Source organism: Aegilops tauschii, chromosome 7 (genome assembly GCF_002575655.3).
Source record: "Aegilops tauschii subsp. strangulata cultivar AL8/78 chromosome 7, Aet v6.0, whole genome shotgun sequence".
In the NCBI taxonomy this organism is placed as follows: Eukaryota; Viridiplantae; Streptophyta; class Magnoliopsida; order Poales; family Poaceae; genus Aegilops; species Aegilops tauschii.
In genome coordinates, this window is record NC_053041.3 from 521541817 (window position 1) to 521685995 (window position 144179).

Below are 144179 nucleotides of genomic sequence, written 5' to 3' on the forward strand. Positions count from 1 at the left end.
AAGTTAGCAAATAGAAACTTGAGCGCTACGGCTAAGAATTACTAAATGAAGGAACTTAAGTAGAAGGCCTTAAGAATTACCTTCATGTACTGCTCCTTACTCAGGAACTTATCGCGGCACGCCGGCACGTCAGGAAAATGTTCTTTCTTTGCATAATCTGTCCGGGGGGGAGATTGAGTGGAAAGACAAATACGGGACAACAACTGTATTGGGCTGCCGTCATACCAAACACACTGAACCCATCCGTGCTGATGCCAACTCGAGGATGCCTCGGATCTGCCGCTTTGTCACCATGTAATTCATCAAACTTTTTCCACGCAACACCATCAGATGTGTGTACAATCATCAGATTCCCATCTGCATCTAGTTCGGTTCTTTTGCCCGTTTTGTGCCATGTCATCTGTCTGGCCGTCTCTTCGACCATGAAAAGACGTTGAAGTCTTGGTACGATTGGCATATACCGAAGAACACTAACGGGGATTTTGGTCTGTGTCTTCTCACCCATACCGTTGTCTACCACAACATACCTGGAATACTTGCAAATGGGACAACAGTTCAAGTCCGCATAGTCAAGCCTAAACAAGACACATCCTTTCTCACAGGCATGTATCTTATCATAGGGCATCTTCAGTGCACGGAGGATTTTGTCCGACTGGTACAGGTTTGCAGGCATTACATGGCCTTTGGGTAGAAAGCGTCCAAATACTGTCATCATTGCATCGTAGCATTCTCTGCCCAAGTTGAACTGAGCCTTCAGAGCCATTACTTGTGAGATGGCATCCAACTGACAAAGCTCAGTGTGCTCATGGAGCGGACGTTTTGAAGACTCCAACATTTCATTGAAGGCCTTTGCAGATTCCTCCATCTCCTCGTCCGAATCCTGAGCATCATCAAAGTCTTGCACCATGTTTTCCATACCGGTACCATGCTCGTCGGTGCGACGACGATCCACCTCAGCTCGGTCACGTTGGGCAGACTCACCATGAAATGTCCACACCGTATAATCGGGCGTAAAACCACTCTTCTGCAGGTGTTTGCCCATTTCAGCCTCTGTCCTCTTTTCCCAATTGCCGCACCGTAAACAGGGGCACCAGGTTTTCCTCTGGCCATTTGCAAATGCGGCTCGCACAAACCCCTTGGTTTTTGTGAACCATTCAGTGCTCCATTTGTTCTGACCAGTGTGACCGGTGTACATCCACGCACGATCACTCATCTTGACTTTCAGAGCTACTAGACACACAACAAATATATATATATATATATAATTCACCATGTATGTATTCATCAGTTGATCTACTTTGTCAATTTTATTACGTCCATGCAACCTACACTCTAATAGGTAATGATAGGTCCTAATCCCACCCGAGTATGTTTAGATTGGGTTCATTTTCCCATGCTATGCCCCGGATCCTACGCAAAATTTCGGCAGCACCTCCCCGCTGTTCTCCTGATACACGTCTCTGCAATAAACAGAGAGGATGTGTACCCGGAGAACAACAGGGGAGGCACTGACGAAATTTATGCGTCGGATCCGGAGCAAAGCATATGGGAAAACGAACCCAATCTAAACATACTCGGGCTGTCCATGGATAGCGTTGGACAATTCGAAAGAATCAAGGTTATAAATATGCAAATGCATGCATATTTATAACTATGACGCTTTCGAACGGGAGACACATATTGGTTACGCATACTGATGATTCAAGACACATATATATCTAGCTATCAAGTTTCATCGGAATAGATCAAATAATTAATGGGGGAGGAGGACATGTCATTTGTGCTCACCCACGAACGAAGGGGCAGAGCTCGTCAAACGCACGGCGAGGTCGTCGAACACCAAACCTCGCAGCGATGAAACAACTGCACATTTAAAACTACCCGATCAACACAATTATATATGATGTTTTTCATAACAAAATCGAAAGATATATGACCTAACTAATAATTCACAAATATATGACCCCGTCGGCTTCTGGAAGGCCAAAGAACACCTTTTCAGGGTCGGGGTCTCAGGGTCGGGGTGTCGGGTCGGGGTGCCGGGTCGGGGTCGGGGTGCCGTGTCGGTGTCGGGGTCGGGGTGTCGGGTCAGGCTCGGGGTCGGGGTGTCGGGGTCGAGGTCGGGGTCGGGGTGTTGGGTCAGGCTCGGGGTCGGGGTGTCGGGGTCGGGGTCGGGGTTGGGGTCTCGGGGTCGGGGTGTCGGGGGTGTCGTGTCGGGGGTCGGGGTGTCGTGTCGGTGTCGGGGGTCGGGGTGCCGGGTCGGGGTCGGGGTGCCGTGTCGGTGTCGGGGTCGGGGTGTCGGGTCAGGCTCGGGGTTGGGGTGTCGGGGTCGGGGTCGGGGTCGGGGTCGGGTTCTCGGGGTCGGGGTGTCGGGGGTGTCGTGTCGGGGGTCGGGGTGTCGTGTAGGTGTCGGGGTGCCGTGTCGGTGTCGGGGTGCCGTGTCGGGGTCGGGGTGCTGTTTCGGGGTCGGGGCTTCGGGGTGTCTCCTCCTCCTCCTCCTCTTCTTCTTCTTCTTCTTCTTCTTCTTCTTCTTCTTCTTCTTCTTCTTCTTCTTCTTCTTCTTCTTCTTCTTCTTCTTCTTCTTCTTCTTCTTCTTCTTCTTCTTCTTCTTCTTCTTCTTCTTCTTCTTCTTCTTCTTCTTCTTTCTCCTCCTCCTCCTCCTCCTCCTCCTCCTCCTCCTCCTCTTCTTCTTCTTCTTCTTCTTCTTCTTCTTCTTCTTCTTCTTCTTCTTCTTCTTCTTCTTCTTCTTCTTCTTCTTCTTCTTCTTCTTCTTCTTCTTCTTCTTCTTCTTCTTCTTCTTCTCCTCCTCCTCCTCCTCCTCCTCCTCCTCCTCCTCTTCTTCTTCTTCTTCTTCTTCTTCTTCCCCCTTCTACTTAACCTAAACCTAAACTAACCTAAACTAAAAACCTAAACTAATTAAAACTAAACTATTTAAACTAATGAAACCTAAACTTAAATAGAAAAAAAACAAAAAAACAGAAAAAAAAAACAAAAAAACAGAAAAAAAGGGAGGAGGGGCTCACTGTGGGGGAGGGCCGGGGCGGGGCCGGCGACGGAGGGCCGGGGCGGGGCGGCGGGGGCCCGGCCGGCGGGGGGCCGGGGCGGGGCGGTGGAGGAGGCGGGGCGGCGGGCGCCCGGCCGGCGAGGGGCCGGGGCGGCGGGGGGATGGGGGGGCGGGGGGCCGGGGCGGGGCAGTGGAGGAGGCGGCGGGGGGCCGTGGCGGCGCTGGGGCGCGGGGCGGGCGGGTGGGGCGCGGGGCGGCGGGGGGCAAGGGCGGGGGGGGGGGGGGCGACGGGGCGGTGGGGCGGCGGGGAGCCGGGGCGGCGGGGCGACGGGGCGGCGGGGGCGACGGGGCGGCGGCGCGCGGCGGGCGGCGGCGGCGGCGGCGGGGTGGGAGGAGAAGGGCGAGGCGAGGACGAAGTGAGTAACGGGCGGGGGGTACCTGCCGTTAGGCAAGTGCCCTCTTTGCCGTCCGCCAGCCTTTGCCGTCCGCCTTTCTGCCTCTTTGCCGTCCGCTAGCGGACGGCAAAGAGGTGGGCCGTTAGGATTTTTTCAAACGAGCGGGGGGTGGGGCCACCACACTCTTTGCCGTCCGCCAGCGGACGGCAAAGATTATTTGCCGTCCGCTGGCAGACGGCAAAGACCAGGCAGATGGCAAAGAGTGTGTTTGCCGTCAGCCTTTTTCTTTGCCGTCTGTTTATGTGTAGCTGATGGCAAAGAGCTTCTTTGCCGTCAGCTAGCAGACGGCAAAGATCTGGCAGATGGCAAATTAGCTGATTCCAGTAGTGACTGGCTAACAAACTTGGCATGGTGGAGGATGACCTATCTTATTCACCCATCAAGGTGCATGCTCTAACTTGGCAAGGTTGTATTGGTCGCACATATTTTGCATCTGACCTCTTGCATTACTTCTACTTTGTTACACCATCTGCTTAGTTTAAGCATCATATATGAGTATATGACATACCTATCCATTTTCTGTACCTATTCCATGTGTCGTCATACTTTGTTTTTCCAGTCAAATGTTGTTCTTTCATAATAGATGTCCAAAAGGAAGAGGGTGATTGCAGATCCTCAAGCAGTACAAACTAGGTATTTGGAAAAGGTAGTGATACTTGTTAAATCAGATAGATCAGCAGCCATAGAAAACACAGGCCCAACTGTAACAGACTTTACCCCTACTCCAGTGGCCAAACCCCTATTAGAACTGCTGACAGCCCAGCGTCAGGTACTATCTATGATATCAATTCAAAATTTGAACTCCTAAATTTCTGCATGTGCCTTACCTTCTCTCTTGTATGAGAACTAATTTCAGATGAATCTCCTTGCTCAAAGGATCATAGGGTCTCACGGCAATACTAGGCTCTGCATTGCTCTTGTCAGTGCCTCTTGCCCTTTGTCAGCATACTTACACTGATTGTTGTTTGATTATGTAGCATCACTGTAAATGTTCGCTTCTTTATCCTCCCTTTGCTTGAAATTATAAGATCTATATTTACTCTTAGATAAATGTAGAATTAACACAATGGTTATGAAGTTTTGGATTGCTCATGTAAGTACCTGTTGTCATGTACTCCATCTTTATCGAATTAATTGTTGATCAATTAGATGTATTTAGAACTTAATAGTGCTAGATACATCCATTTGAGCGACAACTAATAATGGACGGTGGTGGTATTACTGTACATGCATCGCGAGATAGTTGATTGTCTAGCATTACTCTGCATCTTATCTACCCTGCCCTCCACTTTCTCCAAATTATCATATCTACATTTACTCTTACCAAAATGTTGAATAAAGCCAATCCCACTTCACACGTTGATGTCTACATTCCTCTTGTCAGTACATTTTGCCTTGTAACGCTGTACTTAATTAATTGCTATTTGATTATGTATCATCAGTCTACACCTGAGCTTCATTATCCTCTATTTCTTCCAATATTACTTGATCTATATTTACTCTTTGCAAAATGTAGAATAATGGCAACGCTTATAAAGAATTTTCTTCGGGGAATTTATTGAATTATCTTTCCATCAACATGGAGAAGGGCTTTGTCCAGCCCGTGTTAACATGTAATGTAAGTTCATCTTTCTCAAGCCTTCAAACTTTGTTCTAGTATAGATTTGGATAGGCATCATTTCCTCCACTGCTGTCTACATCTGATTGGATGTTTGCAACAACTACCAGTTTTAAATTGTAGTTGTAAAAACATGTTCCTTATGCAGAACAGATCCATTTACTTGCTTATATAATGGTGAAACCTGTTACGTGTCTCCTTGTTTCTCTTTCAGAGTCATATCTCTTATGCCAGGCAGAACTTTAGGAAAGATAGTGAGCCAAACCATCTTGAGGACAGCAAGATGACCCCAAGGTCCTGTCTTGATGAAGACAGTGAGTTCGAGCTACTCACCAGCAGGTGTGAGACAACCTCTGTGCAGTCGCTGCCTCAATCAGTTCGACTTCTTCAGTCTCAACTTAAAGCGGAAAACGCTTGCTTCAGCTCAGCTCCGACTTGAAGTCAAAGATGTAATGAAGATGTCAGTGGACTGCATTGCGCGCTATGGTGCCATACAGCTAGGGATGAAGCATCTATCGTTGACACAACTGAGGTCTCATCAGCTTGTTCGAGTGCTTGCGGGGGCCTGAGCTTGCCAGGTCTAGTGCCTTCTGAAGTGCTCTCAGTTTTGTATATTCTTTTGTCGGCGCGTTTATATGCACTGGTGGCGACCTTTGATGCCCAGTGTATGTAATCTGCGGTCATGTTGCACTTTATTATCACCGGGTAGCGAACTTTGATCCCTAATATGCCGTAATTTCTTTGTTGTATAGTCTAGGTTTATTCTTTGGTCGGTATGCTGTAATTTAGGCCAGAAGGTTCAGTGGATCTCAGTGTTGTCAGTCTTCAGGCTGGCTCGTTACTCATATGGGCCAAAACGTGGGCCAATAGTCATCTTGGGCCATTAGCAGGTCTAAACCTATAGTAGTTTCCCGCCTTTAACAGGCCATGGTCTACATATTTACTGTAGCGACGTTGGGCTTCCTACGGGCCGTAGAAACAATGGGAGTTCTACGGTCCGTACAAACAATGGGCCTTCTACGGGCCGAATCATCTATGGGCCTTAGACGGGCCGTATGATCGATTGGCTACACTTGGGCCAAAAACAGACCGCATTATGGCCGTAAACGGGCTAGAGTTGGAGTCGTCCGTTCATGGGCCGACCATAACGGGCCATCATTAATAGGCCGTATTTGATGACGCTATGAAAACGGCCCAACGTATTAACGGGCCACAAACGGGCCGACTGTAGCCACGAGCTGAATTAGGCCCACAAGCAGAAAATGGCAGTAACGGGCCGTAAGTAACCAAATTCTGGAAATGAGCCCAAGAATAAATGGGCCCTGAGAAGGCCGAAAGATAACATGGGCTGCAAATGGCCCAATGGATTAATGGGCCGTTAATGGGTATAAAGTGATACACTGTTCATTACGGGCCAGTTTCGCCACGGGCCGTTAATGGGCCAAGAGTTACAAAGGGCCTCATCTGGGCCGAAAGATGTCATGGGCCATACATGGGCCGGAACTTAAAATGGGCTGGAATCATATTGGACGGCCCAGATGATGCTACTGGGCCTAATTCGGATAGGTCGTAACGGGCCCTGGGTTAGCGGGATGTAAATGGGCTATATGCGAACAGGCCGTTAACAGGCTTTTCGTGGGCCAGCCCGCCACCTTTTGACCAAGTCAAACGGGCCGCCCTTTTCACAGGAATGGCCTCTGTTGGGCCGTGCCACGTGTCGATGTATCATAGGCGCCTTCTGTCCAATGAGTGGATGACATCTGTCCCAACGGTGAGCCGACACGTGTTTCCTCCAGCCAATGATGATTTTACACGTACAAAATCCCCATCGGTCGGGGCTGTTAGCGGGTTATCGGATCCAAAACCGGACCCGATAGCTTAACGGTGTTCCGTTACGGTGGATGCCACGTGTCGGTCACCCTTGACAAAAGCATTTCTGTGACGCGCGATTTATCGTCATGGAAGTGGACACTTCCGTGATGATAATTTTGGTAATGTCATGGAACACTTCTACGACAGCACAGGTATGACTATCTTGATTCTGTCATAAAATTGTCATGGATGTACATGGATGACAAAAAATGCGACGTACTATGACAAACACGTATCATCACGGAAGTGTATTTTTTTAGTGCATGACGTCATCTCCTAGGATTTTGGTAACCCGCTGTGACATCCCAAAATTTTGACCTTATTTTATAAAATTAAAATTTTGCCAGGAAATTAAACTTTTCCATTTGTCTAGATTTACCCTTTTGATATTGTGGATTTTTACCTCAAGTGGAAACTTTCCAAAAGTATTATTGGACTTGTATACTCTCTTTATAAAACAATACTTATCAGTGGATTTAATTGTATAATTTCTTTTTCTTGAGCTTTACTCTTTTAAAATGATCCTTCATAAATTTGGAGCCTGTTTTGCACTGCAGCCATTTGGCAAATGCTTTTAAAATTTCCACCAAAATTTGGGGATGTCATGTGATGTTTCCACATCACTTTTATGCAAAAATATCTTTTGATTATTGGAGATTTTGAGCTCTACATCAACTTTTCAAATCTGGTCCAGTAGGCATTTTTGTACTACAACCTATTTAAATATTCTTTTAAAAATTCTTCCAAGTGTTTGGAGATGTCAGTAGATGCATATAATTCAACTTTATACCAAAACCCAGTGATGTTCTTTGAAACTTTTGAGTGAATCAACCTATTTTTCATTCTAGTCCAGTTTGGTGATTTGTACTGCAACCCTATTTTATTTTACTCTAGTGACCCTGAGATTTTTCATGCTTGTAGCCCTCCCTACAAAACCCTTATGTCCAGGAGAATGGACCCATTGGAGGATTTTAAGTGCATGCAATGAGACCTCTTTCTTTCTGTCCAAAACTGTAGTTTTGCAAAACTTACACTATCAAGTTTCTGGTTTTGCCCTAATGATCTTGCCATCATCACCTACATCCAGGGAGACCCTGATCTGGAGATTTTGGCCACTCCAAGAGTTGCCTAAATGCACTTGGCATTCTGTCGAACACTTGGTGTGCACAGTCAGTTTTGACATGAGTTTTTGTTTGCACTGTGTACTGGATCCTCTGGCCCATCAACCATGTCCACTAAGCTCCTAGCTATCCCTATCCCTGCCCTGTTAGTTGCCAGCCTCCCCCTCGCACTCTAGGCTGCCCTGGCATTTCGTTGAGCATGTCCCGTGCGTGCTCTGGGCGCGCCCAGAGCGCACGTTTTGCACGCGCGCGCACTGAGCCGCCGCGTCCCGCACATGGCCCTGGCTCGCCTACAGAGCTGTGCACTACACTCGCCCACTCTCCACGCCACCCCTGGCGCCCTACAGCGCCGCTGGCAGAGCTTTTGGCGGCACGCCGGCGTCGGCAGCGAGATCCTGCCATGGTCGGCGCCGCCCAAGCCACCCGCGCGCGCCAGCTGCCCCTGTGAACAGCTCGAGCTTATCCTGAAGCTCGAGTTTATTTTAAGATTTATTTCAAAAATATTTGGGACTGCTTTTTATACTGGTTTTGAAATATTTGTTATTTGAATATATTTTTCAAAATAGGAAATGGAGAGAGAAGAAAGCTTTCAAAAAGTGCACCTTTGCATACTATTGAAGGCAAGCATTCTGAACTCTGGCATAATATTTTCGTGAGGTGTTTTGATACGGTTACAACACCCCTTTGTCTTAGAGCATACGTTATTTTTTTTGTAACGGTAAAGTCACGCGCATGAGTGCATTTTGGAGGTGCTTTACTGTTAGCAATGGATATGCTGGTGATAGTGACCACCCTCGCGAGCTTTTCATGCATACCGGCAGGAAGCCAGGAGAGTCGTGGTCTTGGGTAGACACGAGCTTGTCCCTAGTTCCTCGTCGAGACGAGTGTGTCCGGTATGGCATGATGAGGTTTGTTGAGCAGTGATTCTGTCTGTTGTTGGAAATACTTTGGTTATGCTGATCTTTCTGAGAATACTTGGACCACCTGAGTCGGTCGTAAGTCGAGTCTTGTTCAGTAACTTCCCCTACTTGTTTTGTACTACCACTTGTCCCTGCTGCAGGTAGGGTACGGTTCAGTAAGTTGTCAACCCCTTACCAAAGCACACACCGTACAGAGAGGCCATGGTGGCAGATACCGGATGCATCCGGTAGGCATGCCACCTAGTCCGGGGGCATGGGTGTTTCCGGTTGGGACCGAGAGGGGGGCACCCCTTAGAGCGCGCGATATAAATTTGATCCCATGCTACGTCGAGGTTGTAGCCTCCCCACTTAGAGTTTTGCTTGACATGTGTCGTGGGTGATTCCAGACACCGGTAAGTTAAGCTGGTGTGTGCAGGTCAGGCGTGTTTTTCAGTTAAAAGGCCGTAGGCGGAATTAGTCCCGATGGACAAAATAAATCCGTTACTCGTGGGTAAAGAGTACACCCTCTGCAGAGGATATATCTATTCGGATAGCCATGTCCATGGGAAAGGACTATAGTCTGAGATGGGTCTAGTGACGGTTTTCGGATGGAGAACGGCTAAACTTGATCATAGTAACGGTATTCGGATGGAGAATGGCTAAACTAGAACATAGTGACGGTCTTCGGATGGAGAAACGGATATACTAGAACATTGATTTTTGACCCGTGTCATATGAGGATTATGTTTATTATTATTATGGACTAACCATTTACATTATTTGAATTATTGAGTATCCCTGGGACGGTTCTACCTCCTGGATATTCACTATGATTATTCTTATATAAGCCCTTTATGTGGCGTCGCTCAGACGCCCGACTGCGGCATGCTTGTTATTTTACTTATTGTTTATAAGCCCTTTATGTGGTGTCGCTCAGACGCCCGACTGCGGCATGCTTGTTATTTTACTTATTGTTTATAAGCCCTTTATGTGGTGTCGCTCAGACGCCCGACTGCGGCATGTTTGTTATTTATTTATCATTTATAAGCCCTTTATGTGGCGTCGCTCAGACGCCCGACTGCGGCATGTTTGTTATTTATTTATCCTTTATAAGCCCTTTATGTGGCGTCGCTCAGACGCCCGACTGCGGCATGTTTGTTAATTATTTATTCTTTATAAGCCCTTTATGTGGTGTCGCTCAGACGCCCGACTGCGGCATTGTTAAATTTATTTGCACCCTTTCGAGGAGTCATTTCAGACACTCGATCAGTGCATTCTATTCCTACTCCCGTATTGCATGTTCATATTTTTCCCGCATGCGTGCATCACGGATTTCTTTTATTTTGTGACAGACGTTATCATCATAAAATATTTTGGAGCACGTTTTGATATATTATACCCGTGTTCTTAATGTTTGCGAGTACATTCAAACGTACTCACTGGCTTGTCCCTGGCTATTGTCTTGGCCAGATTTCGCGCATGGAGAGAGCTTTGCGACGACAGCCCCGGAACCTATGTAAAGGTGATAGCAGCCTCGCGAAGATAGGAGTTATCCCGGTCAGCTGTTCTTGTGGGAAATGGAGTCCCATAGACGCAGATGAACCACAAACCGCTTCCGCCATCAACCATTAGAAACCAAGTGTTGTACTCCTAGGCCACCATGGTCTTGTACTACATATTTTGTACTTTGCTTGGAATTATTGTATCAAGTTGGTGTCTCATCAGCTAACAGTAATCCTGGGGCTGGTGAGCACAAAGGCCGTTTTCTGGGAAATTAATATCCCAAAAAACCCGGTCCTGACACCCGCCGTGACGTAACCTGTCATTAATATTACGCGAGGCACAGATCATTAATATACCTTCTTTTTTAATGAGCTCCCGAAAATTGAGGCGTCTGTGCTGTCACATATCCATTTTTTGGCCTCGTCGATTTCCGCGCATGCCACTTATCTTTCCAGCCTTATAAATAGGGCCAGGGGTCCCTTTTCACTTTCCCCCCTTGTTGTCAGAGTAATGGGCCACGGGTAGGCTAAGCCGAGACCCAGAACCTTTCAGGACATCGGGGCAGGCTGCGCCCCTCAAGGCACCAAGACGAAGTGCCGCCTTCTGGTGGCCGGCTGAAGGAATAGTCGGCTGCCCGTAAACGGCGAGTTCCAGAGGCCGGCATCAAGACAAGCCGACTCCTAGCGGGCGGCTTCGAAAGAAGCCGGCCCCTAGCAGTCGGCCCGAGGCGTCAACGACGCCTGCGCCCCCATCAAGGAAGACAAGACAGGGAGTGGCTACAGTACAGCCCATCCCGCCCAAATCCCGGGATGGGCGTGGCCACAGTGCACCGTACCGGCGGAGATCTCCGCCCGGCGCGGCACTGTTGCCACCCCACCCCTGACGTCACCACAAGCAGGCGGAGCCCTGCTCCCATGAAGGCCTGTCGGTACGGCCCAACGTCGACGGGCCCCGTAGACCAGCGAGAGCCCGAAAGACGGCTAGAGCCCCACCAGTCGGACCTGTGGGAGGTCTGCCACCAGCAGTCAGCCCTCCCCTTCCTCAGGCCCCACGCGCCATTAACCAGACGAGACGCAGAGTGGCTACAGTAATCGCCCGCCAGGCGGCGGAGCTGTAGCCACGCTCCCCTGACCGTGCCTGCGTCATCAGCATCACGACAACAGTGATCAGCAGCCGACAAGACCCATGAGCTGCGGGGGCGGCCTGTCGGCCCCGTACCAGACCAGTCGGCGGGGGCCACCAGGCGGCGGGCCCCAGCAGACGGCGGAGAAGCCGGCAGCCAGAGAGACTGACAGCCGGGTCCTACACCCGGCTGGATTACCATTGTACCCCTGGGGGTAGGCCAATATAAACCCCCTAGGGCACCCATGCAAAGGATTCCAAACCTGTTAGAACTAGACCGACCCAGAGAGGGAGGAGAGAGCTTGCCTTGCCTTCTCCTACCTCTAGCATACAGCTCGAGGAGAACCATTGTATTCACTTGTGCCCTAGTGATCATGCGGAGACCCCACAGAGCAAGACTAGGGGTGTTATCTCCTAGGAGAGCCCCGAACCTGGGTAAAGTGCGCCGGCGTTCATGTCTACGCCTTATCCCGCTTCCAGGCACCGGCGACGTTCTACTCGCTCCCACCATGATAAGCCATCCATTGGCATATGTCGCACCCAACCCCGGACATTTAGCGCCCACCGTGGGGCGAGGTGCACCGTCGTCCGGAGACCTATTATGGACGGGAACCATTTTTCTCCCTGGCGAGCGCAGCCAGCCTGGCACACCAGATGGTGTCTGCGCCGACGCGCTGCAAGGCGCATCTGGAGGTGCTAGTCAACGGCCACAGAGAGCACTCCGGCGAGGTGCTCATGACCCGCTCGATGCGGCACTTCAAGACCTGACGGCGCCCATCCCAGAAGACGCCGACGCCGAGATGCTGGAAGCATGCCGCATCCAGCTCGTCGAGGGCGCCAAGAAGCTGGCCAGCATGAGACGCCTATCGGAGGCCTACCAGCGCGAGATGGACCGCGCTGTGGGCGGCACGCCGGATCCCGGTGGGCCCAGCCGCCTTGGCGCGGCCTGGCAGCGCGGCGTGGCCATCGCCAACATGTTCGGGGCAGATCGCCCCGTCTATGCCACGCCTGCGAAAAATATCCGAGCTGCCCATGCGGCAGCAGAAGAGCTGGACAAGTTCGAGGGCGAAGAGCGTCGCCAGATGGCGGAGCGCGTCCAGCGACTCCTCGACGCGGCTACTGAGCAGCACGAGGCCGCTTGCCGCACTGAGGCGCCTCGCCGGCAAAATGACGATCTGCCTCCCCGCCGAGATCAAGGCGCGACATCTCGGACGCCGACTGGTGGCGTCCGCGGAAGAAGAGACAAGGAGCCGGCTGCCAGCCGCAACCGGACTCGCATCACCATTGAGCGCGACCAAGACGGCCGCCCGAGAGCAGTGGAACGACGGGATGACTGTCCGCCTCCTCCCCCTCGCGGGGAAAGGCGTGTCTCCCCGCCGCCTGTTGATCACCCGACACTTGGCGACCGCCTTGGCCGCCGAGAGGGAGTCGGAGAGAACGATGCCGGCCATTGGATCGACCGTCTCCACCAATCCTTGGCGCTAGAAGAAGAAGATGAGCTAGGTCCGCCTTGTTTTGGCCCCCGCATTCGAGACGAGCCCTTCCCCAAAGGGTTCACGCTCCCAAGAGATACGCCCAAGTACACCGGCTCCGTGAAGCCGGAGGACTGGCTGGTCGACTACCCCACAGCCGTCAGCATCGCGAACGGCAACAAGCGCGTTGCTGTGAAGTACGTTCCGCTCATGCTCCAGGGCACGGCCCGGACAGGGCAGAACAGCCTGAAGCCCCGCAGCATCAACAGCTGGGTCGACTTCACCGAAGCCTTCATCCGCAACTTCACCAGCACGTACAAGCGGCCGCCCAAACCTCGCTAGCTCTCCTTGTGCGTACAAGGCCCCAGCGAGTCGACTCGCGATTACCTCACGCGCTGGGCTGAGCTCTGCAACTGTTGCGAAGGCGTGCACGAGGTGCAGGCCATCGAGTACTTCACCGCTGGGTGCCGAGAGTGCACCCTCCTCAAGCACCGACTTCTTTGCGACGAGCCGGCGACCCTCGACGAGCTGCTGATCATAGCAGATAAATATGCCACGGCCGACTCCTCCATGAAGGAAGAAATCCAAGTTGATGCATCTGGCAAATTGGCCCCTCAGGCTCCTCGGACCCCGGCTGGCAACACCAGTCGGCGCCAGCAACCAAGCGACCACAAGCGCAAGGCCATGCAGCCAGCTTCCACAAGCCGGCAGGTGGCGACAGTCGAAGACCAGCAGCTAGAAGGGCAGCCTCCATCCAAGCGCCAGAAGGGCGGCAAGCCCAATTGGGTGCCTGCTTTCTCGTATGAGCAGACTCTTGACGCGCCCTGCAAGTTCCACAGTGGTGCGAAGCCGTCCAACCACACCACTCGGAAATGCCATTGGCTCACCAGGATCGCCAAGGGAGACTGCCTTCTACCTCCTCCGCCTGCTGGGCAGCCGCCTCCTCCTCCCCCCAGCAGCCGGCGGTTCGACCAGTCGGAGCCATACAAGACGAGTATCCTGAGGAGCACGGAGCTTATGTCGTGTTCACCAGCATGGCCGATGACAAGCACAGCAGACGGCAACGACAACAAGAAGTGAATGCGGTGGCATCAAAGACCCCCGAGTTCATGCACTGGTCCGAGAAGCCCATCAGCTGGAGCAGAGCCGACCACCCGGAAGTAATGCCCAATCCCGGCTCTTACGCCCTGGTTCTGGATGCTACTTTTGCCACAGATAGGCGAGCTGCTCGTTTTTCCCGAGTTCTGATAGATGGCGGCAGCAGCATCAACATCCTGTACAAGGGTACCATGGAGAAGTTAGGAACCAAACAAAGGCAGCTTCAGTCCAGCCGGACCGTATTTCATGGCATAGTTCCTGGACTTTCCTGCTCACCAATCGGCAAGATCCAGATAGACGTCCTCTTCGGAGACAACGATCATTTCCGCCGAGAGCCAGTCTGGTTTGAGGTGGTGGTCCTTGAAAGCCCATACCATGAACTACTTGGCCGGCCTGCTCTGGCCAAGTTCATGTCGGTCCCCCACTATGCTTACCTCAAGATGAAGATGCCGAGTTCCAAGTGAATTCTGACCATAGCAGAGGATTACAAGAAGTCGTCCGCTTGCGCAGCAGATAGCAGCCGGCCGGCCGAGTCCCTTGTGATCGCGGCTGAAAAGCGACTCCTTGACCGAGTTGTGGCGATGGCAGGCAAGCAGCCGGAGATGTCACCCAACCCCAAGGAGTCGGAAGCCGAGGGCTCGTTCAAGCCGGCCAAAAAGACAAAGAAGATACCCTTGGACCCGGAGCACCCGGAGAGGTACGCCGTCATAGGTGCAAACCTTGACAGCAAATAGGAAGGCGAGCTCGTCGATTTCCTCCGTGAGAATCGGGACATCTTTGCATGGTCACCGAAGGACATGCCGGCTGTTCCGACGGATTTCGCCGAGCACAAGTTACATGTCCGGACTGATGCCAAGCCAGTCAGACAGCCCTTGCGCCGCCTATCAGAAGAGAAGAGAAGAGTCGTTGGAGAAGAAATAGCCCGGCTACTGGCAGCCGGCTTCATCATGGAAGTGTTCTTTCCAGAGTGGCTGGCCAACCCAGTCCTTGTGCTGAAGAAAAACAAGCGGTGGCGCATGTGTATTGATTACACCAGCCTCAACAAAGCCTGCCCCAAAGACCCGTTTGCTTTGCCGAGAATTGACCAAGTGATAGACTCCACAGCCGAATGCGAGCTCTTGAGTTTCTTGGATGGATACTCAGGGTACCACCAGATCAAGCTGAACCCGGCCGACAGACTGAAGACTGCCTTCATCACACCATTAGGAGCTTTCTGCTACTTGACCATGACGTTCGGCTTGAGGAATGCCGGTGCCATTTTTCAACATTGCATGCAGAAGTGCCTCCTCAAACAACTCGGCAGAAACGCCCACGTTTATGTGGACGATGTTGTGGTGAAGACGGAGAAGCGCAGAACACTGCTAGAAGACCTCAAGGAGACCTTTCAGAACTTGCGCCGATTTCAAATCAAGCTCAACCCGGAGAAATGCGTCTTCGGAGTACCAGCCGTCCAGCTTCTTGGATTCCTGGTCTCAGAGCGCGGCATAGAGTGCAACCCTGTGAAGATCAAGGCCATCGAGAGGATGGAAGTGCCCACCCGACTGCTGGATGTGCAGAAGTTCACCGGCTGTTTGGCGTCCATCAGCCGTTTCATCAGTCGGCTGGGAGAGAAGGCTCTTCCCTGTACCAGCTCATGAAGAAGACCATTTTTCGAGTGGAACGACAAGGCGGATGAAGCTTTTCTCCTGCTCAAAAAGATGTTGACTACTCCACCTGTCCTAGCGGCTCCGACTCCTAAGGAGCCCATGCTCCTCTACATCGCCGCCACCAGCCGAGTGGTCAGCACAATCATAGTGGTAGAGCGCAAGGTGGAAGGCAAGGCACAACCAGTCCAGAGACCGGTGTATTACCTGAGTGAAGTGTTGTCAGCTTCCAAGCAAAACTACCCCCACTACCAGAAGATGTGCTACGGCGTGCACTTTGCTGCCAAGAAATTGAAGCCGTATTTTCAAGAGCACCCAGTCACTGTGGTTTGCACAGCTCCACTGGCCGAGATCATTGGAAGCCGGGATGCTTCAGGCCGAGTGGCCAAATGGGCCATCGATTTGGCCCCCTACACAATCTACTACCAGCCTCGCACCGCTATCAAGTCACAAGCGCTGGCCGAATTCCTCGTCGACTGGGCCGAGACCCAGTACCTGCCACCAGCGCCCGACTCCACCCATTGGCGGATGCATTTTGATGGTTCCAAGATGCGCGCCGGTTTGGGAGCCGGGATCGTCCTCACCTCTCCCAAAGGCGACAAGCTCAGATATGTGCTGCAAATACATTTTGCTGCCTCCAACAACGTCGCTGAATACGTGGCACTCATTCACGGGCTCCGTCTTGCCAAAGAGCTCGGCATTCGCCGGATCCTATGCTATGGTGACTCTGACTTGGTGGTCCAGCAGTCGTCAGGCGACTGGGACGCCAAAGATGCAAACATGGCGAGCTACCGCTACATCGTACAGCAGCTCAGTGGATATTTTGAAGGGTGCGAGTTTCTCCAGGTGCCAAGAAATGACAATGAGCAAGCAGATGCCTTGGCACGAATCGGCTCCACCCGTCAAGCAATACTAACTGGCGTCGCCCTACAACGCCTCCTCAAGCCGTCTGTCAAGCCATCGGCAGTGTCGGATTCTATCTTCGTGCCGGCTCCTCCTGAAGCAGTCGGATCCGACTTGAGAGCTCCAGCAGCCGGCACGGTAATTCCGGCAGGCGGCCCGGGGGCCGCAGCAGTCGCACCCCGCCCCGGGACTTCAGAACCCAGCCCGGGGACTGCAGCGGTCAGCCCGGGGACTTCAGAGCCCAGCCCGGGGACTGCACCAATCGGCCCGGGGACTTCATCAACTCAGCAAACGGCAGCAGTAGCTGACTCCAACCTGCCACCTCCCAGCCCAACCACCCTTGTGCAAGTAGCAGTCCTAGCAGTCGAAAAAATCGCAACACCTTCATGGGCCCAGTCCATCCTCAACTTCCTGGTGCACAAAGAGCTGCCGACTGACGAGATCTCGGCACGGCAAGTGCAACACCGGAAAGCAGCATACACCATAGTCAACAGAGAGCTTGTGAGGCGTAGTGTCACTGGTGTCTACCACCGCCGGCACGCTGAAGACGGCTCAGCATCCGATGAGCCGGCCGAACACGGGCCTCGATGCTCAGGATCTTCTCGCTAAGGGTTCGGGGGGCATCGGCGGCGATGTGTGCGCCGTCCGCCCTCCGTCCTTCACGATCGGCTTCAATGGCCTGATTGGCGGCGTCCGAGTGACCAGGGAAGAAGTCTGCCAAGACAGAAAGCAAAGAGCCAAAGTTAGAGACGAGAAGCCGGCTCGACCAATAGCCGGCAGCTCGAAGAAGGAAATAGAGGGAAGCTCACCATCGACTATGTCCTCGATCTCGTGAAAGCCAGAGGCCAGCATCGCCTCCTTGTCGGTCCAGGCGGAGCGTTCGGTCGCGAACTCAGCAAGGAGGCCGGTCTCCTTGTCCTCCGCCTCCTTCTGGGCCTTCTTGAGAAGCTCCGCCTGTTCCGCCAGTTGCGCGACAAGCCGGTCGCGCTCTCCAGCCAGCTTGCTGTGCTCGTCCTCCTTAGCGCGCAGCGCAGTGTTGGCTTCGCCCGGCTGCTGCTGCAAGGTGGCGTTGGCCTCTGCGGAAGCAAAGAAGAAGGGAAGGAATCAGCTGCCGACAGAGAAGAGGCACAATCACCGGGGAGATCCGGCCCGACTGCTCAGCAGTCGGCCCGAATCTCGGGGACTACAGCCCGCGGGTGCGCCAGCGCGCCCCCGCGGAGAAAGGAGTCAACAAAATCAACAGAAAGAAGAACAGTCGCCGGGGAGATCCGGCCCGACTGCTCAGCAGTCGGCCCGAATCTCGGGGACTACAGCCCGCGGGTGCGCCAGCGCGCCCCCGCAGGAAAAGGAAGAAGACTCACTTCAGCTCTCCGACAAGTCGGCAGCGCGTTGATCCAGCTCCTGGACCTTGGAGTTGAAGGCGGCAGCACGAAGGTTATGATAATCCTGCAGCAAGGATATCAGCACTTAGAGCCTGCTAATTAAAGTTCCGAGCCGCCTGCTCAGCAGCCAGCCCGTAACTCGGGGACTACACCCAGTGGGTGCGCTGACGCGCCCCCACGAAGCAGTACAAGAGTCGACAACGAAAAAGCAAGAAGCATACCCGGATCGCCTCTCGCGATGCCAGATACGCCTTGTTGCAGTTCTTGATGGCGTCGGCTTCAGCGTGGAGTTTGGTTTGAACATCCAGCATCGCCTTGTTCAGAGGGCCCGTCCCGCCAACCCGCACCCACCCAGTGGGCGCGGTGCTGGTCGCCTCGGTGTCCGGGATCGATGAGCTCGCGGCGCCAGTCTCCAGCGGGCGTGGCGCCGAAGCCGCCTTTGCAAGTCGGCGACGCGTCGGTGTGCCGACCTCAAGAATCAGGCCCGTCGCCACCTCGTTTTTAGTTGGCGGCACCGGCGGGTCCGCCGGCTGCTCGCCTGGCGCGCTCCCAGACGGCGGCGGTGGAGGCACAATCACGTCTGGCATAGCGACGTCACCGCCGTCCCTCTCCATGACCGGGTGCCCGTCGCCGGCCTCCCCAGTCTGCGCCGCGAACTTCGGAGGTGGCGGTGCGGAGTTCAGGGGAGTGATGAAAATCACCGACTGGCGGTACGCGGATTCTTCAGCCTGCTTCTTCGCCGCGTCGGCGGCCTCGGCCAGTTTCTTCAAGGCGGCGGCCTCTGCCTTCTGAGCCTCCGCCTTCTCCAGGCAGGCGGCTTCATGTTCCTCGCACGCTTCCTGGGCGTTCCGCTCCCTCGCCTCCCGGAGGTCGGCGGCCGGATCGATCCGCCGAGTGGTGGTGGAGGTTTCCGCCGACCCCACGATGGAGGCGGCGGCCGATTTCTTGAGAGAGAGCGGAGCCCTAGATCAAAGGAAACAAAACAAAGAAACTCAGACAAGATCAACAAGGAAAAAATCAAGGTACGAGATAAAGGCAGTACTTACGCGGAAACCAATTGCGGCTTCTTCACCTCCTTGCGAAAGCGGATGGCCTTTGCGGCCGCCTCGTCCCGCTTGGTCGCTGCGGCCGAGCCCTTGGGCTTCTTCGGCCGGCTGCCAAACAAGCTCGGTGCGGCCCTCCGCTTCTTCACGCCGCCTTGAGCATCCGGCGTGGCAGACGAGCTCGCGCCCGGCTGACTGGCTCCTGGCTGGTGGCGCGGGGCGACTTCCCCCGCGTCGTCATCAGGCCAGTCCTCGAGGCTGGCCCCGAGCCTCGAGCCGCCTGCTTCGCCGCCTCCTCCCTTGGCGTCGTCCTGCAAGGCCGCCGCCCCCAAGTCTGGGTCGTCGACGTCGCTCTTCGCTCGGTCGGGGAGGAATTGGCGCTCCGGCCCAGCGGCGTCGGCTACTGGCTGGAGGAGGGGGCTCTGTTCAAAGGCCGATTGGTCAGGCTAGACAGGGCGAACTCGGCAACAAAGAGACAGAGAAAAAAAGACAGATGACTTACCATAGGCGGGGGGTTGGCACGTGAATACGGCTCCTTGCCAAACCGCCACTCCTCCGCGAGCTCGCCATTCGCAAGATAGTTCACCATGAGAGCTACCTCTGCGTGAGGCATCTCCTTGGTGCACAACTGACTCATGTCCCAATGTCCGCTCATCTGGCAGATCATGTGAGGGCGGCTCTAGAGCAGGAGCACTCGGCGCGCAATGAAGGCGGATAGCAAGTCGGGCCCGGTCAGGCCCTCCGACTGTGTCAGCACTCGGACCCGCGCGATGGCGGCGGATCCAGAGGGCGACAGCGTCCTAGCCCGGTACGACCAGTTGGGCCGCCTCCCAGCCGGCGTGCCGGCTTCGTAAGCCGGCAAGTTGACCCAGTCGCCCTCCGCGAAGACGCTCTTCACGTAGAAGTACGACCGCTGCCACATCTTCACCGACTTAATCAGCGGGATGGGGGGAACGGATTTTCGGCCGCCGGCCTCCGCACCGCAATGAACGCGCCGCATTGAGCCGGCACGCCCGCGACGAGGGTGCCGAGCTTGATGTAGAAGAACTCCCCCCCAGAGCTCGATGGTGGGGAGGACGCCGAGGAAGCCTTCGCACAAGGTGACGAAGGCGGACAGCAGCACCACCGTGTTCGGAGTGAGGTGGTTCGGCTAGAGACCGTAGAACTCGAGGAAGGACTTGAAGAAGCTGCTCGCCGGCAGGCCGAGGCCGCACAGGCAGTGCGAGCGGAAGACGACCCGCTTGCCCTCCTCCGGCGCCGGCGAAATCTCCCTCTTCGGCGCGAGGAGGACCTTCACGTAATCTTTGCCGGGCAACCGCCGCGTCTGGCGGAGGAAATCGATTTGGTCGTCGTGAACTTCGGAGCTGTCCCATGCTCCGGAACGCGCCATGGGGGGCGTGGGATTGGAGGATGAGCTCATCGGAGACAACCATCGCAGCGCTCAGCGTGGCTTGGGGGCGCTACGGCAAGAGGAGGAAGAAGGAGGAAAGAAAAGAAAGAATGGAAAGAATGGGAAGGACGGATGCGCGTGCTCCGCCGCTCCCCCTCCTCCCCTACTTATAGGCCTACGGGCTGCGAAGCCGAGGGGGCTATCGCGGGATTTACTACGCCCACGACCCCACGCCCCCATGTTTATCGCGCGAGTTACTGCACGCAGTAACTCCGCGGGAAACTAAACCGCCCACCTCGGCCGCAGCGGATCCGCTCGCGTGCCGAGGTGTGGTAGTGGCGGGCCCCGCCAGCAGGCGCGTCCCATCGCGGCGTGGGTTGGCAGACTGGCCCGGCTGCACGACGCCACGTGACATACCCACAACGGGCGGCGGCCTGGAGGCTTAGCTAGCACGCTACTTGGTTCCGCCGACGCATTCGAAGTTTGGATAAGTCAGACTGGACAAGGCCGACTCCCACCAGTCGGCCCGGCAGAAGACGGACGAAGCTCCACCTTAAGCCCTTGGAGAAAGAAACTGCTGAGGCTCCTCGGCTGCCCAGCCGCGGCACCTCCCTAGCTTAGGGGACTACTGTCAGAGTAATGGGCCACGGGTAGGCTAACCCTAGACCCAGAACCTTTCGGGACATCGGGGCAGGCTGCGCCCCTCAAGGCACTAAGACGAAGTGCCGCCTTCTGGTGGCCGGCTGAAGGAATAGCCGGCTGCCCATAAACGGCGAGTTCCAGAGGCCGGCATCAAGACAAGCCGACTCCTAGCGGGCGGCTTCCAGAGAAGCCGGCCCCTAGCAGTCGGCCCGAGGCGTTAACGACGCCTGCGCCCCCATCAAGGAAGACAAGACAGGGAGTGCCTACAATACAGCCCATCCCTCCCAAATTCCGGGATGGGCGTGGCCAAAGTGCATACCGGCGGTGATCTCCGCCCGGCGCGGCACTATTGCCACCCCACCCCTGACGTCGCCACAAGCAGGCGGAGCCCTACTCCCACGACGGCCTGTCGGTACGGCCCAACATCGACGGGCCCCGCAGACCAGCGAGAGCCCGGAAGATGGCTAGAGCCCCACCAGTCGGACCCGAGGGAGGTCGGCCGCCAGCAGTCAGCCCGCCCCTTCCTCGGGCCCCACGCGCCATTAAACAGACGAGACGAAGAGTGGCTACAGTAATCGCCCGCTAGGTGGCGGAGCTGTAGCCACGCTCCCCTGACCGTGCCTGCGTCATCAGCATCACGACAACAGTGATCAGCAGCCGACAAGACCCGTGAGCGGCGGGGGTGGCATGTCGGCCCCGTACCAAACCAGTCGGCGGGGGCCACCAGGCGGCGGGCCCTAGCAGACGTCGGAGAAGCCGGCAGCCAGAGAAACTGACAGCCGGGTCCTACACCCGGCTGGATTACCATTGTACCCCTGGGGGGTAGGCCAATATAAACCCCCCAGGGCACCCATGCAAAGGGTTCCAAACCTGTTAGAACTAGACTGACCCAGAGAGGGAGGAGAGAGCTAGCCTTGCATTCTCCTACCTCTAGCATACAGCTCGAGGAGCACCATTGTATTCACTTGTGCCCTAGTGATCATGCGGAGACCCCGCAGAGCAGGACTAGGGGTGTTATCTCCTAGGAGAGCCCCGAACCTGGGTAAAGTGCGCCGGCGTTCGTGTCTACGCCTTATCCCGCTTCCAGGCACCAGCGACGTTCTACTCGCTCCCACCATGATAAGCCATCCATTGGCACATGTCGCACCCAACCCCCGACACTTGCCCTCTCGTCTTCATCTTCTACTTCATGACGCCTCTACGCCCGAGCTCCGCTGCCACCGTCAACCTTCACCACTGCTTCGTCTACGGCCGCTGCATCAACCTGAACTGACCAGAGTCCGTCTGCGCGCCTCTGCCGTTCCGCAGCTCCAGTGAGCTTTTCCCTTTTCCTCTCACCATAGATCCCATTAGGGTTTCCACCAGTTCGTCATAGTTCATCTCTGCCTTTCATTGTTCTTCACTGTATTTTGAGATTTCAATCCAAACTTTATACTCCTCCTGCGTGGCGGTAGTTGTAGTACTATTTTGATATTAAAATACCTCCTCTGCATGAAAAAAACCGATCTGGACACATGAAATGCTCAACTGCTGCCACTTAGGCTTAAATATTTTCCATTATTTGAAGTGTCGTAGATCCAAAATCATAGCTTCAATCTGTGATATCTGTTCTTCCAACACTTAGCAATTTTTCCATTTGACAAAATCTGAAACAACAACACTGCTATGTCGGCTTTACGACATAGACCATGACCCGTTATATATCATTAGGCCCCGTTAAGCCGCCATCCTTTACTTCATAGTTACTAATTCTGTAACATCCTTCCGGCTTAATGTGATACTGCTTTACATTTGAATTACTGATCTTGTCATAATCGTAAGCTGGCCAAATCTTTGTTTTGTAGGCCTTTTTTCTTCAAGATGGTCAAAACTGTCGCCGCCTGCAACTGGGTTGTTTCCCGGGTCATCGAGGAAGACCTGCAAGAATATGTTCAGACTGGCATCTTAGCCAAGAAAGAAGTCATTCACTAGGCAGTGAAACTCGCCCTGAGCCCAAAAATGGTGAAGTTGTGGTTTTCATGGATCATATGGACCGGAGCTTCAGCCCTCCCGGCTCAAGATTCTTCCGGGACGTGCTGCACTTCTTCAAGATTCACCCTCAATATATCGGTCCAAATTCTGTCTACAATATCTGCAACTTCCAAGTTTTTTGTCAGGTGAACCTTCAATAGGAGCCCACTTTGGAATTATTCAGAGAATTCTATTATTTAAACCGGCAGAACGAATTCACAAATGGACCTAGCCTGGAACTAGGTGGTATATCCATACAGCGCCGGAAAGAAGCCACCTTCCTAGCTGCTAATCCGGCCAGTCACCCCAAAGATTAGAATCAGACTTGGTTTTACTGCCAAGACACCTCACTAGAAGGAGAGAACCCCTTGCCGGGTTACCGCGCTAGCCGGCTTAGCAGTAGACATCATCTTCCGGATCGTATCAGCACAGTAGAACGGAAGAAGTATGTGTCAGTTTTCGCCAAGATCCTGGCCTTTTTGGCCAATGGCTTAACCGGAATTGATCTAGTTCGCTGCTGGGTCGCCTGGAGAGTCTTGCCGCTAAGCATCGGCCCGGTTTAATGTATGAATACACCGGCGAGTTAACAGATCCTCAGCGCCATTGTGACACTGAAATGACTGAGGAAGACATTAACAACATGACCAAGACTCTTTTGAACGAGAGCTTGGAAGATTGCAGTTGATGTCTACTAGGCAACTTTATTCTTGTAGACTCGTGTTGGGCCTCCAAGCGCAGAGTTTTGTAGGACAGTAGCAATTTTCCCTCAAGTGGATGACCTAAGGTTTATCAATCCGTGAGAGGTGTAGGATGAAGGTGGTCTCCCTCGAACGACCCTGCAACCAAATACAAGAAATCTCTTGTGTCCCCAACACACCCAATACAATGGAAAATTGTATAGGTGCACTAGTTCGGCAAAGAGATGGTGATAAAAGTGTAATATGGATGGTAGAAATATATTTTTATAATCTGAATAAATAAAAATAGCGAGGTAGCAAATAGTAAACGGGCACAAAAACGGTATTGCAATGCTTAAAAACAAGGCCTAGGGTCCGTACTTTCGCTAGTGCAATCTCTCAATAGTGCTAACATAGTTGGATCATATGATTATCCCTCAAAGTGCAATAAAGAATCACTCCCGAGTACCTATTAGCGGAGAACGAAATATAGATATTGTTTGTAGGGTACGAGGCCACCTCAAAGCTATTCTTTCCGTTCGATCTATTCAAGAGTTTGTACTAAAATAACACAAATCTATTTTTCCGTTTGATCTATCCTAGAGTTCATACTAGAATAACACCAACGCAAGTTCATATTCATAATACTCAATCCACACAAAGAACTATAAGGAGACCCCGAAGTTTCCGACGGAAAAAAAACGTGCATTCAACCCCTATGCATAGATTACCCCAATATCACGGCGGGAATCCGCGAGTTGAATGCCATAACATATATCAAGTGAATCAATAAGATACCCCAATTGTCACCTCAAGTATTCATATTGCAAGATATATATCATGTGTTCTCATCTCTGAATATTCAATCCGACAAGACAAAACTTCAAAGGGTAAAGATTCAATCCATCATAACAAGAGTAGAGAGGGTAGAAACATCATATGATCCGACTATATTAACAAATCCTATGATAGAAATCACGAGAGAGTGAGATTAAACACATAGCTACTGGTACAAACCCTCATCCCCAAGGGTGGACCACTCCCTCCTCAACGTCGTGGCCGCCAGGATGATGAAGATGGCCACCGGAGATGATTGCCCCTCTGGCAAGGTGCCAGAACGGGTCTAGATTGGTTTTCCGTGGCTACGGAGCCCTGCGGCGGCGAAACTTCTGATCTAGGTTAACCCCGATGGGTTTCGGAATATTTGGGAAATTATAGTGCAAAGAAGGGGTGCAAGAGGCCATCGAGGTGGACACAACCTACCTGGGCGCGCTAGGGGGGTCTGGCGTGCCCTGGTGGGTTGTGCCCCCCTCAGGGCACCCCCCATGTGCAGCTCTGGCTTAATGGATGTCTTCTTGCCCATAAAAAATCCCCATTTAGTTTTGTTGCGTTTGGACTCCGATTGGTATTGATTTCCTGCAATGTAAAAAACAAGCAATAAACAACAACTGGCACTGGGCACTGGGTCAATAGGTTAGTCCCAAAACATGATATAAAGTTGCTATAAAATGATTGTAAAACATCCAAGAATGATAAAATAACAACATGAATACTTCATAAATTATAGATACGTTGGAGACGTATCAGCATCCCCAAGCTTAATTCCTGGTCGTCCTCGAGTAGGTAAATGACAAAAGAAATAATTTATGAAGTGTGAATGCTAGCAAAGTGCATCAGGTTGATCAATGACAATTTCAATCACTTTTCTTAGCATCATAAAAGCAATTCTTTCTTATGAAACTTCTCATGTTATAGTACCAACCAATTCACATGTTATGGTTCAAACAATTAACTCTCTTGAAACTCAACAACATATGTTCTTAGTCATCAAGCAATTGCAATTCAACTTATTCAACAGTGTTTAAGTAAGAGCTCCACATACTCAACCATCATATAGTCTTCTATGATTGCTAACACTCACCGCATACTCATGAGCAAAACGTTTCAACCGGACACATAGAAAGATAGGGGCTTATTGTTTTGCCTCCCAACGATTCACCTAAAGGGTGATGTCAACAATAATAACTCATGCAACCCATATTCAACTGGACATATGTGCCTAGATCTTTCCTCACGACATGATGCTTGACAAAAGAGAAAAATAAAAAGGAATAGAGAGAATAACTTTGACTCTTTGCATAAAAATAAATACTGAAAAGTAAAAGATAGGCCCTTCGCAGAGGGAAGCAGAGGTTGCCATGCGCTTATTTGTTTGTATGCTCAATCCCTTAGTGCAAAAGAACGTCACATTACATTGCCCCTTAAGATGAAAAACTTTATTATGTAGTCTGTCGCTTTTATTCTTTGTCATCCAAGTTCGTGCAACGCTCAATTTTCTCTTACACTAAACGATCTCACACTTTGAGAAGCAATTTTTATTGCCTTTTTGCACTGACGACAACTTACTTGAGGGATCTTGCTCAATCCCTAGGTAGGTATGGTGGAAACTTGAAAAAGATTTGGGTTTAAGGGTTTTTGGATGCACAAGTAGTATCTCTACTTAGTGCGGAATTTTTGGCTAGCAAAGATAGGGGGCAAGCACCACATGTTGAAGGATCTATGACAATATGACTTCTATGTGAATATGAACAAGCATAAATCATACGTTGTCTTCCTTGTCCAACGTCAACAATTTTGCCATACAATATTTTGATGGGGGCTCACAATCACAAAAGATTTCTAGGATAGTGTATTTGCATGTGAAAGTTCTCTTCCGTATACTAATTATTCGTGAATTGCTTGTATGAACAATATTGTGATTGTCAAGCCTCAAAAGGTTTCACTTTCTAAACCCAAATGTGAAGCTACCACTAGGCATGATATGATTTCAGCTTCATGATATTCAATTCATTCAACAATTTACTCGTAGGATATAAGTGAAGCACAAGAGTAAATGACAAGCTACTCCAAAAAGGTATAAGTGAAGATCAAATGAGTAGTTAAGTAAATAGATAGCTATGGGTGGACTCTCTCTTATTTAAAACTTTCAGATCTAAGTACTTTATTAAAACAGCAAGCAAACAAAATAAAATGACAATCCAAGGATAGCACACATCATGTGAAGAAGCAAAAACTTAGGCTCAACCCATACTAACCGATAATTGTTGAAGAAAAAAGTTGGAATGCCTACCGGGGCATCCCCAAGCTTAGATCCTTGAGACTTCTTGAAATATTATCTTGGGATGCCTTGGGCATCGCAAGCTTGAGCTTTTGTGTCTCCTTAATTCCTTTTATTTCATGGTTTCCCTAAATCTTAAAAACTTCATCCACACAAAAATCAACAAGAACTCGTGAGATAAGTTAGTATAAACCAATGCGAAAACCTTATCATTCTCTACTGTAACAAATCACTAAAATTATTATTCAACATTTCATACTAAATGCCCCTGCATATTTAATATTCCTATCCTCAAATAGAATCATTAAACAAGCAAACATATGCAAACAATGGAAACACAACAGCAATCTGCCAAAAACAGTACATTGTTTGAAGAATGCAAGAGAATCAAAACTTATTCAACTCCAAATATTATGAAATTCTACCACACTGTAGAAAATTTATCAGAGCTTATTATGCAAAAAAAATTCAACATTTTATGACCTTCTGACTTTCCTCGGGAATTTTTGCAACATTGATAAACTTTATGTTTTCAAACAGCAACATGTATACTTTTAAGATAATCATGCCAAAGGCTATCAATGCCACTTTTATTGAAACCAAAGATACAAAACATTATTCTGAATAACAACAAGCAAATTCTTAACAAAATAAATTGACGCTCCAAGAAAAACACATATCATGTGACAAACGAAAACATAGCTTCAAGTGAGGTTACCGATAATGTTGGAGACGAAAGAGGGGATGCCTTCCGGGGCATCCCCAAGCTTAGTTGCTTGGATCTTCCTTGGATATTAACTTGGGGTGCCTTTTTCATCCCCAATATTATGGTCTTGTCAATCCTTATTCTCCTCATATCGATATCTCACCCAAAACTTGAAAACTTCAATCACACAAAACTTAACAAAACTTTGTGAGATAGGTTAGTATGATAAAGAGCAAACCATTTCACTTTGGTACTGTCAAAGACAAGATTCATAATTGTTTCCACACAATGCCTACTTTAGAATATCATTTCCACAATTTATATTGAGCAATATAAGCCATAGAAACTAGAAAACAAGCAAACTATGCATTGAAAACAGAATCTGTCAAAAACAGAACAGTCTGTAATGATCTGGATAAATACCATACTTCTGCTACTCCAAAAATTATGAAACAAATTGGAGCACGTGAGAAATTTTTATATTAAACTTCTGAAAAAATAATCAAATCAAAAGCACTCTTCTGTTAAAAATGGGACTTATTTTCGTGAGCGCAAAATCAACTATCACCCAACATGATCCCAAAGGCTTTACTTGGCACTTTATTGAAACAAAAGCAATAAAGCATGATCAATAAAGTAGCATAATCATGCGAACACACAAAAACAGTAAGTAAAAGTGTTGGGTTTCCTCCCAACAAGCGCTTTTCTTTAATGCCTTTGAGCTAGGCATGATGATTTCAATGATGCTCGCATAAAAGATAAGAATTGAAACAAAGAGAGAACATCATGCATCATAAGTTCCTCTCTCATAATAATTTTCAGTAGCATCATGAATGGATTCATCAATATAACCATTACATAAAGCATTCTTTTCATGATCCACAAGCATAGAAAATTTATTACTCTCTATGGCATACATGTCATCATAATAATCATCATAGAAAACAACTTTATTGTCATAGTCAATTGAAACCTCTTCCGAAATAGTGGATGTATCCCTAAATAAAGTCATGACCTCTCCAATTCCACTTTCATCAATATTTTAATAAGATTCAACACCCTCCAAAATAGTGGGATCACTACTACCTAGAGTTGACACTCTTCCAAACCCACTTTTATCAATGTAATCATCCAAAATAGGAGGCGTGCTATCATGAAAATAAGTTTGATCAATCAATGTAGGGTGACTAAAAAGATCATGTTCATTAAACATAGCCTCCCCAATCTTGGGACAAACAATAATTGCAGAAAATAAATTCTCAAACATGTCATTCTCATCAAACATAGCATCCCCAATCTTGTGGCTTGGCATATCATAAACTTAATCACTCTCATCATTAATAGTATGAATAGCACCAACAGTATAACAATTTCTATCATCATAATTTCCCAAGTTAATGTCAAAAAGATTTCCAATATTATAAGAAGTATCATTATCTTCCCAATCATAATCATCACAACAAGCAATAGGCATAACAAAATCATCATCCATAGTGCTCTCGGACATTGTGCCATAAGACATAGAAGCAATATCATCATCAAGTGCATCATCTTCCACAATTATTTTTGATTCATTTTCATGAGGCACAACAATAATAGGAGCAACATTATTTGGGAGAGATACCTTTTTACCTCTCTTTTTCTTCTTTTCTTCTTCTTCACCACATCATGTGTGGGTTTAATTAATCTTTTCAAGCTTCTTATTGACGAGATTGGTTGGATAGGAAGCTCCTCCTCGTTACCTGATTCATCATAATAAACACTTGGAGGGTTTTGGGAAATATTTTCCCTTTCATTAGTACTCTCTTCATATTCTATTTGTTCTCTTAACTTTAGATAGTTGGCAATATAAGGATTCTCATTGCAATTTACCGCACAAAACATATGAATTTCTTAGTTAAAAATCAAGAAACCTCCTGGGGTTTGGAAATCCTTAGTTATATGTTTCATTTCTTCATACCCCAAAAGAAGACTAAGCTCTTTATGATTCTCAAGGGTAATCCAGTTATCACAATGTTTCGACATGATTTGATAATGAAATAATTTGCATTGGAGATTTAAATGACCACTTTCATTGCAAAGTTCACAAGGATGGCGAAAAAAATTACATCTTTCAGCACAATCATCTAGCCACTCTTGCAACTTTTTCATATCTAAATATTTATGCTTCTTACAAAATCTATGTTCCCTTTTTGGTGTGCAAAGGCACTCCCAATTCACTCCGCAAAAAGTGACATGCTTATAAGAAACATTTTTTTCATGACTTGTGCAATCATCATTAGCATTTTGGATTTGCAAAGAATTCATCCTAACAACATTGCAATCATGCTCGTCATTTAAATATTTTGTGCCAAACATTTTATTGACTTCTTCTTCTCACAATTGAGCACAATTTTCTGATCCATCATTTTCAAGAAAGATATTATAAAGATGATCAATAACAGGATGCAAACTAAAATCCATTTTTTTGTAGTTTTCTTTTTATAAACCAAACTAGTGATAAAACAAGAAACTAAAAGATTCAATTGCAAGATCTATAGATATACCTTCAAGCACTCACCTCCCCGGCAACAGCGCCAGAAAAGAGCTTGATGTCTACTACGCAACTTTATTCTTGTAGACTCGTGTTGGGCCTCCAAGCGCAAAGTTTTGTAGGACAGTAGAAATTTTCCCTCAAGTGGATGACCTATGGTTTATCAATCCGTGAGAGGTGTAGGATGAAGGTGGTCTCCCTCAAACGACCCTGCAACCAAATATAAGAAATATCTTGTGTCCCCAACACACACAATACAATGGCAAATTTTATAGGTGCACTAGTTCAGCGAAGAGATGGTGATAAAAGTGTAATATGGATGGTAGAAATATATTTTTATAATTGGAATAAATAAAAACAACAAGGTAGCAAATAGTAAACAGGCACAAAAACGGTATTGCAATGCTTAAAACAAGGCCTAGGGTCCGTACTTCCGCTAGTGCAATCTCTCAACAGTGCTAACATAGTTCGATCATATGATTATACCTCAGAGTGCAATAAAGAATCACTCCCGAGTTCCTATTAGCGGAGAATAAAAGATAGATATTGTCTATAGGGTATGAGGCCACCTCAAAGAAATTCTTTCCATTCGATCTTTTCAAGAGTTCATACTAAAATAACACAAAGCTATTTTTTCGTTCGATCTATCCTAGAGTTCATACTAGAATAACACGAAAGCAAGTTCATATTCATAATACTCAATCCACACAAAGAACTATAAAGAGACCCCAAAGTTTTCATCGGAGAAAAACGTGCATCAAACCCTATGCATAGATTACCCCAATATCGCCGCGGGAATCCGCGAGTTGAATGCCATAACATATATCAAGTGAATCAATAAGATACCCCAATTGTCACCTCAAGTATTCATATTGCAAGATATATATCATGTGTTCTCATCTATGAATATTCAATCCGACTAGACAAAACTTCAAAGGGTAAAGATTCAATCCATCATAACAAGAGTAGAGAGGGTGGAAACATCATATGATCCGACTATATTAACAAAGCCCATGATAGAAATCACGAGAGAGAGAGAGAGATTAAACACATAGCTATTGGTACAAACCCTCAGCCCCGAGGGTGGACTACTCCCTCCTCATCGTGGTGGCCGCCAGGATGATGAAGATGGGCACCAGAGATGACCCCCCCTCCGGCAGGGTGCTGGAACGGGTCTAGATTGGTTTTCGGTGGCTACGGAGCCTTGCGGCGGCGAAACTTCTGATCTAGGTTAACCCCGATGGGTTTCAGAATATTTGGGAATTTATAGTGCAAAGAGGGGGTGCAGGAGGCCTGGAGCCCTGGTGGGTTGTGCCCCCCTCGGGGCACCCCCCATGTGCAGCTCTGGCCCAATGGATGTCTTCTGGCCCATAAAAAAACTAGTGGAGTTTCGTTGCATTTGGACTCCGTTTGGTATTGATTTCCTGTGATGTAAAATCCAAAAAAAAACAACAAATGGCACTGGGCACTGAGTCAAGAGGTTAGTCCCAAAAGATGAGATAAAGTTGCTATAAAATGATTGTAAAACATCCAAGAATGATAAATTAACAGCGTGAATACTTTGTTAATTATAGATACATTCGAGACGTATCAGTAGTCAAGTTGGACTGAGCCCTTTCTTTACGCTGAATGAGCCGCCAGCTGTGAGTTTTGAAACTGGCTTATACTTGATTCATATTTCCATTTTTGTTGCTTTACTCATACTTATTCATTGTTTGCAGGCCGACTCATCCTTCTGGTCCAAGAAATTGCCAGAAAAAACAAAGAAACCCCGGACAAAGACCAAGGCCCCCAAGAAGCCTGCTAAGAAGAAGTCCAAAACTGCCGAGTTATTCAGTTTGTATGATAAAGATGATGATGATGATGAGTCGGAGGTAGAACTTGATACCCTTGGCTCGTTTTTTGTACATATTATTGACAACAATTATTATCAGGATGAAGCAGATGCCAGCCGTGCAGATGATGCAGAGATAATTATTCTTTCCTCCGGCTCAGAACCTCTACCAACACAGAAAACACGACAAGCAAGCCGGAAAGTAAGCTTTTCTCACCCTTTAGCTCGCTTGGATCCCAACTTTCTTTTGAAGAAGCAGCAACATGAAGCTCGTCGTACGACCCGGAATAGTGGCGGTGGAGTTTTATCCTCCGGCTTACCAAACACCCCAGCACCTCGCAAGCGTCGACAGGAGGTCTCGAAAATTTATGACTTAGATTATCCCAAGGCAGGTCTTGTCCGTCAACCTCTTACCCCGTCTGATTCAAATTATCAGGGAACATCTCATTCTTCCTCCGGTGACTCAATAGGGACTCATATCCCGGCCTTCAAACCGGTGCCAGGGTAAGATTATCAAGCTTTTGCTTTTAACAGTATACTCAATTGCTGTACTAATCTTGCCTTGTGTTTCATTCACAGGGCCATGGCAAAACCTAGCAAGAAGGCGAAGGTAACCAAAACTCCTGAGAACCCTTCTAAGTCGGAGCAGCAGGCAGAAAAAACCTCTCAAGCTCCTGAAGCCACAGTTGATGAACCCCCACCAGTTGATCACAATGTTGATGTTGACCAGATGAATGTTGACCCGACCATCACTGTAGCGATCCTACCACAAACGGTCGAATCTCTGTGCGTAAGTGTCATCCCTAGATCGGTAATGCTGACACACACAGTACTTTAAGGATTTATAATAGAGTGCAATCACACCCTTATTACATCGAATGTCTTAAAAGAGAACTTATTACAATAATATGGCTTAAGGCCAACTAAATAAGATAACTGCGGAAGCATCGAGGGTAAATGAGTCCATCAACTCCAACGACATAGCTGAGTGCACGACAACGACCTAGTGCACCTTACTCTTCGTCTGAAAAGTCTACAACATAATACGTTGCAGCCCGAAACGGGTCAGCACATGGAATATGCTGGCAAAATAACATTGTAGAGCAATGAACAAACTAAATGCTAACACTACATGCATATATAGCTGGTGGAGGCTCTACGGTTATCATGTTTTTGCGAAAAGCCAATTTTTCCCTACAACAAAGGAATATGTTTTGTTTAACTATCATGGTAGTTGATAAATATTGAGAATGGAAACCCCATCTCAATCCCAAAATTAAATAGTTAACAACCCAACAAATTAATTTAGAATGATGAGATCAAATCAATAATTCAAGTACCAGATACTCAAGATGTCCATAACCGGGGACACGGCTAACCATGATTAGTTTGTACACTCTGCAGAGGTTTGCGCACTTTTCCCCACAAGACTCGATCTCCTCCGTTGAATTTCTCGCACTACATGGTGTTTGAGAAATGGATGACCGAGACACAGTCTTTCAGAAGCATTAACTCTTTCGATGGGTAGACCGTACCACCTACATCCCCTACATCTGCTAGTCTACCATTAAAGAGGTCACAACATACTCAACTATGCCAGAGCCCATAATGGCTTGTGGCTGCACACAGAAGTTTCCAGCATGGATAATCTTATGATCCCTTTGTACCTGGGTGGCGAACCATAGGATGATCACATGGATTACCCGGGATCTCCTTGGACAACACTGGATTCCCCAGGTGCCCACAAACAATCCACCCAGATGTGTGTTAAAGCAGCCACCTTAAATAAACCCTTAGTTAACATTAATCTCTCACATCTGTCGTGAATCACTCAAACCAATCCACGTCTACGAGCATAGCATAGCAATATAGCATAACGTAGAAGTAACTCCCAGGGCTTGAATAAAAAGGGCAATAGGTACTACCTCAACTACCACCTCCCAATATCCCTACTCATGCAATGTTTGAGGGTTGAAACTAATGCATAAAACTGGGTAATAAAGGGGGTATGATCAAAGTGTTACTTGCCTTGCTGACGATCCGCAAACCCTAGAGACTCGTAGTAGCACGCTTCGCACTCCGGAAATTCTATTGCAAACAAAAAATAGCATACATAAGCACTCAAGCATAGGTGCAAGGCAAAAACTCAGATGAGAATGTCCAAACTGAAAGTTCAACTGAAGTGCTTCGATTTGCAAAAATAATCAATCAAATCAGAGCTACAAAACTGAAACTACGTTCAAAAGAAGTTCGAATTCAAATCTGCTTGCAACCAAATTTTAATTTTTCAGAGCCATGTTCAAGTTGATTAGCTGGAAAGAGGGGTTTGAGACGAAGATTTTGGCACTGGTTTCACTGGATTTGGACGAACGGTTAAAAAGTTACGAGGGTTTGAAGATCATGGGCTAATTTGTGATAAAAATAATAATCGTGGATAGGTCCCTGACCGAAAATAAAATAAAAAGAAAAAGACTAACGAACGAACGTTCGCTAACAGAACTAAATGAATGAAGGCATTCGTGAACAGAAGCGTTCGGGCGAACGTCCGATAAATAGAACCGCTCGGAGAAAACTGGGAAAACCGAGAAAACCCTAACCCTAAAAAACCGATCTAGATCTAAACCGAAAAAAAACAAGTGGCGGTTTCTACCGATTCGCGGGCGGAGGGTCAACGGCGGCGGGCGGCGGCTCCGGCGTGGCTGTGGCGGGGCAGGGCGACGTGCGGTGGCGTGGGCGCGGGGTGCGGGCGACGGCGACTGCAGCAGCGACGGCGGAGCAGCGGCGGCAGCGGCTCGGCTTGCGGCGGCAGCGTGGGCTGCGGTGCGGGCGGCGGCTTGAGACGGGGTGGAGAGGGGGAGGCGGCGGCGGTACTTATAGGAGGGGGGGTGGTCCGACTTGGCCAAGGGGCCAAGTGGCGGCGGCGGGGCGCTCCCGAACTCCGCCGGAGTCCGGCTTGGGCGCCACTTGGGCGCGGGGAAGGCGGTGGCGGCGGCTGGGCCTTGGCCTGGCTCGGCTGGGCCGGCCCAGTTCGGCGCGCGACTTTTTTTAAATAATAATCTGCCAAAGAAAAATCTTAAATAAATATAAAAAATTCTAAAATGCCAAGAACAATTTTCACCTTCTAAATAAAATATTTAGAACAAAGTGAACATTTTTCCGGCCTAGAAATGCAATTTTGAAAAATGCATATTTTTCTAATTCGAATAAAAATCTCGAATAAAATCCAAATAAAATATTTATTTGATTTTAACATTTTTCCTCTAATATTTATTTTATTTTGGAGAAGTCATTTTATCTCCTCTCATTTATTTTGGATATTTGAAATATTCGGAGAGAAAATAATTAAAACCAAAATGATCCTCTTTTCAAATTTGAGAAAAAAATCAAATATGAAAATAAATGAAATCCCCAACTCTCTCCGTGGGTCCTTGAGTGGCTTAAGATTTCTAGAATCACAACAAAAATGCAAATAAAATATGATATGCATATGAGGACCTATGTATAACATCCAAATTGAAAATTGGGATGTTACAAACCTACCCCCCCCTTAAGATGAATCTCGCCCTCGAGATTCGGGTTGCCTAGAAAATAGGTGTGGGTGGTCTTTCCGTAGGTCTTCCTCTCGTTCCCAGGTGGCTTCATCCTTGGTATGGTGGCTCCACTGAACTTTGCAAAACTTGATATAACCTTGTTGCGCGTAACTCGGCTGGCAAACTCGAGAATCTTGGCTGGTTTCTCCTCGTAGGTCAAATCACTATCCAACTGAATTGCTTCCAGGGGCACTGTATCTCTTAGAGGAATATCGGCCATCTCTGCATGACATTTCTTTCAACTGGGAAATGTGAAACACATCGTGAACTCCTAACAATCCTTCGGGTAACTCCAACTTGTAGGCCACTTCTCCCATACGGTCCAAAACTTGGTATGGTCCTACAAATCTCGGGGCTAACTTCCCCTTAACTGCAAAACGTTTAACTCCTCGCAGAGGTGACACATGAAGATATGCTCTGTCTCCGATTTCATAGACTACCTCCTTGCGTTTAGTATCGGCATAACTCTTCTGCCTGGACTGAGCTACCTTTAGTCTGTCGCGAATCAACTTAACCTTCTCTTCAGAATCTTTCATGAAATCTAGTCCAAACAACTGACGGTCTCCAACTTCATCCCACATTAACGGTGTCCTGCACCTCCTTCCATACATGGCTTCGAAAGGTGCCATCTTCAAACTGGGTTGATAACTGTTGTTGTATGAGAACTCTGCGTAAGGCAGATTATCATCCCAACTAGATCCATAATCTAGCGCACAAGCTCTCAACATATCCTCTAGAATCTGATTGACTCTCTCGGTCTGTCCATCTGTCTGCGGATGAAAGGCTGTACTGAACTCTAGCCTAGTACCCAAAGTCTGGTGCAGCTGATTCCAAAACTTCGAGGTAAACTGTGTTCCTTTGTCTGATACGATGTTCCTCGGAACTCCATGGAAACATACGATCCTGTTCGTATATATCTTGGCCAACTTCGCACTCGTATAGGTGGTTTTCACTGCGATAAAGTGAGCCACTTTGGTCAAATGATCCACTACTACCCAGATAGAATCATATCCCGATCGGGTCCTGGGTAATCCGGTGATAAAATCCATGCCAAGCTTATCCCACTTCCATTCGGGTATCGGCATAGGCTGCAGTAATCCTGCTGGCTTCTGATGTTCTGCCTTCACTCTCTGACATACATCACATACGGCTACATACTCGGCAATATCCTTCTTCATACCAGTCCACCAGAAATGCTCCTTCAAATCCAAATACATCTTGGTGTTTCCATGGTGAATCGAGTATGGCGAGTCATGAGCTTCTTGAAGTATTAACTTCCTAATCTCTGCATTATTGGGTACATATACACGGTCCTCAAACCATAAGGTTTCGTGATCATCCTCTCGAAAACCTTTGGCTTTTCCCTTACTCATCTTCTCCTTTATCTCAGCAATTTCTTTGTCATCCTTCTGAGCTTCTCCAGAACTAAACGCAAATGCTCCTTGTGCTCCTCTTCATTCTTCAAGTATACCAAAATATCATCAATGAACACCACAACAAACTTATCCAAGAACTCCATGAACACCTTATTCATTATACTCATGAAATAGGCAGGGGCAATAGTCAATCCAAATGACATAACCGTGTACTCGTATAGCCCATACCTGGTGGTAAAAGTTGTCTTAGGTATATCCTGTTCTCGGATCTTCAGCTGGTGGTAACCTAATCGCAAATCGATCTTGGAGAATACTTTAGCTCCTTGCAACTGGTCAAAAAAATCATTGATCATCAGTAATGGGTACTTGTTCTTGATCGTCACTTCATTCAATGCATGATAATCAACAACCATTCTCAAAGATCCATTCTTCTTCTCAACCAAGAGCACTGGGGCTCCCCATGGTGACGAACTTCGTCGAATGTAACCTTTCTCCAATAACTCCTTAATCTGCTTCTTAATTTCCTCCAGATCATTTGCGGGCATCCAGTATGGTCTCTTTGATATTGGTCCGGTGCCTGGCAACAGCTCTATCAAAAACTCTATATCACGATCTGGTGGCATGCCTGCTAACTCCTCTGGAAATACATCCGGGTAATCCTTCACAACAGGCACTTCCTCTTGGACAACTCCCGAGAGAGAGTTTACTTGAGTCCTCCTGGGCGCATGTCTGGATACATACTTGATCCTCTTTCCCTCCGGGGTGGTGAGCAGAATTGATTTACTAGCACAGTCAATGTTTCCTCCATACTTCGATAGCCAATCCATGCCTAGTATTATATCCAATCCTTGTGACTCCAAAATTATTAGATCCGAGGGAAACATGTGGCTACCAATGGTAAAGGGTAACCGATCACACCATCGGTTGGCCATATACTCTGCACCTGGCGAGCTTACTAACATGGGTGACCGAAGGGCTAAGGTGGGTAACTTAAACTTCTCCACGATCCCCTTGATATGTATGAATGCGATGCGCCAGTATCAAAAAGAACGAGAGTAGTAAATGACTTAACCAAAAACTTACCACTCACTGCGTCAGGCTGATCTTCAGCCTCCTCCACATTGATGTGGTTCACCTGACCTCTGGTGAAGGGATTGGGCTTCTTCCCAGAGCTTCCATTGCCATTACCATTCTTCAACTCAGAACAATCGTTGGCGTAGTGCCCAGTCTTCCCGCACTTGTAGCAGGTGACATGACTCAGATCCTTCCTAGCGGGGGTTGCTGGGTTGGAATGGTTCTGGTTACTGCTTGCTCGATTCCCATTTCCATTCTTGGGGCCACTGTGGTTATGCGAAATTCCTCCATTGTGCATGTGGCCTCCATGGTTATGGGTATATCCTTCCAAGTTCGGGGTAAATCGGGGCTTCTGTGATGCTCCAGAATTGTACTTCCCCTGTCCATACTTCCTTTTGCGGCTCTCTATCTGCAGTTGCTTCCCTTGAATCATAAGAGCCATGTCTACCAAGTCCTGGTAGTTAGCAAATGTAGCTACCAGCAACTGCATACTCATCTCATCATTCAATCCCTTCCATAAACTTCTCCTGCTTCGCGGTATCTGTGGCCACATAATCTGGGGCATAGCGAGCGAGCTTACCGAACTCATCCACATACTGCCCCACAGTACGATTTCCCTGGCGTAAGTTGTGGAACTCACGCTTCTTCATGCTCATAGCTCCAGTTGAGACATGTGCAGTGCGGAACGCTTGCTGAAACTGATCCCAAGTGACATTGGCTATAGGGAAAGTGGTTGTATAATTCTCCCACCATGAGGCTACGGGTCCATCCAGCTGGTGTGCGGCAAAACGCACCTTCTCAGCATCTGTGCAACCTGCGGTGGTCAACTCCCTTCCAATCCTGCGTAGCCAGTCATCAGCAACAATCGGCTCGGTGCTACAGGAAAACACCGACGGATTTAACCTCAGAAAACGGGCTAAGTTGTCAACTGGAGGTGGTGGCGGTGGGTTGTTGTTGTTGTTGTGGTTGTTGTTGTTGTTGTTGTTGTTGTTGTTGTTGTTGTTTTTGTTGTTGTTGGTGGTGTTGTTGTTGTTGTTGTTGCCTTGGTTCTGGACTAGCAGCTGCATCAAGGCATTCTGCTGTTGGATCAACTGAGTGAGCTCCGGTGGGAAGACAAATCCTGGGTCACGTCTCGGAGGCATCTGATGGGTTTAGAGGGGAGAGATTAGAATAGAATGAGGTATAAAGAGAATAGCACTACCCATATGCACATGAGACAAACACATTCATAACACACCACTCAATTCAAATAAGGGCATACAATCGATCTAGCTACCGTTACAAAATACTCGGACTACTACTATATACATGGGGAAAATTCTACTGATAATATGGTGGTCATCTAGAAATTTTGATCGGTGGAAGACTCCATGATATCCGCTCCAGCTTCGTCTTCATAATCATCATCACTACTGTGGGGGTCGGAGTCGGTGTCGTCGATGATGATGTAGTCCTCGGGATGGTTGTCATCTCCTCCTGGCGCGGGGTCTCCCATGAATACTCCTAGCTTCCTCGTCAGCTCGTCATTCTTTTCTACTAGCACTGCGATTTCCTGCTCGTATCCGTCACGTGTAGACTTGAGTTCCTCTTCAAGCTCCATGTTCATGGTCATCACCTTCTTCAGATCTATCATGCTTGCGCACATTTCGTTCTCCTGGCGGCGAATGTGCTAGTTTAACTGCTGGATGAAAGCTGCAATGGACATGTCCCTACTGGTGCTGATCATCTCCCATTGCTCATCTCGGCGCCCACATATCTGGTAGATGGTGTCCTTAAGATCTTTGTGATAAAAATCGCCGATGCGTCCCATGGTGATGTGAGCTGCCATGCTCTTTCCTAGACTCCAGGTTGGTGCATCAAAGGAAAACTCTATGGGCTCAGTAACTGGCGTGAATGTCCTTCCTGGAACTTGAACTCGAATCATCCAACGCTCCTCTTTTGGTAAAGTGGCGGTGTAGGTCCCGGTGAAGCTTGGTATTCAGATGTTCAGGTACCTAGTGACTTCCTTCAAGTGTCGTCCAAAACGAGTGCCTTCATCCGGTTGTGCAAACTTCTTCCTTGGGTCCGCCATCTATAGAGTGGAAAATGGAGGGGAGTCAAAAATGAGTAGAGAAGAGTGACCTATGGCTTATCTTAGTGGTCGCGTCCTACGGTCAGCGTTTGCTCTGATACCATCTTGTAGCGATCCGACCTCAAACGGTCGAATCTCTGTGCATAAGTGTCATCCCTGGATCGGTAATGCTGACACACACAGTACTTGAAGGATTTATAACAGAGTGCAATCACACACTTACTACATTGAATGTCTCAAAAGAGAACTTACTAAAATAATATGGCTTAAGCCAACTAAATAAGATAACTGCGGAAGCATCGAGGGTAAATGTGTCCATCAACTCCAACGGCATAACTGAGTGCACGACAACGACCTAGCGCACCTTACCCTTCGTCTGAAAAGTCTGCAACATAATACGTTGCAGCCCGAAACGGGTCAGCACATGGAATATGCTGGCAACATAACATTGTAGAGCAATGAACAAACTAAATGCTAACACTACATGCATATATGGCTGGTGGAGGCTCTACGGTTATCATGTTTTTGCGAAAAGCCAATTTTTCCCTACAACAAAGGAATATGTTTTGTTTAACTATCATGGTAGTTGATAAATATTGAGAATGGAAACCCCATCTCAATCCCAAAATTAAATAGTTAACAACCCAACAAATTAATTTAGAATGATGAGATCAAATCAATAATTCAAGTACCAGATACTCAAGATGTCCATAACCGGGGACACGGCTAACCATGATTAGTTTGTACACTCTGCAGAGGTTTGCGCACTTTTCCCCACAAGACTCGATCTCCTCCGTTGAATTTCTCGCACTACATGGTGTTTCAGAAACGGATGACCGAGACACAGTCTTTCAGAAGCATTAACTCTTTCGACAGGTAGACCGTACCACCTACATCCCCTACATCTGCTAGTCTACCACTGAAAGAGGTCACACAACATACTCAACTATGCCAGAGCCCATAATGGCTTGTGGCTGCACACGAAAGTTTCTAGCATGAATAATCTTATGATCCCTTTGAGCCTGGGTGGCAAACCATAGGATGATCACACGGATTCCCCGGGATCTCCTTGGATAACACTGGATTCCCCAGGTGCCCACGAACAATCCACCCAGATGTGTGTTAAAGTAGCCACCTTAAATAAACCCTTAGTTAGCATTGATCTCTCACATCTGTCGTCAATCACTTAAACCAATCCACGTCTACGAGCATAGCATAGCAATATAGCATAACGTAGAATTAACTCCTAGGGCTTGAATAAAAAGGGCAATAGGTACTACCTCAACTACTACCTCCCAATACCCACATGTTATCAATCCTACACATGCAATGTTTGAGGGTTGAAACTAATGCATAAAACTGGGTAATAAAGGGGGTATGATCAAAGTGTTACTTGCCTTGCTGACGATCCGCAAACCCTAGAGACTCGTAGTAGCACGCTTCGCACTCCGGAAATTCTAGCGCAAACAAACAATAGCATACATAAGCACTCAAGCATAGGTGCAAGGCAAAAACTCAGATGAGAAAGTCCAAACTGAAAGTTCAACTAAAGTGCCTTGATTTGCAAAAAGAATCAATCAAATCGGAGCTACGAAACTCAAACTACGTTCAAAAGAAGTTCGAATTCAAATATGCTTGCAACCAAATATTAATTTGTCAAAACCATGTTCAAGCTGATTAACAGGAAAGAGAGGTTCGAGACGAACATTTTGGCGCTGGTTTCACTGGATTTCGACGAACGGTCAAAAAGTTACGAGGATTTGAAGATCAGGGGCTAATCTGCGATAAAAATAATAATCATGGATAGGTCCCTGGCCGAAAATAAAATAAAAATAAAAAGACTAACGAACGAACGTTCGCTAACAGAATTAAAGGAACGAACGCGTTCGCGAACAGAAGCGTTCGGGCGAACGTCCGCTAAATAGAACCGCTCGGAGAAAACCAGGAAAACCGAGAAAATCCTAACCCTAAAAAAAGGATCTAGATCTAAACCAAAAAACTGGCGGCGGTTCTTACCGATTCGCGGGCGGCGGGTCAACGGCGGCGGGCGGCGGGTCAACGGTGGTGGGTGGCGGCTCCGGCGGGGCTGTGGCGGGGCGAGGCGGCGTGCAGCGGCGTGGGTGCGGGCGCGGGGTGCGGTGCGGGCGGCGGCTTGGGACAGGGTGGAGAGGGGGCGGCGGCGGCGGTACTTATAGGAGGGGGGGTGGTCCGACTTGGCCAAGGGGCCAAGTGGCGGTGGCGGGGCGCTCCCGGACTCCCGCCGGAGTCCGGCTCGGGCGCGACTCGGGAGCGGGGAAGGCGGTGGCGGCGACTGGGCCGGCCCAGTTCGGCGCGCGTTTTTTTAAAATAATAATCCGCCAAAGAAAAATACTAAATAAATATAAAAATATTCTAAAAATGCGAAAATCAATTTTTGCCGTCTAAATAAAATATTTAGAACAAAGTGAACATTTTTCCGGCCTAAAAATGCAATTTTGAAAAATGCATATTTTTCTAATTCAAATAAAAATCTCGAACAAAATCCAAATAAAATATTTATTTGATTTTAACATTTTTCCTCCTATATTTATTTTATTTTGGAGAAGTCATTTTATCTCCTCTTATTTATTTTGGATATTTGAAATATTCGGAGAGAAAAATACTAAAACCAAAATGTTCCTCTTTTCAAATTTGAGAAAAAAAATTCAAATATGAAAATAAATGAAATCCCCAACTCTCTCCGTGGGTCCTTGAGTGGCTTAGGATTTCTAGGATCACAACAAAAATTCAAATAAAATATGATATGCATATGATGACCTATGTATAACATCCAAATTGAAAATTGGGATGTTACAATCATCGATCCGCCAAGCCCCATCAAAACGACAAGTCCTGTTAAACCGGCGAAAGAAAAAGACGATGATGTTACCATCACTGGGCATGGCTATTCATGTCTACTACACAACCTTCTTCTTGTAGACATTGTTGGGCCTCCAAGTGCAGAGGTTTGTAGGACATTAGCAAATTTCCCTCAAGTGGCTGACCTAAGGTTTATCAATCCGTGGGAGGCATAGGATGAAGATGGTCTCTCTCAAACAACCCTGCAATCAGATAACAAAGAGTCTCTTGTGTCCCCAACACACCCAATACAATGGTAAATTGTATAGGTGCACTAGTTTGGCGAAGAGGTGATACAAGTGCAATATGGATGGTAGATATAGGTTTTTGTAATCTGAAAATATAAAAACAGCAAGGTAACTAATGATAAAAGTGAGCACAAACGGTATTGCAATGCTTCGAAACAAGGCCTAGGATTCATACTTTCACTAGTGCAAGTTCTCTCAACAATAATAACATAATTGGACCATATAACAATCCCTCAACGTGCAACAAAGAGTCACTCCAAAGTCACTAATAGCGGAGAACAAACGAAGAGATTATTGTAGGGTACGAAACCACCTCAAAGTTATTCTTTCCGATCAATCCATTGGGCTATTACTATAAGTGTCACAAACAGCCCTAGAGTTCATAGTAAAATAACACCTTAAGACACACATCAACCAAAACCCTAATGTCACCTAGATACTCCAGTGTCACCTCAAGTATCCATGGGTATGATTATACGATATGCATCACACAATCTCAGATTCATCTATTCAACCAACACAAAGAACTTCAGAGAGTGCCCCAAAGTTTCTACCGGAGAGTTAAGACGAACACGTGTGCCAACCCCTATGCATAAGTTCACAAGGTCACTGAACCCACAAGTTGATCACCAAAACATACATCAAGTAGATCACGAGAATATCCTACTGTCACCATAGATAAGCACATGCAAGACATACATCAATTATTCTCAAATCCTTAAAGACTCAATCCAATAAGATAACTTCAAAGGGAAAACTCAATCCATTACAAGAGAGTAGAGGGGGAGAAACATCATAAGATCCAACTATAATAGCAAAGCTCGCAATACATCAAGATCGTGCCATATCAAGAACCCGAGAGAGAGAGAGAGAGAGAGAGAGAGAGAGAGAGAGAGAGAGATCAAACACATAGTTACTGGTACATACCCTTAGCCCCGAGGGTGAACTACTCCCTCCTCGTCATGGAGAGTCCCATGATGATCAAGATGGGCACCGGTGATGGATCCCCCCTCCGGCAGGGTGCCGTAGTAGGGTCCTGATTGGTTTTTTGTGGCTACAATGGCTTGCGGAGAGTCCACGAGGCACAGGGGCGCGCCCTCCACCCTTGTGGGGCCCACGGGACTCCCCTCCGGTAACTCTTCGTTCCAGTATTTTTTATATTTTCCAGAAAAAATCTCCGTTGATTTTCTGCGCATTCCGAGAACTTTTATTTCTACACAAAAACAACACCACGCTAGTTCTGCTGAATAAAACTTCAGTCTGGGTTAGTTCTAACCAAATCATACCAAAATCATGTAAAATATTATAAACATGGCATGAATACATCAAAATTTATAGATATGTTGGAGACGTATCAGCATCCCCAAGGTTAATTCCTGCTCGTCCTCGAGTAGGTAAATAAGAAAAACATAATTTTTGATGTGGAATGCTACCTAACATAATTATCAATGTAATTTTCTGTATTGTGGCAAGAATGTTCAGATCCGAAAGATTCAAGACAAAATTTTAATAATGACATAAAAATAATAATACTTTAAGCATACTAACAAAGCAATCATGTCTTCTCAAAATAATCATAGCCAAAGAAAGTTCATCCCTACAAAATCATATAGTTTGACTATACTCCATCTTCGTCACACAAAATATTCAGATCATGCACAACCCCGATGACAAGCCAAGCAATTGTTTCATACTTTAGTATTCTCAAACTTTTTCAACTTTCGCGCAATACATGAGCGTGAGCCATGGACATAGCACTATAGGTGGAATAGAATGGTGGGTGTGGAGAAGACCAAAAGGAGGAAGATGGTCTCACATCAACTAGGCGTATTAATGGGCTATGGAGATGCCCATCAATAGATATCAATGTGAATGAGTAGGGATTGCCATGCAACGGTTGCACTAGAGCTATAAATGTATGAAAGCTCAACAAAAAAACTAAGTGGGTGTGCATCCAACTTGCTTGCTCACGAAGACCTAGGGCATTTTGAGGAAGCCCATTATTAGAATATACAAGCCAAGTTCTATAACAAAAATTTCCACTAGTATATGAAAGTGACAAAATAAGAGACTCTCTCTCATGAAGATCATGGTGCTACTTTGAAGCACAAGTGTTGAAAAAGGATAGTAGCATTGTCCCTTCTCTCTTTTTCTCTCATCCTTTTTTTATTTCCTCACACGGGACAATGCTCTAATAATGATGATCATCACACTTCTATTTATTTACAACTCAAGGATTACAACTCAATACTTAGAACAAAATATGACTCTATGTGAATGCCTCCGGCGGTGTACCGGGATGTGCAATGAATCAAGAGTGACATGTATGAAATAATTATGAAGGTGGATTTGCCACAAATACGATGTCAACTACATGATCATGCAAAGCAATATGACAATGATGAAGCGTGTCATAATAAATGGAACGGTGGAAAGTTGCATGGCAATATATCTCGGAATGGCGATGGAAATGCCATAATAGGTAGGTATGGTGGCTGTTTTGAGGAAGGTATATGGTGGGTGTATGGTACCGGCGAAAGTTGCGCGGCACAAGAGAGGCTAGCAATGGTGGAAGGGTGAGAGTGCGTATAATCCATGGACTCAACATTAGTCATAAAGAACTCACATACTTATTGCAAAAATCTATTATTTATCGAAACGAAGTACTACACGCATGCTCCTAGGGGGATAGATTGGTAGGAAAAGACCATCGCTCATCCCCGACCGCCACTCATAAGGAAGACAATCAATAAATAAATCATGCTCCAACTTCGTTACATAACGGTTCACCATACATGCTGCTACGGGACTCACAAACTTTAACACAAGTATATCTCAAATTCACAACTACTCAACTATCATGACTCTAATATTACCATCCTCATATCTCAAAATAATCAAAAGGAATCAAACTTCTCATAGTATTCAATGCACTTTATATGAAAGTTTTTATTATATCCCTCTTGGATGCCCTTCATATTAGGACTAAATTCATGACCAACAAATTACCATGCTGTTCTAAAGACTCTCGAAATAATATAAGTGAAGCACGAGAGTTCATCTATTTCTTCAAAATAAAACTACCGTCGTGCTCTAAAAAGATATAAGTGAAGCACTAGAGCAAATGACAAACTACTCCAAAAGATAGAAGTGAAGATCAATGAGTAGTTGAATAATTTTGTAACTATGTGAAACTCCTCCTGATGAATAGGATCCCATTTCGACCGTGGCCGGTTGAACACAAGGCCGTTTCCTCCGTTCTGCGGTACGCCAGGCCTCATTTCCATCGGGTCGGTTGCCTCCTGATGAACAGGACGCTGTTTCTCCATTCCGACCCAGCCGGTTCGCTGCCCGATGAACATGACGCTGTTGCCGCCATCCGTTGCCTCTCTATGTACACAAGCCCTGGCCGTACGTATATAGATGCGCGAGTAGGTGTTCGAGACCCCGCCCGTATGTACGTACGTGGCCGTATTTTCTTCCTTGCACCCCGGCTGTACGTACGTGTCCATGCTACGTGCGCGCCTCTACTACGACATGTGCACGCCTCTACATCGACCAGTATGTACGTACACGTTGGCGACCAGAATGACAACGCTACGTACGCTTCGACCAGGTGGGTCCTAACTGTCAGGCACTTCCTTCCGTGTTAAGATTTAGCTGGTGGGTCCCAGCAGTCAGGGGGTAATGTTTTTTTTGCAAAATACGGTGGCCCGTCCGGTGGGTCCCTGCTGTGAGGTGGAGGAATAATTATTTTGCGCGTAATAAGGAGGCACTTCCTTGCTGCTGCCGTGGACCCAGCTGTTAGCCTCTCCACGTACAGTACTCTTCCGATGGAAGTCGTTCCTTGACCATGTTGACCACGCCGCGCCGAGAGCACCGGGGCGGTGGACGAGGGAGAGGCCTAGGAAGGGGACGACGCGGAGCCAGGGAAGACGCGGCAGTGGAGGCCCACGCGGAGGGGGTATGTGGGTTGACTGCTTCGGCTGCGGTGTGAGGCTGCCGTCGCAGGAGAATAACTGGAGGTGTGGGTGAGCATAGAGGGATGGCATGGCCAGCGGCGGCAGCACAGCTGGACACGGGAGGCAGGAGCAGGCGGCACGGCCGACGCTTGTTTGGGCGGCTAGAGCAAGAAGACCAGAGGTTGAGAAGCACTACGGCCGTTGGATGGACATCGTACAGTCACTGGAGCTAGAATCGTTCATATTGACTAAGTTGACAAAGCCCTCCGTCCCCGTCATCTTAGTAGGCCCACAAGTCAGCCTCCCACTATGGCGGGTCCCAGCTAGCAGGGGGAGTATTCATTTTTTGTGCATAATAACGAGGCACTTCCTTGCGTGCAAAGATATAGCTGGTGGGTCCGACCTGTCAGCGAGGGGAATGTTTTTTCGCGAAATACAGAGGCCCTTCCGGTGGGTCCCGGCTGTTAGGTGGAGGAATGATTATTTTGCGCGTAATAAGGAGGCATTTCCTTGTGTGGGCCCCTATTGTCAGCATCTTCCAATGCCCACGCTGAGGGGAGTATGAGCGCTGACTGGTCGGCTGCGGGGTGAGGCTGACGTCGTCGGAAAATAACAGGATGTGTGGGTGGGTAGAGGGATGGCCTGGCAGCAACACAGCCAGCCACGAGACGAGGAAGCAGGCAGTCCCGCCGGTGCTGGTTTGGGCGGTTGGAGTAGGAAGATTGGAGAATGAAGAAGCATGGTGACCGTTGGATGGATATCCAACAGTCACTGCTCTGTGTTGACTAAGTTGACAAAGCCTTGCGTATGCATCAAAAAAAATTTAGGACTGCGTCATCGTCAACCTAGTAGGCCCACAAGTCAGCCTCCAAATATGTGGAAAACAGCATACAACCCATTTGCCATTATTTTCAATAATTTACAGACCATTTGCTAATTCATAAGGATATTTGAAGCCCATATTCTTTTTATTAGCATTACAGACCATATATTCTGGGCAGTGCTAAAAAATTCAACGAAATTTTGCATATTTCGGTGGGGTCCGAACTCTTTTAATCATGAAATTTCGAGTCACGTTAAAAATAATTTTTTAAAAATTATATCAAAATAAAAATCAAAAAACAATTCTTCGCAAAAAATGAATGATTAAAATCTTAACTAGCAAGATGCCCGTGCGTTGCACGGAACATGAAGATGCATTTGTATGAGTAGTTTATCTTGTGGGAGAAAAGACGATATTTTAATATAATTGCCAGTTGGCTTTGGTTTTTATAAGAGTAGAGAGTAGAGAAATCCAGAAAAAATGTTTTTTTAATGTAATTGCCGGTTGGCTTTGGTTTAAAAATTTACAGCCCATTTCTTAGAACCTACAACCTATTTTCTGGGGAAACCCATTTCTTACTACTTACATCCCTCCTCGTCTTGAAAGATTTGCAGCCCAGTAGGGCTGAGAAAAGCAAGTAGGCCTCGGTTTTGGTATTCTCCAAAAATAAATAACTGGGCTAGCCATTTTCAGAAAGAAAAAAGATATCAACTGGGCTCGTCATGTGCTTAAATAAAAGCGTAAGCGTGGGCTAGACAGGCCACAGCCCCCGCATAGCATGCAGTTGAGCTCCATCTCTGAAACTAAAAAACAACTGGGCGAGCTGCTGGGTCCCTGGTGTTATCCGCTCGTTGTGTAATTTTCTCATTTATTGACTACATTGACAATGGCATGGGACCTAGTTGTCAAACAATTAGGAGGAAGTATTTTTTTTTGGCTTGTAATAATGAGGCACCTGCTTGCGTAATGCAATGACCCTGGTGGGTCCCTACTGTCAGCCTCTCCACGTACAGTCATCTCCTGATTCCTCTTGGTTGTTGACCATGTTGAGAACGCCAGACGGCGGTGGGCACAGCGAGCGAACCAAGGTGCACAACGACTGCGAGGCCTCAGACGGGAACGAACAGCAGCCGTGGAAGATGTGGAAGTGTAGTGACAGGTGGAGGGGAGTACGAGGGCAACAACATGCAACTCAAGCTTACAAACGGTACAAAAAGCCCAAGGATTAATTGTTCATCCAATTTTTTAGACAAAACCCAGATTGAACATGGCAGTAACATCTAACCCAACCACTCTTTTTCGCAGTCACAAACAAATGGATCAGTCTGATCCATAAAATCAACATCCTGTGCAAAAAAAATTATTTCAGGATGACTACAACTTGCTGTAAATAGAAGCCGAGCATGTTTAGAAGCCCATTTGCCCACCTGAAACTTCTTTTTTGCTGTTCAACGTTTCCTTCCGTGAGAAATCTCTTGCGGTAAAACTTAAGCCTCATGGACAATAGTAACATCGCCTTCAACAGGAAGAATGTGACAAAGCTTCTGTTTGCCTGGTTGGATGCATATCCTTCCATTGTTATTGTCCTCAAACGAATGTCATGAGAACTAAGAAAATCCTGGTTCTTATTACGCCACCGATTGGTTATACGTTTTTCTCCATGTGGTCGCAGTACCTAAGTAGACGTGAAGACTGAAAACAGTTAAGGTCTGAAAAAGAGTATGTCGAAAGAGCGACAACTAAACGGTTAATTCTTGTACAATATATACGGTCTTTCAATGTGCATGAAATCATCACCTTTATATATAAATTCTCCAGAGACCGAAAGCATCGCAGCAAGCCAATAATTTTGTTCAGATCATAACTATACATTCCAATATATAAGATATGACAGAATCCTGCAGAATTGATAGGCTATCCATGGACGAACTCTTCATTGAGCATATAATATAATATTAGTACCCAAAGTGCACTCCAAGATGATATAAAACTTATGCACACAAATGAAAAATGCAGCTTATGATTACAAATATGTAGATGATAATATACGGTACCTGAAAAAGTGAGGAGCCAAACACCAACTTGTTGTGATCATCAAACAAAGCACTAATTAGACCCAAGGTCTCCAGTTTGGGCGCAGAGATGACAGTTATTTGCGAAGGTCTATAACAATTATCAAGGAGCAACCTTTGAAGTGAAGGGGCATCTTCGATGATGAGCTGCTATCCTTTAAAACAAATTCCAATGCTTTTAAGGTGAGGCGACTTTATTTGGAGACAACTGATAGGGATTTCTATTCCGAAAACAATCAGCAAGCGCTCTAGGGCAGGGCAACTGGAGTGGATGATGTTGTGCAGTGAAGCCTCCGATAGATAAACCACCGCAAGCGAAAGTTTTTTTAGCAGTGGGAGTCGAAGCATTTGTACCAGATCGTCTGGTAGATGGCACCGGGCGAAGGTGGTAGTGTGGAGAGTGGAGGAAAACGGTGGTGTGGGCATGAATTCTTGGCGTGTTCGTGTTATGAAACTTTCGTGGTAATGGTAGAACTCAAACTGCTGGAGTTTTCTGAATTCAGGGGATGTCAGCCAAGCGTCCACCGTGCAGGGTATGGACAGCAGGTAGCGTGTTGGGATGCAGAGGCGTTGAACGGGGCCCTGCTAGTGAGAGGAGACGATGGCTCTGAGGAGATCAAATTCAGGAAGGACAAATATCTAACGACAGTCGAGACTGAGGGGCGCGGTGCGCCATAGAGGGCGCCACCAAGTTGAGAGGACTTGTGTGTGGCAGCAATCCTTGGTGGGGAGAAGCGAGATGATCTCCTCAAGGATGACGTCCGGGAGATCGCTGATACGGTCCACCGGAGATTCTACCGGTTCCTCAGATCCGGGTGGGGGGGGGGCTCGTCGCTTCTCCCCGTGCTGCTAGGTGCGGGATCTACAACCAGCATCGCTGCTGGCGGGAGCCTCATCTTCTTGGCGCTGGGGCCAGCCGACTCCATTTTCCTTGTGGGCATCGCGCCGAGCTCACGGGTTTGAGCAGAGTAGCCAGAGACGAGCCTAGTGGCAGTGTGAGTGAGCAAGAAGGAGGGTTGGGGTTTTCTGTAGGAGTGGAAGAAGAGGAGCAGGCGTTTTCTTTATGAGTGGGGAAGAAGGTGCGTGGGGGTTTTCTGGACGAGTGAGGAAGATGGAGAGCGGGGGGAATTGGGGGGCGACGGAAGCGGGAGAGTCCAGCGAGCTGTAGTATAAGTTGAAGTGAGGAGGAAGGAGTGTTTTTCTGGGATCGCCTCCACTTCAAGAAATATGGGCTTCTCCTCGCAAAAAACAAAAACAAATGGGGTTTAAGATGGATAGGCTTTTGTATCGGCCCAGTCGGCTGCCCGTGTTTCGTACTGGAGGGCCTTAACACTAGAGGCAGCCTGAGATGCTCTCTAGCTTATTGCCCATTCGAAAGGAAAAAAGAGACGCCTCCAGCTTATGGCTACTCATCGGTAACCTTTTTCAACTTGGCATCCACCAAATTAGAGGATGTGGTACTGGATGCAGACAATCACACTGGTCGCGTAGTGCGGCAAAGTGAGGTGTCAAATAACAGGCCTACAATATACTTACTAGATTGTAAAGGTTCACAGGCTAGTCAACATTCACATTAAACTAAGCTTCAGAAGATACGGTATGCATACTAACATTGAGAAGAACAAAAGTTAAGCATGTTTATGCATCTCAATGATTCACCATACTATAACCAATACAAAGCTGTGAGAAGGTGTGGAAATAAAGAAAATCGGTCGATGCTTCTCTGAGCAAAGGGCCTCTCTGCACACGCATTAATTTCCTGGGCATGCTTGTTTCTTCTCAATGTTGCGAGCACTTTGAGCACGTTGGCAAGTCCATAGCTAGCTAGCTGCCTCATCTTGCAATTGATGCTGACACATTTGCAGCAAACACATGAGGCAATAGAGATGACTCAATATGAGTCCATGTTGCGCAGTTCCCCTAAAATCATCTTCATTGTCCTGAATTTGAAAAGATAGGAAATCAATAGCTATACTTAAACGGTGTTGCAAAACAGTAGCACATATCAATAGCTCGGCATGACAAAACACGATCATCTGGACGAAGGGGATACTGACCTGCCTGAGGAAGATTTTATATAATTTCATAAGTCCTTGGTTGATTTCCACCTTCGGCTGCACTACTTGTTTGCTACTCCACACATGACAGAATCGTTCTGCACTGCAATCAGCAAGTCAACGTACAAATAAGCTTATTTCATCTTGCGGTGGTCATTGTACCTAGTTACGAATGTAGGAATACCTGGAGCACCATGAGGTTAGGTGACAGCAGGTAGATGCAGCCATATAAATTTTGCTCTCGCCTTTTCTTCAAATTCAAGAGTGCTAATGAGATCCGAAACGGAAAACTCATGTCTCTTGTTTTTCAGAGAAGTAGCAAAATCGTTCCACGAAGGTGGAATCTTGGCAATGATGGTCCCAGCAACAAATTTGTCCGGCAACACACACTTAAAGTACTCAACTTCCTTAGCGAGTGACTGTATCTCATGAGTCTGCTGAACAATAGAGCGCTCATCAGTCATCTTGTAGAGAATTGCTCCATGACGTACAACTCGTTGCCAGCGCCCGAGGCCGCAAATGTGGCCTCGAGCGCAGCCCACATGTCTTTGCCGCTGTCAAACGACACATATGAATTCACAACGGAATCGTCAAGAACACTCAGCAGGGCGGCTTTGAAGAGGGTATCCATGTTCTCAAAAGCTTCCTGCTGTGTAGGATTAAGATTGCCCTCAGGCTTACCCTTAGTGGCGTCATAGCAGTACATGATCTGAAACCAATATACTACTCTTGTGTTCCACCTTTTACATTGCACCCCCTTAAAAGTAGGCGGCTTCAAAAGCGCAGCAAAACCACTCAGAGTAAATTGCCTATAATTAGGTTTTCGGATTGGATTGTTGAATATATGAGCAATTTACTATGAGATTTAATCTGAATCAACAGTGAATAGATCATGACGACAATTGCAAAGATCGAAGTAATGATGCGGACTAAACCAGGAGGACAGAATCACATACTGTACAGCGGGAGCAGAACCGCTGTGGTTCATGTTGTCACTCATGTCGTTGATGAAGAGGTTACCGAGGTCGGGGAAGAAGGCTGTCGTTGAGGAAGTCGTCACTGGCAGCAGTCACAGGAGTGTGCTCCCTAAAAACCTGATCGCCCCTCTCCCGTACAGGATCATGAAAGGCGGGGTTGGGAGGAATGCTGTCCCTTCTCGCGGTACACGCTGGAAGGAGGGATGGAGAAGAATTGTGTGGCGGCGCTAAGATCTGGAACAGTGCAAAACCATATGATACAACGGCGGCTAGGGTAGAGCCTGTCAGGTTGGTCGTGCAAGTAAGACCAAGTATAATAGTAGGCCTTTGTCCCAAACCCCACGTCCAAGTCAATAAACGCCCCACTATCCAAAATAATCAGAAACGGCTGAGTAATTAAGGAGTCCGTTAATTATTAATTAATGACTTAATAAATTTTCCGACCAACAAAAATATAGACCACGTGGATAGCTTTTGTCCTTGGACAGGCTCATTCCCAAAGAGCGCGCGTGTAGGTTTCCTATTATCATGCTCATGCAAATGCTAGAATAGATCACATTATAAAGTGGTCCAACTCACACTCACCTAGCAGTATGAGACTAAACTTTAGTCCCACTCACACAACACTTAGAGCATGGTTAATAGTATAGCCAACATCCGGCTATATGAAGTTGACACATCATCTAGAACCAACCTAAGAGCCCGCTACAACTGGCTACAAGTTTACAACCCGCTTTTCTTCTCTCTCCTCTTCTCTCTCCTTCAACTAAGCACAAATACTATATTTAAATCCTTATGTCATCTAATTGTAGTACTTGCTCTAAAGTTACTCTCCACTGTGTAGTCTCAAATGCCGGGCATGCAGCGGGCGGTGCCCTCGGTCGGCGCGCCGCTTCAACGGGTGGAAGCAGTGAGAGGTCGCGTCGCCCTGAGTTGCCATCAATGTGGAGCGGCGTGCTCAGCTGGCGCCGGGAGGGAAGCGCGCGCGGGAGGGGGAGGGTTTTTTATTGGGCCAAGAATGTGAGAAGCCAACCTGGGATCGGTACGAACGGGTAAATATCATGTGCTCCCATACTCACTAGTAGTTTCATGCATATGACACTAGTCTATGTTACTACTCCCTCCTTTCCGTTTTATAGGGCTTATCTCAAAATCTTAGTTTTTCCATTTTATAAGGATCAATTTGGTTGTTCCCCATCACAAGTTTAGATTTCAAGGTGCATTAAATAATTGCATGCAAGTATTAAGAGAAAATTGACCAATGCATGTACTTTATGCATGCATGCATTGCAATTAATACAATGGTAAACATAATTTTTGGAGGAAAACAAGAGCATTAATTGGGTGCTTTTGTAAATTACAAAAAGTATTCCACCACTCATCATCTATACATTGGTTGGTGAGATTTTCGAATTGATCCCTATAAACCGGAAAGGAGGGAGCCCTATAAACCGGAAAGGAGGGAGTAGTACAGTAATGTTACGATGGCTTCATTTATTACCTTGTAGACTCATATTGTCTTGGGAAACGCTATGTTATAGTAACATATTATGTTACCACTTCTCATTAACTACTTGCCACATAAGCAAAATTTTCTTGGAGTGCGCTAAGTGACTCCCACTATAACTTGTCGTACAAAGTTTGGGCTATGTAGAGGGCATAGTAAGCAAGCTTCTCATCGTTCTACTAGTTGACATGACACATCAAAGTAGTAGTTTTTTTTCAAAATGTACATCAAAGTACCAGTGTAGTAGTCTCCAAAAAGGGCCGACCATGTCCATGGCTACCATCCCATCCCGTGCTCCGTCATTGAGTATGTGCACAATTCACGTGCCATTCAAGAAAAAAACTGCGTATGTTCCATTGAAGAAAAAAATTAAAAACAAACACGCCACAGCATTATGGTCAAACTTTGATTCGTCCACGCGTGGTTCCCGACCCTCCAATAAGTGAACAACTACCAAACGCGTCAAATTATCACGTGAGCTGCCTCTTCATCTAGAAATGAGCTCCACCGTGTACCCGCGTGTGTGTGTTAGGGAATGGGGCAAGCTTAGCAACAACAAACTAAGCACCTATGCATTGCAGACTTGAGTTTAAGCCATTTAATGTACTTAGCACCTCATCTAAGCACATTTGCATTGGAAGAGGTCTTAATTCCATACGGTATCATAATATGATACTCAACTCTCTCTTTCTTCATTTAATTCTACGCCACCTCATCAAATTTGCCTACTACTAGTTGGCATGCATGATACTACTTATAATACTCCCATTACAACCAGCCTGGTAGAATTAAAATACCTAATCTAAATGGTCGCCGCCCGATCTCTTTGTCCTCCTCCAGCATCTGGCAGAAGAAGAATCGTGCAAGACACTGGTTGTATTCGCCGGCGTCGCCTCAGCGGTGGCCTTCATGGGATACAATCGGCAGCGGCCTCCCGTGTTCTACTTCTCCTCGATGATGGCAGCGGGCGGGGACGTGCTGCCCGTCACCTCGTCGACATCCGCTTAGCCGCATCACCTCGTCGACATCCGCGGCGGCTTCTTTCTCTGCCTGCATGTCGCGGCTACGAGCGCGTCGATGGCGGATGGCGCAGTCGCAGACACTGGAGGCGATGTATGACGCGGCGGCGTCGAGGGCAGCGACGATGCCCCTTCCGCCATGCTCCCCGACAAGTCGGCATGGAGAAAGTCGGCACTCTTCCTCGAGCTGTTTGGAGAGGCCAGCTGTGGAACCACGCGCTGGCTTAGTGCGGCAACTGCCTCCGACGGGCTAGGCGAGGTAGGTGGAGAAGCGAGCTACCTCGCTCATAACTGCAGGGCTCGGCGGGCCACCCAGACGACTTTTATGCCGGAGAACTGCTCTTCCTGCTCGTCGGATGCCGCCGAAAGAGTGGACAAAATGGTGGAAGGAGGAGCTTGGCCGGCGTCTTGCTCCTGAACGGACGTGTGTGGCCGGAGTTGGCTTCTCGCATTCCACGCGGTTTTTAGGTTTTTGAATGCGGCGAGGAGGCGGGTACTGCTGGGAGTGCAGCAGGTGGCGCCCGGGGCCGGCGCGCTGCTTCAAATGGCAGACGTAGTGAGGGCTCCCGTCCGCCCTGACCCCCTTGACCGTGGACCTTGACGGTGTACGCCACCTTGTATCCATATCTGAGATGCCACGTGTACCGGATGAATGACTCCAAGCTCGACCACCGTGATGCAAGAGGTGCGAGCCGATGAACACTGTTGGAGACACCCACCTCAGACTAGCCACAATGGGTAGTAACATAGACTAGTAACATGCTTATGTTACTCATGTTACTAGTCTATGTTAGTACTACCTCTATAGTAACAGTCTGAGGGGGGTAACATATGTGTGGTAACATGCAACACTTCATTTATTAGGCTATAGACACATCTTGCCTTGATATGTGTGATGTTACTACTTTCCTCTCTTTCTTCATTTATTTCTTGCCACATCATCTACTTTGTCTAGATATGTGTGATGTTACTACCTACTAGCAAGATGCCCATGCGTTGCATGTAACATCAAGATGCATTTGTATGACTAGTTTATCTTGTGAGAGAAAAGGATGAACGAGGGAAGGCCTTATTTGCAAATGTGGAGAGGTGTGTGGGTACCTTTTTGCAAAATTGCCATAGTTTCCTTCCTATCCGTCAGATATAAATCGGACGGCCTATATTGTAGGATGGCAGGCACACGATCATCACCAACTATGTTTTTTATAAGAGTGTAGATGTTACTCCCACTGTGGGTAATCTCAGTGTGTGCTTCTCGTCGTTCTGCGAGTTGACGGGACACATCAAAGTTAATACGTAGTAGTATTTAGTACTCTCTCCAAAAAGGGCCGACCATGTCCATGGCTACAATCCCGTGCTCTGTCATTGAGTATGTGCACTATTCACGTGCCATCGAGGAGGAAAAATATTGCGTAGCACTAGGTGCCATCGTAGTGCACGACTCACTTACGCACTGCTTATCTCCATTTTCTTGCATGACACGTGCACCTTGATGCTAGATGTCCCGCGTGTTGGCAAAAGGATGAACAAAGTGCGGCGGGTTGGCGTTTTCGCGGTCTATTGAGATTGGTTAACTCATCACATGTTACCGACTTTTGGGTGGGATAGTTTTTTAGTGGGTTTGGGGCAACTTGCTCCAATTTAACCCTCATGTTTGGATACCTTAGGGCTATTTGAGCCCCAACTAGCTCAAACTAACTCTAACCCAGGGATCCAAACAGGGCCAAAGTTAGTCTCGGAAAACGCATTAAGCCATATATACATGGACAAACAAAGTACATCATACTAGCAAACGCTCACCATTAGTAGTAGTTCATTGGTTGGTTTCGATTTTTTGATTCAGTTGCTGTGCTGCTACCATCCAATATTCGCGTGTGGTTGTTTCTAGAATAAAAAAAGAAGGTACCCCTACTTATGTTACTCCCACTATACCTAGCCTAAGGTTAGTAGGTGACCTTGCGCTTGGCTCTTCGCCTCTTCCGGAAGTCAAACAATAATGATGGTACTATAGTAGTACTTCTGGCAATCTGACACCAAATGAACTGCTACACGTCCACCGCTTGTAAGCAAAAGTTTCTCCTCGTGCTGCGAGCCACCGCGCACGCGTTGGCGAGGGAGAAGGTGTAGTAAGCAAGCTTCTCGTCGTTCTGCGAATTGTCGGGACACATCAAAGTTATTTAGTACATACTCTTTCCAAAAAAGGGTTGACCATGTCATGGCTACCCCCCATCCTGTGCTCCGACGTTGGGTACATGCACTATTCACATGCCATCGAGGAGAAAAAATATTCCATAGTAGGTGCCATCGAAGTGCACAACTCACTTACGCACTGCTTATCTGATTATCTCCACTTTCTTGCATGACAGGTGCACCTTGATGCTAGATGTCTCGCGTGTTGGCAAAAGGATGAACAAAGCTCACGTAAAAAAAGAGTTGAAGAACATAGATTTCCGATGACCGAGAAGGAGCAAGGAACCTTGCACGTTTTCCCATGTTTTTTGCCGCCTGCCCACCTATAAACAAATAAAAGAACATGAACTCTTCGCTAACCACTAGAGACGATACATCAGGATGCTAAGTTGAAGATGTTTTATAGTTTATATTGATAACCACGCAAGAAACCACGCATGTACAGGACGCATGCAGCCACGCATGTACACGCGCCAACGCACTAACTCATGCCGATCCAACTCATGCACATACGCGCACAGCATGGAGCACACAACGCACGTACACAACACATGCATGCACACACACTCGGCCGTAGAATGCACGTGAATAACACATGCATGCGCACACACTCGGCTGCATGGAGGCGTGCGCCATCTGCGGCGGCGTCCGTTTCGTCGTGCTACGGCGAAGCTCGCACACAACGGCGCCTACACTTCTCTTGCAGCACCTCTTTGCCGTCGTTGTTCAATAACTAGTCGGAGACGAAGACGACCGCAGCCTCGGCCTTAGAGCTAGCACCGATGGAAAAGCACGCACGCTGCACAAACACGAGCACGTACGGAGTTCCCACGACGTGGTGCGTCCCCAGTCCCCTCTACTCCTTCTGCGCACGTTGTCTATCAAGGAGGCTGCATGCCTAATGATGACGTGGGTGAGATCTTCTAGGACTCAAATGACGATGAGGAAAATTATGGGGAGTGGCCTCTCATGGAAGAGCCTAGATATATGCGGATTCCTAGACAAATAGAATAAATGTGAAAAAAGAGAAAGAGAGAAGGTTGAAAAAAGTACTAAGTGATGTTATAGCCAACCTTGTAGCCCACACAACTATATGAGTGACTACTAGCAATGTGCACGTGCGTTGCAACGGATCCAAAATAAAATAATACATGTTCACAAACTTGGAAGGAAAACACTCTAGTTTGGTGTATATATCACTAAAAATATACTCGTATTAGGTTTCATCCAAAATATATTACTTGTGGTTGTTTTGATGAGGTGGGGGAGGGATGTGGTGGGTTTCAAGATACTAAGGGGTTTCTGCAAATTGGAGTAGAGAAGTGGGGTCTTGTTGCAAAAATGCCACGACTTACATCATAGTCAATAGATGCAGATCTGATGGTCAGAAATGACGGATGGCAGACACACCATCATCTCCAACCGAGTCTTTTATAGGATTATAGGAGTAGAGATAAATTATGGCTATACATGACATGGCAGTTTCTTATAGCCATCAGCTGGCTATACTATTAACCATGCTCTTAGGCTGGTCATAGTGGAGAGTAACTTAGACTAGTGTCATGCATATGACACTAGTCTAAGTTACTACCTCCATAATGCAAAGTAACATAGTAGTAGTGTCATACTAGTTGTCTTCATTTATTACCTTGTAGACTCATCCTCTCTTGGAAAGTGCTATGTTACAGTAACATATTTTTTTATCGAATACGCACGAGTGTGCGTATAATTCATTAAAGAAGAGAGGGGAAAGAGCCCCAAATCCACTGTTACAAGCTTATTTACATGCGGAATTAATCCGGCACCACCCTAGTTTCTACAATGGACTACTCGCTTGTGCCCCACACTACATATTATGTTACTCTAAACACATCTCTCCTCATTAAATACGTGCCACATAAGCAAACTTGTCTTGGACTACGCTATGTTACTACCTAGGAGTATGTTACTCCCACTATGAACTGCTGCATGTCCACCGCAGCAAAAGTTTCTCCTCGTGCTGCGAGCCACCGAACACGCGTTGGCGAGGGATAAGGTGTAGTAAACAAGCTTCTCGCCGTTTTGCGAGTTGCCGCGTGTTGGCAAAAGGATGAATAAAGCTCATGTCAATAAAAAAGAGTGGAAGAGCATAGATTCCCGATGACAGAGAAGGAGCAAGGAACCTCGTGGTGGAGCATCTGCACTCATAATATTTTATATTATTCAGCGATATAAAATCAACCAATCATCTCCAAAGTGGACTGGAAGAGTACGAAACACGGCAGCCTAGTGTAGTTACATCATACTACATGGCTAACCCACGCTATCACCATTTATCTTGGCCTCCGTGTGACACCTAGCTCTAGTAATCCAACAGCCCGTATCGCTTCTCTCTCCTCGTCTCTCTCAAAGTGCGTCGGGCTGGCGTTTTTGCCGTCTATTGAGGTCGGTTAACTCATCACATGTTACCTACATGCCATGAGCATTCTAAAAAAAATAATGTACTCTATTGTTATGCCAAGAAGAGGAAGCGCTTTGACCGATGGACCAAACGAGACAGGCATGCCGTGCCATGAGTGGGTCCAGTTTCTCGTTTTTGAACTCATTTAGAACACTTGGTTTTGACTATTGATAAGATTTTATATAGGGCCTAATGTATTCTTCGAGGATGCCTTTGACTATTAATAAGATTTATATAATTTAAAAATTATATCATTCGCAGATCCTTTCATGTTCCGTTTTAAAAAATAAAGATCCTTTCACGTACGAATTTGACTGTATGCTTTGAGCAACTTGCATGTCCTATACTGCTCTTGTTTGGATAATCTAACTTAGCTAGAGGTTAGACTAACTCATGACTAACCCTGAACTAACTGTAGCCAAAGTGGTGTTTGGGTGATAGGGTTAGATTGACAATAAATGCACTTGATGGAGAGAGAAAAGTGATTTTCCAGTGGGGCCAATGGGAACTATCTCCAATTAGCACCTCTTGGGTGGGATAGTTTTTTTGGTGGGTTCGGTGCAACTTGCTCCAATTTAACCCTCATGCTTGGATACTTTAGGGCTATTTGAGCCCCAACTAGCACAAACCAACTCTAACCCATGGGTGCAAACAGGGCCAAAGTTAGTCTCGGAAAACGCATTAAGCCCTATACACATGGACAGACGGAGTACATGATACTAGCAAACGGTCACCATTGGTAGTAGTTCATTGGTTGGTTTCGATTTTTGATTCAGTTGATGTGCTGCTACCACCAATATTCGCGTGTGGTTGTTTCTAGAGTAAAAAAAAGGAGGTACTAGTACTTACTGTGGGAAAGGTGAAGTGATGGTTGCTTCGCCCGACCAACTTATTACTATGGGGATATGGGAGTACTGGTGGCTTCAAGGAACAGAGAAATGATGGTTGCTTCGTCCGAGCAACTTACTGTGGCGAAGGTGGGGCTCTGTGATTTGACTGCTCACTAGTCATTACTACTTCGGTGTGACGACCGGGGTGAATCTTTCCCTGCAGTTGTGCACTCAATATTGTTGCATAGCAGGTGGAGCCGGATGAAGGATGTCCCACATGTCGGCGAAATGAAGTTGAATTGTTTCTGGCATTGCTATCAATCCTTCAGGATTTGTTTATATGTACGCATAATTTTAATGAAATTGTACTGTGATGCTATGAAGGTTTCAACTTTGGTTCCCGCAGGAAAAAAGGTTTCAACTTAGGATTCATGTGTCCTCTTGCCTCAAGATTATCTCGTTACAACATTCCATCAAATACAAAGGAAACTACCATGGCTGCTAATGGATCTCAATGGTTCGCAGAGCAGCGCCAATATTCACATCACAACTGAAGAAAAAGTTGTGAGAAGGTGTACAAATAAAGAAAAATATATAATTGATTGATGCTGATCGTAGGCATGGCTCCATTTCCTGGGCACAATGTTCATTGCTTGGTAGCTAGTTTCACCCAGCTCTGTAGCCAAAAAAGAGGTGTATGGAGGACACCACAATCCGATCATTTTGTGCAGCTCCACTAAAATTGAGCGGACCATCCCTGTTTGCAAAGATATCCAGTCAGTGTGATTACAATAATAGTGGAACTAGATGATGAAACATAGCACACACAAATAGAAGCCGATCACCTCTGTGATCTCTCTTTTGGACTAACTACTTGTTGGAGAAGATTAGTGTCGGGTGGTAGGTGCGACATATGCCAACAGATGGCTTATCATAGTGGGTGCCAGTAAGACGTCGCCGGTGCCTGGAAACGGGATGAGGCGAAGACATGCACGCTGGCGAATCTTACCCAGGTTCGGGGCTCCCCGAGGAGATAACACCCCTAGTCCTGCTCTGCGGGGTCTCCGCATGATCACTAGATCAGAAAGAGTAGCTACAAATGCTCCTAGAGCTGTTGGGTTCAAGGGAGAAGAAGAACAAGGCTAGCTCTTGCTTCCCTCTCTCTATCGTGTGTGTGTAACTCTAAGAAGCCAACCCTTTGCATGGGTGTCCCGGGGGGTTTATATAGGCCTACCCCCCGGGGGTACAATTGTAATCCAGCTGGGCGCTGGTCCCAGCCGTCAGTGTCTACGCTCGCCGGCTTCTCCGCCGGCCGTTGGGGCCCGCCGACTGGTGGGTCCCGCCGGCTGCCGGCCTCCTGGTCGACACGCCGGCCCCACCGCCTAGGGTCTTGTCGGCGGCTGCTTATTGTAGCCTCGCCCCTGATGACGAGGGCTTCGTCGAGGTAAGCGTGGCTACAGTGTGCCGCCTCGATGGCTCTCACTGTAGCCTTACCTCGTCTTGTCTCCTTAATGTGGCACATGCTTCGAGGGAGGGGGTAGACAGCTTCTGGGGGCCGGCTACGCCCATGGCCGACTGGGGGAGGCCGGGCCGCCTTCGCGCCTCTCTCTGGCTGAAGGGGCCCACCGCCCGTGGGCCGTACTGGCGTCTGTCGTGGGTGACGTTGAGACTGCATGGCTACAGTGCCGAGTCGGACGGGAGATGGCCGTCCCGTACAGCGTCCTGTGGCAATGCCTTCCTCGGGCTTCGGGGGTAGTGGGCCGCACTGTGGCCACACCCCGTCTTGTCACCGTTATGTGGGTGTAGTCTTGGAGTCGGCGTTCTTCGTGGCCGGCTCTGGGGAGTCGGCGTTCTTCATGGCCGGCTCTAGGGAGTCGGCATCCTCTATGGCCGGTTTCCTGGAGTTGGCCACCCCGTGGTTATCTTGGGGGGAGGTTGCTGAGGATGGGTCGCCTTCTGAGAGTCGGCTTCAGAGGTAGCCGGCCGGGCAAGGCGGCCCAATGCTTGAAATACTTGAAGGCCCAAATGGCCTGATAATTTTTGGAATAGCCAGGGGCAGTCGGTTAGGCTACCCGTGGCTATTTACTCGGACAGTAGTCCCCGAAGCTGATTGGGCTTCGAGGTTGGGTAGGAGTTAAGAAGCTCGATCAGCTTCCTATCTTGACAAGCCGGCAGCTGGGAGCCGGCTTTGGTTAGGCGCGTCGTCTTGGCCAAAAAAAAATTGGAGTCGGAGGGCGGGAGCTCGCCAGCGCGTGCACCGGGCCGCGAGCCGGCCACTTGCCGCCTGCAAACCACGTGGCCTCTCTAGGCTAGAAAGCCTGCCTACCCACGCGCGCGACAGGACGTCGCCGCAGGGCGGGGACCCGCCACACCGACGTCCGGGCCCAGGCGTGGATCCTCTGTAGCCCGAAACCGCCCGCACGTCTTCCTGCGGCGGTTTCGGCAGGCCTTTAGGGCGTAATAATCGCGAGGCGTGGGGGGAGTGGGTGCAGTTAATCCCACGTCTCACCCCACGTCCGGCCTCCCCGGCTTCACCTCGCAAAGCTATAAGTAGGGGGAGAGGGAGAGCGGCAGGCTCTCGCACGCCCCTCCTCCTTCCCCTGTCTTCTTCCTCCTGCCGTTTCTTGCAACAGCGCCTCGCCGCCGCGCTCTTCCACCACTCGTTCCTCCGCCGCCGCGCTCATTTTCGCCATGCCTCCCGCCACGGAGCAGTACGGCGGGGATTGGGACGGCTCCAACGTCCACGAGGATCACGTCGAATTCCTCCGCAAGACGCGGCGGCTGCCCGCCGCGGACAAGGTGGAGGTCCGTCTCGCTCCGGCAAAGGAGATTACGCCGGAGCCGCGGGAGGGCGAGCGGGTGGTCTTCCGTTCGCATTTCTTGCGCGGCCTCGGCCTGCCCGTGAGCGCCTTCTTCCGCTCTTGGCTTAAGTTCTACCAGCTCCAGCCGCACCACCTCACCCCAAACGCGGTGGTGCTGCTGTCTGCCTTCGTCACCTTGTGCGAAGGCCACCTCGGCGTCCTCCCTACCCTCGAGCTCTGGGGGAGTTCTTCCAGTCCAAGCTGGGCACGCGCATGCAGGGCGTGCCGGCTCAGACTGGCACCTTCATCGCGATGCGGAGGGTGGCTGCCGACAACCCCTTCCCCGTCATCACGCTGATCCAGTCGGTGAAGTTATGGCAAAAGTCGTACTTCTACGTCAGGAACGTCGCCCCGCAGGGCGACTACGTCAATCTGCCGGCTTACGTAGCCGGTTCACCGGCGGGCAGGCGGCCCCAGTGGTCATACCGGGCCATGACGCTGACGCCGGCTGGAAACGCGGCCATCGCCCGAGTGCGAGTGATGATCCAGTCGGAGGGCTTGTCGGGGCCCGACCTGCTGGCCGCCTTCGTCACGCGCCGGGTACTCCCGCTCCAGAGCCGCCCTCATCTGATCTGTCAGATGAGTGGCCAGCTCGATCCGAGCCGGATGTGTACCAAAGACATGCCGCACGACGAGGTGGCCTATATGGTGAACTACCTCGCGAACTGCAAACTCTCCGCAGAGTGGGAGTTCGGCAAGGAGCCATATAGCCGAGCCAATCCGCCGCCCACGGTATGTTCTCCTCGTCTCTTCTTCTTCTCTCAGTTTTATCGCCAAGTTCCTTTGGCCGACTCTGACTAGTCGGCTTGTCTTCGACAGAGCCCTCTTCTTCGGCCTGCCGGCGGGTCGGACGCGGAGCGCCGATTCGTCCCCGACCGGACGGAGCACGATCTGGAGGACCCCGACTTGGGAGCGGCTGCTATGGACGACAACACCGAGCCGGGTGGTGGCCAAGCCAGCGGCAAAGAAGGCGGCTCCGGGCATGGAGTCAGCTTCAACGACTGGCCGGACGACGACGAGGCCGAAGTTGTCCCGCGCCGTCAGCCGGCGTCTGGCCGCGGCGCGGGTTCCTCCGCTGCACCACCTGCTCGGGGCGGCGGGCAAAAGCGTCGTGCCGCGCAGGGTTTGTTCGGCAGTCGGACGAAGAAGCCCCGAGGCGGGGCATCGGCGACTAGGAGGGAGGAGGCGGCCGCGAAGGCGGCTCGCTTCCGCAAGACGGTGAAGGAACCTCAGACGGTGTCGGCGTAAGTTAAAACTCCTTCGTGTACTCTTTTTTCCTTTTCTCTGGTGGCTCCTGAATCCTTATCTTTTTCTCCAAACAATCAGAGCTCCATTGTCGTTCGAGCGGGCGGCTGCCACCTCTGTCGTTGAGTCGCCGAGGGGATCTGGGAGCACCACTCGCCGCGTGGACCCCCGTGCCGATCTTCTGGCGGCGACGGAGCGGAACGCGCGGGAGGAGCGGGAGGCGCGGGAGGCGGAGGCTTTGAAGGCGGCTGCCGCCAAGGCGGCGCAGGAGGAGGAGGCGGCGAAGGCGCGCGCTGACGCCGTGGCCAAGGCTCAAGCGGAGGCTGCGGCAGCAGCGATGGCGGAGGAAGCCTTGCTGGTCACCCCGCTGCGCATTGCGGCGCCTGGGGCCCCAGAGCCCTCGCCCGAAGAAGCCGGCGATGACCGGCCGGGGCTGGAGAGGGATGACGACGTCATCGTCTTGGAGAGGGCGGCGGTACCGACTCTGCCGTCTGGGGCGGCTCAAGGCAGCCGGCCTGATCTGCCGCCTGCACAGTCGGCGGTGGGCGAGCCGGCCGCGAGGACTGAGCTGGCGGTCCGGATGCCGCCGAGGCGGCGCGCGGGGAGGGCTGCGTCAGAGCCACAGAAGGCTGCGTCGGAGCCGCAGCTGGCCGCGGGCTCCAGCTCGTCGGCCCAGGATGTGGAGGCAGCCAGCGCCACCTCGGGGTGGACGCCGGGTGGAGGGACGGCCGTGATGAACGTGGCCGCGCAGGACGTCTGGACCCGGCTCCAGGGCCAGGCGACGACGCTGAGGCGGTACACCGACGAATTCCTTGCGACGCGGGCGGCCATCCGGGTTAGTCTTCTTATCTCGCTTCTTCTTGATCTTGGTTTCTTCCGTGGGGGCGCGTCAGCGCACCCACTGGGTGTAGTTCCCGAGTTCCGAGTCGGCTGCTAAGCAGGCGGCTTGGAACTTCTTTAGTGGATTTGGCTTTGCCGTTCTTGTCCTTACTTCGATCTTCTGCCTGTCTTGCAGGACTACCACAATCTTCGTGCAGCTGCCTTCAACTCCCAGGCTTGGGAGCTGACCCAGAAGACCGCCGACCTAATTTAGAGCCGGGGTAGGTGTATCGTCCTTTATGTCATGTGGGGGCGCGTCAGCGCACCCACTGGATGTAGTCCCCGAGATCCGGGCCGACTGCTGAGCAGTCGGGTCGGATCTTTCTTGACGACTTCCTCTTATTGCTTCTTCTTTTTCTGCCGTCCTTGCAACGGCCAACGCCAACCTGAGGGTGCAGCTGGGAAGTTCTCAGACTGCCCTTCGTGCCAAGGAGGCCGAGTTCGCCGCCTTGGTGCAGGAGCGTGACCGCCTGGCCAAGAGGTTGGCCGACCAGGAGGAGAGCCATAAGGCGGCTCTGAAGGCGGTCCGCCCTCCAGGCCGAGTACGAGACAGAGGCGGCTGGCTGGGCTGAAGCAAGGCAGACTCTGATCACTGGCTATGGTCAGATCGAAGATCTGGTTGACGGTAAGCCGCCTACTTCTTCCTCCTTTCTTGCCGTCTGCCGCTTTTGGCTCGTTTTCTGACTTGGTGTTTTCTCTTCTTTCTCTTTCTTTCTTGCAGAGAGTACTTCCCTGGCTACTCTACCGCCGCCAACCAGATCATCGAGGCCCGGCGCCAAGCGCGAAGGTAGGCTGGCTTCGAGATCGCACCAAGCGCTAGCCGTTCGCTGGAGGAGCAGCTCTTGGCAATCCAGGCCCGTCTCCAGCCGGCTCACCGACTGCTCCGCCGGCTTCAGCGTGCTGGGGCGCAAGTATTGGCCGCCCTCTGGCCCGGCGAAGTGGTTCCCCGCACCCCCAGTCGGACTGCCGATTGGCTGGAGGTGGCGGTCGGTCGCTTCGAAGCCTGGAAGGCCTCGGCGGCTCGGTCCGGCGCCAGGCGGGCGCTGGAGTTCGTCAAGGCCTGGTACCCGGGCCTGAGTCTGGACTAGCTGGCTACCTGGCGGCAGCAAGCCGACACGGAACTGGAGCCGGCGCGGCCGGCTATCATCCGGCGGGCTTCGGCGATCGCCGACTACACCGACACCAGCGTCTTCGCCCCTGAGGTAGATGACAACGGTGTTGCCCAGCCGGAGGAGTGGTTCGGGCTGAACCCGGCGGACGGTGAAGACTCGGTGGAGGAGATCGACTCCAGCGACGAGGGCGAGGAGGAGGAGGAGGAGGGTGAAGACGCCGAGCCGGATGGTGGAGCGGTCGACCAGCCTCAGCCTGACCGCGCCTCCAGCACCACGTCACGCGCGGGTGCGTCACCTGCCACCGGTTGTGACCAAGCCGAGACCCGCCAGCCGGCCACTCCTTCAACCGGCGATGCCATCTCCACTGACTAGCCTGGCTTCCGCACCGCGCCTTAGTCTAGTCTGCTATCTTTTGTTTTCCTGTCTTGTCACTTTTGGAACAATATTCTGTTAAGTCTGCACAATTCCACCCACTGGGGGTGTATTCGAACTATGTCGCTTGCCGGCCTGTTGGGGGCTTTATATGTATATACGACTTATGCATGCGTTTGGCTTTTCCTCGTTCTTTGCTTTTCATCCTTCTGCTGTTTCCTTTGCCGCCCTCCCTTGGTTGCCGCCTCCCCAGTCAGACAGTTGCTCTGCAATCTGTGGCTGGAGGAGTGCTTGGCCAATTGGGAGGGCAAGTACTCTAGCTTTGTTGGATTTAGAGCTAAGTGTTTAGGAAGCCGGCCAGCCGGCTGTTCTGACAGCCGGCAGGCGTGGTTGGAGGCCGTCTTTTCGCTATATAAGTTCATTAGTCCTTAGCCGTTTTTCGTGTGGGCGTCCTTTCTGCCTTGTCTCTTGCTAGTCGGACAGTCGGTTCTTCGAGCTGCGACTTTCAACAAGAGAGGACTCGGGAGCCGGCACACTACTTGTCTGACTTCAGGTAGAACTTTTAATATAGCTTAAGGCGGCCAGTCCCCGGGCCAACTAGTCGAACCTGGTGCCAGACAAGAAATCAAATGTAATAATACATTCATGGATATGACAATCGTCATTCATAGGTAAATAAAGGCAGTCCCCAAGTGCTCCTCGGGGAGCCTGTTGTTTCATACTTAATACAAAAGGGTAGCTTGATACATACTGCTTTCAACTGTAAAATCTTCTCAGGAGGTTCGCGTTCCATGGTCGCTCCGACTCCTTGCCGGAGTCGTCTCTCCTGCGTGCTCTTGGTTTTTGCACGTCGATCAAGTAGTAGGAGTCGTTTCCTAGTGCCTTGCTGATGACGAAGGGGCCTTCCCAAGGGGCTGAGAGCTTGTGCTGGCCGGCTGTTTGCTGGATCAGCTGGAGCACAAGGTCGCCCTCTTGGAAGGACCTTGGCTTGACTTTGCGGTTGTGGTAGCGGCGCAACCCTTGTGGTAGATGGCGGACCGGCTGAGTGCTAACAGCCGGCCTTCTTCTAGTAGGTCGACGCTGTCTTCTCTTGCTTCCTTTGCCTCCGCCTCCGTGTACATGGTGACCCGAGGCGAGTCGAACTCGATGTCAGTTGGGATGACAGCCTCGGCGCCATACACAAGGAAGAACGGAGTGAAGCCGGTTGACTTGTTGGGGGTAGTGCGCAGACTCCAGAGGACAGCCGGCAGCTCATCGAGCCAGCAGCCGGCCGAACGCTCCAGTGGCACAACCAGTCGGGGCTTGATGCCGGAGAGGATGAATCCATTTGCTCGCTTGACCTGGCCGTTTGACTGCGGGTGGGCAACGGACGCTAAGTCCAGTCGGATGCCCTGTGTCGCGCAGAAACGTGCCAATGCTCCTTTGGCGAAGTTCGTGCCATTGTCGGTGATGATGCTGTGCGGCACGCCGTACCGAGTAGTGATGTCAGTGATGAATGTCACGGCAGTCGGCCCGTTCAGCTTTTTGATCGGCTTTTCTTCGATCCACTTGGTGAACTTGTCCACGGCGACAAGCAGATGTGTCAAGCCGCCGCGGGCTGTCTTGAAAGGGCCCACCATGTCCAGTCCCCAGACGGCAAAGGGCCAGGTGAGGGGAATGGTCTTGAGTGCAGAAGCCGGCAGGTGTTGCTTGGAACTGAAGACTTGGCATCCTCTGCAGCTCTTGACTATTTCTTTGGCATCTTCCAAGGCAGTCGGCCAGAAGAAACCATGGCAGAAAGCCTTGGCCACAAGGGATCTTGAGGCTGCGTCGTGGCCGCATTCGCCTTGGTGGATATCCTTGAGGATTGCCACTCCTTTTTCTGGCTCGACACAGCGCTGGAAAACTCCAGTGACGCTGCGCTTAACAAGCTCTCTCTTGATTATTGCATATGCTCTGGCTCGTCGTTGCACTAGTCTTGCTGAGATCTCATCAGTCGGCAGCTCTCTGCTGACTAGGAACTTGAGGATGGGCTGGGCCCACGATGGAGCTGTGACTTCTTCTTCTGTTAGGACGGCCACCATGACTCGGGTGGGTGGGTCGGGAGGCGTGGAATTGGAGTCGGCCACCGCATCTTGTGTTGTTGCAGTCCCCGGGCCGACTGCTGCAGTCCCCGGGCCGGGTTCTGAAGTCCCCGGGCCGGGTGCGACTATGGCAGTCGGCGGGCCAGTTGTCGAAGTCCCCGTGCCGCCTGCGGGGTTCCTCCAGTCGGATCCGACTGCATCTGGCATAGGCGGTACGAAGATAGAGTCCGACTCTGGAGACGGCTTGATGGACGGCTTGAGGAGGCGCTGGAGAGAGACGCCAGTCGGTATGGCTTGTTGGGTGGAGCCGATCCGTGCTAGGGCATCTGCTTGGTCGTTGTCGGCCCTTGGCACGTGAAGGAACTCGCACCCTTCGAAGTATCTGCTGATCTGCTGGACGAGGAATCGATAGCTCGCCATATTCGCGTCCTTGGCGTCCCAGTCGCCAGACGACTGCTGGACCACCAAGTCTGAGTCGCCGTAACACAGGATCCAGCGTATGCCGAGCTCTTTGGCTAGCCGGAGCCCATGTACGAGCGCCTCATACTCGGCCACGTTGTTGGAGGCGGCGAAGTGGATTTGCAGTGTGTATCTGAGCTTGTCACCTTTGGGAGAGGTGAGGACGATGCCGGCTCCCAAGCCGGTGCGCATCTTGGACCCGTCAAAGTGCATCCGCCAATGGGTAGAGTCGGGAGCCGGCGGTAGGTACTGGGTGTCGGCCCAGTCGACGAGGAAGTCGGCCAATGCTTGGGACTTGATGGCGGTGTGGGGATGGTAGAAGATCGTGTAGGGCGCCAGTGCAATGGCCCATTTAGCCACCCGTCCGGATGCATCCCGGCTGCCTATGATCTCGGCGAGTGGGGCGGTGCACACGACCGTGATGGGGTGCTCTTGGAAGTAGGGCTTCAGTTTCTTGGCGGCGAAGTACACCCCATAGCACATCTTCTGGTAGTGCGGGTAGTTTTGCTTTGAGCTGGATAGCACTTCGCTTAGATAGTACACCGGCCTCTGGACTAGCTGGGCTCGGCCTTCTTCCGGGCGCTGGACCACAACAACAGTACTGACCACTCGGCTAGTCGCGGCGATGTAGAGGAGCATGGGCTCCTTTTCAGTCGGCGCTGCCAGGACAGGCGGAGTGGTCAGCATTTTCTTCAACTCATGGAAGGCTTGGTCGGCTTGGTCATTCCACTCGAAGTGAGTGGACTTCTTCATGAGTTGGTACAGGGGGAGAGCCTTCTCTCCTAGTCGGCTGATAAAGCGATTCAAGGAGGCCAAGCACCCGGTGAACTTCTGCACATCTCGCAATTTGGTGGGAATCTCCATCCTCTCGATGGCCTTGATCTTTACAGGGTTGCACTCGATGCCGCGTTCAGAGACCAGGAAGCCTAACAGCTAGCCGGCTGGTACTCCGAACACGCACTTCTCGGGGTTGAGCTTGATTTGAAATCGGGGCAAGTTGGCGAATGTTTCTTTCAGGTCTTCCAGAAGGGTGTCGTGCTTCTCTGTCTTCACCACAATGTCGTCTACATAGACGTGGGCATTTCTATCGAGTTGTTTCAGGAGGCATTTCTGCATGCAACGCTGAAAAGTGGCACCGGCATTCCTCAAGCCGAATGTCATAGTCACGTAGCAGAAAGCTCCAAATGGTGTGATGAAGGCAATCTTCAGCCGGTCTGCTGGGTCCAACTTGATCTGATGGTACCCTGAGTAGGCATCCAAAAAACTCAACAGCTCGCATCCGGCTGTGGAGTCTATCACTTGGTCAATCCGTGGCAGAGCAAACGGATCCTTGGGGCAAGCCTTGTTCTGGCTGGTGTAGTCTATACACATACGCCACTTGTTATTCTTCTTCAATACCAGAACTGGGTTGGCAAGCCACTCTGGAAAAAACACTTCCATGATAAAGCCAGCGGCCAGGAGCCGAGCTATCTCTTCTCCTATGATTCTTCGCTTCTCTTCTCACAGACGGCGGAGGGGCTGCTTGACCGGCTTCGCATCAGCTCGGACATGTAATTTGTGCTCGGCGAAATCCTTCGGGACACCCGGCATGTCCTTTGGGGACCATGCAAAAATGTCTCGATTCTCACGGAGGAAGTCGACGAGCTCGCCTTCCTATTTACTGTCCAAGTTTGCCCCAATGACGGCAAACCTCTCCGGATTCTCCGGGTCCAGAGGTATCTTCTTCGTCTCTTTGGCCGGCTGGAAGGAGCCTTGTGCATCACAATCTTTGGGGTTGGGGGACAGGGCCGGCTGCTTGCTGGCCATGGCACACTCGATGGACTTCTTGTAATCGCCGGCTACCGTGATGATCCCCTTTGAGCTCGGCATCTTCATCTTTAGGTAGGCGTAGTGGGGCACGGCCATGAACTTGGCCAGAGCAGGTCGGCCAAGCACAGCATGATAGGGGCTCTCCAAATCCACTACCTCAAACGAGGTCGCTTCTTGGCGAAAATGATCCTTGTCTCCGAAGAGAACATCCATCTTGATCTTGCCGATCGGGGAGCACGACAAGCCGGGGACGATACCATGGAACACGGTCCGGCTCGACATGAGCTGCTTCGCCTTGATGTTCAGCTTCTCCATGGTATCGCGGTACAGTATATTGATACTGCTACTGCCATCTATCAGGACGCGGGAGAATCGGGCAGCTCGCCTCTCCGTCGCGAGGGTGGCGTCCAAGACCAGTGCATAGGAGCCAAGGGATGGCATCACCTCTGGGTGGTCGGCCTGGCTCCAGCTGATTGGCTTCTCTGACCAGTGCATGAACTCGGGAGCGCTAGAGGCGACCGTGTTGACCTCTTGATGCTGGCGGCGCCGACTGCGATTGTCTTCGGCTTGGCTGGTGAAGACGACGTAGGCGGCGTGCTCTTCAGGGAATTCGTCTTGGATGGCTCCGAATGCCGGTCGAGCCGCCGGCTGCTGGGGGGCTGGAGGCAGCGGGCCGGGAGGCGGAGGCGGCACCAACCCTTCGCCCTTGGAGATTCGCGTGAGCCAGTGGCATTTTTGGGTCGTGTGGTTGGACGGCTTCGCGCCGCTGTGGAAGTTGCAGGGGGAGTCGAGAGTCTGCTCGTAAGAGAAAGCCGGCTGCCAAGCCGGCCTGCCACCCTTCTTCTTGGGAGCGGGCCGCTCTTCGGGCTGCTCTTCTTCAACTGTGGCCACCTGCCGACTGGCGGAAGGCGGCATGGGGGCCTTGCACTTGTGATCGTTCTGGTAAGGGCGCCGATTGGAGTCGCCAGCCGGCGTCTTTAGAGCCGGAGCGAGCACCTTCCCAGAGGCGTCCACTTGGAGCTCGGTCTTCATCGAGGAGTCGGCCGTGGCGTACTTGTCCGCGATGATCAGCAGTTCGTCGAGGGTAGCCGGCTCGTCGCAGAGGAGTCGGTGCTTGAGGAGGGTGCCTTCTCGGCACCCGGCGGTGAAGTACTCGATGGCCTGGACCTCGTGCACCCCCTCGCAGGAGTTGCGGAGCTCGGCCCACTGCGTGAGGTAGTCGCGGGTCGACTCATTGGGTCCTTGGACGCACAGGGAGAGGTGGCGGGGCTTGGGAGGCCGCTTGTACGTGCTGGAGAAGTTGCGGACGAAGACTTCCGTGAAGTCCAGCCAGCTGTTGATGCTGTAGGGCTTGAGGCTGTTGAGCCAGGTGCGCGCCCTGCCTTTCAGCATGAGGGGGACATACTTCACGGCTACGCGCCGATTGCCATTGGCTATGCTAACAGCGGTGGAGTAGTCGATGAGCCAATCTTCCGGCTTCACTGAGCCATTGTACTTGGGCGTGTCTCTGGGGAGTGAGAACCCTTTGGGGAAGGGCTCGTCGCGGATGCGGGGGCCAAAGCATGGCGGGCCGACATCGTCTTCTTCTTCTAACGCCAAGGATCGAGCAAGGCGGTCGATCTGGTGGCGGGCGTCGTTCTCGCCGACTCCTTCTCGGCGGCCTAGTCGGTCACCAAGAGTCGGGTGCATGACGGGTGGCGGGGTGAGACGTCTCTCTCTTCGCGGCGGGGGAGGAGGCGGATTTCCCTGGCGCTCGACCGCTCGAGGGCGGCCTTCCGCGTCGCGCTCGATGGTGATACGAGTCCGGCTGCGGCTAGCAGCCGGCTCCTTGTCTTTTCTTTGGGGGGCGCCACTCGCAGTCGGCGAGCAGGATGTCGCGGCGTGCTTTCAGTGCGGGGGATGACTATCGGCGTGGGCGCCGGCTTCATGCCGTTTTGCAGCCGCGTCGATCAGGTGCTGGATCCGCCTTGTCATGTAGGGGAGCTCGTCGGCTCCCAGCCCATTCAGCTCTTCAGCGGTCGCCTGGACGGCTCGTAGATTCTCGAGCAGGGTGGCGTAGACGGGGCGATCTGCCCCCAGCATGCTGGCGATAGCCGTGCCGAGCTTCTGGACGAAGCCGGCTCGGCTCAGCCCGCTAGGCGGCGGCGTACCGAAGGCGGCGCGGTCGACTTCGCGCTGGTGGGCCTCGGTGAGGCGTCTCATGGAGGCTAACTTCTGGCCCTCCGCGACGAGGGCGAGGCGACGTGCCTCCAGGGTCTCGGCGTCGGCGTCGGCCGGGATGGGGACGGAGAGGTCGTGCATTGCCGCTCGCAGGGCGTCGTGGGCATTCTCGCCCGAGTTGGCGACGAGGCTGATGACCAACACTTCGGTGACAGCGCTGCTGCCACTGTCAGCTCGAGGGAGAGGATCGTCGAAAACCACCACGTCGGAGGGGTAGGCGTCGAGTGATGCCGCGTCTGAGTCGACAAGCATCGGGTCGGTGGAGCCGACCGACTCCACATCTGCAGCGGGCTCGCTAGAGACGTGAAGCTGGTCAAGGAGGTTGACAAGGCGGCTCTCGGGGTAGTCCGTGCCCGCGTCGGACAAGGGCTCGGCGGAGATGCGAGTCTCGCCGAGAAGATCGGCGAGGCAGCTCGCCGCGCAGGCGTCGTCGATGCCATGCAGCGCGTCGAGGCAAACGCCATCGGGCGTAGCTCGCTGGCTGCGCTCGCGGGGGAGGAAGAGGGTTCCCGTCCAGAACAGGTCTCCGGACGACGGTGCACCTAGCCCCATGGTGGGCGCCAAATCTCAGGTGGTAGGTGCGACATATGCCAACGGATGGCTTATCATAGTGGGTGCCAGTAAGACGTCGCCGGTGCCTGGAAACGGGATGAGGCGAAGACATGCACGCCGGCGAATCTTACCCAGGTTCGGGGCTCTCCGAGGAGATAACACTCCTAGTCCTTCTCTGCGGGGTCTCCGCATGATCACTAGATCAGAAAGAGTAGCTACAAATGCTCCTAGAGCTGTTGGGTTCAAGGGAGAAGAAGAACAAGGCTAGCTCTTGCTTCCCTCTCTCTATCGTGTGTGTGTAACTCTAAGAAGCCAACCCTTTGCATGGGTGTCCCGGGGGGTTTATATAGGCCTACCCCCCGGGGGTACAATTGTAATCCGGCTGGGCGCTGGTCCCAGCCGTCAGTGTCTACGCTCGCCGGCTTCTCCGCCGGCCGTTGGGGCCCGCCGGCTGCCAGCCTCGTGGTCGACACGCCGGCTCCACCACCTAGGGTCTTGTCGGCGGCTGCTTACTGTAGCCTCGCCCCTGATGACGAGGGCTCCGTCGAGGTAAACATGGCTACAGTGTGCCGCCTCGATGGATCTCACTGTAGCCTTACCTCGTCTTGTCTCCTTAATGTGGCACATGCTTCGAGGCAGTCGGCGTTCTTCATGGCCGGCTCTGGGGAGTCGGCATCCTCTATGGCCGGTTTCCAGGAGTCAGCCACCCCGTGGTTATCTTGGGGGGAGGTTGCTGAGGATGGGTCACCTTCTGAGAGTTGGCTTCAGAGGTAGCCGGCCGGGGAAGGCGGCCCAATGCTTGAAATACTTGAAGGCCCAAATGGCCTGATAATTTTTGGAATAGCCAGGGGCAGTCGGTTAGGCTACCCGTGGCTATTTACTCTGACAATTAGGCACGGAGTTGGATGAGGAGGATAGCAAAACCAATCTCCCTTTCTATAGTCCCACAGAAATGTAAAAACATTGCCCGTGTGAAATTTTGGCGGAACTGCACAAAACATTCTTATGAAAAAAGTGATTTGTGCAGTTCACCAAAAGGTCGCAATAGCAACGAGGTGAAAATGGATAGCCCTGTTTGCAAAAGGAGGTAGAAGAAACAATTACTGCCTAATAACACGAGTTGAAGACACATACGCCGACAAAAAAGAAACATATTCCATGTAATAAGGGAAAGATAACAGCATGGTGGCTTATCAAAAATGGTTTCAGGACGAGATTGCAAGATGGAAAGTATGCCGGCTGAGATACGTTTTAAGCAAACAACTAAAGAAGATCCACATGCAACAACGCGGGAAGATGGGCAGTGGAGCATGGCCGGAGGAAGCTGTACCTGATGGTCGTCGGGATGTTACTAGGAGGGTGCCGGCAGCCGAGATCTGCCTATACTGTGGCAGCGAGCAAGTTGCGAAGGCTCTACCACGCCGGAGCTTGGTAAGAGAGAACAGCGGGTACTGCAGATCGGGACATGCTACCTCAACACCATCGAACAGACAAACGATGCACATCCTCCCTTTCCGCCGGCGGGCGGGATGTGGCCAGATCACTGACCAACGGTGAGGGAGTGAGGCCACCTCCGCCTTGTGTGAGATGGTGTGACGAGAGACAAACCCCGGCAGACAGGCTCCGTTCTATAGAGTGGAGCGGATTTTTCCATTTTCCCCACGACAATCGTTTTATATTCTGTACGTGCCATTGAGGAATATATAACTTTATTTAATACTAACGCGTCAAGTCGAACTTTGTTCCGTCTACGCATGGTACCCGCCCCTCCTTCGAGTAAACAACCACTACGCGCATCAAATTGTCACGTGGGCTGCCTTTTCGTACAAGAACGAACTCCACCGTGTACCCGCACGGGTGTGGTCGGGAACGAGACGTGAGTATGTGTGTCCTACGTGCACCTCTTCTTTAGGTGCAGGTACATACGTGGGTGGGTGTGACAGAGATGGTTTGTGCGAAATAGAGGCAATGTGTCGATGATATCTCAAACAAAAAAACGTAACATATGCAATGTGTGTGAAACGGAGTCATGGACGTGAGATATCAATAGAATCGAAAACATGGACGAAGTGTGTGGCTGCGCGATCGATAAAGAGTGCCATCGAATTTGTGTTTGCCCACGTCAAAGATACAGGGCGGCTGGCCTACTGGAATTTGAGAGGGCAGAGGTGCGGTTTTTCTCTGTGGCATGGATACCTACCTACAACATTCGACTATTGGTGTGTGGGGGGGGTGGCAGAGACCAATCGACTAGTATATGTGTGGGGAAGGAGAGGGACCTAGCTATGTATTGAGGGAGATTGATCGGCATCCATGGATATGTGTAGCTGAGGAATAAGGTTGGGATAAAGACAAAGGTAGAGCGTCGGAGGGTTGGTGGTGGAGTGGCGTCTCACAAATGGTGGGAGAGGCCTGCTAGACAAACGGAGGGTACGAGTGCAATATCAATAAGAGAGGGCGGGGGGTGTCTGTCTGTCTATACACATGCGTGTGAGAGACGGGTCGGGAGGTATGCAAGGATGATGAGGGGAGACAATATGGTTGTGGTAAGCATACATAACTACATAGGAAGATCAACCGTCGTGTGTCCGAGAAAGGGAGAGACATGACTAGTGAGGTAAGTCTATCAGTGCATGGGGAAAACAAATGATAGTCGACCTGGCTATATGTAGGGAGATCGGTACGTATACATGCATGCATGTGTTAGAAGCAAATAAGGTCCGGAGAGACACACAGGGGGAGAGGGGTGCGGCTAGGAGGTGGTGCAAGAGGCCTACCATGTCTAGGGGGGAGGAGTGTGCGAGTATGAGATCGATGAAAAGAGGGGCGGGAGTGTGCACCTGCATGGAACCGTATTGGACATAGGGGGCATGGAAGGTGAGAAGAGAAGAGGGGAAGTATGTGTTTGTGGTAGGCACACTTGGCTAGAGAGGTATATCGACCGGTGTGTGCCGGAAAGAAGGAGCCGGGGGGCCTACACACACCGCGGGTGAACGACCTAAAGAGAAATAACGAACGTTCGCGAGGGAGTGGACACTGAGGGAGGGTGATAGGGGGCTGGCGTGTGCATGCACGATAGAAAGTTAGCGCTAGCTAGCTACAAAGAGAAGAGGATCGTGGAAGTGTAAAAGACGAAGAAAGATCATAATTCATTATAAAAAAGTGGATACGGATACTTGAAGAAGATATCATAATGTAGAACATTGATTATAATTTGGGCTAATGTGTGGCTTTTGCAGCTCAGGGCTAAATACTTGTCATAGTGTAGGGGGCGGGGCACTATACTTTGTGTGATAAAGACGGTGTATGTATGGAACATGGTTTAGATTATGAATATATAGTTAGTACATCAAATGTACTATTATTTGGAATCAACATCAAGTGTATTCAAAAGATTGAATTCAAGTTCATATAGCACACATAGTTCATATCTATCTCTATAGTAATCATGTGGTGTGTTGTAAAGGTAATACACGAATGATGGTGGAACTTGGCAACAATCATGATTGTAGATTCTTATGGAAATAGAGAAACGAATTCAAATTTAGTTCGAATTGCAACGGTAGTATAGACATTTGGAATGCACTAAAATGTTGGTATGAGTAGGTTACATGCATTATATAGCGAACGAAAAAATTTAGCTCGACATAACATGTTGGTATGAGTAGCTTTGAATAACATTTGTATAGTAAAATGGGACAAGACTCTCTCTTTGTGTGGTGTGAATAGTTTTATTTTTTTAATTTTTTTTCATTGAGGGAAGTGCGAATTGATTTGGTACGTACAAGTACAATATTACACGTTACGCTTGTCCCTAAAATTCAACTCGCGCCTTGTTATATCCCGAAAATTCAGATATCGTGCTCCCAAAACTGGCGCCTTGCTATCCCAAAATTACAACGCGCACGAAAACTCCATCCAGCTGCAAATCCCGACACGTGAAATCCCCCTTCTAACCCTGAGCCGAAAGGGCCGCTAGTTCAAATCGGTGGGGGTACTTTTGTAACATACCCTACATTTTGGACAAGCGCGTCCATGGTTCCCCCTCCCATCGCCTCCTTTTCGCCATTCGAAATCCCAGGCCGCCATAAGCTCTCCGCTCCAGCCGCGAAACCCCACCCTCCTCCGTCCGCCACCTCACCGCTGCCCAGCCGGAGCCTCTTCCCTGATGACGTCGTCCACCGCAACAGCTCAACGTCCCTCATCCACCTCCCGGATGAGGATCCATCGTCCATATCACCGTCCTGCCGGTTCAGCCGCCCCGTCCTCCACCTCCATGGAGCTGCTCCGACGATCGCCTCATCTATCACGACTGCTCCATCCCCACACCGCCGCCTTAACCTGCTCCACCGGAACCGCAGCATCCTCACCGACTCCTCGGATGAAGTCGAGGCCTACTCGGCACCACGAAAGAGGTTGTACACTCATCGCATCGCACCTTCTCCTTAACTCGACCTCGCGGCGCCGACGGTGCTCCATCCCGCACCCCCATGGACGGCTACCTCGAAGCCGGCGCCGCGGGCAACACCTCCACTGCTTCTCTCCCCCAGTGCGAGGCCCCTTCGGCGGCGGCGTCCATACCAGCCGGATCTATTGCTGCTGCTCCGGCTCTCGCTCGCTCGTGTTGTTGCTGCTCCTACTCCGGCTCTCGCTCGCTCGGGCTGTTGCTGCTGCTCTGGCTCTCGCTTGCTCGCTCGTGCTGCTGCTGCTGCTCCGGTTCTCGATCGCTCGCTCACGTTGCTGCTGCTGCTCTCCCCCTCACTCGTGTTGCTGCTCTGCTCCGATTTAGCTACACTTCCGTCGACTAAATCAACTTTTGGGTTAGTCGATTTTCAGGGGGTGGGGGGCTCGCCGGAGTTAAGGAAGAACCACCCGCAGCGGGGACAGGGGTTCGCCGGAGAGGTACCCCACTATCTATCTTAGGGTTCTGGGCGGGGGCGGTGCTCGCCGGCGGTGGGGGGCGGTGGCGTGGGGATCGCCGGAGAAAAAGCTTGGCGCGGGGGGGGGGCGGCTAGAGGGTTGGCCGGACGGCGGCGGGCCGGCGGTGGGGAGTTGTTTCGGGGTAGCGAGGAGATGGCGGACCGGCAGTGGGGAGTTGTTTCGGGGCGGCAGCGGGCCGGCGGTGGGGAGTTGTTTCGGGGCAGCGAGGCGGCGCGGGGTTCGGCCGGTGGTGGCTGGCTGCTTAGGGGGTGCAGGTTGAAGATAAACTGCAGGCCCTCCCTAAACTATCCCATGTGAAGTGCCTCTTTGCTACCATTGCGTTCAGTTTCGACAGTAACATTCAGATTCCACAGTAAATTTTAGTTTCGACAGTTAAGTTCAGAGTCAACAGTTTTTACCTCATCTATTGTAGTCAGGTGGTTTTTGGTGATGTAAATTTTACATCTATCACTTTTTGGTAATGCATTTTACATCATCTAATGGAGATGCTATTAGAATCCCACTTGAGATTAACGATGTTTGTCTTGTGCTGCTTCAGCCTTGACGTCTTACGGCTCACCGGAGCTGCTCCAACGACGGAACGATCCATCACAACAGAGCAGTGCCCTGGACGCCGTCTACAGATTCCTCAGATCTTCCTCCACACCTCCGAATGCCACCTCCGCCTCAACTTCTTCAGCGACCAGCCCAATGATGCTGAGGTCGACACGGCTACGGCAAAGAGGTTGTACACTTGTTGCATCACTTATTACTCTACATTCATGTCGATCCATTAGGGCTATTTTGGTTCAATGGAAAAACGTAGCAATAGGAAATTTTCCTATAACACTCTGCTATTCAATTATTCATGCATTTTATTGAAAGGAATGGAGCAAAACATCCACCTGGACCTACTTTTCAAAATCCTGTGCATGAAAACAAGACCAAGTGCATTAGTGGCAGAATAACATTCTAACTATACACGCTTTCATATGGTTTCACTTTATTTTGGCCATGTTTCTTTGCATTCCTCTGCTCTTCCAATTCCTGTGAACCAAACACCCAAGTTGACAGAAATCATGTGTTTACATATGCCCTGTTTACCATTTGCATTCCTATCCTATTCCGGTGTTTTTCCTATCCCTGCGTTTTTAGAATCATGCAATCCAAATGAGCCCTTACAGAATTACTTCAGTTACAGGTAGGTGTTGAAGGAAACTTTGTGTGGTTTATCCTGCTCCTTCCGCGATGTCGTCCACCTCACTTGAGCTGCCCATCGACAGAAGCATCCACAAACCAGACATCACGACTCCTGACCGTCTTTTGCTGCCTCAGTCTCCTTCCTTGCCGTCGGCACCGACCGCAATGGCATCACCATCATCAACTCAGCAGATGAACCTGAGGAGTACACGGGTCCACAAGAGAGGTCGCACTCTTTTGTTTCTGCTTTATGTTATGCATTGCTTAAAATTACCTACAACTTTATTGTCCTGTTCACCTCTTAGACTCCAAGTCAAGTCCAAATTAATGTTCAAACTTGAGTTCTAAATTAGTTGTGGGGCAATACAATGTCATGCAGACATTGCTCCATGGTGGGTTCAATGGCAAACCCTCCCCCCCCTCTCTAGATTGTAATCCAAAGGAAGATATCTGTTCTGAGGCGGATTCAGACGCAGCTGACCACTCCTATTTACCCCCCCCCCCCAAGGTGTTTGCTCTACCTTGGCATGATGATGTTAGTCATATCATGCATATGTTGCCTTGCAGTGCCTACTTCTGACGTCATATATGTCATCTGCTTAGTTTAGACATGTTCTGTAATGCCACATGTTTAGTTTCTATATCATATATGGGAATTATGCAGTCTCATGTATTCTAGCCAGCCATAATATATGTGAAATGTGCAATGCCATCCTGTTTAACCAGGCATCATATATTTGAATGATATCTTGCCCATCCTTTCCTTCATTACATTTCCATTTGTCGACAATGTTTGTACATTAAACTACTCTTCTCGTGAATCAACCATTTGGGTGGGAGATGGAAAAATCTGGAGTGAAAACAAGGCCTTCAGAGCAGACAATGCTACCTGTCGAAGCAGATCTCTTGTTGGGTCACGATAGCTCCTCAGAGATGGATTCAGAGATAGATGACCAGTCCTATTCCCCCACCGAGGTGTATGCTCTAACTTGGCATGGTTATACTGCTCATATCATGCATATGGTGTCTTTCATTGCATATTTTAGACATCATATACACAATATTCAACACCATGTTCTTAGTTCAGACATCATATTGAATGCCCTCCGTTTAGCATATAAATCACATATGTGAATTAAATCATAAGATCCTGATTACTTAGATAACATGTATGTGAATTATGTCATGCGATCATGTTTAGTTATTCATCATATCTTTGAATTATGTTATGCTATGCTATCCAGTTTAGATAGACATCATATATGTGAAATTATGTCATGCTATCCGTTTTAGTTAAGCAATATACATGTCAACTATTTCATGCCCTCTTTTTTCCACACTATCTATTGCATCTGTCTCTCAAACAATGTCTGTACATTCAACTATGTTTCCTGTTTATCGGCCATTTGAATTGGAGCGGGTGATGCCAGTATCTAGCGGAGTAAAAACACGGTCTTCAAATAAAACAGTGCTACCTCTTGCTGCAGGTAGCACCCCGGTTGTACATGCACGAGAACCAGCCCTACCACACATAACCCAGATTTTCGCAGATTGTACCCCTACTGTGATGGTCAGAGAAGCAGCTTCACCCAATCTAACCCCAACCCCAGCAGATAGTAACCCAGTTCCGGTTGACACAGCACCATCTCCACCACAGAGCTCCCAAACAAGAGCGGTTAGTAAGGCAACTAGAGTGCCCAGAGGGACAGTACTACCACGGCGAACCCCAACTCCACCAGTTAGTATGCCTATTCCTGTGGAGGAAGCACAACCAGCCATTCGTAGTTTAGCATCTATCTCATTTGATGTTGTTAAATCCTATGTGCGTATCTTCCCATCTTGGAAATATTATACTGAAGATGAAGGAAAATGCCAGTTGCAGGTGTTTGTCCAGGAGTTATGTGTAAGTAATGTTATTCATGGCAATTACTTTGCTTTGTCCCATACATTCTACCTCCATGATGGTTATAATACAGCAAATTTTCCCATTTTTCTCTATAGAGAAGGACCGATTTGGAAACTTGGGATGAGGTAACCTGTGCTAATACCTCTGCTATGTTCAAGAATGCTTGCTGGCAGTATCGGAATTACCTGAAGAAAATGTACTTCACTAGCAAAGAAACTCATCAAATTCCCTTACGTTCTCCTGAGACACATTTACTGGACGATGACTGGGAACGCCTTGTTCAGTACTGGTCCCGAACCAAGAATGTGGTAAGGTCTATGAGCTCATTTTTTTAAGTACTGTATTCTTGTGTCTTACTGTACTCGGTTCATGTAGAACAAGTGCTTAAACCTGAAGAACAACTGTTCTAATTTAAGATTCCATTGCTATCGTGCATACTGCTTTGCTGTTGTATCACTGTATTTACTCATACAAACTTATTTTTAAACTGAAGGATCCAATTGAAACTCCAATGGCACAGCAGGTATGTTCACGCATGTTTCTTTAACAGGTTTGCTCTTATCAATAGCTCTGTTGATTTCAATTTCAATTGTGTATACAGTTGACTTCTCATATCATGCACATTACTAGCATCACAACAGAGCGAATAGTGTTGTTGTACATGTAGACCCATGGTACACATCTGAAATCTTGTTGTGCCGTGTATTTTCCCACACTTTGTATTCTTTCACTGCTGCTTTGTCTTGAATTGATATGATTTGAACCGTGTCTTGGTAGTTTAATCATGACCACCTTACTAATGAACCAGTTCACCGAAATGAGTTTCATATACTAGTACATGCTAAACCTGTTATGTGTCTGCTTGTTTCTTCTTTTAGAATGCTGACAGAATATTGGGGAAGAGTGCCTTATTAAGCAATGGTAAAGGAAGTAATGTAGATAAGGTTCAGGATAGTGAGATATCCTTGTTGGTCTCCAAGAAAGCTGATAAAACAGCTAAGGAAGACTATCTTGAAGACAGTGAGACAACCCCAAAGTCCAGTCTTGGTTTAGTGTTCGAGTTACTGGCCACTACCGCTTGCACAAGCTATTCAAACTCACTGTCTAATCAGTTCGGTTTCTTGAGTCTCAACTACAAGCGGAAAGACATGGATCAGCTGTGCTATGACAAGAAGCGGAAGGACTGCGGAAATCCCTGGAGCATTCAGATGCATACTTTCTGGTGCAACAGCAAGCGTTGGAGGATTTTAGCGCCAAACAGGACAAAGCTAATAAGCTTGCTAAGCTTATTGCCAGCATGGTGGATACCCAGGATAATGTTTCTTGAGCTCTTCTGAAGTTGTTTCAGTTATGCTCTTGTTTTGCTGCCACGTTTATTTCACTGGTGGCCAATTTTGACGGCCAGTGTATGTAATATGCTGCTTTGTTCCCTATATTTGCACTGGTGGCGAACTTTGATGCCCAGTGGATGCAATATGTGTAATACCATGATAGCCTAGCATAAGTTGCTTGCTTATTTATTTCCGTGTTGTCTTGTTTATTTGTTTGCTTGTAGTCAGTGTAGTTCTTCTTCCGCGGTTTGCTAGTGGTCGCAATAACCTATTTTTTAAAACTAGGCCACAATAACCATGGGCTACATATTTACTGTAGTTACCATGGGCCTCCTACGGGCCGTAGAAATAATGGGCCTTCTAAGGGCTATAGGATCCATGGGCCTTCTATGGGCCGTAGGATCCATGGGCCTTCTACGGGCCGCAGGATCCATGGGCCTTCTACAGGCCGTAGGGTACATTGGTCTTCTATGGACCGTAGGATCCATGGGCCTTCTACGTGGCATATAATCATTTTGCCAAACATGGGCCATACTATTCGTGGACCATAACGGGCCGTTAATAGGCCGTATTTGAAACGCTATGAAAACAGCCCAACGGGTTAACGGGCCACAAACGGGCTGAATTTGGCCCACAAACGGAACAGACTAGTAACGGACCGTAACTAACCGAATTCTAGAAATGAGCCCAAGAATAAATTGGCCCTTAGAAGGCCGAAAGTTAACACGGGCTGGAAACGGCCGACGGAATAATGGGCCGTTAATGAGTATGAAGCGATAGACTGTTCATTATGGGCCAGTTTCATCTCGGGCCTTTATTGGGCCCAGAGTTACGAAGGGCCTCATATGGGCCGAAAGTCATCATGGGCCATACATGGGCCAGAAGTTACAACGGGCTGGAATCATATTGGATGGCCCATATGAAGCTATTGGGCTTAATTCCAATAGGCCGTAACGGGCCGGGGCTTAGTGGGCCGTAAATGGACGATATACGAACAGGCCGTTAACATGCTTTCCGTGGGCCGGCCCGTTACCTTTTGACCAAGTCAAATGGGCCGGCCTTTTCACCAGAATGGGCCTCTATTGGGCCGTGCCACGTGTCGACGTATCATAGGCGCCTCCTGTCCAATGAGTGGATGACATCTGTCCGAACGGTGAGGCAACACGTGTTTCCTCTCGCCAATGAGAATTTTACACGTAGAAAATCCCCATTGGTCCGGGCTATTAATGGGTTATCAGATCCAAAACTGGACCCGACAGCTTAATGGCAACCTGTTATGGCGGATGCCACGTGTCGGTCACCCTTGACGAAAACACTTTTATGACGCGCGATTTATCGTCATGGAAGTGGACACTTCCGTGATGATAATTTTGGTAATGTCATGGAACACTTCTACGAGAGCACAGGTATGACTATCTTGATTCTATCATAAAATCGTCATGGATGTACATGCATGACAGAAAATGTCACCTATTGTGACAAACACATATCATCACGGAAGTGTATTTTTTTGTAGTGAATAGAATGTGTTGTAAACTTCAATAGTTGCATAGATCAAATCCAGTAGCCCCCAAGGGCCGGTTTATGCTTTCAAGATAAACCGGGACTTATAATAACAGTACTTCAACTTTGCATGTGTAACCCCCAAGGGTCGGTTTAATCTATCAAGATGAACCGGGTCGTTAGATAATAAAAATTTAATTATCCATCTATAGCCCTCAAGGGCCGGCTTAATCTGTTAAGATAAGTCGGGTCTCAATACCATATATATCCTGAAAATTTCACCACAGAGCCTCCATGACTCGGCTATAATCAGCATATAACAACTAGATCATCATAAACTTGTGTTGAAAAGGAGCAGTAGGCATTAGCCCCCAAGTGCCATGGAAAATACTTGTATTGTGGTTGGGACTTCAAAAAAGATCTTAAGAGCAATAGGCATTAGCCCCCAAGTGCCAAGGAAAATACTTGTATTGTGTTTGGGACTTAAAATAAATTCATTGCAATCTCATTTACTGTTTATCTCTTGTAGGCCGAGCTTAGTAGCAAAGAATCCCAAGTCGCCAACCTTCAAGTAAACATCAAGTCTCAGCAAGCAGAAACCTCCAGGGCCAAAGATGAGCTGACCACTGCCTTAGCAGCAATGGAGAAGCTGAAAGAAGGCTTCAAAGCTGAACAGGCGGGTTGGGATATAGAGAGGTCATCCCTGTTGAAGAAGGCTGAGGATGCTGAAGCGGCCCTTAAGCCAGTAGCTGTAGAGCTTGCCGGCTTAAAACAGCAAATCAATGCCATGACTGCTGCCATTTTTGGTAAATAACTTCCTCTTAATCTTTTTGAGGTATGTTAACCAATGTGCTCCCAGCTTACAAACTTCCTTGATGATACAGGCTCCAGAGTTGCCCACCTTGGCTCAGACATGCAGAAAAAACTGAAAGCCGCCTACACGCTCATAGAGCAATTATATACTGGCGCACAACGGGTCATCTGCACAGCTGCTCACAACAAACAGCCTCGAAACCTCATCAAGGATATGTTGGAGAAACTATCTATGCTGCCTCCGCGGATCGAAGAATTGAAGAAATCAGCTGCTAGAGCCGGTGCACTTACAACGCTAACCCGGGCCAAAGCATGGCTAGCTGATCTTGAACCGGCAGACTTGGCAAATGGCTGCCCGAGCGTGAAAGAAGACGGGCCCCCCTTTCAACACAGAAGATTTCTCCGCAATTGCAAGGGAAATGCGTCCTCTGGCCAGTAAGCTCACTTGAGACACTAATCTTTCACATTATCAGCCGGTTTATGACGCCGACAACAAGAAGGTCAAGGCGCCGACTCACGATTCTCAGGACCTAACTCCTCCGATCCGTAAGCACACTTTTGCCCCTGATGTTGACCCATCATCAATTATAAGTGATGAAGCTATATTCAGAGCTTTGACTGGGATCAATTGGGCAACCACTTACTTCCAACCATTGGGTGAAGACGAGCAGGATGAACTGGTGCTGGACAATCCACAACGTTCAACTCATCAAGGCCAAAATCCATAAGTCGCAGGTCGGCTTAGCATTTGTTTTTTGTGAAACTGCCAAAACTATTATTCTTTTGGGGCATCAGATGCCTTGTAATAGGCTAGTTAAACTCTTCATCTGCCATGCCATCGTGCATGTTTTGTTTTGCATAACAGTGCTGATCCTCCAGTTGAAGATCTGCCACTTATGCTTATGATATCATCAAGTATGTAAAGCAGATTTTATTTTCCTAGCACATACACAGATCACAAGTGCTCTGGCCGTTTACCCCTGAGCGGGTCATAATACCCTATATAAAAACCACTGGTGACTAAAACAATCCATAACCAGGGCCGGTTTAATCATAACAAAATATCATACTTGTGATATTTTCTCACACTTGCGGCTTATCATACCTGTGCAGTAAGGGTTACAACCCAAAACATTGAGCGCACAATGCCCTGTTCAATTGACTGATACCGCCGGCTTACAACGCCGTATGCAGCAAGGGGTGATATCCCAAAATTTAGCGCACATCACTTCCAAGTATATAAAATCATCATACACCGGCGACTTATAGTCCAAAGCCAGGCCGGGTTAACAAACGCCGGATAAATTCATATATGAACCATAAGGCAACATATCCTTCATCGGTTTTCAAATATATCACAAAAAATGAAGCTCAAAAAATGTTAAAATCGAATAAAAAGCAAAAAACAAAGATTTTCACAGGCTGCCAAGCCTTCAAGTCAAGTGCTTTTCAAGGGCCGCACAACCACTGAGTTAAACCTTCATTCAACCTTATAAGTTGGGCCTCACATGACCAATCGTCGTTTTAGCTTTGACAAGTTCAGGGTCTGTATAAGATTGACTTGTCAAAAGTACAGCGAGTCATTCCAGTCAATCTGGGCGGAGTGGCGGACTTAAAAAGGCAGGATAACCCAGGTTTTTAGGTGAATACACTTGGCTTCCAAGCCTACTACAAGGGTCATAAAAACTCTTGTCCATTGAACAAAGAGCCCCTGAGTAGTATTTCATTCTAGGCGTACAAGCCGGATCAATAGGGTAATCATAGCTATGCTCAATGAGGAGGAAGCCCCCAAGTATTTTAGTAATCATGGCGTACAAGCCGGATCAAGAGGGTAGTCATAGCTATGCTCAATGAGCAGGAAGCCCCCAAGTGATCATATAAAGTGACAATAAAGACTCATTATTCTTAAAAATGAAACGACAGAGGCCCTGAATTATCAGGGATGCCGGCTTTATTATATCCATCATGATATACACTTTGTCAAAATATGTACATCACAAGAGCCAGTGTCTCAAGTGTAATAAGGCCGAAGATGAGCAATATTCCAAGGCCGGCGGGTCTCCTCCTCCGACGTGCGTGAGTCTTCGTGGTCTCGAACATCGATAAGGTAGTATGACCCATTGTTCAGATTTTTGCTGACCACAAAGGGCCCTTCCCAAGGTGGGGATAGCTTGTGCATATCAGTTTGATCCTGGATAAGCCAAAGCACCAAATCACCTTCTTGTAAGGTTCTAGTTTTAACCCGACGGTTGTGATAACTTTGCAAATCTTGTTGCTAAATCGCCAAACGAGCCGCCACAAGCTCACACTCCTCATCTAACAGCTCAAGTGCATCCTGACGTGCTCTTTCATTATCAGCTTCAACATAAGCCGCCACACGAGGCGAATCGTGATGGATGTCACTGGGGAGAACCGCCTCTGCTCCGTAAACCATGAAGAAAGGCGTGTAACCTGTAGATCTGTTGGGGGTGATATTGATGCCCCATAACATGGAAGGTAACTCCTCCACCCAACAACCGGGCGTCCTCTGCAAAGGGACCATAAGCCGGGGCTTGATGCCTTTCAAGATTTCTTGATTGGCCCGCTTAGCTTGACCATTGGACTGGGGGTGAGGCACTGATGATACATCAAGCCGAATATGCTCTCGTTGACAAAACTCTTTCATATCACCCTTGGAGAGATTAGTGCCATTATCAGTTATAATGCTGTGGGGCAAGCCAAAACGGAAAATCACCTTTTTGATGAATTGCACCGCTGTTGCCACATCACACTTACTAACAGGCTCTGCTTCAACCCACTTTGTGAATTTGTCAACCGCCACCAACAGGTGAGTCTTTTATCCTTGGATCTTTTGAAAGGCCCAACCATATCAAGCCCCCAGACTGCAAATGGCCAAGTGATTGGAATCATCCTTAATTCTTGAGCCAACACATGAGCTCGTCTTGAGAATTTCTGACAACCATCACATTTACTGACCAAATCCTCAGCATCAGTATGAGCCGTCAGCCAATAAATCCATGACGAAAAGCCTTGGCCACAAGAGACTTCGAGTCGGCATGATGACCACAATCTCCCTCATGAATCTCTTGTAGGATCTCACGACCTTCTTTAGGAGAAACACAACGTTGAAATGCCCTTGTAATACTGTGATGATGCAACTCTCCACTGACAATAGTCATTGACTTAGACCACCGAGTTATCTGCCTGGCCAAAGTTTCATCCTCAGGTAACTCGCCCCGGGTCATATAAGCCAAATATGGAACTGTCCAATCAGGAATGGCATGAAGAGCCGCCACCAATTGCGCTTCCGGGTCAGGAATAGCCAGATCTTCCTCTATAGGCAATTTGACTGAACGATTATGCAGGATATCCAGGAAAGTGTTAGGTGGCACCGGCTTACGCTGGGACCCTAACCGGCTCAAAGCATCAGCCGCCTCGTTTTTCCTGCGATCAACATGTTCAACTTGATAACCTTTGAAGTGACCAGCGATAGCATCAACTTCTCGGCGATAAGCCGCCATGAGTGGATCCTTAGAATCCCAAGTGCCAGAAACTTGCTCAGCTACCAAATTTGAGTCGCCGAAACACCTCACCTGGCTTAAGTTCATCTCCTTAGCCATCCGAAGACCATGGAGCAAGGCCTCATACTCTGCTGCATTTTTAGTACAAGGGAACATCAACCCGAGAACGTAACAAAATTTATCACCTCGTGGGGAAGTCAAGATAACTCCTGCCCCCAAGCCCTCCAATTGCGTGGATCCATCAAAGTGAATAGTCCAATATGTGCTATCTGGATTCTCCTCAGGCATCTGCAGCTCTGTCCAATCATTGAGGAAATCCACAAGTGCTTGAGACTTGATGGCTGTGCGAGGCATATACTTCAAACCATGAGGTCCATGCTCAATGGCCCACTTGGCTACCCGACCTATGTATTCTTTGTTTGAATAATATCCCCTAAAGGAGCAGAACTAACCACAGTGATGGGATGACCCAGAAAATATTGCTTGAGCTTTAGACTAGCCATGAACACCCCATATACAAGCTTCTGCCAATGCGGATACCTCTGCTTGGACTCAATAAGCACCTCACTGATGTAGTAAACCGGCCGCTGAACCGGATATTCCTTGCCTGATTCTTTTCTTTCCAATACAATCGCCACGCTGATAGCTCGGCTGTTGGCAGCCACATATAACAACAAAGGCTCTTTATCAATGGGAGCAGCAAGAACCGGCGGCTCAGCCAATTGTTTTTTCAAGGAATCAAACACCTAATTAGCAGCCTCACTCCAAACAAAGTGATCTGTCTTCTTCTTCATCTGGTAAAGAGGAATAGCCTTTTCACCCAAACAGATTATGAACCGGCTTAAGGCCGCAATTCAACCCGCCAGATGCTGAACATCATTAATACACGCCGGCTTAGCCAGGGAAGTGATACCCTTAATTGTCTCCGGGTTAGCTTCAATACCCTGTTTAGAAACCAGAAAGCCCAAGAGTTTGCCTGCTGGCACATCAAAAACATACTTGGCTGGGTTAAGCATCATCTTGTAGACCCGGGGATTGTCAAAGGTCTCCTTCAAATCATCTATCAGGGTCTCCTTCTTCCTGGACTTCACCACAATATCATCCACATAAGCATGAACATTACGCCCGACTTGACTATGAAGGCAATTCTGTACACACCGCTGGTAAGTCGTCTGGGCACTCTTGAGGCCAAAAGGCATAGACACATAGCAGAAGGCTCCAAAAGGAGTGATAAAAGCCGTCTTCTCCTGGTCCTTAACTGCCATCTTGATCTGATGATAACCAGAATAAGCATCCAAAAAACTCAAATGCTCACAACCCGTTGTAGCATCAATAATTTGATCAATACGGGGGAGAGCAAAGGGATCAGCCAGACAGGCTTTGTTTAAGTCCGTGTAATTCACACACATATGCCAGGTACCATTTTTCTTAAGTACCAGCACCGGATTAGCCAACCCCTCATGATGAAACACTTCAACAATAAACCCAGCCGCCAAGAGCCGGGCCACTTCTTCACCAATGGCCTTGTGCCTTTCTTCATTGAAACGGCGAAGGAATTGCTTGACCGGTTTAAACTTTGGATCAATGTTGAGAGTGTGCTCAGTGAGTTTCCTCGGTACACCTGGCATATCTGAAGGCTTCCATGCAAAGATGTCCCGGTTCTCACGGATGAACTCGATGAGCATGCTTTCCTATTTCGGATCCAGGTTAACACTGATGCTGAACTGTTTGGATGAATCGCCAGGAACGAAGTCAACTAGCTTAGTGTCATCCGCCGACTTAAACTTCAACAAGGGGTCATGCTCCGTGGTTGGCTTCTTCAAAGATGTCATATCCGCCGGGTCAACATTATCCTTGTAAAATTTCAACTCCTCTGTTGCACAGACAGACTCAGCGTAAGCAGCATCGCCTTCTTCACACTCTGACGGTGTTCTGGACTAGGGGGTACTCACCATGTCGCCTCCCGACCAGCTGGATCAGGCCGTGGACCCCCATGCCGGTTCAACTCATGGGCCACTTTGGACAGCCCATGCCGCATACAAGGGAGATCCCACAAGACTTGGCGCCCAAGATGAGGACTCTCCTAAACCCTAGGCCTTTGGTGTTTTATATAAACCGAGGCCAGGCTAGTCAATAGACAATCTCATATTCATTACTACAATCTCGTGGTAGATACATGTACTCTGTACTACACCCCATATGAAAACAATCAAAAGCAGCATGTCGGGTATTATCTCTTCGAGAGAGCCCGAAGCTGGGTAAAATCCCGTGTCCATGTTACCATCGCTCCAAGACACCTAGCTTAGGACCCCTACTACGATATACACCGGATATAGAACCGACACACTCCAAGGCTATCTTCCGGCTCCCATGTAATGTGATGGTGCCCTTATGACCTGGCATATTAAGCTGTAGATAAACATAACACGGCCTTGCCATGAACTTAGCATAAGCCAGCCGTCCAAACAGAGCATGATACGGGCTCTGGATCTTGACAACTTCAAAGGTCAAAGTCTCCGCTCTGGAATCATGTTCATCCCCAAAGGCCGCTTCCAAAGCGATCTTTCCCACAGGATACGCCGACTTACGAGGCACCACTCCATGGAAAACAGTATTGGATGGCTTAAGATTTTTGTCAGTCAATCCCATACGACGGGAAGTATCATAATCAAGGATATTGATGCTACGGCCTCCATCCATGAGCACCTTAGTGAACTTGTACCCTCCAACCTGTGGTGCTACCACCAGAGCTAAGTGGCCTGGATTATCAACCTGGGATGGGTGATCCTCACGACTGCAAAGAATAGGGTGTTCAGACCACCGTAAATAACGGGGAATCGCCTATTCAACCGCGTTTACTGCCCTCTTATGGAGTTTCTGATCTCGCTTACACAAGCTCATGGTGAAGCCATGATATTGTCCACTATTCAACTGCTTCGGATTACTCTGATAACCACACGGTTGCTGCTGATTCCCTTGACCAGACTGTTGATTAAAACCACCCTAATTGCCCTGGCTCTGGAAACCGGAATTAGAACCTCCACCACCTTGACCCGGACCATGAAAACCGGATCCTGAGCCGCCGTTCAGCCCATGATTGTTCTGGAAAAAGTTGGAATTTCTGTACTCCCTCATAATAAAGCAATCCTTCCAGAGGTGAGTGGCCGGCTTTTCTCGCGTACCATGCTTCGGGCAGGGCTGATTCATTATTTCCTCAAGATTGAATCTTGGCCCACCAAACCGAGGGGGCGGCTTTCCCTTGCGGCGCTGATTATTATCCTGCACATTGGTGTTAGCCACAAAATCCAAATTGCCATCAGTTTTGCGTTTACCACTGCCACCCTGACTCGTCGGATTATGCTACTGCCCTTTTGTGCTGCTGCTCTTCTTTCCCTTACCCGACCTTTCATCATCAGACTCGGGGTCCTTGGTACTATCAGAGTCGGCGTACTTGACAAGAGCCACCATTAACTCCCCCATGTCATTGCAGTGGCGTTTAAGCCATCCCAGCTTCTGCTTAAGAGGCACAAAACGGTAGTTTTTCTCCAACATTAGAACTGCTGAATCGGCATTGATACGATCCGATGAGTGCAGGATGGCTGAGACCCGGCGCACCCAATGGGTTGTTAACTCGCCCTCTTCTTAGACATAGGAGTCCAAATCCACGATAAATATAGGCTGCTTGCACGTGTCTTTAAAGTTTTGGATAAAACAAGCTTTTAACTCAGCCCATGATCCAATGGAGTTGGGCGGCAAACCTTTCAACCAAGTACGAGCCCTTTCGTCCAACATCATGGTGAAATACTTAGCGCATGCGGCGTCGCCAACATCCAGCAGCTCCATTGCCATCTCGTAACTTTCAACCCAAGCTTCAGGGGGTTGATCTGCTGTGTAATTAGGCACCTTACGAGGACCCTTAAAATCCTTGGGCAAACGCTCATTACGTATAGCCGGCACTAAACATGGCACACCCAAGGTTCCAGAGGTCACGCCTGCCTCCACTGAAGTTGACGGATAAACTGGAGAACGCTGATGAGCCGTTTGTTGAGCCGCCAGCTCGGCCTCCCGATGTGCTCTGCCCTGATCCACCAAAGTCTGTGCATTGGCAACACCACATGCCAGGTCATGCGCACGAGGCTGGTTGCGGCGCTGTTCACGGCTTGAAACTACCGGTGAATCAATGTGCCTGCTGTAACTCTGGCTTGGACGAGGGGTTGAGTGAATTTGCTCGCGACTATAAGAATAAGCCGCCTGCTGAGCCACGGCTGTCTGAAGAAGTTCCCTGGCCCGCCGTGTCTCTATCGCCATTGGAGACTTGCCTTCAACTGGTAGAGCCGCCAATCGCGTTACCGCAGCAATCATATTGTCCAAAGGGTTAGAATAATGACCCGGTGGTGTCGAAACATGCTGAGGCGGGGTATTATTCACACATGGAGAGCCCATCGTGCATGGCTGAACCGGCGCTCCAGCCCCAGGTGCTTCAACCGTCTGGTTTACCACCGGCGGATCACTGGCCCCTGCTCCAGGCGTGTTGAAGAGGTTCCTCGGCTCATAAACCGGGGGTAGATGAATCTGATGTCTCCTCCTCATGACCTCATTTGAAGCGTTTTGATCCAACGTGAGCCACAAGGAATCCACTTGGATCCGTTGTGCCTGAGCATCCAAGACAGCCCGTTCTGCAGCCATCCTAGCGTTCTCAGCCGCCAGCTCTTCCTTGGCTTGAGCTATCTCATCTCGCAGCTTAGCCACATCCACCTTGTGTTGTTCCTGGTTGTCCGGGGTTACTTCCACCCCCATCAGAGTCGCCAGAGCCTCTAACAATTCTGTGAGAACTTAGGTCGGCGGGCGCACAGAGCCGCTAGCACCAGCCGCCGTCGCAGCCATTGAACTGGAGGTCATAGCCGCGGCGGTTGTTGAACCAAGCGCCGGTTGTGCGCCGGCCATGAAGATCGCAACCCTGTTCGACGGCTCGTAGGGGTCTGGAATACTGTCACCATCGGAATAGCCCCCAGGCCGGCCGTCTTGCAGTTGATATAATGAATTGGTCTCACCCGTGGACGACTCACCATCAGAATAGATGGCCGTCTCACCGCCAGACACAGATCCGTCTTCAATTTCCGCCCCATGGATGAAACCAACAAAGGCACGCTTCACGGTGGGTTGAACTCGGGCGATCGTGCACGCTGAGCCGTCTCGAGGATGTCGGTGCAGATGTCTGGCTCAGGGCCCGGTTTGCTGATCTTGCCGATGAAGACGTGGATTCCGCCGAAGGGGACCCGGTACCTGTACTCGATTGAGCCGGCCTCGGGGCCCCAGCCTACATCGTCGATGTAGAGCTTGCCGTGACGACTCTTGGTCATCCGGCCCACAGCGTATCCCTTGATCCCTTCGAAGCTGCCCTGTAAGAACTCGAAACCACCATGCACTGCCCCCACGGTGGGCGCCAACTGTCGTGGAATCGTCATGGCAGATGTCCTAGCGGAAGGACTTAGTCGTGGAGCCATCGCAACTAGGTTAGCTCAAAGGGGCCAAACAGGTATAAACTCCCTGTGTCCTTTGTCCCATTTAACCCCTTTAAGCTAACCTAGTTGCGATGGCTCCATGACTAAGTCCTTCCGCTAAGACTTCTGCAGTGATGATTCCACGACATCACCCTTTAACGCACCTCCCCCCTTTATCTCCGATCTGTATTAGGGTTCAGGCCATTCGTCGGCATTCTTGTGTTGTTTCCGTCAACTCCGATAGCTTTCAATCTGGATAGGCCATAGGTCTTGTGCGGAAGCAGTTTTATTATCATTTCCATCATTAGAAATAGCATCTCTCCATGGAAGATCTCATCAGAGTATCCAAACTTTTCCACCGCCGCCACCTTATGCTAGAATTTTACTGATTTTCTGAACTATGGTAGATCCAAAATTATTGCTCTAGTTTGTGAAGTCTGTTTATCCAATCACTTGGAAAAATTTGAAGTACCCGAACTATGACGGCGGGTTATACTGTAAACCATGATCCGCCATCCGAAAATATATCTTGACTTTTAGGCTCTGTCTGGTTTAACAGCAGAATTCTTAATCCGGTAGGTACCATTAGTCCCCACTTAAGCTGCCAATACTTCAATGCTCATCCCCCGGCTTAATCTGTTAACTGTTCATAGCATTTTATATTTGAATCAATGGTCCAGATTAATAGCATGACCATAAGCCGGTAATGTTTCCTTTGTTTAGGACATTGTTCTTCAAGATGGTCAAAACTGTCACTACTTGCAACTGGGTCGTTTCCCGGGTTACAGAGGAAGACTTGAATGTATACGTTCAAATCGTCTTAGCCAAAAACGAGGTCATCCATTGGAGGGTTCCGGGTAATGAAACTCATCATGAGCCCAAAAATGGTGAAGTATTGGTTTTAATGGATCATATGGTCCGGAGCTTGAGTCCTCCCATCTCAAGATTCTTCCAAGATGTACTGCACTTCTTTAAACTCTATCCACAAGATATCGGACCAAACTCTGTCTCAAACATCTGCAATTTCCAAGTGTTCTGCGAGGTGTACCTTCAATAGGAGCCCACCGTAGAACTATTCAGAGAGTTCTACTACTTGAATCGGCAGAATGAATTCATGGATGGACCTAGCCTTAAACTAGGCGGCATATCCATACAACGCCGGAAAGAGGCCATCTTCCCAGCTGCTAATCCGCCCAATCACCCCAAAAGACTAGAACCAGAATTGGTTTTATTGGCAAGATACCTCACCAGAAGGAGAAAAATCCCCTGCCGGGTTACCGCGCCAGCCGGCTTAGTAGCAGACATCATCTTCCGGACTGTATCAGCACAGCAGAATAGAAGAAATATGTGCCAGTTTTTGCCATGATCCGGGCTCTGATGGCCAACGGCTTGACCAGAATTGATCTAGTTCGCTGCTGGGTCGCCTGGAGAATCTTGCCTCTAAGCATCCGGCCTGGTTTAATGTGTGAGTATACCGGTGAACTAACAGACCCTCAGCGCCACTATAAAACCGAAATGACTGAGGAAGACATCAATGAAATGACCAATGCTTTGTTGAATGAAAGCTTAGAAGATTGCAGTGAAGTTGGATTGGCCCCTTTCTGCATTCTGAATAAGCCGCCAGCTGTGAGTTTTGAACCCAGCTCATACTTGATTCATATTTTCATTTTTTGCTGCTTGCTCGTACCCATTCATTGTTTACAGGCCGACTCACCTTTCTGGACCAAGAAATTGCCAGAAAAACCAAAGAAAACTTGGACAACAGACAAGGCTACCAAAAGGCCTGCTAAGAAGAAGTCCAACACTGCCGAATTATTCAATTTGGATGACAAAAATGATGATGATGATGAGTCGGAGGTAGAACTTGATTCCCTTGGCTCGTTTTTTGTACAGCTTATTAACAATGACTATTATCAGGATGACGCGGAAGCCAGCCGTGCAGATGATGCAGAGGTAATTACTCTTTCCTCCGGCTCAGAACCTCTGCAAACATAGAAAACCCGACAAGCAAGCCGGAAAGTAAGATTTTCTCACCCTTTAGCTCATTTGGATCCCAACTTTCTTTTGAAGAAACATCAACATGAAGCTCACCGTACAACCCAAAACAGTGGCGGTGGAGTTTTGTCCTCCGGCTTACCGAACACCCCAGCAACTTGCAAACGTTGACCGGAGGTCTAAAAAATTTCTGACTTAAATTATCCCAAGGCGGGTCTTGTTCGTCAACCTCTTAACCCGCCTGATTCAAATTATCAGGGAACATCTCACTCTTCCTGTGGTGACTCAACGGGAACTCAAATCCCAGCTTTCAAGACTGTGCCTGGGTAAGGGTATATTCAATCATTCAAACTTCATGCCTGTTTAATATGCTGACATCTGTGTATTTCTTATTCTCAGTGGTCAGGTCAAACCCAACAAAAAGGCGAAACTGAATAAGCCGGCTGACGACTCCAACCCGTCTGAACCGGAAAAGCAACAGCCAGAATCCTCTCATCCAATTGCTGAAGCCACCATTGATGACCCACCACCAGAAGACCATGAAGTCTCCATAGACCATATGGATGTTGAGCCGGCCATTTCTAAGCCGCCAAGCCCAGTTAAGCCCGCTGAAGAAAAGATTGACGATGACGTCATCACCGGGTTTGGTTACACAGCACCGGGTAACCCCACTGTCTTATCCAAGCACAGCGCCAAGGAAGACATTTCTGCTGATGATAAAGGCAAGTGGAAGGTAGACTTAGAGAGCTATGCCCTGTTCAGTGCCCAAGAAATCCACTCTGGTTATTTGAACCGTCTATACACCAGCTGTGATTTTGAAGTCGGCTTAGTCAATTTGATGAAGGAACGCTATGAGGTAATCCAATCACTATTTCCTTCATAATTATATGTCTATCAGCCGCCAAGTCTATAGGATATGACAGGATTGAATATGTTGTAGACTTTCCAATTACCATAAAGAACTGAACATCATCACTAGTAGCCCCCAAGGGTCGGCTTAAATCATCAAGTTAAGTCGGGACTTTAAGCGGCATTAATGAACTTCGCATCTGTAGCCCCCAAGGATCGATTTAACTAGCATAGTAAACTGGGACTTTACCAACATTGATAAATCAACAATCTAATATGTAACCTTGGTAAACCGGATCATATCATTGTACCTGAGTCATCGTATAAATTCGTCTTTGAAAAGAACAATAGGCATTAGCCCCCAAGTGCCAAGGAAAATACTTGTATTGTGCTTGGGACTTTGAATTTTTTAAAGCAATAGGCATTAGCCCCCAAGTGCCAAGGAAAATACTTGTATTATGCTTGGGACTTCAAAAAATAATCATGATCATAATACCTTCCATGTTGCTGATGTCACAGGCTGAACTGATTGAGAAGGATTCACAGCTCAATGATCTCAACGCCAACATAAAAACTCAGCAATCTGAGACATCCAAGGCCAAATCAGAACTGAAGACTACTTTAGAAAACATTGAGCAGCTTAAGAAAAACTTCAACACTGACAAAGACGGCTGGGAGACCGAAAAGGCGGCTCTATTGAAGAGAGCAGAGGATGCTGAAGTCGCACTTAAACCAGTGATTGTCGAGTTGTCCGGCTTAAGGCAATAGATCAATAACATGTCCTCAGCCATCTTCGGTAAGTAGGAAACATGACTCCCTTGCATCTTAATAAACATGTTATAAACATGTGCCGGCTTATCAATAAATGTACTGATGTAGGTTCTCGGAGCGCCATGTTGGGCCCAGATATGCGCATCCGGCTTAAAGTTGTCCACACCCTTGTAGAACAGTTACACACTGGCACCAAACGTACCATTGCTGCTGCTATGCACAAGAAATCTCCACCCACTTTCATCAAAGATACACTAGAGAGGCTATCAGTGCTGCCCCTAAGGATTGATGATATAGAGCGAGCCTCTGCCAGAGCCGGCGCACTGACTGCCTTAAGCCGGGCAAAGGCATGGCAAGCAGATCTGGATCTAGAAGATTTGGCCAATGGTTGCCCTAGTGTCAAAGAGGACAGATCTGCCTTCAGTGCTGATGACTTTGCAGAAATAGCAAGAGCAATGCATCCATTAGCGAGTAAGTTGGCTGAATAACCAATCTATCCACATACCAGGCAGCTTATGATGCTGAGATCAAGAAAGTGAAGGTGCCGGTTCATCAGGAGACGGATCTCATCCCGCCGATTCATAAGCACACCTTCGCTCCTGACATTGATCCATCCAACCTTATTGATGATGAAGCTATGTTTAGAGCATTGACAGGTATCAACTGGGCTACGCCTGACTTCCAGCTGATGGATAATCAAGGAGCTGAAGAAGAAGAAAAGGCACAGGATGATCCGGAGGCTTCAACCCGCCAGGAGTCATGAGCCGTTTTATTAATCATAGCACTTTATTGTTGATGTCTCAAAAACACTTATCCTCTTTGGGCCATCGAATGCCTTGTAATAGGCTAGTTAAACTCTGATCTGTCGTGCCATCGTGCACGTGTTGTTTGCATAACATTGCTGATCCGTCAGTTGAAGATCTACCACTTATGCTCATTATATCATCAAGTATGCAGATCAGATTTATTAGTTTCCTGCACACAAACAGATCACAAGTGCCCTGGTGGTTCACCCCAGGGCGGGTCACAATACCCCATATAAAAACCTCTAGTGACTATAACAATCCATAACCAGGGCTGGTTTAATCACAACCTTATATAATCATAACAAAATATCATACCTGTGATATTTGCTCACACTGCCGGCTTATCATACTTGTGCAGTAAGGGTTACAACCCAAAGATTGAGAGCACAACACCCTGCTTAATTGATTTATACTGCCGGCTTACAACGCCACATGCAGCAAGGGGTAAATCCCAAAACTTAGAGCATAGTGCTCTAAGCACATAAAATCATCATAGCCTGGCGACTTAAAGTCCAAAGCCAAGCCGGGTTAACAAACGCCGGATAGATTCATATATGAACCATAAGGGAACATAGCCCTCATTGGTTTTCAACCATGTGTTAACATGTCATAAGAAGTGAATCTCAAAAAAATGTTTCAATCAAAAAACAAAACAAGGCTTTCATAGGCTGCCAAGCCTTCAAGTCAAGTGATTTTCAAGGGCCGCACAGCCACTAAGTTAAACCTTCATTCAACCTTATAAGTCGGGCCTCACATGACCAATCGTCGTTTTAACTTTGACAAGTTCAGGGTCTGTATAAAATTGACTCTCAAGAGTACGGTGAGTCATTCCAGGATTACCTGGGCGGAGTGGCAGACTTAAAAAGGCAGGATAACCAGGATTTTTTGGTGAATACACCTGGCATGCAAGCCTATTATAAGGGTCAACAAAGCTCATGTTCATTAACAAAGAGCCCCCAAGTAATGTTTCATTCCAGGCGTACAAGCCGAATCAACAGGGTAGTCATAGCTATGCTCGATGAGTAGGAAGCCCCCATGTATTTTGTAATCATGGCGTACAAGTCGGATCAAGAGGGTAGTCATAGCTATGCTCAATGAGCAGGAAGCCCCCAAGTGATCATATGAAGTGACAATAAAGACTCATTATTCTCAGAAATGAAACAACAGAGGCCCTGAATTATCAGGGATGCCGGCTTATTATATTCATTATAATATATACAGTGTCAAAATATGTACATCACAAGAGCCAGTGGCTCAGTGTAATAAGGCCGAAGATGAGCAATATTCCACGGCCAGCGGGTCTCCTCCTCCAACGTGCATGAGTCCTTGTGGTCTCGAACATCAATAAGGTAGTATGACCCGTTGTTAATATTTTTGCTGACCTCAAAGGGCCGTTCCCAAGGTGGGGATAGCTTGTGCGTATCAGTTTGATCCTGGATAAGCCGGAGCACCAAATCGCCTTCTTGAAAGGTCCTAGTTTTAACCCGGCGACTGCATAACGGCGCAAATCTTGCTGGTAAATCGCCGAACGAGCCGCCGCAAGGTCACGCTCCTCATCCAATAGGTCAATAGCATCCTGACGTGCTTTTTCATTATCAGCTTCAACATAAGCCGCCACACGCGGCGAGTCGTGGCGGATGTCACTAGGGAGAACCACCTCTGCTCCGTAAATCATGAAGAAAGGCGCGTAACCCATAGATCTGTTTGGGTGGTATTGATGCTCCATAACACTGAGGGTAATTCCTCCACCCAATAACCCGGCGTCCTCTACAAAGGGACCATAAGCCGGGGCTTGATGCCTCTCAAGATTTCTTGATTGGCTCTCTCAGCTTGACCATTGGACTAGGGGTGAGCCACTGATGATACATCAAGTCGAATATGCTCTCGCTGACAAAACTCTTTCATAGCACCCTTGGACAGATTAGTGCCATTATTAGTTATAATGCTATGGGGAAAACCAAAACGAAAAATCACCTTTTTGATAAATTGAACCACTGTCACCGCGTCACACTTACTAACCGGCTCTGCTTCAACCCACTTTGTAAATTTGTCGACCGCCACCAAAAGGTGGGTCTTTTTGTCCTTGGACCTTCTGAAAGGTTCAACCATATCAAGCCCCTAGACTGCAAATGGCCAAGAAATAGGAATCATCCTTAATTCTTGAGCCGGCACATGTGCTTGTCTTGAGAATTTTTGACAACCATCACATTTACTGACCAAATCCTCAACATCAGCATGAGCCGTCAGCCAATAAAATCCATGACGAAAAGCCTTGGCCACGAGAGACTTAGAGCCGACATGATGACCACAATCTCCTTCATGAATCTCTCGTATGATCTCACAACCCTCTTCAGGAGAGACACAACATTGAAACGCCCCCGTAACACTGCGATGATGCAATTATCCATTGATAATAGTCATTGACTTAGACCGCCGGGTTATCTGCTTGGCCAATGTTTCATCTTCAGGTAACTCGCCCTGGGTCATATACGCCAAATATGGAACTGTCCAATCAGGAATAGCATGAAGATCCGCCACCAACTGTGCCTCCGGGTTAGGAATAGCAAGATCTTCCTCTGTAGGTAGTTTGACTGAAGGATTATGCAGAATATCAAGGAAAATATTGGGTGGCACCGGCTTACGCTGAGATCCCAACCGACTCAAAGCATCATCCGCCTCATTTTTCCTTCGATCAACATGCTCCACTTGATTTCCCTTGAAGTGACTAGCAATAGCATCAACCTCTTGGCGATAAGCCGCCATGCGTGGGTCCTTAGAATCCCAAGTGCCAGAAACTTGCTGAGCTACCAAATTTGAGTCACCAAAACATCTCACCCGGCTTAAGTTCATCTCCTTAGCCATCCGAAGACCATGGAGCAAGGCCTCATACTCAGCTGCATTATTAGTACAAGGGAACATCAACCATAAAACATAACAAAATTTATCACCTCGTGTGGAAGTCAAGATAACTCCAGCCCCCGAGCCTTCTAACTTTCAGGATCCATCGAAGTGAATAGTCCAACATGTGCTATCCGGCTTCTCCTCAGACATCTACAGCTCTGTCCAATCATTTATGAAGTCCACAAGTGCTTGAGACTTGATGGCTGTGCGAGGCATATACTTCAAACCATGGGGTCCAAGCTCAATTGCCCACTTGGCTACCCGACCTGTGGTTCTCAGTTTTGAATGATGTCCCCTAAGGGAGCAGAACTAACCACAGTGATGGGATGACCCAGAAAATATTGCTTGAGCTTTCGACTAGCCATGAACACCCCATATACAAGCTTCTACCAATGCGGATACCTCTGCTTGGACTCAATGAGCACCTCACTGATGTAGTAAACCGGCTGCTGAACCGGGTATTCCTTGCCTGATTCCTTCCTTTCCACCACAATTGCCACGCTAATAGCTCGGCTATTAGCAGCCACATACAACAACAAGGGCTCTTTATCAGTGGGAGCAGCAAGAACCGGCGGCTCAGCTAACTGTTTCTTCAAGGCCTCAAACGTCTAATCAGCAGCATCACTCCAGACAAAGTGATCTGTCTTCTTCATCATCTAGTATAAAGGGATAGCCTTTTCACCCAACCGGCTTAAGGCCACAATACGACCCGCCAGACGCTGAACATCATGAATACACACCGGTTTAGCCAGGGAAGTGATAGCCTTTATTTTCTCCGGGTTAGCTTCAATGCCCCGTTCAGAAACCAGAAAGCCTAAGAGCTTGCTTGCTGGTACGCCAAAGACACACTTGGTCGGGTTAAGCATCATCTTGTAGACCCGGAGATTGTCAATGGTCTCTTTCAAATCATCTATCAAGGTTTCCTTCTTCCTGGATTTCACCACAATATCATCCACATAAGTATGAACATTGCGCCCAATCTGATCATGAAGGCAATTTTGCACACACCACTGGTAAGTCGCCTGGGCACTCTTGAGCGCAAAAGGCATAGACACATAACAAAAGGCTCCAAAGGGAGTGATTAAAGCTGTCTTCTTGTGGTCCTTTACTGCCATCTTGATCTGATGATAACCATAATTAAGCATCCAAAAAGCTCAAATGCTCACAACCCGCCATAGCATCAATAATATGATCAATACGGGGGAGAGCAAAGGGATCAGCCGAACAGGCCTTGTTTAAGTCTGTGTAATCCACACACATACGCTAAGTACCATTTTTCTTAAGTACCAGCACCGGGTTAGCCAACCACTCAGGATGAAAATCTTCAACAATAAACCCAGCTGCCAAGAGCCGGGCCACTTCTTCACCAATGGCCTTGCGCCTCTCTTCATTGAAACGGCGAAGGAATTGCTTGATCGTTTAAACTTTGGACCAATATTGAGAGTGTGCTCGGCGAGTTCCCTCGGTACACCTGGCATGTCTGATGGTTTCCATGCAAAGATGTCCCGGTTCTCATGGATGAACTCAATGAGCGCGCTTTCCTATTTCTGATCCAGATTAGCACTGATGTTGAACTGCTTGGATGAATCGCTAGGAACGAAGTCAACTAGCTTAGTGTCATCTGCCGACTTAAGTTTCAACAGGGGGTCATGCTCTGTGGTTGGCTTCTTCAAAGATGTCATATCCGCCGGGTCAACATTATCCTTTTGTAATTTCAATTCTTCTGTTGCACAGACAGACTCAGCATAAGCATCATCGCCTTCTTCACACTCCAAGGCTATCTTCCGGCTTCCATGCACTGTGATGGTGCCCTTGTGACCCGGCATCTTAAGCTGCAAATAAACATAACAAGGCCTTGCCATTAACTTAGCATAAGCCGGCCGCCCAAACAGAGCATGATAAGGGCTCTTGATTTTAACCACCTCAAAAGTCAATGTCTCAGATCTGGAATCATGATCATCTCCAAAAGCAACTTCCAAATATATTTTTCCCACTGGATACGCCGACTTACTAGGCACCACACCGTGAAAGACAGTGTTTGACGGCTTAAGTTCTTTGTCAGTCAAGCTCATGCGACGAAAAGTTTCATAATACAGAATATTGATGCTGCTGCCCCCGTCCATGAGTACCTTAGTAAATCTGTACCCTCCAACCTGAGGCGCCACCACCAGAGCCAAATGACCCGGATTATCAACCCGGGGCGGGTGATCCTCATGACTCCAGAGAATAGGGTGTTCAAACCATCGCAAGTAACGGGGAATCGCCGGCTCAACTGCGTTAACTACCCTTTTATGAAGCTTTTGATCCTGCTTGAATAAACTCATGGTGAAAATGTGGTACTGCCCACTATTCAACTGCTTTGGGTTACTCTGATAACCGGACTGCTGCTGCTGATTCCCTTGACCAGACTATTGATTAAAACCACCTTGATTGCCTTGGCCCTGGAAACCAGAATTAGAACCGCCACCACCATAACCTGGACCGTGAGAGCCGAATCCTGAGCCGCCGTCCGGCCCATGATTGTTCTGGAAAAAAATGGAATTTCTACACTCCCTCATAATGAAGCAATCCTTCGAGAGGTGAGTGGCCAGCTTTTCCCGCCTACCATGCTTCGGGAAGGTCTGATTCATCATTGCCTCAAGATTGAATTATGGACCTGCAAACCGAGGGGGCGGCTTTCCCTTGCGGTGCTGACTATTATTCTGCGTATTGGTGTTGGCCACAAAATCCAAATTACCATCACCTTCGCGCTTACCATTTCCACCCTGACTTGACGGGTTATGATGCTGCCCTTTTGTGTTGCTGCTCTTCTTTCCCTTCCCCGGCCTTTCATCATCAGACTCGGGGTCCTTAGTACTATCAGAGTCGGCATACTTGACGAGAGCTGCCATTAGCTCCCCCATGTCGTTGCAGTGGCGTTTAAACTGCCCCAGTTTCTGCTTAAGGGGCATGAAACGGCAATTCTTCTCCAACATCAGGACTGCTGAACCGGCATTGATACGATCCTATGAGTATAGGATGGCTGAGACCCGGCGCACCCAATGGGTTGTTGACTCGCCCTCTCCTTGGACACAAGAGTCCAAATCCACGATTGACATAGGCTGCTTGCACGTGTCTTTAAAATTCTGGATAAAGCGGGTTTTTAACTCGGCCCATGATCCAATGGAGTTGGCAGGCAGCCCTTTCAACCAAGTACAAGCCGTCCCATCTGACATCATGATGAACTACTTAGCGCACGCAGCATCGCCAACATCCAGCATCTCCATTGCCATCTTATAACTTTCAATCCAAGCTTCAGGGGGTTGATCTGCTGTGTAGTTAGGCACCTTACGAAGATCCTTGAAATCCTTGGGCAAACGCTCGTTACATAGAGCCGACACTAAACATGGCACACCCAAGGTTCTAGAGGTCACGCCTGCCTCCACCGAAGCTAACGGATAAACCAGAGAATATTGATGAGACGCTTGCTGAGCCGGCAGCTCGGCCTCCCGACGCGCTCTGCCCTGATCCACCAAAGTCTGAGCATCGGCACCACCACACGCCGGGTCATGTCCATGAGGTTGGTTGCGGTGTTGTTCACTGCTTGAAACTGCCGGTGAGTCGATGTGCCTGCTATAACTCCGGCTTGGACGAGCGGTTGAGTGAATCCGCTCGCGACTGTAAGAATAAGCCGCCTATTGAGCCACAGCTGTCTGAAGAAGCTCTCTGGCCCTCCGTGTCTCTATCATCGTTGGAGACTCGCCTTCAACTGGTAGAGCCGCCAATCGCGTTGCTACGGCAATCATATTGCCCAAGGGGTTAGAATAATGACCCGGAGGTGTCGGAACATGCTGAGGCGGAGTACTATTCAAACACGGCGGGTCCATTGCGCGCGGCTGAACCGGCGCTCCAGTCCCAGGCATTTCGACCGCCCGGTTTACCACCAGCGGATCACTGGTTCCTGCTCCAGGTGTGTTGAAGAGGTTCCTCGGCTCATAAACCGGGGGTAGATGACTCTGGTGCCTCCTCCTCATGATCTTGCTTGAAGCGTTCTGATCCAACGTGAGCCGGAAGGACTCTGCCTGAATCTGTTGTGCCTGGGCATCCAAAGCAGCCTGCTCTGCAGCTAGCCTAGCGTTCTCAGCCGCCAGCTCTTCCTTGGCTTGAGCTATCTCATCTCGCAGCTTCGCCACATCCACCTTGTGTTGTTCCTGGTTGTCCGGGGTTACCTCCACCCCCATTAGAGTCGCCAAACCTCCAATAATTCTGTCAAAGCTTGAGTCGGCGAGCGCGCCATGCCGTTAGCACCAGCTGCCGCCGTGGCCATTGAGTTGGAGGTCATAGCCACGGCGGTTGTTGAGCCAAGCACCGACTGTGTACCAGCCATGAAGATCGCGACCCTATTCGGCGGCTCGTAGGGGTCCGGAATACTGTCACCATCGGAACAACCCCCAAGCCGGCCGTCTTGCAGTTGATACATTGAATTAGTCTTGCCTATGGACGATTCACCATCAGAGTAGATGGCCGTCTCACCGCCAGACACAGATCCTTCTTCAACTTCCGCCCCATGGATGAAACCAACAAAGGCATTTTTCACGGCGGGTTGAACTTGGGCGGGTCGTGCACGCTAAGCCATCTCGATGATGTCGGTGCGGCTCAGGGCCCGATTCGCCGATCTTGCTGATGAAGACATGGATTCCGCCGAAGGGGACCCGGTACTCGTACTCGATTGAGCCGGCCTCGGAGCCCCATCCTGCATCGTCGATGTAGAGCTTGACGCGACGACTCTTGGTTATCCGGCCCACAACGTATCCCTTGATCCCTTCAGAGCTGCCCTTTAAGAACTCGAAACTACCGTGTGCTGGCCCCACGGTGGGCACCAACTGTCGCGGAATTGTCAAGGCAGACGTCCTAGTGGAAGGACTTAGTCGTGGAGCCATCGCAGCTAGGTTAGCTTAAAGGGGTTAATCGGGACAAAGGACACAGAGAGTTTATACTGGTTCGGCCCCTTTTTTTGCCGTGAATATAAAAGCCTAATCTAGTTTGAGGTGGTATTGCTAGGGTTTCGATTACCAGGGAGCGAATACTCTTTACCTAGTTCTCGATCTATTGTTTTCTTGTCCTAGGCCGCCACCAGGTCGTACCTTTATATACATAGGTTGACGCCCGGCGGCTCACGGAGTCCCGGCCGGCTCATACACAAGTGTCCGGCTCGGTGACTATCTATGCTTGCCTTACAAAACAAGTCATACACATATAGCGGTTCATCCTCTTGGGCCTCAAGTCGCCTCTGGGCCTTGGGCCGTCAACGGGCTCGTATGATCCGCCATCTTCATTGGCAAGCCAGCAGTGGTATGACCCGCCCCCTCCTGGGCGGTTCATACCCAATAGTCATATCCCCAACAGAGGGGTTCATCATCCTCATTAGTGCCACTCCGATGGTGCGTGAGTAGTCCACCATAGACCTTCGGGTCCATAGGCAGTAGCTAGATGGCTTCCTCTCTCTCTCTCTCTCTCTCTCTCTCTCTTTTTTGATTCTCAATACAATGGTCTCTTGGAGATCTATTTGATGTTACCTTTTCTGCGGTGTGTTTGTTGGGATCCGGTGAACTTTGAGTTTATGATCAGATCTATATCCATGAATTTTATTTGAGTCTTCTTTGATCTCTTATATGCATGATTATTTATAGCCTCATATTTCTTCTTCGATTCTTTGGTTTAGTTAGGCCAACTAGATCGATTTTTACTTGCCAAGGGAAGAGGTGCTTTGTGATGGGTTCGATCTTGCGGTGTTCTTTCCCAGTGACAGAAGGGGCAGCAAGCCACGCATGTATAGTTGCTATTAAGGATAACAAGACGGGGGCTATTCCTACATGAATAGATCTCGTGTACATCATGTCATCATTCTTATTGCATTACTCCGTTTCTCCATGAACTTAATACACTAGATGCATGGTGGATGGTGGTCGATGTGTGGAGTAACAGTAGTAGATGCATGCAGGAGTCGGTCACTAATCTTGGACGTGATGCCTATACATTGATCATTGCCATGGATATCGTCATAATTATTCGATCTTCTATCAATTACCCAAAAGTAATTTGTTTACCCACCATGTGCTATTTCTCGATAGAAGCCACTAGTGAAATCTACGGGGCCCGGGTCTATTCTTTATCATATTTCCTTTTAGATCTATTTTTTCCGCTTTTATTTTTAGATCTATTATTCCAAAAACCCAAAAATACCTTGCTGCACTTTTTATTACTTATTTTATTTCGCATTTTATCGAGAGCTATTTATCCTATCTACCACAAATATTCTCCCGTCAACTTGACAATTTCTAGCACCGTTACCCAGTAGGGATTGACAACCCCTCATACGCATCGGGTTGCAAGTATTTGTTCTTTGTGTGCAGCTACTGTTTACATAGTGTTGCTTGGTTCTCCTACTGGATTGATACCTTGGTTTCAATACTGAGGGAAATACCTATCGTACATTGGTACAGCGACATCCTAAACAAACGGTTTAAAACCCCTTTCCGCGACGGCATTTGGAACCGTCCCCAAGTGAGTGTGGGCGATAGGGGGGTCCTTCCCACACGACCCAGAAATCGTCGGGGATAGGCCCTCCTGGGACCCAGGCTGGGGCCGTGTGCGATCGGGCGAGGCATGGAAACCCAATCATTTCAGTAGGTATGTACATGAGCTTTGCTACATCAACGGACTAATACGGGGTTTTACGGGGCTTGGCACCCACCCCCACCAGTTAGAATCAGGGGGCGGCCGGTTAATTAGGAGGGAAGGTTAATTAGCCCAATTAAAAAAAGGACAAATCAGCTAATCCGTAAAGGCCTGTTGATTTATTCCATGTGTGTAGCATTTTTGGTATATACATCCCGCATGGTGAATCCCAGAAATCATTTCCGTAGGTATGTACATCCCACATGGTGAATCCCAAAAATCATTTTCGTAGGTATGTACATCCCACACGGTGAATCCCAGAAATCATTTCTATAGGTATGTACATCCCACACGGTGAATCCCAGAAAATCATTTCCGTAGGTATGTACATCCCACACAGTTTTTTGTGTGGAAACGTTTGTGCAAGGTGGCCTAACGCAAACAGTTCGCTGCCGGAAGCCGTGTGTGATTGTTAGTTGATCAAATAGGCCTACTTTCTAGAAACCGTGCGGGTTGTTTGAGTTCATTGCCCACGGTGCTGTCTGAGTAACCGTTTGCAATAGAAAACCCCAATATGCAGGGTTATTAGCCTATTATTGATAATCCATGTACTAATCAAACTGATATTTCTTATAAAACACGCCAGATATTTCATATCCATATAAAAGCAACCAAGTTTTATAATCGAATTATATCAGATAGCTTCGGCACTCAGTTACGCCATTACACAATAGCACCAAGTTTCACATGCAGCATCAAAAGCCTTTGGAAAGTAGCATCATACATGGTAAATAGACAGATGAATCTCATCTGGGAAACTGCAGAAATGGAAGGCAAATATTGAGCCTTCAGTCATGTTGAATGTCCTTGCAACTTTAGGCAATGGCTATGGATAATTGCCCGCCCAACTTTCGTCCTCTTCAGCAAGACTTCAATATTGTACCGTGGGTGTTGAATGACTACCTTCCTCGCCTCTTGACCATGCAGGTGGTTTGAGAGGTAATCATCGGTGAACTGCTTTGAAAAGTACTGAAACCAAAGCTATGCATAAATCGCTGTTGTAAATTTTGAAATGGCGCAAGGGGTAAAAAGAAGGTAAAAGAGTGGTACCATCTTATAGTTGACTGATGTCTTCTTCTTTGTGCAAACAAAGATATTGCTGTTATTCGTCGCAAGTTTCTTCATCCTAACAATCTTTCTGAGTTTCTTGACTTGACTGATATTCATGGACATCTCATTTCCCCATATGCAAAATGGGTCGAACAGTGGGTCTAAGCCTCTGACAGCAGGACCTACATGTGCAAGACCAAATTGTAAGAAACCTAAATATTAGAATGATTCCTGCAACTGCAAAATAATTTGCAATTAGCCAAAGGACCCCGCTTGAACAAACCTTGATGGTAAACCGTAGTGTCTTCCATTGTTTCCCTGCAACACACATAAGGAAGATCTTGATCAGGTTAACTGAGAGTTGCCATACTATCAGTAGAATATGTATTGAGTACAGCCAAAATCGATTGGTGTCACATGCATAACAATACAAAATTGTACCCACAGCAAATGAAAATCAAATTGCAGAACTGAACCAAACAGTTAAATGGACAGCAGACCAAATGAACCTAAATAGTTAACTGAGCATGACATTGCAGAATAGAAACATGTACTAGAAGATAAGACAGTTAACAAAAAAAGAATGCTTGAGAACAGTACTACGAAATGTAGCAATTGTTGGACCAAAGTGTTAACTGAACATTAAATTTCAGGGGACCAAACTGTTAACTGAACATCAGATTGCATATTAACATTACAGAGGACAAATCACTAGAAGGCACTGACGGTGGCCTCGAGAAAACATCACGAACTCTATTTTAATGTAGAAAACCGCGCAGCGGTGTCGACGGTGGCCTCGAAGATGAGGTGCTCCTCCAAGATCTGGCGGTCGACACGCATGTCAGCCATAGCGACCACACTCGCGCGTGCGGCCGCATGCTACTCAGCTCCATGTTATACTGCGTGTAAAATGGCCGTGGGTGGCGCTTAATTGGAGGAGGGAGCGATTTCGATGGAAGGTGTCGCTCCGTCAGTCGGGGCATGTGGGACGGGAAAGGAGGAGGATGGCGTGGGTGGGGCGTGGATTACCTGACCATATCGAAGAGGTCGCGCAGCAAGAAGAAGGCTCGACGGCGAGGAGGCCGTGCAGCAAGAAGAAGGGTCGCCGGCGAGGTGGCGGCGCTCCAAGAAGGAGGGTTGCCGGCGAGGAGGCGGCGCTGCGAGAAGAAGGGTAGCCGGCGAGGAGGCGGCGCTGCAAGAAGAAAGGTCGCCGGTGAGGAGGCTGAGCTGCCAGAAGCAGCAGTGAAGGTTTGAACTTGGAAAGCAAGGAGGAACAGTGGAAATCTAGATTTTTGGTAGGAGGGCGGGGGCAGGGAGATAGATATTTCCGCGGTGGCAAAAAAAATTCTCTCGGTGCCGCGCGAAACTGGCGCGCAAGTGTGATTCAAGCGGGGGCGGTGGACTGTAGACGATGAAGCTTCCCGTGTAAGCCAGACATGACGGTGCGCCAAGATATTTTATATCGCATCCCACATGATTCTTTCTAGTAAACTGTTTGTGGTATACCTGATTTTTTCATTATGTTTTGAAAGACAAAATGGTGTTAGGGAGGGAAAGGATGGTGTTTGAATTGCTAGAACATTTACGTACGGTGAACATGCAACTACTACATGAGTGTCGTGTTTAAATTTGGAATTATTCCGGGTTCGTTTCGCATTTTTATGCATTAATTGAGTTTCTAGGCATTTAATGTGCATAATTCAAATTTGAACTACAAGCACATGCTCCAATGCACCAAAGTTTGCTGAAAAATCACATGTGTGTCTTAGGGTGAATTTATAGGTCCGAAGTAAGAAATGGGAATAAAATTTGAACATCTGAGTGTCGTGGCTCGGCCGGAATGATTGAGAAACTTGGTTTTTTAATTCCTGTAAATCCAAAACACGACTGAAAATCATGAAACTTGGCATGGTGTCATGACATGGCACCAACATGCTATAGTAAATTTTTTGGCCGAATTGGGAGACACTTTGGTGTAACCTTCTTGCAAACCGGAGCTTCCCTCAAGAAGGCTCCTAGTTCCGAGAGGGAACGTGTCACCTCCGTGTGCGAAACGACATACATACACTGCCTTCTCCCGCCTTAATTTTTTTACACTGACAGAATAGACCAAATAGAAGTACCGTGCTAAATTTTGGAATTATTCCGTGTTTGTTTGGCCTTTTTTATACATTAATTGAGTTTCTGGGCATTTAATGTGTATAATTCAAATTTGAACTACAAGCACGTGCTCCGGTGCACCAAAGTTGTTTGAAAAATCACATGTGTGTCCTTGGGTGAACTTCTAGGTCCCATGCAAGAGATGGGAGTGAATTCAAACATCTGGGCGTCGTGTCTCGGCCAGAAAGATTGAGAAACTTGGTTTTTTAATTCCTGTAATTCCAAAACACGCCTGAAAATCATGAAACTTGGCATGGTCTCATGAAATGGTACCAACATGCTGCGGTAAAAAAAATTGCCGAATTGGGACAAGCTTTGGTGTAGGCTTCTTGCAAACCGGAGCTTCCCTCAAGAAGGCTCAGGGTTCCGAGAGGGACCGTGTCACCTCCGTGTGTGAAACGACATACGTACACTGCCTTCTCCCACCTTAATTTTTTTACACAGCCAGATTAGACCAAATAGAAGTACCGTGCTAAATTTTGGAATTATTCCGGGCTCATTTGGCATTTTTTATACATTAATTTAGTTTCTAGGCATTTAATGTGCATAATTTAAATTTGAACTACAAGCAGAGACTCCAGTGCACCAAAGTTGTTTGAAAAATCACATGTGTGTCCTTGGGTGAATTTCTAGGTCCCATGCAAGCAATGGGAGTTAAATTCAAACACCTGGGCGTCGTGGCTCGCCCAAAAAGATTGAGAAACTTGTTTTTTTAATTCCTGTAATTCCAAAACATGCCTGAAAATCATGTAACTTGGCACGGTCTCATGACATGGCACCAACATGCTGCGGTATTTTTTTAGACGAATTGGGACAAGCTTTGGTGTAAGCTTCTTGCAAACCGGAGCTTCCCTCAAGAAGGCTCGTGGTTCCGAGAGGGAACGCGTCACCTCCGTGTGCAAAACGACATACGTACACTGCCTTCTCCCGCCTTAATTTTTTTACACTGGCAGATTAGACCAAATAGAAGTATCTTGCTAAATTTTGGAATTATTCCATGTTCGTTTGGCCTTTTTATACATTAATTGAGTTTCTGTGCATTTAATGTGTATAATTCAAATGTGAACTACAAGCACAGGCTCCAGTGCACCAAAGTTGCTTGAAAAATCACATGTGTGTCCTTGGGTGAATTTCTAGGTCCCATGCAAGAGATTGGAGTGAAATTCAAACATCTCGGTGTCGTGGCTCGGCCGGAAAGATTGAGAAACTTGGTTTTTTAGTTCATGTAATTCCAAAACACGCCTGAAAATCATGAAACTTGGCATGGTGTCATGACATGGCACCAACATGCCGTGGTAAATTTTTTTGGCCGAATTGGGACAAGCTTTGGTGTAAGCTTCTCGCAAACCGGAGCTTCCCTCAAGAAGGCTCGTGGTTCCGAGAGGGAACGTGTCACCTCCGTGTGCGAAACGACAAAGGTACACTGCCTTCTCCCACCTTAATTTTTTTACACAGCCAGATTAGACCAAATAGAAGTACCGTGCTAAATTTTGGAATTATTCCGGGCTCGTTTCACCTTTTTATACATTAATTGAGTTTCTGGGCATTTAATGTGCATAATTCAAATTTGAACTACAAGCACAGGCTCTAGTGCACCAAAGTTGTTTGAAAAATCACATGTGTGTCCTTGGGTGAATTTCTAGGTCCCATGCAAGAGATGGGATTTAAACTCAAACATCTGGGCGTCGTGGCTCGGCCGGAAAGATTGAGAAACTTGGTTTTTTAATTCCTGTAATTCCAAAACACGCCTAAAAATCATGAAACTTGGCATGGTGTCATGACATGGCACCAACATGCTGCGGTAATTTTTTTGGCCGAATTGGGACAAGCTTTGGTGTAAGCTTCTTGCAAACCGGAGCTTCCTTCAAGAAAGCTCGTGGTTCCGAGAGGGAACATGTCACCTCCGTGTGCGAAACGACATATGTACACTGCCATCTCCCACCTTAATTTTTTTACACAACCAGATTAGACCAAATAGAAGTACCGTGCTAAATTTTGGAATTATTCCGGGTTCGTTTGGCCTTTTTTATACATTAATTGAGTTTCTAGGCATTTAATGTGCATAATTCAAATTTGAACTACAAGCACATGCTCTAGTGCACCAAAGTTGTTTGAAAAATCACATGTGTGTCCTTGGGTGAATTTCTAGGTCCCATGCAAGAGATGGGAGTGAAATTCAAACATCTGGGCGTCGTGGCTCGGCCGGAAAGATTGAGAAACTTGGTTTTTTAATTCCTGTAATTCCAAAACACGCATGAAAATCATGAAACTTGGCATGGTCTCATGACATGGCACTAACATGCTGTGGTAATTTTCTGTCCGATTTGCAAAGGCGCACACATTAACAATCAACAAAGTCATTTTGGAACAAGTGTTGTCACGTTATAAATCGGAAACACAAGTATTATTGAAACCGTGGGCGTTCGACTTACCAATTACGTGCGGCCACGCGTCCCCTTTTTTATTGGCTAGGAGGTGTCGTGCGGGGTAGCTATTTAAGTATGGGAGGCGTGCGATCAGACCCCTGCGTGTGCTCATCGGAAGGAGAGCCCTTCGACCGCTACCCACCGCGCACCTCCCTCCCAACGTCTCCATTAATGGCGCCCGAGCACCTGTTCTATGGCGTGGCTATATGTCTCACTGGACTGAGATTTAAGAGTGAAAAATGAAAATCTGAAAAAAAGTTTTGCACGGATCTTGATGTAAGATCCGACGGACCTATATTGCATCGACTGCGACTTATAGCAAGCATGATGAATATAAGGACGATGACAGTGGAAAATAATTGTCTTACATATTTAGAAACATAATTAAAAAAAGCCACATGTGGCAACGCCCGAAATACACAAGGGCAAAAGAAGAAGGAAGACAACGATCTGGCACGCTGATCTCTACTTTCTTGATGCGTTGCTGCAGGCCGCGGGAACTTCTCTCCGTGGCGAGCGGTGACGAGCTCTTTCTTGTCCTCAAGATGCTGGTTGAGAGCATCCACGGATTCCTCCACCAGCCTTCTGCGCTCGATGCGCAGCATGGCATTCTCGTCCAGTCTTCTGCACTTCCGACGATCTTCGACCTCAATAGGTCGCGCTCGGCACGGAGCTTCGCATTGCTCTCATTTAGTTGCCGGATGACGTCGGTAGACTGTTCAAACGAGGCTTTCAGGTCATCCTGCAACCAAGCCCACCTAGAGATCTGATCCATCTGCCTAAGGACGAGGGCACGCATGCACCTGTAAGAGTCCTCGCCTGCCCGCGAGGCATTTTCCCTGGCCGCCGCGGCGCGGGAGGACATCTCTGCTGCATTCACGGCGTGGCAGGACATCTCTTCTGCTTCCGCGGCGCGACCGGACCAGTCTGCTGTATCGACGGTGCGGCGGGTCTTCCGTGCTGCTTCGGCGGTGTGGCGGGACCTCTCTGTTGCTACGGCCGTGCGGCGGGACATGTTGGCTGCTTTCGCGGTGAGGCGGGACATCTCGCCTCTCCCTGGTGGCAATCACTCGACCTAGAACTCACGCTGGCCATGGCGGACGCAAGGGAACGATGATGAATGACTTGTTTGTTTTTGACTTTTTGTGGATGAGGAGTTGAGGAGGAATGTGCAGTCATCTTGGAGTAGTAGTATTTATAACCGCGTAGTAATACACTCCTAAGTGGGAAACCGTTTAGGTTTTGATCAGTGTGAACAGGTTTGCAATTTGGAATGTGACGTGACGCAGCCTCCTTGTTCTTCTAAAAAAATTGTGACGGGATGCATGCTCAAAATTTACTGACGGTTATAAGTGCGGCACTATTCCCGGCCCACGTTACGCCTTCTCAGCCGCGTACGTGGCGTTTGCACCATAGGGTGCATCGCAATAGGCAATGTCAGCACACGTCATGTTCCAACAACCGTGCGCACTTGTTATTACTATCGCGCACGCTTCTTTTAATTAGAATGGGTGTGCCCGTCTAGCGCACACAGGTTGATCTATCTAACTGTTTCAGTTTGTTGTGGCTAATCGCAAACAACTCATCCATGTGAAGTGTATGCCATCAATCGCAGACACTTTGATCTGGCTTACCCGTTTCTGTTCTGTTGCCTAATCACAAACAGTTAATCCTTCTGAAGCGTATGCCCTCAATCACACACGCGTTGATCTGGCTGACCGTTTCTTTTGTGTTGCCTAATCACAAACAGTTCATCCGAGTGAACCGTATGCTGTATATCGCACACACCTTCATCTGGCTGCCCGTTTCTTTTGTGTTGCCTAATCACAAACAGTTCATCCGAGTGAACCGTATGCTCTGTATCACACACGCCTTCATCAGGCTTCCCGTTTCTTTTGTTCCGCCTCATCGCAAATAGTTCATTGGACTGAACTGTATGCCCTGGATCACACACGCAACTAAAATCTGAACCGTGTTTGATGCATCCTCCATTGCAAATGTTTTGCACCTTTTTTGACGATTTTACATCCCCGTTTGTGATTAATGCATCGCACACAGTTTCGTGAAAGGGTCTCTGATCGTAGCGTCGCATTAGCAGCATCCTGCAGTAGTGGTAGCTATACTGCATCATCCCTTCCTCTTTGGGGAAATACTGACGCAGTTTCAAGCGACACCATAGTTCCAAATTACTTTTTTCTTTCGGATTTTGATATTATAAATTTCATTGTTTTTGTGCGGGTAAAACTTCATTGGATTTTAAATTAAGGTACGTTTAATTTTTAAATTAGTTTGAATCTGGCTAGAAATTTCGGGTTGTATGTTGTTTGGGATAGATTTGGAGGCTCGCTTGTGGGTCTGCTAGGTTGACATGTATGAAAGGATTTATCAACTTAGTCCACAAACGATTCTACCAACAGTGACCGTTGGATGTTAATCTAACCGGCGTGCTGCTTCTTCAATATCTGATCTTTTTCCTCCAGCCGCCCAAACCAGCGCCAGTGGGACCGCCTGCTCCCGCCTCCCGTGGCCAGCTATGCTGCCGCGCAGGCCACACTGCCCCACCCTACTCCATCGCTGGCCAGCCATTCCTCTACTCACCCACACCTCCTGTTATTTTCCCGTGACGGCGGCAGAACCAGTAAACCCTCATACTCCCCACCGCGTGGGCAACCACTGCCGAGTCTTCCCCGGCTCCGAGTCATTCCCTTCCTAGGCCTCGCCGTCGTCCACTGTCCTGGTGCTATCGGCGCGGCATGGTCAACGGATGACATCCATCAGAAGAGGACTCTACGTGGAGAGGCTGACAGCTGGGTCCACGACCGCACGCAAGAATGTGCCTCCTTATTATGCGCAAAATAATGATTCCTCCCCCTGACAGCGGGGACCCACCGGAAGGACCTCTGTATTTCACAAAAAAGTGTTCCTCCAGCTGACAGCTTGGGCCCAATAGCTGTATCTTCGCACGCAAGCAACTGCCTCCTTATTACGCACAGAAAAAGTGAATATGCCCCCTGCTAGCTAGGACCCACCATATTTGGAGGCTGACTTGTTGGCCTACTAAGTTGACGGGGATGCAGGATTTGTCATCTTAGTCAATATAAACGATTCTAGCTGCAGTGACCATACGATGTCCATCCAATGACCATTGTGCTTCTTCAACCTCTGGACTTCTTGCTCCAGCCGCCCAAACCATCGCCAGCCGTGCTGCCTTCTCCTGTGTCCCATGGTCGGCTATACTGCCGCGCAGGCCTCACTGCACCATCCTACTCCCATCGCTAGCCTGGCCATCCCTGTACTCACCCAGACCTCTTGTTATTCTCCGGCGACAGCAGCCGAACCAATAAACCCTCGTACTCCCCTCCGCGTGCACTACAAAAAAAAGACACATCAGTGACATTTTGGGCCAAACGAATTTTTTTCTGTCATGCTTATGACACTTCTATGACGATAATTGTGACAAAACCCGTCATCATCACAGATGTGGTGGGCTCCTACTTCTATGACAAAAATTCATGACAGAAAATGGGCTTTTCATCCTGGGCGGGCCGGAGACGCAGCTGCATGACATTCTTTGGGCCGTCCATGACAGAAAAAACTGTGGTAGAAGCGAGGGCGAGGAAAATATTGGGGAGTTCCCGGTTACGGTGGGTGGTCGGGGCTGAGTGATGCACGGAGGTTTGCGCGTTTCTCTCGTACACGTACACGCGTGTGTGCAAGGTGTTGCGCTTTGACAGAACCCGAGCGAGGCATTGGGCTCTAACTGAACCTGAGCGATTGCACTAGCTACGTTACTGAACCAGAGCGATCGATCCCTTGCTGTTAACTGGACCCGAGTGATTCCTTCGCTACTGCTACTAACTGAAGCCAATTGATGCTGCCTCTTGATGAACAATGAGCGTTGTTGGGGGTTTGGATGAACAGTTCCCGGTGGGGGTTGGATGAACAGGACCCCGTGGTAGAAGAGGTCATTGCCGCTGGATGAACAGGACTCCGATCGATCGAGCCGGTTGGGGGTGGATGAACAGGACCCTGTGGAGGGCTGGTTGAACAGTAGCCGGTGGAGGGCTGGATGAACAGTAGCCCATGTAGGGGTTATTGAACAGGACCCCGTGGAGAGGGATGGTTGAACAGTAGCCGATGGAGGAGCGGTGGAGGCTGGATGAATAGGAGCCCGTGGATGAATAGTCGCAGGTGGAGGCTGGAGGAGGTCGACGGTGGATGAACAGTAGCTCGTGGAGGCAGTCGACGGTGGAGATGTACAGTATCCCGTGGAGTCCCATTTTGCGGTACGCCTAACCCCTCTCGATGAACAGGATCCCCCGTTTCGACCATAGAGCTCCAACACAAGTCCGTTTCCTCCGTTTTTTGGTACGCCAGACCCCTCCCGATCAATAGGACCCCATTTCGACCATAGGAGGTCCAAGAGAAGTCCGCTTCCTCCATTTTGTGATACGCCAGACCCCTCCAGAGGAACAGGACCCCGTTTCGACCGTGGCCGGTCGAACACAAGGCCATTTCCTCCGTTCTGTGGTACAACAGGCTTCGTTTCGATCGGCTGTCCGTCCAAGCCGGTTGGCTCCTGATGAACACAACGTATTACGTTGCCTCCCAATGAACACGACGCATTCCGTTGCCTCCCAATGAACATGACGACGCAATTTCTCCATTCCGACCCAGCCATGTACACGAGCCCTAGCCGTACGTATGTGTGAGTAGGCGTTCGAGACCCCGCCCGTATGTACGTACGTGGCCATATTTACTTTCTTGCACCCTGGCCGCTGTATGTACGTGTACACGATATTAACGGGACTGCGTGACATGCTACGTGCGCGCCTCTACTACGACACGTGCCCTTCCTTACACAGCCACAGTTCATCGCTGCAGCCTGCAGACAGACCGATCGTATATACGTACACGTTCGCGACCAGAATGACAACGCTACATACGCTTCGACCAGGTGGGTCCCGACTGTCAGGCACTTCCTTGCGTGCGAAGATGTAGATGGTGGGTCCCAGCAGTCAGGGGGCGAATCTTTTTTTTTGCCCGTAATATGGATGCACTTCCTTGCGTGCGAAGATGTAGCTAGTGGGTCCCAGCAGTCAGGGGGAAACGTTTTTGTCGCAAAATACGGTGGCCCATTCGATGGGTCCCTGCTGTTAGGTGGAGGAATCATTATTTTTCGCGTAATAAGGAGGCACTTCCTTGCTGCGGTCGTGGACCCAGCTGTCAGCCTCTCCACGTACAGTACTCTTCCGATGGAAGTCGTTCCTTGACCACGTTGACCACGCCGCGCAGAGAGCACCAGGGCAGTGGATGACGGTGAGGCCTAGGAAGGGGACGACGCGGAGCCGGGGAAGACACGGTAGTGGATGCCCATGCGGAGAGGAGTACGAGGGTTCACTGGTTCGGCTACGGTGTTAGGTTGCCGTCGCCACAGGGCCTGGCCAGCGGTGGGAATAGTAGGGGCGGTGAGGCCTCCGCGACAGCACAGCCGGCCACGAGAGGTAGGAGCATGCAGCACGACCGGCGCTGCTTTGGGCGGCTGGAGCAAGAAGACCAGATGTTGAAGAAGCACTACGGTCGTTGGATGGACATCGTACGGTCACTGGAGCTAGAATCGTTCATATTAACTAAGTTGACAAAGCCCTCCATCCTCATCAACTTAGTAGGCCCACAAGTTAGCCTCCCACTATGCTGGGTCCCAGCTAGTAGGGGGAGTATTCATTTTTTTGTGCGCAATAAGGATGCACTTCCTTGCGTGCGAAGTTATAGCTGGTGGGTCCGACCTGTCAGCGGGGGGAACGTTTTTTCGCGAAATACAGAAGCCCTTCCGGTGGGTCCCAGATGTTAGGTGGAGGAATCATTATTTTGCGCGTAATAAGGAGGCATTTCCTTTTGTGCGCCCGTGGACCCAGCTGTCAGCCTCTCCACGTATAGTCCACTTCCGATATGGATGTCGTTCATTGACCATGTTGATCACGCCGCACCGAGAGCACCAAGGCGGTGGACGACGGCGAGGTCTAGGAAGGGGACGACACTGAGCCGAGGAAGACGCGGAGCTGGGGAAGACGCGATAGTGGATGCCCACGCAGAGAGGGGTACGAGGGTTCACTGGTTCGGCCGTGGTGTGAGGCTGCCGTCGCCGCAGAATAACAGGGGGTGTTGGTGAGTAGAGAGATGGCCTGGCCTGTTGTGGGAGTAGTAGGGGGCAGTGAGGCCTCTGCGACAGCACAGCCGGCCACGGGAGGCAGGAGCAGGCGGCACGACCGGCGCTGCTTTGGGCGGCTGGAGCAAAAAGACCAGAGGTTGAAGAAGCACTACGGCCGTTGGATGGACATCGTACGGTCGCTGGAGCTAGAATCGTTCATATTGACTAAGTTGACAAAGCCCTCCATCCGCGTCAACTTAGTAGCCCCACAAGTCAGCCACTTATATGGTGGGTCCCAGCTAGCAGGGGGAGTATTCATTTTTTTGTGATAAGGAAGCACTTCCTTGCGTGCAAAGATATCGCTGGTGGGTCCGAGCTGTCAGCGGCGGGAACGTTTTTTTCACGAAATACAGAGGCCCTTCTGGTGGGTCCCAGATGTCAGGTGGAGGAATCATTATTTTGCACGTAATAAGGAGGCATTTCCTTTGGTGCGGCCGTCGACCCAGCTGTCAGCCTCTCCACGTACAGTCCACTTCCTATGGATGTCGTTCGTTGACCATGTTGACCACGCAACGCCGAGAGCACCAGGGCGGTGGACGAAGGCGAGGCCTACGAAGGGAACGACACACAGCCGGGGTAGACACGGCAGTGGCTGCCCACGTGGTGGGGAGTACGAGGGTTGGCTGGTTCGGTTGCCGTCACCGTAAAATAACAGGAGGTGTGGGTGAGTAGAAGGATAGCCAGGCCAAGGATGCGAGTATGGTGGGGCCGTGAGGCCTGCCCGGTAGCACAGCCGACCACGGGAGGCGGGAGCAGGTGGTTCCACCGGCGCTGGTTTGGGCGGCTGGAGCAGGAAGACCAGAGACTGAAGAAGCACGATTGCCGTTAGATTGACATCTAACGGTCTGACGCTGGTAGAGTCGATTGTTGACTAAGTTTCTTTTTTTGAGAAACCTTGGGTACGCATGAACTTAGTAGGCCCACAAATCAGCCTCTAAATCTGTGGCAGACAACATAGAGCCCATTTGCTATTTTTTAAATAATTTGCAGCCCATTTGCTAATTCTTAAGTAATTTATTACAGCCCATTTTCTGCCCAGGACCACGGTCAAAAAGTTCAACCTTATTTTGCATATTTCGGTGGAGTCTGAAATTTTGTAACCCCGAAATGATAAACATTTTCTTACTAACTTATTGATTTGCCAATCGTTTTGTTTTTGTAAGAAAATAAGACGTGGGACAATTGAGTTAGTTTAAGGGAAAACCAGTGGTAAAAAAATCAGCGCTGGGAGGGAAAACAACAACAAAAATAAGGATGTAAATATGAAAAGGGAACTTTATGTATTTTCAATATAATGATACGTGTATATGAACTAGTAAAACTATAGGTAAAGATTAGAAAACGGAAGTAGGACATGGCGTTTCAAGAGGAAAATAGAACTGGGCCGTGTGTTTGATTCAGTAAAAAAACTGTCTGCGGATGTTGTAAGACAAAATATAACTAACGCTGGTGGGCCAGAGGCCAGTAGATACCTGCTGGATCTTTGTGCCCCGTTGTCGTTATGGGCTGGGCCAGTTAGAAACAAAACCAAGCCTGGGCAGTCTACAGGCCAGTTGAAACTTGCTCGACCTGAAAAAACAATATACCTGCTCAATAAATGAGATAATTCTGCAAGTACAGACTGATAACTGGGATGCAGTAGGTATATTGTTTTTTCATCATGATAATAAGTGCATGCACTTGTTTCGAAAAATTTGGAGAACTAGGAATTCGAACGGCAGGTGCTTATGCTACCCATCAAATAAAAATCAGGTGCCTGAAAATACGTTTCGAAACAAATGATTCGGCTTTATATCCACGTCGACCCTCGGCATGATGGTTGGAAGCAAATGCCAAGTTCATACCGAAAGATCGTTAACAACAATACCAACTTGCGGACAACAAGGTAGTACAAGTACCAATACCAAACTAACTTATAATCTTTTTAGTCCTGAACCTAGTGTTCGTCTGGTAAAAAATCTTGTAGAGGACCAGCTCCCGCTCCTTCTCTTGCTCGAGGTCCCCGAGGTGGTACTGGTGCATCACCCAGTAGGTCCTCTGCTTGTCGAAATTCTTGTTGGTGTGCAGCACCAGAACCTTTCTGCTGCCCGTCTGCTAGCCGTTGACCGTCACCGGCAAGGTATTGTCGTTCTTGTGCCACATCGCGTGCATGCCGCACTCCGACTGTATCTTGCGATGCGTCCGTGTGCCCCTTTTGTACGCCCTAGAATTGCGCTGGAAGAAATGCTTGCTTAGGCCACTCAGTGTGATACCTGCAGTATTGTCGAATACAGGTTTTAGTGTACGTAGTTGGCATTTTCATAACATCTTTGGCATGTTGCAGTCACTTGTTTCACTTTTTATTAACCGTCAAATTGTAATTGCTTCACTAGGTGTGCATCTAAAAAGAAAAATAGAGCAATAAACGAAGGAATACGTTTGTGCAAGTAGACGGCCGATCGGTGTCTTACCTGAAAGTTTCTCAGGATGGGTGTAGCATATGCCGTGCTCGCTGTCGATGGTTGGTATGAACAAATTGATGAGAGGGTGAGATCTCGCGCTGTCAGCACTCACTTTGGCCTCAAGGTGCTCGATTAGCTCCTGATCCGTGGGATCAAACTTGACGCCAGCCGGCAGCACCGGCCAATCCTTCTTGGAGTTGCATCGGTTAATTCCAGTTATATGGTACTCATTGTATGATCAATCGACTGTTTTAAGTGAATGATGAAAGATTTCGACAGATAAGTGGTAGTACTCCAAATCTGAAGTCCACAATACCCGAACACGCCGCCGGGATTCTTGTATCACCTCACGTGCAGCGTGTTGTCACGTCAATTCAATGTGAGGACATGATGAATAATTTGACCGACGTGTACTAGTACTGCTACTGTACTACTTACTAGTCGTATTTAGTGTCACATTTTAACCATAGGTTTAACTAACAAAATGTCAATGCATGTCACCGAAAATTATTCCATTGGAAACAATGTTCAAATACGAATAAAACGATATAATGTTTTGTGACATGCATTAACATTTAGTTAGTGCAATTTATGGTCATAATTTAACACAAATTACGAAGGGGACCAATAAACCAGGAGGGAGGTAGTAGTATGAGTAGCACAATATATGGTATAGAGGACTAGTAAAAATTTAGAAATGGAGTAAGAAGTTATAAGGCTGTGCGACATACTTTGTAGGCTACATGAGTAATACAAAATATATTTCCCATTGGACAACACTTTCACCAACAAGTACGCACTTGAAGATATATGGCTTCTGCATAGCATGTACATCATCATTATCAGTACATCCTACACAGGTGAGTTAGGATGCACTTGATCCCAGAAAGGTATCTAAACCTTCAAACCAGAGGAGTGCTTCAAACTAACGATAGTACATAATATCCAACAAAAGAGGGTCATGCTACAGCAGCAGGATACATGGCTCAGTCTAGATATCAGTACGAATCAAGTTGTGTATATTTGCTGTTGGCATGAACCACATCGCCGCATGTCGGGCTTGCAAAAGCCATCCATCGCATGGAAGCTTGATGCGTTTCACACACTGAAGATTATCTGGCAACAAGCTGTGTCGACGAATCTCTAGATATGGTGATTCATGAAACCCATGGTATGATGTGTAAACATAGTTCCCCCTAGCGAATGGAAGTTGCATAGCACGCTAATCATCGCCCGTGATATTATCGATGATTGGTTGGATGATCGGATAATTGAGCCCGAGGAACATGGAGTGGTTGCTGAGGCTCTATACCCGCCTCCAGTTGAATACGCCAGGCCCAACGGAGCTGGGATCTTTCTCGAACACGAAGCAGCCATAGCCATCAATGTCACGAACGCCCCAGGCATTGTACCATATGTGGTTTGATGTAATGGTTTGGTCAATTTGGTACATGCAAATGAGCATCAAATGACCACCGTCAGCTGAACGAGCGATAAACCACCACCCATCGGCTGGTATCATTCCAGGTCCTGGAATCATGAAGGCTGGCGCATTTGCGTCTACTGCAACAATTCAAATTGGAGACCAAAAGGAAAAAATAAACAATCATATTCAGAGTATGTGTGGAATTAAGATTATTATAATAGTGACACATATCATAGACAGAGAATTGCAATGTCGTGGTCATAATCATACCCCAAGTTAAAAAAATAAACCAATGGCTTTCATATTCTAGCAATATATCATGGTTCAAACATCATGTAACAATGAGAGGAAAACAGCTATGACAGGGCCTACTCATATTCTACCATAGCACTTACTACTGTTCTCATATCAACTCTAAGCAATAACATGCGTTGTTATAAAAATATTGGAAATGAGAGTAACATATAGCAATCATGAGGTTATACTCATAATATCTATTCTAACAATCATTAGATGCCAATTGTTCTCATATCAACTCTAACAATAACATGTATGGTCATAAAAATCTAGGAAACGAAAGGAACATATAGCAATGATGTGGTTATAGACATACTATCTATTCTAAATTTGTAACAATGAACAGGCAGTCTTATTCATAAGGTAAAGATGAGATGAGATAGAACAATTACACGACGATAGATTCCACCAGTATAGGCAGCCAATCTATGCGTCGACCGCGTAAACGATGACATCGTGCACTATAGCATCAGACAGAAATGTTGGCTGAAGAGGATTGACGATGAGCCATAACCATGTATGGCGACCGGATTCCAGATAGACTAATACCATGTTGAACAAGGCAATGAGCTTGTAATCCATGTAGTCTTCTGATGGTGTGGGCACTTTGCATATTACAACCTTCAGCAAATAGAGGTCGTGCCAAAATCTCGAGGCGTCTCGTGCGTAGTAGGCAGGCTCGATGGCGGCGGTATCCAACGATGGAAGGGTGATATCTCGCTGGGTGTAGATATCCACGAGACGCCATGGACTACCGGATTGGTGGATGAGGATGATCCAGTTGGCCTTCATGCCCGCCCAGTAGTGGTGGCGCATGAAGGACAGGTGGACGGGAAGTGGTAGCATGTCGAGGGGCACCACGGCAACCTCCGTAGGATCGTCAAGTCGGTGTCTTGGCCACCTGCGAGGATCGGGCATCAGCAAGCAGGGTGTCTTGAAAAGAGTTGGCCGGTTGCAGACGAGTATAGGGTACAAAGACACCGAGCATGCGGCCAGACGGATGGTGCTGAGCAGGTCCATACAACTACAGATCTTCTCCAAGGGAACATCTGGGAGGGAATTCCAATCACGGCTCTGCGTGTCAGTCGGTTCTGCCATAGGGTTTTTTAGGGTGCTGAGTGATTGGAGTTTTCGGTGCCTACGAGCCAACGGGGAAGTCTATTCGGGCGGGCGAGCGAAGAAGATGGCGTACGTGGCCGAGCAGTGAGCGGGGGGATATGGTACGCACGAGCTACCAAGGAAGATGGCGCGGGCGGGCGAGCAGTGAGCGGGGGGAAATGGTATGCGGCCGACGATGGGGAAGAGAGGAGGAAGAAGAAGAGAGGAGGAAGAAGAGTGAAAGACGGGGAAGAAAGTGCATTAAATCTCAATTCTACTAGTACTACTACTAGGATATACCGTCCTTCGGAGTGTAAATAGTTATGCCGATGACATGTGGGTCTACCTCAAGAGGGCCCATTTGTCAGTTAATGGAGGAGAGAGGTGCGTAAGCGTATTTGCGGAAGTGTGCTTCACTGGCAAACATGATGGCAGTACTGGGTAAGGCTGATTTAGTAACACCAGTACACTAGTTCAGCTTATTAATTAAGTGCCCCATCTGCTGCAGCGTGTATTGTCACTTCACTATGAAGACTAGTTGAATAGTTCTCTTTGACCGAGATGGGGAATACTGGATCGCGAAGACTTCCTATCTACATTATCCCTATGCCTGTACGCTCATCCTGTCCAACAAGATGAAACATTGGCCAAGGCACCCGGCACCAATAATGTAGGAGTACTAGTTACCTCCTTTCCAGTTTATAGGGCTCAATTCAAAAATCTCATCAACCAAGGTAGATGACGAGTGGTGGAATAATTTTTGTAGTTTGCAAAACCACTCAATTAATGCACTCGTTTTCGTCAAAAAATTATGTTTACCAATGCATTAATTTTGTGTCAAACTTTGACCATCTACTCCCTCCATCCAGGTGAATAAGTCATCTTTCGTTGTGCATTGTGACCAAGGAGGGAAAAACAAGAGAACTTAATGTTTATTTACTACTCCCTCCGTTCCTAAATAGTCTTTTTAGACATTAAAATGTAATACAACATACAAATGTATGTAGACATATTTTAGAGTGTAGATTCACTCATTTTGACATATGTAGTCACTTGTTGAAATCTCTAGAAAGACAAATACTCCGTATTTGGGAACAGAGGGAGGCTTTTACTCCGTATTTGGGAATAGAGGGAGTATCATCATATGGAGGGAACAGAGGAAGCTTGAACTATGAACATGTCAATGGGAGGGAGTAAAAGCCTCATGCATGCATGCATGCAACATGCAACACTCACACGTACACATGGACGCACGCAACACTCACGCACCCATGCGGCACACAATACACACGCTCACGCTCAAGTGCTCAACCTACTCCCTACGTCCGTGAATGACTGTACATTTACACATTGACCAGGGCATAATTAACGCCCGAAAGTAGCAGACATATGTGTGCATGCAACCATTGAGAGAAGAAGACTAAATGAAGGTTGTTGCATGCTATAATTAAGGATAGACATGTAGCCTATAGCTAGAGCACAAGTTGGTGCATTAGTTAATCAATATCAATTTAGATTAAAGGCTAAATACATTGGAAGTGTAGATGTACACTCTTTGTTTTTTAGCCAATGTACACTCTTTGTTCCAAGATTGAGGGAGTACACGTGCATGCACTCACATACACAGCCAGGGTGGTTCGCGCGCAAGGGTTGGACTCCTGTCGCGCCTGCGTAAAGTTTTGTTTAACTGATTTCTTTGCTCTGCCAACTGACAGGTGGGACCCAGAAACCAGGTGACAATTTAACCAGTCAACAAAGAGCCACGTCGACTATGTGGCCGGTCAGTAGGGTGCAATACGGTGCTCTACGATGAGCTAGTGATCGTATAATTACCGCAAAACTATATATAGTGACCGTAAAGAGCGTATTGTTACATACGTTGAACGCAAGTGTATTTTTCTCGTTTCAGATTAAGCCGTATTAACTGGAAAGGACACAGTATGGGCTAGTACTAGTACTGCTTTGATGCATGTCGTCAACTCGCTGAATGAGGAGAAGCTTGCTTACTACGCCTCTCCCTCGCCCACACGCGCGGTAGCTCGCGGGATGAGGAGAGGGTTTTGACAACAACACCCTCTCCCTCTCCCTCTCGCTCGCCCTCGCCCTCGTGGTGGACGTGCAGTAGTTCAATCGGAGTCAGATTGCCAGAAGCATATTGTAATGTAGTATCATCATTGTTGGACCTTCCGAAGAGGCGAAGAGCCAAGTGCAAGGTTCACACGAGTACGAACTGTTGAACCTCCCAAAGAGGCAAAGAGCCAAGCGCAAGGTTTTATAGGAGTTGTCGTCCTAGTAGGAGTATACTACAACTATAGCGAACGATGCTACTGTATGATGCCGCCATGTCACCTATATCCAAAGCTGTGCCACCTTTTTTCTCAAAAACCGTGTTGGAGCCCGTGCAACAACCACACAAGTTGCATGTACACATAACACATTTACTAGTAATAAATTCTAAAGGACAAATGCCAGTATGCCACACAAGTTCATCTCCAATTCATGTGATAAATTTGTGCATGACTAGTCTACATATATTCGCAGCGCTACCGTTCACAATTTACCATACTCCACTTACATGTTATAGATGGGCTACATGTCCTCCTCCAGGTTCCAGTCCCAGGTGTTCTTCATGGATGGCATGATCCATAGCGGTGGGCAACGGGAATCATTGTCGCAGCTTTCTAGTCTGGTTCCACACGATGGAGACTCATCCAAGCTGAAGTGGCATAAATCAGCGATAGCGTGTCCCAGCATGTCGTTCATCCGGCGGCGTGCACTGAAGACACAACCATGCATCATGAACGGCAGGCCTTCGGTGTCGTGCAGGGAAGGTGGCATCCGCTTCACAATGGGGTAGCTGTCCCCAATGAAAAGCGAGTATTCTCCAAGAGTGTTCCTCGGCACCCACGTAGCATCACGGGGGTCGAACTCGGCGCCGTTCATCTAGTACACGCGTCATCTCAGATCTGGACACATGGTGACGTACATAGTCAAGGTCCTTGCATAATAATGTTGTGCTCAAATATGGCGGTCAGTAATACTGTGCAGCAAATAGTACTACTCCGGTATAGAGGAAGTAAAATAACCGGCTTATTATATATAGCCACTCTTGGCTACATGGATGAGATAGTAAGACATGGAAAAACAAAAACGGTGGCAGCTAGTGGGTTCAAGTCTTCAAGGGCCTAGCTAGCTATACGCGTTCTCCAAGGTAAAAAGTACTCCTAGCTACTAGTACTAGTAAGTAGTACAACAATGAAAGAGAAGGCGGGAGGGTTAAAAAAATATAATACTAAATGGAATACCTGGGTAGATGGTGACGGTTCGATCATGGTAGATTGTGTGACCATGTTGCACATAAGTGGTACCATGGGTAACGACTGCTAAGATAGTTGATCCCAATATGCCAAAGTCAGCTACAAGGTTCCAGGATAGACCGAATCGCGGATGCAAATTCACACCCAGGATCGGCGATCTTATTTCGATCGGGGGATGACTGGTCCCTGCAAAATAATGGAGTACCATTAGGGATGCAAATGATGGTTTGTGCATTCCGTTTGTAATCTCCCGTACCGTAGGATGCCAACCAGATGAAACAAGTCCCCTGGCTTGTCACCGCGAAGATGTGGCCTAGATGGAACACGGCGTCTTCGAACCTATAGGGGTACAAATCTGTCGCGGCCAACATGCGCCAGCCTCTGCCCTGTCTGCCGTTACTGCCTCTTGTATTGATGGCAATCCTTATGTCGAACACCACGATGAGATAGTAATCGCTGTAGCCGCATTGCTTTGTCGGCGGGTCCGCAATTGCTATCTTCTTCAATCTCATGCAGGCATCATCATACGTATTCAAGCCCAGCCAGTCCGGAAGGCCGATCCCAATGGGTGAGAAGGGGTCTACGGGAACGGCCACACTGCTGTGAATGTTGTGCAAAATGATGGTGGTATCCGGCCGGAGGTATGCAAGCCAATCTTCATTGGCACCGACCCAGACTTATATATAAGACGGTGGGCATCGAAGAAATTACGGGATGGAAATGGAATAACTAAGTACTACTCCCTCCGTTCCATATTACTTATCGTTGATTTAGTACAAAGTTGTGCTAAATTAGCGACAAGTAATATGGAATGGAGGGAGTACATGATCAAACTCCATGACTGACCTGCTCATCGGACAAAATCTGACTACCTCTCAACGTCGGCAAATCTAGCGGAGTCAACGTGCAACCATGGCCAGGGAGCAGTGGACTGTTCGAAGGATTGTCCCATAGAAGAACCTTCTCCTCGAGGACGCATGGAAGACCAACAAGCATGTCCTTTTCCCAAGCCTGTTTAAGCACCGTCTTGAAAAATTTGGTGCAGGAAGCACCGAGTCTTGTGGCAGTGAGGACGTCCGAGCGGCGTGCGATTTCTCCTAGAGGATCGTCGTCCAAGGTCTCCCAGCCCCGAGAAGGAGGAGAACCGCCTGGCGAATCCATGGGAGCAGCGACGAACTGCCTTCTCTTTGGTGGGAGCAGAACTAGCGAGAAGGAGATAAGAGCGTAGTAACCGCAGGGCCTCGTCCCTTCCAACTGTAGCTCCTCGATCATTCCTTAGAGAAGGGGTGAGGCTATTATTTACTACGTACTCGAATTGTAGCAGTACTAGTACTACTTTCTCAACTAGTAGTGCGATGTACTGTACTTCTAGTATAGTGCACCAGTTTTGAACTCTTGAATCTCAGGGCCAAGGAGCTACAGTTGGAAGTGGAGGGTAGTACTGTTCTCTAGAACCATCATTGTACTATCAATGCAGGGAAAGTACACATTCGTAGTGGGTACTCTCGGTGCTCTATTCAAGCGCGTAGCTGGCCAACTCAGCCGCTCCTCTCACGCACACACTAGCAGCCTGTTTATCAGCAACGGTTATTGCGGGGTCAAAACATTTGAGTTATTTGATACAGCGAGACTCGGCTTTTCGCTTCCATTTGTGGAGGTGTAATGGATCTCATCGAACTTTGTTAGTAGTTACTTCTTTATGAATGAGTTGAGGCAAAGCTTTGGCCTCCGTTTCAAAACAAAAAAAAATCACGTCAAGAGGAATTTCTTTTATAGAGCCGATAATGGAGTGAAGTCCATGCATGCAACGCCACAAGCTACAGAGTAGTAAAGTACTAGCACTTTACGTACAGAGCTATATTGCACAGTTCCCAATGCCGCGCCAGGCTTTTCCGGCTCCTCGGGCTTAATTGGAAGGTGCTAGTTTAAATATGCTACTAGCTGATGGGGAAGCTGCAAGCGAGGTGCGGCTAGGGCGAGCACACGAGCCACGTGTAACACCCTGAGAATCATGCTACAGTAACTCCCTGTGATTAAGCTAATCATGTTGCTAAACAGGGCTTGATCACATTTGAATCACCTTCCTTTTCAAACTCCTAATTCAAACTTCAAATATAATTAAAGTGAAAAATAAAAGTTTTTCAAAAATTTAAACAAAAATGTTCGGTGGGTGCCAAATAATACACTGGTAATTATGGTGGAGAAAACACATTTTTATAAAATACCTAAATACTTTTGAATGAACTAAAACAGAAAAGAAAATAAACAAGTAAACAGAAAACAAAACAGAACAGAAAAAGAAAAAAAGGAGAAGGCCCGTTCCCCCACTGCACCCCGGCCCAAACTGGGCCGCCACCCCCGAACCCCCCCGGCCCAGTCGCCCCAGCCCACTCTCCCCCCCCCCCCCGCGTCCCCTTCCCTGTTCCCCCGACCGGGTCGGAACAGGGGCGCGCGCTCCCGCCCGACCACCTCGCCGGCACCGACGCCGGAGAGGATAAGGGCGCCAGCGGCCCCCGCCCCCTCGGGCCTCTCTCCCACTCACCCCGCTCACTCCCTCGGCCTCTGCGCCTCTCCCCCCGCCAGATCCACCTCTCTCTCCCCTTCGATCCCCTCTGCCCGCGCGTGCTCGCCGCCGTTCACCGTCGAACTCGCGGCCACCATGCCCCGATCGCCCCGACGACGTGCCCGAACGACTTCCCGCCGTCGACTACGTCGACTACGCCCTCGGGAACGAGTCGAGCGCCTCTGCACCGGCCTCCCCGAGCTCGTCTTCAACCTTCGGCCGCCATCGTTCGTCGCCGATTCCGGCTACCCCGCGCCCTCCCCGAGCTCACTGCCACTCCCTACAGCCTCGCAGTGAGCCTCTCCTTCTCCTCCCCCTCTCCGTTAGCTCGCTCGCGCTCCGCAGCTGCTCCCCCACGCGCGCCCGAACGCCACGCCGCGGAGCTCGCCGCCGGTGTGTCTCCGGTGACCAAATGGTCACGGCCGTAGGCCCGCTAGCCCGACCGCACCGTGCTGCGCCCGCCTAGGTAGTTAGTTCGGCCGTTCGCGCGCTCTAATGCAGCTTCCGTCGGGCACCCGTAGCACCTCGCCGCCGGCGAGCTTGTAGCGGTCGTCCCCGGCCGTTCCAGCCCCTCCGGCCACCGCCGTTGGACGCGCGACGCCGAGCCGCGTCGAACGCGCCCAGCCACGCCCCCGAAGACCCCCTGTACGTGAAGCCCGTACCCCTCCCGAGCCGCGCCGCCGTGCGTTTGGTCGCCGGCGTTGCTCCGGCGCCGGCCGCCGACGTGGCTGGCCTGGGGCCACCCCAGTGCCCCTGCCAGTGGCCCCCACGGGCCCAGTTGACTGGGTTGACCCAGTCAACTGCTGACTGGGCAGACCCAGTCACTGACATGCGGGCCCCGCCGCAAAAATATAAAAAAGAAAAGAAAAAGAAAATGTTTTATAAATAAAAATAATTATTTTAACTAATCACTCACTGACATATGGGGCCCACCCCTCTAATTATACTGTTAGGTTAGTTTAACTAAATATTAGACTAACAGAGGCTGACATGTGGGTCCCACTGGACCCACCTGTCTGGTTTGACTGGTCAGCCGACCTGTTGACCTGATGACGTCAGCATTGCCTCATGCTGACGTCATAATTCATTTTTGCTGAATAAAAATAATTCCAGAAATTCAAATAAACTTTGAAAATTCATATCTTTTAAACCGTAACTCGGATGAAAATGTTTTCTATATGAAAGTTGCTCAGAACGACGAGACGAATCCGGATACGCAGTCCGTTCGTCCACCACACCTCCCTAACCTATTGAACTAGCAACTTTCCCCCTCCGGTCCGTCTGTCCGAAAACGCGAAACATCAGGAATACCTCCCGGATGTTCCCCCCCTTCACCGGTACCACCTACTGTCGCGTTAGGACACCCCTAGCACCGCTCACTGTCATGTCACGCATCGTCATGCTTATGTTTGCATTGTATTTACTGTTTCTTCCCCCTCTTCTCTCCGATAGACTACGAGACCGACACTGCTGCTGCCCAGTTCGACTACGGAGTCGACGACCCCTCCTACTTGCCAGAGCAACCAGGCAAGCCCCCCCCCCCTTGATCACCAGATATCGCCTATTCTTCTCTATACTGCTTGCATTAGAGTAGTGTAGCATGTTACTGCTTTTCGATATTCTATCCTGATGCATAGCCTATCCTTGCTACTACTGTTGATACCTTTACCTGCAATCCTACATGCTTAGTATAGGATGCTAGATTTCCATCAGTGGCCCTACATTCTTGTCCGTCTGCTGTGCTATACTATCGGGCCGTGATCACCTGGGCGGTGATCACGGGTATATACTTATATACTACATACATGACACCTGTGATGACTAAAGTCGGGTCGGCTCGTAGGAGTACCCGCAAGTGGATCTTTGTGGCGGAGCGACAGGGCAGGTTGAGACCGCCTAGGTGAGAGGTGGGCCTGGCCCTGGTCGGCGCTCGTGGATACTTAACACGCTTAACGAGATCTGGGTATTTGATCTGAGTCTGGCCATTTGGTCTATACGCACTAACCATCTACGCGGGAGTAGTTATGCGTATCCCGGCGTCGTGGTATCAGCCGAAGCCTTCTTGACGTCCGCGACTGAGTGGCGCGCGCCGGATTGGACTGGAACGCCACTAGGCTAGGTCTGCTTCCGGCCGCGTACACAACGTGCAGGTGTGCATAGGGCGATGGGCCCAGACCCCTGCGCGCTTAGGATTAGACCGGCGTGCTGACCGCTCTGTTGTGCTTAGGTGGGGCTGCGACGCGTTGATCTTACGAGGCCGGGCATGACCCAGAAAAGTGTGTCCGGCCAAATGGGATCGAGCGTGTTGGGTTATGTGGTGCACCCCTGCAGGGAAGTTTATCTATTCGAATAGCCGTGTCCCTCGGTAAAAGGACGACCCGGAGTTGTACCTTGACCTTATGACAACTAGAACTGGATACTGAATAAAATACACCCTTCCAAGTGCCAGATACAACCCGGTGATCGCTCTCTAACAGGGCGACGAGGAGGGGATCGCCGGGTAGGATTATGCTATGCGATGCTACTTGGAGGACTTCAATCTACTCTCTTCTACCTGCTGCAAGATGGAGATGACCAGAAGCGTAGTCTTCGACAGGACTAGCTATCCCCCTTTTATTCTGGCATTCTGCAGTTCAGTCCACTGATATGCCCCTTTACACATATACCCATGCATATGTAGTGTAGCTCCTTGCTTGCGAGTACTTTGGATGAGTACTCACGGTTGCTTCTTTCCCTCTTTCCCCCCCTTTTCTTTTCTATCTGGTTGTCACAACCAGATGTTGGAGTCCAGGAGCCAGACGCCACCGTCGACGACGACACCTACGACACTGGAGGTGCCTACTACTACGTGCAGCCCGCTGACGACGATCAGGAGTAGTTAGGAGGATCCCAGGCAGGAGGCCTGCGCCTCGTTCGATCTGTATCCCTGTTTGTGCTAGCCTTCTTAAGGCAAACTTGTTTAACTTATGTCTGTACTCAGATATCGTTGCTTCCGCTGACTCGTCTGTGATCGAGCACTTGTATTCGAGCCCTCGAGGCCCCTGGCTTGTATTATGATGCTTGTATGACTTATTTATGTTTTAGAGTTGTGTTGTGATATCTTCCCGTGAGTCCCTGATCTTGGTCGTACACATTTGCGTGCATGATTAGAGTACGGTCAAATCGGAGGCGTCACAAGTTGGTATCAGAGCCGACTGCCTGTAGGAATCCCCCTTTCCACACTCCTTGGCCGAAGTCGAGTCTAGACATTACAAAACTTTTACTAACATGGCTGTGTGTCTTACGGGCCCACGTCGCCATTGGGTGGTACTAGTATCTTTTACTCCTCGACCTTTACTCTGGGACTCTGAACCCTCTTCTACTCGGGTTAAACGAATTTACTAACTCTAACACTAGGATCCCGTGACCACATTCACCCCAAAGTTGGATAAGCCATAGTTGTTTCCTAGAATAGTATATTGAACAATTCACACACTGTCATTTGACTCCTTTGAAACGTCTTTGCTTTCAGATGGAACCCACGAGGCAGGTCGTTCGTCACACGACGGCCATTGGTGCCTCGGGATCACCTGCGGTGCTAGCTGAGATGATGACCTATCTGGGTTATCGCTGGCACCCTGAGTACACCGTCTACGAGGAGTACCAGGACTTTAACCAGGAGCAGTACCGTGCCATCGTCCACCTCTACTCTCGGGAGTACGACTCCACTACTGTGCTGCACACCGCACATGGTGTTGGTGTGACCATCGATATGGCTGTCCACGATGCTGCCTATGCTGCTCTGACACGTCTTCGTGGAGAGTATCAGGAGTTGGACACCTCCCCTTTCAGGCACATTGCTATCGCATCTGATGTTGGTGCGGAGGGATACTATACTGCTGCCTACTCCACTGTCACCCGAGAGCCCTTCTACCATCAGCACCTGGTTCTGCATGCTGATGGGCTGGATCGAGCTAACCGAGCTCTTCGCCACGAGATGTACACCACCCGTCAGCACCTTTACCGTGCTCTGACGCTGCTGCACCACTTTGTCCGATCTGGACAGGTACCGCGTACTGCGATCTACCCAGCCAGGACCGTGATGCCCCACGGTGTCGGTTGGCCAGAGGTGGGAGGCTACTCTCCCGCACTTGGTCCTCTTCTGCCACCTGAGGGTCGGGCTCTACACCTGAGTATCCGCAGCCCCCAGTCTGCTGACGTGGAGGACTATCCGTTGCCTCACTACCAGCTGTCGGGCTACGATTACCTCCACAGTACCTCTTGGGACTGATGTAGGCTTGCTTGTAGTGTTAGAGGCATTCGCCGCGAGCCTGTGTGCCGCCTATGATGTTTTAGTCTATGTACTGAACTCTATGCATGACCCCTTTTGTAAGTTATGCCGACTACTATGTAGTAGCTATCATGTTCCTTTCATTATGCATGTTTCATCATGAGTGATTCTTGTCATTACAAATTTCTCAATGCTGAACTACCCCTGTTATATATTAGCAGGATGGTTAGACCAGGTGGTCGTGGCCGTGGTGGCGATGCCCCACCACCACCTGAGTACATGGCTGGTATGATCCAACAGTTCGAACTGAACCGCCAATTCATGGAAAATATGATGGCTCAGTTTCCTCGCCCCAATATGAACCAGCAGCAAGCCCAAGTGACTCTTCAAGATTTCATACGCCTCAACCCAACCATCTACCGCAGCTCAACTCAGCCTCTGGATGCTGATGACTGGCTCCGTGACATCACCTATGAGATGGAGTCTGCTGATGTAGCCCCTGCCAGCTATGTCACCTTTGCTTCCTTCTTCTTGAAGGGACCCGCAGCTCAATGGTGGGACAGCCACAGGCGTACTCTGCCAGCTGGAACAATCATCACATGGCCAGACTTCCAAGCTGCTTTCCGTGCCCGCTTCATTCCTCAAGGAGTCATGGACCGGAAGAAGCGTGAGTTCCGCAACCTCACCCAAGGCAACAAAACTGTCGAAGCTTATCAGCGGGAGTTTCTGGACTTGTCCCGCTATGCTGAAGAAGACATTGCAACTAATGCACGCAGACAGGAGAAGTTCCGTGATGGCCTTCAAGCTGACATCAAGCTCGCACTTCTAGTGCATGACTTTGCTGATTTCGCCACCTTGGTGAACAAGGCCATCAATGTCGAAACTGGTCTGCAGGAATACCAGAGCTCTCACAGACGCAACCGTGACACGGGCTCATCTTCGGGCCCGCCCTCACAGAAGCGTAAGATATGGATCCCGAACAGCATGTACCGTCCAAATGCATCTGCCCCAAGGCAGACCTATGCTGCACCTCGTCTGCCTCCACCACCAACTAGGCAGTCAAGACTTCCGGCTCCACCATCCCAAGCTCTTGTTCCCACTCCGAATAATGGCTTGTGCTTCAGGTGTGGTCAACCAGGACACCGTGCTAGAGAATGCAACCAGAACCAGAATCAACTGGCCCTTCCAGCAACTGGCCGTGGTAACAATCAGCCTCACAACAACAATGCTAAGTCTTATGGTCGTGCTCATGCCAACCATGTTGATCTCAACGAAGCTCAAGACCAGCCTGCTACTGTGATGGGTACACTCCTCGTAAATTCAGTACCAGCATCCGTTTTATTTGATACAGGTGCATCGCATTCATTCATGTCAGAAGATTTTGCATACAAGCACGACGTTAAATGTGAGGAGATGAACACCTCTGTATTGGTCAAAACCCCCGTGGGACAGTGTCAAACCTCCTTGGTTGGCATTAATGTCCCCGTGGAAATCGAAGGGCTGGAATTCTATGCCTCTCCCATTATCCTGAAGTCGTCTAACATCGACCTCATTTTGGGTATGGATTGGTTGAAAGCGCATACTGCTTCTATAGTTTGCGCCACTAAAACCGTCCATCTGCTACACCCTTCAGATGAAATAGTTGCTTACCAAGCTCATCTGGTGCAAAATGCCGAGGCAAGGCTCTATGCATTGAATGCATTGAACGCTGCACCACTCGAGGGCATTGAAAACATTCCCGTCGTGCGTGAATTCCTCGACGTCTTCCCTGAAGAACTTCCGGGGATTCCCCCTGCTAGAGCTGTCGAATTCATCATCGACTTGAAACCAGGCACCACTCCTATAGCCAAGCGACCCTACAAAATGCCGCCGCATGAACTCCTTGAGCTTAAGGAGGAAATCGACAAATCTCTTCGCAAAGGATTTATTCGCCCAAGTTGCTCTCCTTGGGGAGCACCTTCTCTCTTTGTCAAGAAGAAGGATGGGACAAACCGGTTAGTTCAAGACTACCGTCCTATAAACCAAGCCACCATTCAGAATAAATACCCTCTTCCTCGGATCAATGATCTGTATGATCAACTGGCGGGTTTGTCAGTGTTCTCTAAGCCCGACTTGAGGTTGGGCTACCACCAGATCCGTGTTCGCGAAGAGGATATCCCAAAGACCGCCTTCGTGACTCGCCATGGTTCATACGAGTACACCGTCATGTCTTTCGGTTTGACCAATGCTCCAGCCACCTTCTCTCGTCTGATGAACTACATATTCATGGATTACCTCGACAAGTTCGTCGTGGTTTATCTGGATGATATCCTGGTATTCTCCAAGAACGAAGAAGAACATGCGGAACATCTTCGACTTGTGCTGGAAAAGCTACGAGAACATCAACTATATGCTAAGTTCTCCAAATGTGAATTCTGGCTACCGGAAGTAACCTATCTTGGGCATGTCATCTCTAAGGATGGTATTGCCGTCAACCCTGAACGAGTTCAGGCTATTCTTGATTGGACTCCTCCCAAGAACGTTAAGCAAGTCAGAAGTTTTCTCGGTCTCGCCAGCTATTGTCGTCGATTTGTCGAGAACTTCTCCAAGATCGCCAGACCTCTGACTAACCTGTTGCATAAGGGTGTCAAGTTCCAATGGACAGACAAATGTCAGGAAAGTTTCCAGGCACTCAAAGACAAGTTGACTTCTGCCCCAGTTCTAGCTCCACCTGATACTAAGAAGGACTTCATCATTTACTGCGACGCTTCCCGTCAAGGATTAGGCTGTGTCCTAATGCAAGACCGCAAAGTGATTGCTTATGCCTCTCGACAATTGCGCCCTCAGAAAAAGAACTACCCAGTTCACGACCTCGAACTTGCTGCTGTCATTCATGCGCTGAAGCAGTGGCGACATTACCTTCTCGGTAATCGTTGCGAGATCTTCACCGACCACCAAAGTCTGAAGTATCTGTTTACTCAGCCAGATCTGAACCTCCGTCAGCAGAGATGGATGGAGCTTGTTGCAGACTTTGACTTGGGTATTTCCTATACGCCAGGCAAGGCTAATGTAATGGCTGATGCCTTGAGCCGCAAGTCTTACTGCAACCACCTCCAGGTTCACAAAGTTCAGCCCTCGCTTGTTGAAGAATTCAGGAAGCTGAACCTCCATATTGTTCCTCCGGGTGCACTCGCTCCCCCTCCTAAGGAGTTTGGCAAGGTGAACCTCCACGTTGTTACCCAAGGTTCCCTCAATACCCTAGTTGCTAAACCAGATCTCGAGGACAGCATCAAAAGGCTACAGAAGTATGACTCTAAAGCCCACAAGATTAAGCGCTACCTCGCAGAAGGAAAGCCCTCATTCTTCACCATTGCTGAAGATGGCACCTTATACTTCAAGGGCCGCCTAGTGGTGCCATGTGCAGAGAAAAACCTGGATATGACACAGGAAGTTATGAAAGAAGCTCATGATACGCCTCTATGTATCCACCCTGGTAGTACAAAGATGTACCAAGATATCCGTCAGAGATTCTGGTGGACTAATATGAAGCAAGACATTGCTCGTTATGTTGCTGAGTGTGACGTTTGCCGTCGTATCAAAGCAGAACATCAAAGGCCTGCTGGAACTCTACAACCTATCCCTATTCCTGAATGGAAATGGGACCATGTTGAGATGGACTTCGTCACTGGATTTCCCAAATCACCGAAAGGTAATGATGCTATTCTTGTCGTCATTGGCCGGCTTTCCAAAGTTGCACATTTCCTGGCGGTCAAAGAAACGATCACTGCTAGCCAGTTGGCAACGCTCTATATGTCCAGGATTGTTTCACTCCACGGTATTCCATTGGTTATCAGTTCAGACCGTGGTAGCTTATTCACTTCAAGATTCTGGGCAAGTTTCCAAGAAGCTATGGGAACTCATCTGTCATTCAGTACTGCGTTTCATCCTCAATCGCAAGGACAAGTTGAACGCGTCAATCAAGTTCTCGAAGACATGCTTCGAGCTTGTGTTATTTCCTTCGGCAAGAAATGGGAGGAATCTCTCCCGTATGCTGAGTTCTCTTATAATAATAGCTATCAAGCTAGTCTGAAGATGGCCCCCTTCGAAGTGTTATATGGACAAAAGTGCCGAACCCCTCTGAACTGGTCAGAAACTGGGGAACGTCCACTCTTCGGTCCGGATATTATCCAAGATGCCGAAGAACAAGTCCGCATTATTCGTGAGAATCTCAAGACTGCTCAGTCACGTCAGAAGAGTCAGTATGACCGTCATCATAAAGACATGGTCTATCAACCTGGCGAAAAGGCTTATCTTCGAGTCACACCTATGAAGGGTGCTCACCGCTTCGGGATCAAGGGCAAACTAGCTCCTCGCTATATTGGCCCATTCACTATTCTCGAAAGGCGTGGAAAAGTGGCATACCAACTGGAGCTACCGCCGAACCTTTCTCAGGTTCACGACGTGTTCCATGTGTCACAGCTCCCCCGTTGCTTCAAGGACCCAATCCGAGCTGTGGATCATGAAGTGCTCGAATTGCAGCAAGACCTCTCCTATAAGGAGCATCCGGTCCGCATTCTCGACCAAGCTGAACGCCGCACACGTCAGAAGGCGATCAAGTTTCTCAAAGTCCAGTGGTCGCACCATTCTGAAGATGAGGCCACTTGGGAATGAGAGGATCGTCTGCGTGAAGAATACCCCGCACTGTTTCCTTCTACCCCCTAAATCTCGGGACGAGATTTCTCGTAGTGGAGGAGATTTGTAACACCCTGAGAATCATGCTACAGTAACTCCCTGTGATTAAGCTAATCATGTTGCTAAACAGGGCTTGATCACATTTGAATCACCTTCCTTTTCAAACTCCTAATTCAAACTTCAAATATAATTAAAGTGAAAAATAAAAGTTTTCAAAAATTTAAACAAAAATGTTCGGTGGGTGCCAAATAATACACTGGTAATTATGGTGGAGAAAACACATTTTTATAAAATACCTAAATACTTTTAAATGAACTAAAACAGAAAAGAAAATAAACAAGTAAACAGAAAACAAAACAGAACAGAAAAAGAAAAAAGGAGAAGGCCCGTTCCCCCACTGCACCCCGGCCCAAACTGGGCCGCCACCCCCGAACCCCCCCGGCCCAGTCGCCCCAGCCCACTCTCCCCCCCCCCCTCCCGCGTCCCCTTCCCTGTTCCCCCGACCGGATCGGAACAGGGGCGCGCGCTCCCGCCCGACCACCTCGCCGGCACTGACGCCGGAGAGGATAAGGGCGCCAGCGGCCCCCGCCCCCTCGGGCCTCTCTCCCACTCACCCCGCTCACTCCCTCGGCCTCTGCGCCTCTCCCCCCGCCAGATCCACCTCTCTCTCCCCTTCGATCCCCTCTGCCCGCGCGTGCTCGCCGCCGTTCACCGTCGAACTCGCGGCCACCGTGCCCCGATCGCCCCGACGACGTGCCCGAACGACTTCCCGCCGTCGACTACGTCGACTACGCCCTCGGGAACGAGTCGAGCGCCTCTGCACCGGCCTCCCCGAGCTCGTCTTCAACCTTCGGCCGCCGTCGTTCGTCGCCGATTCCGGCTACCCCGCGCCCTCCCCGAGCTCACTGCCACTCCCTACAGCCTCGCAGTGAGCCTCTCCTTCTCCTCCCCCTCTCCGTTAGCTCGCTCGCGCTCCGCAGCTGCTCCCCCACGCGCGCCCGAACGCCACGCCGCGGAGCTCGCCGCCGGCGTGTCTCCGTTGACCAAATGGTCACGGCCGTAGGCCCGCTAGCCCGACCGCACCGTGCCGCGCCCGCCTAGGTAGTTAGTTCGGCCGTTCGCGCGCTCTAACGCAGCTTCCGTCGGGCACCCGTAACACCTCGCCGCCGGCGAGCTTGTAGCGGTCGTCCCCGGCCGTTCCAGCCCCTCCGGCCACCGCCGTTGGACGCGCGACGCTGAGCCGCGTCGAACGCGCCCAGCCACGCCCCCGAAGACCCCCTGTACGTGAAGCCCGTACCCCTCCCGAGCTGCGCCGCCGTGCGTTTGGTCGCCGGCGTTGCTCCGGCGCCGGCCGCCGACGTGGCTGGCCTGGGGCCACCCCAGTGCCCCTGCCAGTGGCCCCCACGGGCCCCAGTTGACTGGGTTGACCCAGTCAACTGCTGACTGGGCATACCCAGTCACTGACATGCGGGCCCCGCCGCAAAAATATAAAAAAGAAAAGAAAAAGAAAATGTTTTATAAATAAAAATAATTATTTTAACTAATCACTCACTGACATATGGGGCCCACCCCTCTAATTATACTGTTAGGTTAGTTTAACTAAATATTAGACTAACAGAGGCTGACATGTGGGTCCCACTGGACCCACCTGTCTGGTTTGACTGGTCAGCCGACCTGTTGACCTGATGACGTTAGCATTGCCTCATGCTGACGTCGTAATTCATTTTTGCTGAATAAAAATAATTCCAGAAATTCAAATAAACTTTAAAAATTCATATCTTTTAAACCGTAACACGGATGAAAATGTTTTCTATATGAAAGTTGCTCAGAACGACGAGACGAATCCGGATACGTAGTCCGTTCGTCCACCACACCTCCCTAACCTATCGAACTAGCAACTTTCCCCCTCCGGTCCGTCTGTCCGAAAACGCGAAACATCGGGAATACCTCCCGGATGTTCCCCCCCTTCACCGGTACCACCTACTGTCGCGTTAGGACACCCCTAGCACCGCTCACTGTCATGTCACGCATCGTCATGCTTATGTTTGCATTGTATTTACTGTTTCTTCCCACTCTTCTCTCCGGTAGACTACGAGACCGACACTGCTGCCCAGTTCGACTACGAAGTCGACGACCCCTCCTAGTTGCCAGAGCAACCAGGCAAGCCCCCCCTTGATCACCAGATATCGCCTATTCTTCTCTATACTGCTTGCATTAGAGTAGTGTAGCATGTTACTGCTTTTCGATATTCTATCCTGATGCATAGCCTATCCTTGCTACTACTGTTGATACCTTTACCTGCAATCCTACATGCTTAGTATAGGATGCTAGATTTCCATCAGTGGCCCTACATTCTTGTCCGTCTGCTGTGCTATACTATCGGGCCGTGATCACCTGGGCGGTGATCACGGGTATATACTTATATACTACATACATGACACCTGTGATGACTAAAGTCGGGTCGGCTCGTAGGAGTACCCGCAAGTGGATCTTTGTGGCGGAGCGACAGGGCAGGTTGAGACCGCCTAGGTGAGAGGTGGGCCTGGCCCTGGTCGGCGCTCGCGGATACTTAACACGCTTAACGAGATCTGGGTATTTGATCTGAGTCTGGCCATTTGGTCTATACGCACTAACCATCTACGCGGGAGTAGTTATGGGTATCCCGGCGTCGTGGTATCAGCCGAAGCCTTCTTGACGTCGGCGACTGAGTGGCGTGCGCCGGATTGGACTGGAACGCCACTAGGCTAGGTCTGCTTCCGGCCGCGTACGCAACGTGCAGGTGTGCATA